This window comes from Castor canadensis, chromosome 8 (assembly GCF_047511655.1).
Source record: "Castor canadensis chromosome 8, mCasCan1.hap1v2, whole genome shotgun sequence".
NCBI classification, from domain to species: domain Eukaryota; kingdom Metazoa; phylum Chordata; class Mammalia; order Rodentia; family Castoridae; genus Castor; species Castor canadensis.
Genome location: NC_133393.1, coordinates 47,193,574 through 47,306,930, shown reverse-complemented (window position 1 = coordinate 47,306,930; position 113,357 = coordinate 47,193,574). Strand labels below are relative to the sequence as shown.

Here is a 113,357-nt window from a genome sequence, read left to right as displayed (position 1 = left end):
CAGCAGAAGAACAAAATGAGACACAGTCAAATCTTTAGGCTACCATTCCTGGCTTAAAGTATTTCTCATTCTCTTTTCTAAAATGCCTTTAGGCTGTAAGCACCTATTTTAACAAATGTAAGATGGATGTCTAGAACAATACAATTTCTGAAAAAAAATTTACTCAGAAATAAAGACTGTGTTTGGGTGTCTCATTCTAATGCTGAAATAGATTCTGAAATAAGTTAAAAAATGTTTTGAACACCAAGAACTGCACTGGAAAATATGTAGCATCTTCAAACATTCTAGAAAAGAACAACACAATGTGCAGGCTCTAACACAAAACCTCCCTGTGCCAGCCATTTTACTATGGTTTATCACTGAATCCACACTGCTGGTCATACAACATGCCTATCTTACAACTTTTCTTCTTCTTCTCATAGTTCTGAGGATGGAACCCAGGGCCTGTGCATCCCAGGCAAGTGCTCTACCACTGAGCTACATCCTAGCCCTGAACTTTTACTTGTTAGCCCAGAAAGAACACTGCGTAGCTTGCATTCAGTAGAATTATTACTTCACATGTGAGTCCAAAAAGTACCAGACACTCCACCTTCCCACCACCCTGAGATTAATGGGGTGACTGTTATTACAGAATGGTGCTATACAACAGTAAGAGGGACCACTCATGGCTGTGTGCCAGACATGTTTTAAACACTTGACACATACGAACTCCCAACAACCTCAGGCAGCAGGCAAACAGTGAACGTGAAACTTCCCAGCTACGACAGGAGCTGGGACTTGAACCCTGGCAACATGAGTATTTTCTTTCCCTTTTTTGTAAGTAAAAAACTACATCGAAACGAAGAACTATTTAATAACACTGTATTAATGAGGGGTTTATAGATTAACAGAACCAGACAATTTAAGAATAACATTTTAAGTATCTCTTAATTCATAAAAGAATCATGTCTCCACATCATTCTGGGGGTGAGCTGCCTCTGACCAGTGGCCAATGTGGACTATTAAGACCAATTCCCTGCTTGGCAGACCACTTTGTCCAACCTCACAGATGTGCCAATGACACCAGGTTACCAGAAGAAGTATTTATGAGTTGTATCAGTCACACAGAATGGCAAGTAAAACTTGGCCCACATTTTCTTTTTCTTTTCTTTTTGTGGTACTGGGGTTTGAACTCAGGGCTTGCTAGGCAGGAGCTCTACCATTTGAGCCATGCCTACTGCTTCTTGCTCTTCCTTTAAGCACTAATAGGTTTTTACATAAACTATGAGCTAGAAACTGAGGATAAACAAACGAGACACAGGGTTCACAGGAAGATAGACGTGTCACCAGGGTGAGTTTGCCATGGCACCTACATAAGTCTGCATGAGTGACAGCAGAACAAAACAAGACAGTCAAGTCTTTGTGACTTAAGACTTAAATAATAGCTATCCTGTGTTTTCCTGGTATACTCGATTTTATTCCTTTTGTGTGTGTGTGTGTGTGGTACTGGGGTTTGAACACAGGGCCTACACCTGAGCCACTCCACCAGCCCTTTTTTGTGATAGATTTGAGATAGGGTGTTGCAAACTATTTGCCTGGGCTGGCTTGAACTGTGATCCTCCTGATCTCTGCCTCCTGAGTAGCTAGGATTACAGGTGTGAGCCACTGGTGCCCAGCTGGGTTTTTTTTTTTTTTCCCAATGTCCCACTATTCCTAGTGGATATCCATATTTGAATAGTAAAGACTAGAAAAAAGTCTTAACCTGTAAGTTCAGATTAGTACCATCTGGTTGAAGAATCCAAGCAGATACTTCACTCTCATCTCTAACATGAAGATGGATATCTCAACCTTTTACAGTTTAAAATCCAATCAACTTTTGGAATCTATCTTGCAGATTATGTTTTTCCCTGACACAGGGTCTTGCTATGCAGCCCAAGTTGACCTTGAACTCACAATCTCCCTGCCTAAAACTCCCAAGTGCTGGGATTACAGTTATAAACCACCATGTACAACTTTCAAGTTTTTAATTTTTCCACATACAATATGAGACTAATACCTCCCTCAGTGAGCTGATGGGAAGGTTTATGAAACAGTAAACAGAAAAACCCAATGGAACACACTTCACAACTGATACTTAATAATATATAAGTTCCTCTCGTTTCCTTAAAAAAAGCAGCTACATGACACCCAAACCTAAACACTATGTTCCTAAATAACTCCAAAATCTTAAAACAAAACAAACAACAACAAAAGGAACAAGAAAAAAAAAAAACCACACCCCAGAACTTCAGATAATATTAATTACCATAAGGGTCTAAGTGTATATGTAAACGAAAAAGGACATGGGACAGTGACAAAGTTCTGTGGCAGGGTGCTTCTCTGGCAAGTGCAAAGCCCTGGGTTTGATTCCCAGCACTGAGAAGAAAAAGCATAAAACTATACAAATATTTAGTAGCAAAATTTATACAAATTCTGAACAAATCATTATTTAGAGTTTGCAAGTCAGCTCCTGAGTGTTGTTCTTTCTTCCTAAATATCCTATAATGGTGACATTCTCACAGACACACATCAGTTTAACTGTGATATCTAATATTCTACTTACCTAGTAACAAGGCTTTTGTTTATATTAAGTTGCTTTTCTCTAAGCTGGAGATAGTACTTCAAAGAAAGTACAATTTAAGAAAATTAGAGCAAATTTATTGACTTTAGTTCTATAGCTACAAAAGATGCCATCCAAACTGTGGAAATATTTCAAGTATATCTGAAAATGTTCTTAAATTTATGTTAACATCTAATTTTGGAACTAAAATTAATGACTTGAAAAATCAAGTATAGCCTATAAAAATCTTGTGAGAGGGGATATATGCTGCTGTGTAAGAAAAAATTTAAAAAAAAATCATTTCATACTAGGCATAATGGCATGTACCTGAAGTCCCAGCTTCTCAGAAGGTTAATGAGAGAGGACCACCAGAGCCTAGGAATCGAGGCCGGCCCAGGCAATACTGTGCGACCCCACCTCAAAAAAAAAAACCCCAAAATTAAAATAATCATCATTAAAATGCAGTAATCAAGCAAATTTTCCTTCATACCAACTGAGCCAAAACACACTTAAGGCAACAGCTCTTTAATATTTTCTCAAGATCTAAAATGTCTCCTCTGCTGATCAGTCACATTTTCTGAAGCTGCTTAAGATTAAAAGCCTCATTAACATGATATCAATGTTTCTTCCTTCTGATTTCTAGTCCACTCCTCTGAGGCTTCTCCTCTGGAGTAGAAGGGGAGCCCTCTCTACTTCTCAGACGTTTTAGAGGGCAAGATCAGTCCTAAAGGTCACTTAAGTAGGTTAAGACCATGTACAGAATGATGAAACTATACAACCAAAGCAAGATCCATGCTTTATAAACACATTATTCTCATACGTCTGGGTGACAGGTTTGATACACAGATCATTAAATTCATTTTACAGATACTGAAAGCCAAGTTGTTCAAAAGGAGAATTCTGAAACCATGGTTGATGTAGCAAATGAATATACTGAAACAAAGAAAAACTTCATCCAAATATTTACATTTAAAAGACATTTAAAAATAGACTACTTATTAAGTGTGCTTGAACAAACCATGTGTGGAATTGAATTCCATTAATTACGGAGTTAGTTTCTGCTAAATACTTACTGATGCTACAGTAGACTTCTGGCATTTGAGAATTCAAGAGTTTTCAACTGTTCCCAACCAATCCATACTAAAAAAAATAACACATTTTATATTTCTGAGGCACTAGTTTAACCTCAGAAATGGAAGAGCTGGTATTTAAGGCAAATGCATTAGGGGTGAGAAGTGCCGGGAGCTATAACTCAGTGTGGTTTTGCACCTGCCTACGTATTACCAGGTATCCAATAAAAACTCTCTACAGGCCACTTCAAGTTTGAAGTCACACCTTACTGCATTATGTTCCAGTAGTTTCACAAACTTAAGATACTCATAAAAAATGTTTTTGGAAAATGTTTCTTGAGAAGAGTTTCCTATATTACATTAAGCCACAAACCATGCAATTAGTTAGACCTCACAGAACTTCTTCAAAATAAACTGCTGATCATACAGCCCAATTAAAAACTCATTTTATATCACAGGTATAGAAAGTTTATAGTTCAGCAATGCCAACAGAGCTAATGTGACATCTTGCCCCTTACTTGCAAAGTAATTCAGAATTATACAATAACTTCTATTGTCATTGGTTTTTGGCTCAGATATTTAAATATTTAAACAGTATTTTGTATTTGGTCATTGTTACCCATTTTTTTCTAAGTGTGGGCATGAATATGTGTAGAGGGGATTATACAATGATAAGAATGAAGAAAGGTCAAGAATTAAAGAGCCACTAAAATTTCATTCACATATATATCTAGATCTATATGAACATGAGAGAATATGGCTTAAAGACAGGGGAGAGCCTCTTTTGTTCATTCATACTCAGCTTTACATTCTATCTAGTCTGATAATGCCAAACTTAATTTACACTAGGGGCAAGAGTAAATCTGTAAGAAGATTTCTTAAAGTCTAATTTAATTTTGGTCACAAGGTCATAAGTGCTTACATTTTTGGAATTTTTCCCATTAACCAAAAAAAGATATGTTAACAACCAAAATCCCCCAAAAGATTAGGTAAGAAACAATTGTGTTTTAAAATTTCCAATTCATGTTTCTGTAGGTGAGGATTAATTGGAAAATATCTCTGCCCCTGTAATTTGATTTGGTCTGTAGAGAAAGGCAACTTTTCTTAAGAAAGGATACTTTCATTAATGAGAACAAAATTCTCTCTTTAAAAAACAAAACAGCATAGATGTAACCATTCTAGAGCGCGACCTGGGTCAGAAATAGAATGATGACGGACAACACAACTCAGTTTGTACAAATGTACGATTTTCTGTTTAAAAAAAAAAAAAAAAAGTAGGGTTAAAATTTATGTACCAAAGTCACCAGAATTTTTGTATTTCACAATTTTGTTGCTAGAAATCTCAAAATTCCTTGAATCCATTTGGTAAGTTGAGAATTCTCAAGGTGTGCATTATAGTAAACTGCAGCAAAATACCAAAACAAACTCTATTGCTAAAAAAGCAGCTCCTCCTGCTTGTGCCTTTAGAATACCAGAGCAATAACAAAATGCTAATCTGTGCCATCAGTTTGGATCTGAACAATTCCAAGGAAGACAGGAAAGTATTCCCTTAAAACAATTCAAGGGAAGACATCTATCATCATAATGGGGGCAAATATTCCTCGAGTTTGGGGGTAAAAAAATCAGAAAATGTCAAAAGAGACAGTAGCATTATATTTAGTATTCTAAAGGCAAAATTTCAGGTAGTTCAACAATGATTCTGGTCAGACCAACTGCTCACATACACACGCACACACAGATTTTAATGGCTTAAAAAAAACCAAATTTGTTACTTTAGAAAAACGAGTGCAGTGCATTTTCAGCAATATTATTGCCACAGACTCTGATTGCTCAGTCCACACATAAGTAGTAGTTGCCTTCTATGGTGACAGGACTTCTCTGCGCTAATTCCCATCAGGCCGAAAAACATTAGGGCAGGGTAAGTACAGACTGAATTGTTGCACAAATGAACATTTACTCATCAGATCCCACTGATCTCTTCTGTGCCCGCTTCCTGGGCAGCCTTCTTGGTGAAGCTTTATCTGGAAGAGAAAAGAGTACTTTAAGCTTGCTTGCTTATTATATCGGATGCAAAACACACAAGTATTTTCCTTCTACTTTATCATCAAGATCAACACACACACATGTGCGAGCGCAAGAACAATATCTAAGGATAAATGCCTCTTACTAGCTATTTTAAAATTACCTTTAAAATATCCAACTAAAATGAGACTTTTTTGCAACTACTGTAAGAAAAGGATCTGATCTTGGTTACTGTACTGCTGCAGACACCGTGCAAAATCTTGAATTTTACAGTTTAACCTGTTATACATGCATAAGTAAACACTTTAAAAAACATGACATTTGCCACTTTAAAGCACTGTATGTTGGTCATTAATATAAGACAAGACTACATTTATAAATATAGTAATGGTTTGTATGATTTTTGGCACTTTCATAAATTTAATTGGAATAAGCAATCAGTTAAAGGAAATTAGTATTTCAATGCCATAAGCATTGTCCTTTTACATCTCTCCCTTATATCCTAGGTTACATTCTTAGTAGGGTTTATTTAACAGAAAGCAGATGTGTTGAGTTACCTCAGCATCCATTCAGTAAGAGTAACATATCATAAAGATTGAAGAGCTGGGCATTGCCTTCTCTCTGACCTTCCTCTTATTCTCTGGGAGCACCTTACATATCAGGAAGATTGGCTTTATGTATATGTATATATATGTGTATATAAACACACACACATGTATTTTTGTTTGTTGGTAGTAAGAGGTTTGAACTCAGGGCTCCATACTTTGTTTCAACGCATAAATTAAACACCATCAAAGGGGGTGATCTAACCAACGTACAATATAAACCCAAATGAATTGTCACTATGAATCCCCCAGCCTGTATAACGAATATATCCTAATAAAAAAAATGTGTATAATAAAAAATAACATAAAAAAATAAACTCTACCAGAAAGGTAGCCAATTTGGCTTATCTTCACAGTGAGTCTAAAACCCTAGATCACCTGTTTAGGAGCTAACATTCCAAAGTTAAGAAGCAGAATAAGACAGCATTTTGGAGTCACTCAGCTTTTGGGAAAATGGTTCCGTACTAGTACAGAAAAAAGCTTTTTATTTAAACATCATGTGTATCATGATGTTTTTCAGCCATTGAAAAAATAATCTATTTACCACTCCCCCATTCCTCAAAAATCCCTAACAAAGTAAAATGCTGGCGAGTTTGAACTCAGGGCCTCTAACACTTAAGCCACACCTTCAGCCCCCTTTTTAGCTTCAGTTATTTTCAGATAGGGTCTCGCCCAAGGCTGGTGTCAGTCCTAGCTCCTCCCAACTATGCCTCCCTCAGAGTTGGGATCACAGGAGTGTACCACCCAGGGACTATTCTTTGAGATAGTGTCTTACTTTTTGCCTGAGCTGGTCTCGAACAGTGATCTATTTCACCTCTAAAGTAGCTAGAATTATAGGTGTGAGTTGGCAAGAAAAAAAACTGTATGTTTTGTTTGTTTGTAATTTGCAGTACTGGGGTTTGAACTCAGGGCTTCCACATTTGTAAGGCAGGCACTCTACTGTTTGAGCCAAATCTTTAATACTTTGGTTGTTTTGGAAATAGGGTCTCACTTTTTGCTTACGACTGGCCTGGACCATATCCTACTTTAAGCTTCCTGTTGTCACTGGAATGGCAGGCCCATGCCACTACACCCAGCTTTCTTCCACTGAGATGGGGTGTTGAAAAGTTTTTTTTTTTGGCCTGGAACCGCAATCTGATCCTCCCAATCTCAGTCCCCCAAATTTGTTAGGATTACAGGCACAAGCCACCAGCATCCTGCAAACAAAAATGTTTTTAAATTCCAAATTATTTAATGTTTGCACTCAAGAGTGAACCTTAAACTATATGAAAAAAAAATCACGTGAGAAAACCCACCTTATTCTCCAATGACAATGGGCAAACGTGAAAATGCCTACACTGCCCATTTAAAAGACATTGTAAATAAAAACCTACCTAATTATAGTAAAACTGTAATGTATGACAACTTTTCTCATTTTTAGAAAAGGGCAAAATGTTAGCAGAAACTTAAACCAGACTCTCCTTTTCCAAACTCTAAACAATGAGCCCTAATACTAGGCTAAAGTTAGGTTTTAGTTTTTAGTATCATTCAGAGGTCTTTAGAAACATAGCTAGTTCAATGTCCGGAGTGGAAAAAGTACAAAGTTTGGATATCTTGGGAAGCCAACCGTAAGCAATCACTCAAAGATCATAAGGTTAAGATGAGAAGCAGTTCAAAAGGGATCCTAATGACCAAAACTGTCACAATTTAAGCCTAAGAATATGGTTGTCTGAAACACATTTATTCCACAAAAAAGCCAAGTTTATATACAATAATCAAAAACGGTAGAAGTAAATGAGAAATAATTCATTTTTCACCATTTGGCTGGTTTTAAAACTAACTCCTTAATTTGAATACTGGTAAGGAATTGGGCATTCCATCCTGCATTTCCTGCTATTATTCAGGTGACCCAAGAATTTCAGTTGAAGGGTTAGGGGCTTAGCTCAAGTAATAGAGTGACAGGCCTACCAAGCAAGAGGCCCATAGTTCAAAAGTGAGTAACACACACACACACACACACACACACAAAAGTATGTGACTCTCAGATGATGAAAGTGCTTCTTTACAAAGTAACTGTTAGTAAAAAGAGAAGAAATTACAACTGTGTATCCTCAATTCTACCTTCTGATATTCATGCAAGGATTCCTGGTTATAAGGAAAGATCAGGAGGCTACCACCCTCATCTAATGCTCACTTTAGCATTGCTAAGGACAGGGTCATCAGACAGCATGCTTCTTGTGAAACGCAGGAGGAAGTGCTTATCAGCCATGATGTATGCTATCAGCTCAAAGTCATCAGGTTAACTAATCACACCTACAGATTTAATTCCCGTTTTAACAAATTTTAGGTAATAGTCGCCAAGAGACAACAATGAGAACTCTGGAAGGCAGGGCTTTTTAGTCTTTTTACTCAGTGTAGGTTTGTCAGACACACTGGAGCTGAGACCCCACTCCAGAGCTACCAGATCCAAACATGTCTCTAAACCAGACTTCCCAGTGACCCCACACATTAAAGTCTGAGAAGCACTTTTCTATGGACAAGTGGCCCATTGCTTGAACTGTTGTTGTAAATTAAGAAATTAACAGATTTAACAATTGAATGCAATTCATCTTCCTGAATTGGAAAAAAACAATTATAAAAGATACTTTTGAAATAAATGAATCAATAAAGTTGTATTATATAATAAAATAGTAATTCCTTAAATGTGATGGTATTTCGATCAGACAGAAAAATGTTATTTCTTTGTATTTTGGAATGCAGGGTGTCACATGGTAATTTAAAGCATCTCATCATTAAAAAATAAGTTTAAAGATGACATTTCTATAGAAAAGTCTATAAAAGTGCAATTAATCATGTGTGTGTCAACTGCACACCCTCTTTTTCCTTAACCATTAGCCCAACTCTTCTGAAATGCTCTAACAGAATGAGGACTCCTTTGATTTCAAGGTTTGCTAACAGTAATGAGAGGGAGCATGTTTGCCTAAGTGTGCTGCACATTTTCCAGCCATCTTCAACATTCCCAAAACAATTAGCATGCCTCTAAATAAGAATGTAAAGGACAATGACTAATGTATCTGAAGTTTCTTGAATATTTTATTACCTTAAGTTGATAGATTAGCTCAACGCTGTTTTTTTTTTTTCTTCCTCAATGCTGTCTTAGCACTGCTCTGTGAAGTTTTATCAAAAGAAATCCAAAAAGTACCTCTTTTTTTTTTGTACTAGAGTTTGAACTCAAGGACTCATGCTTATTAGGCAGCTTAGGCCCTAATGATTTCTCCTGTACTTTTCTGAAATCATCTAAATGGCATCTCTGTGTCCAATAGCGCCTGCTTGCAAGTTGTCCTCCACAGGCTATTGTGTTTTCTTTTTCAAACATAAAATTGTTATTCCTCTGCTTGAAAGTATCTGATGGCTCTCTTCTACCAAAAGATAAGTCAAAAGTTCCTAACACAGCCCATAAAACCTTGAAGAGTCCTCCTCATCCAGCTGCTCAAGTCTCCAGCCAAAGGCCAACTGCTCCCATTAAAGACCTATTCTCGGGTTGGGGATTTAGCTCAGTGGAAGAGCGCTTGCCTGGCAAGTGTAAGGCCCTGAGTTCGGTCCCCAGCACCGAAAAAAAAAAAAATAAATAAATAAAAAGACCTATTCTCCAGGGGGAAAAGGCCTGCCTGCTCTCATGATTTTGTACCTGAAACATGGTACTTATGTTTCAAGTAGAGAGAACTAGCTCAAAGAAAGCAGTGAAAAAAAACAAAAAAACAAAAAACAAAACAAAAAAAAACAATTCAATTAAATATATATGCAAAGAAACTAAACCTCATTTTTTTGGGCAGAATTAGGATTTGAACTTAGTGCCTCATGCTTGCTAAGCAAATGCTCTTACCACTTGAACCACTCCACCAGCCCTAAACCTCATTCTTAAAAAAAAAGGTAAACAAAGAATATTAAAATACCATTTGGGGGCTGGAGGTATGGCACAAGTGGTGGAGTATCAGACTAGCGAGTACTAGCAAGTGCTAAGCCCTGAGTATAAACTCTATAGAGGGGAAAAAAAAAAAAAGAAGAGACATCATTTAGTATTCTAACCATAGATTAAAACATTTGATAATACTTCATCTATCTATCTATCTATATATACATACTTTTTTTTTTTTTTTGGCAGCACTGGAGTTTGAGCTCAGGGCCTCACACTTGCTAGGCAAGCACTCTACTGTCTGAACCACTCCACCAGCTCTCCTCAACACTTGAGAATGATTAGTGACAATGGAAGAGAACACACTGTTTAGAATGTTAGACCTAGCTATTCTACTTTTAAGAAGTTACCCTATAAAGTTAAATATGAGAATATTCATTTCAGCATTATTTCTTTTCTTTTTGGCAGTACTGGGATTTGAATTCAAAACCTCACAGTGCTCTACCACTTGAGCTGCACCTTCAGCCCTCATTCTTCATTACAGCATTATTTCTAAGAGTGAAAACCTGGAAATAACTTAAAATATCCTTCTTCAATCTACTATGACACATTTATATAAAGTTGTTTAAAAAGTTATATGTATATAAATGAACCAGCTTGGAGAGATGTGCCAGGCATGATGCCATCTGTGCTAAACACTCAAAGAAACATGTATAGAAAATACTTGGGATACATAAGCACCAACTGTTTATGGAAAATGGGATGAGGAAACCAGAGGGTGACTTTAGTTTTTCACTTCTGTACAATTTAACTTTTACAAGTTAGATTGCTTTTACAGTATTTTTTAAAGTTCTTCAACAGTTGGGGAAAAGTCTATACTCCTTCATAAAAGTTAACATTTTAAACAAACTGCCTATGTAAAAAAAAACAGAAATACATGTTAGGTAAACTATTAGGAAATATTCTAGATTTATGCCTTCAAAAAAAGTAGTAATTAGTAGCTTTCCAATAAAACACAGTACTAGAAAACTGTTCTATTACTCATTACAATTTGTTGGGAAGTATTAATGTGCTATACAATAGCCCCCCCAAACTCTAGCAAGCACTATTAACAACATTAATCACCTCACCTCTTCTACTCTGCACTGAAGCAACAGGAAAGAAAAGAGACAGGAAAAGGATTAGGAATATAGAGAACTCACACATTTGTAAATAAACTATACATTTGGAAGCATTTCTAAATTAAGGCCTAAGAAAATACTATAGGATAAATCTTTATTACTCATTATATCTATATTCTACACAGATAATGGAAAAGATGATTTTCTTTTCTTTTGCGGTATTGTCACCTTAAGCCATTCCACCAGCCATATCTTTGTGAAGGGTTTTTCAAGACAGGGCCTCACAAACTATTTGCCTGGCAGGTTTCGAACCATGATCCTCCAGAGTAGCTAGGATCACAGGCGTGAGCCACTGCCACCCAGCCGGAAAAGATGAATGTTAACTAGCACTGACCAAGCATTTTTTGCCAAATCTAAAATATTTTAATTCCTACTTAAGAGAAACACTGTCCACCAACTCTGTAAGATTACTTACTGATCTGATTCAATGTTTCCTGAGGAATCCAACTCATGTCAACATCATTTTGACTTGATGTACCCATTTCTACTTTCTGTATGGGCCTCTTGCGCTAAGAGAACAAAAAGATATTTTAAAAGAGTAGCACAGTATTATTTATTCTGATTTTAAAAACACTACTCAAGAAAAGTAAACTGAGTATCTTAGTAGACAAATTATGTCCTTTTCTAGTTTTAAAACACTCTTAACTCAAATATGTTCTTCACTAAAGTATAAAAATCATGCCTAGCAGTAACCATAAAAACTACATTATAAATCTTCATGACTATTTACTTTTAGGCTTTATATCCTTATACTTATTTTAAGCTATATATCCTTGCTATAAAGCTTGATTTGTTACTATACCATCAATGAACTAAATAAGGATGTCTATTTATACAATGATTTTCTTTTCTTTTGAGACTCACATCATAATCAAAGAATACATTTCCAGTCAATAAAATTCAAGACAATTACCGAAATGTTGCATGCAGGCAGTCAGGCACTGTAAGCTAAATATAATTAAACAACTGCCACAGATAAAAAAACAACAAAAACATACAATCTCATTTAAGCTAATATTGATTGAATTTGAGAACCTAAAACTTTCTCTCTAGGGTATTTGCAGCAAAAGCTACTAGAACATAAAAGTGATTAATTTCATTTTCTTTCTTTTTTTTTGTAGTACTGGGGCTTGAACTCAGAGCCTTCACCTTGAGCCACTCCAACGAGCCCAATTTTTTGCAATAGGGTTTTTCAAGATAGGGTCTCGCAAACTATTTGCCCTGGCTAGCTTCAAGCTACGATCCTCCTGATCTCTACCTCCTAAATAACTAGGATTACAGGTGTGAGCCACCAGTGCCCAACCAATTCCATTTTCTTTAGCCTTGCTGTGAAATCTAGAAAACAAAACCTAATTATCAATGTAAACAATATAATCTTTACAGTCCGTAAATTAGACTCTGAATAGAAAGAACAGAAAAATGGCTTTATTTAAATGAAAAAACAAACTGGAGATGCAATTATACCTAATATGTAAATTTATAGAAAAAAATCTCAACTTAGGAAAATAAGACAAAGATAAACACTCACCAAAAAGTCTAGCAACTGTTGAGGGCCTAAAGAATTACATTACTGTATCTGACATAAATTGTGTCATGCTTTCCTACTGAGAGGAGCAGTATGGGTATTTCTTTTTGTTGAGTGGGGTAAAACAAACAGGAGAATGAGGGAGGGAAAGAGAGAGAAGAGGAGGAAAAATATGGAAATGGTGAAGAAATCAGCTATCTGAAGAGTGAGGACCATGCCAGGCTTTGATGACCCTATCACAAAAGCAGAAGTCTGACCAACAGGACAAATCCAGCCAAATTGTTTTTAAAGTCAAAGGACTCATTCACTAGTTAAGAATTATCCCAATAGTTAAGAGTACCAAAGCAAATATAAAAGCAGGGCTGCTTACATATTAAAATAAAATATCCATGAAAAAGTATAATAAGTGGAACAAAGAAATCTTCCTAAGTCTGAAGAATAAAAATCTAGCAAAATTTTAGATATAAGAAGATGGTAAGGATCACTCTGGAAAGTACAGGAAAAGGACACTAACTAGATGTGTACATGAATTCAAATCACATCTCTTCCTTTGCGTGTTCTTTTAAAAAGTTACAAAAAAGCTGTAAATATACAAACCTATAGTGAGAGTAGTAAATAATAAAGAACTATGTTCTATTTAGTACTAAGTATGGATGTAAGAGTTGTTCATCCATAATTACCTTTCTAGATTCTAGAAGTTGATGAAGGCCAACAACAACCAGAAGTCCAAGACCAGCAAGGAACATATACATAAAGATTCTGGCATAAAAGGAGAAAATACAGCTAATTATAAAACTATAATTCTAACACATGATATAGCTGTTCAAATAAGCTATAGAGAAAAGGAATAAAATATTTTTAATTCAACTTAGATCTAGTCAATAAGTTTTATAAACTTCTATTATGTATTTAAGAGCAATTTGTCAATTAAAAAAGCAATCCTATCATCTAAAATGAATAGAACTTAAAAATTTATATGAACTCAATGCTCACCATTAGTTTAAAACTACTGCATTTTTCTCTGCCTCAAATTTTAATTATTTTGTGCTACTGATTTTAAAAACTGACTTTCTAAGAGAATTACATTAAGTTCACAGTAGGATGACTTACTATTCAAAAACAATGCATTTTTAAAGTATGTACCTATATGGTTAATGATTTAACCACATCTATATAGCTCATTTCACTTTGTCTACCTTAAAAAACATTTTGAAATTGGAACACACCTTCCAGTCCTACCTTATAGGATCAAGATCTATTGAATGCAACTTTCACTTACGTTTCTCCATCTAACCCATCCTCTCTTTCAATAACCGTAACTGTTTGATTGAAGACAGCATCCTGGAATACATTGCCCTGTTTAAAAAACAAATTTTGGAAATTACAAAATAAAACTGTTACTCTTAGAGACTTAATATAGCTTTCTACTTAGGTTACAGGCTTCAACAAATGCATATATAACTGCACTTAACTACTGAATGACTAAGATGCTCAACATCATGGTGTTAATTTCTCCTATAAAATAAAAAATGTCTCCAACCTTGCCAAAGTTGTCCTTCACTTACTTTGGGGAGCAGGGAGAAGGTGATCTGAGGAACCAGGAAAACAGATAAAAACAAGATAAAGCTTGCAGAAAAAAAAGCTTACAGAGAATTCCAATACTAGCAGTTACAGCTTGTTTGCAATTCTCCAAAACGAAGGAGACTGAAATGTACAATAACAGCTACAGTAGCAGATTATTTTAAGGAGGAGACCTGAACAGAAGTAAAATTCATATTCTAAACTGAAAATGGGCTGGAAACCAATTTCTTATGGTTTGATGATTTTCAGCACCAAAATATTGTGCTGTTAAGTCTTGAAACACTTTTGTCAGTTCAACAAAACTTCAGTTTCCAAAGACATCAGTATTACTGGAGCATACACAGATAGCTGTTCTCAATGTTTGGTCCTTTACACAAAGGCATTACTTTTTCAAAGCTGCCTGCCACTTATGTAAGTTGTACTTCAAAGTCCTTCAATATGCATTCCTCTGCTGATAATACCAGGAATCAGAATATACTGATGAAAATAACACTCAAAATGGAACTGAAACTACATATACACTAAACTGGATTAAAGTGAATTCTACTTCAAAACAAAACAGACAATTCTTTAGCTATTTAACTCTATTATTTTGAAGATAAGAAGAATGAAAAGCCTTTCCTCCTCTCTAGTAAGAAATTTTAAAAAAAAGAAGGGAAAACTTAATTGCAGCACAAGAAATTTAACGTGGCATAGGTAAACATGTTAACACTAGGGTGATAAAAAGCTTGAATAAGCTTCCAAGAGAAAAGTTCTGAAAAGAGGTTTTAAATGTGCCCTCACCTAAAGAATGAGAATCTACCAATCTTAGTGGACATCAAAGGTTCTATCAGGACATCTGGTTCTCATATATTAAAACTAAGATATAAACCTTGTTGCTAAAACTATCCTTAAAAAGCTGGATTTTACATGAGTATATATAAAATAATGGGAGAAGTTTCAGAAAGTCTCTAGAAGCAATAAAATGGGCAAAAGGCAAGCAACAAAAGGAGTTACACAGCAAATTGCTTGATAGCACCATATAAGAGGCTACTGCGCTGTTTAACATCCAACTCCAGTCACTTTCATACTCACGCAACAGTACCTAATTATACAGAGCTCTAGTATGTGTACCACTTATTAGTTTTATTGCCTGTTTTTAACCATCTTCCCCCTAGATTATAGACACAAAGACAGAGGTGTGCAATTTATCTTTGTTTCTCTGATGCCTATCACAGGCACTTAAATAGAAACTTTTATTAAACAATGTCACTTGTCCTCAGTCATCTCTAACATAAACAGAACAAAATAAAACTCAAAAAGCTTAGAAGGCCTTACGTTGAAATCTTTGTAGTTCAAATTGATGACCAGACCAAAGGGTCGTCCACCCATGGGCTCTGCAGGAATGAATGAATATTCAAAAGTTGCCTGTCTCTGGGGTGGCACTATAGTGTTCAGAGGAAGAGCTGTGAAATTCTGGATGTAAAACTGGTAGTCCTGAGGATAACGGAATGAAGCATCTAGGGATTCAACAATAAAATCTTCTGTACCCTTGTTTGTAAAGCCTACCAGGAACTTCACAATGTTATTTGCTGGAAAATCTGAGAAACAAAATAGAGACGAGAAAATCAGAACATATTTGTGGAGTAGAAAGTGAAATGTAGACTGCTAACAGATTTTGGCACTTTCCTGTTGCATGTGGACTTGGTTTCAGAATCATTTTAACAGAGCACTCTGGTCACAGACTAACTAGTAACTGGTTGGAGCTGGGGTATGAGCTCAAACTCTTTTGTCTGTACTCTAGCATTTCAACTAGGATGAACTGAGCCTCTCAATTTCAGACCACATTACTTCCAAGTTATGTGACCTAAGAAAGAGTTGTGTACTTTGGCAGCAAGATTATCAGGGAGGGATTTACAAAACTAAGAATGTTATCTATGCAGATAAATGGAGAGAAGATTGACAGGAAAAAAAAAAAATCTAAGAGGTCTGCCTGAAAACTGATTATACTGTAAAAAATGAATTAGGCAAGGGCTGGGGGTATAGTTCAGGGGTAAAGTGCTTGCCTAGCATGTGCAAGGCCCTGAATTGGTCTCCAGCACTACACTACACTACACTACACTACACTACACTACACTACACTACACTACACTACACACACACACACACACACACACACACACACACACACGGCAATCCTTATTCAATAAAACACTTAGTCAAAGTAAAAATTTTAAGACAGCTAAAAAAAAAATGGAAAAAAACACCTACTCAAATTTTTGAGTAATTATCTGATTTGCAGGCATAAAGGCAGAATACGTGGGGGTAAAACAAAAAAAACCTGAGAATACCAAGAAAATAATCTCCAATATTAAATCTTCAATAACTGTACTGTAGTCTACTTGAGCACAGTACAGCATATCCTGTGGGGCTGGACAAATCTGGGTTTGAATCCTATCTCCACAATCTATTTATGAACTGGGTAAGACTGGACAAGTTTCTTAAATTCTCTAACCCTCAATTCATCACTAACTACACTCCACAGGATTAAACAGCACATGCAAAGTATTGAGAACAGCACTTAGTACAGAATCCTCAATAAATATCAGTCTTAGATTTATAGGCTGAACATCCATAACACAAAAATTGCAAGTGCTCCAAAATTTGAAGCTTTCTGAGTGCTGACATGATACTGCAAGTGGAAAATTCCACATCTGGCCTCAAGTGATGGGCTGCAATCAAAACGTAGGCCCACTGAAAATTTTGCATAAAATTACCTTCAGGCTATGTGGATACAGTGTTATGTGAAACATAAATAATTTCATGTTTGGACTTGGGTACCATTTCTAGGATAGCTCATTAAGTATATGCAAATATTAGCTCAGCAACTAAGAGAGAGCATAGATAAATGGGACTTCATAAAACTAAAAAGCTTCTGTTCATCAAAAGAAATGGTCTCTAAACGGAAGAGACCATCCACAGAGTTGGAGAAAATATTTGCCACTACACATCAGACAGAGGATTGATAACCAGAATATATAGGGAACTCAAAAAACTAAATTCTCCCAAAACTAATGAACCAATAAAGAAATGGGCAAGTGAACTAAACAGAACTTTCTCAAAAGAAGAAATTCAAATGGCCAAAAAACACATGAAAAAATGCTCACCATCCCTAGCAATAAAGGAAATGCAAATTAAAACCACACTAAGATTCCACCTCACCCCTGTTAGGTAGCCATCATTAGCAACACCACTAACAACACGTGTTGGCGAGGTTGCGGGGTGGGGGGAACAAACCCTCTTACACTGCTGGTGGGAATGTAAACTAGCACAACCAGTCAGGAAAAAAATTTGGAGGCTTCTTAAAAATCTAAACATTGATCTACCATTTGATCCAGCAATACCACTCTTGGGGATATACCCAAAAGACTGTGACACAGGTTACTCCAGAGGCACCTGCACACCCATGTTTATTGCAGCACTATTCACAATAGCCAAGTTATGGAAACAGCCAAGATGCCCCACTACTGACAAATGGATTAAGAAAATGTGGTATTTATACACAATAGAATTTTATGCAGCCATGAAGAAGAATGAAATGTTATCATTCACAGGTACATGGATGGAATTGGAGAACATCATTCTGAGTAAGGTTAGCCTGGCCCAAAAGACCAAAAATTGTATGTTCTCCCTCATATGCGGACATCAGATCAAGGGCAAACACAACAATGGGACTGGACTTTGATCACATGATAAAGCGAGAACACACAAGGAAGGTATGAGGATAGGTAAGACATCCAAAAACCTAGATAGCATTTGTTGCCCTCAACACAGAGAAACTAAAGCAAATACTTTAAAGCAACTGAGGCCAACAGGAGAAGGGGACCAGGAACTAGAGAAAAGGTTAGTTCAAGAAGAATTAACTTAGAAGGTAACACACATGTACAGGAAATCAATGTATGTCAACTCCCTGTATAGCTATTCTAGCAAAAACCCTTGGTCCTTCCTATTATTGCTTATACTCTCTCTTCAACAAAATTAGAGATAAGGGCAAAAAAATTTCTGCCTGGTAGCGAGGGGTAGGGGAGGGGGCGGGGAGAAGGGGGGAGAAATGACCCAAATAATGTACACACATATGAATAAAATAAAAATTTAAAATAAAAAAAAGTATATGCAAATATTCCAAAATCCAAAAATATTCAAAATTCACAACACTTCTGGTCCTACCTTTCTTTTAAATAAGAAATCTGAATCTAAATTTTCTTCCAATGCCACCTAAACTGTAACCAACATCTAATTGGAAAGATTTAATATTTCACTAATATTTAAACACTCAAAAATATAACATAATTCAGCTCAGCACAGTGGCACATGCCTTAATCCCAATACTCAGAAGGCTGAGACAGGAGGATCATGAGTTCAGGGCCAGCTTAAGTTACATAGCAAATTTGAGGCCAGGCTGGGCTATGTAGCAAGACTCTATCTCAAAAACCAAATAGGACTGGTAGAGTGGCTCAAGTGGTAGAGCACCTGCCTTGCAAGTACAGGGCTGAGTTCACACCCAAGTACCACAAAAAAAAAAAAAAAAAAAAAAAAGGACAGGCACAGTCTGAGTGACACTATTTAGCCAGGCAAGGGTAGTAGCTCACTATCTTGAAAACACTCATCACAAAAAAGAGCTGGTGGAGTGGCTCAAGGTGTAGGCCATGAGGTCAAGCCCCAGTACCAGAAGAAAAAAAAAAAAAAAATCCCACAGAACAAAAAACAAAACCAAAAAATACAAAAAACAAGCAAACAAACAAAAATAACTTTCTCAACTCACACACACACACACACTCTCTCTCTCTCTCTCTCTCTCTCTCTCTCTCTCTCTCACTACATACATACATACACACACAATTTCTTTGCTGAGGCACTCTTGATAGAAGTGTAAAACCAGTATCTTTAAAAGGACATTTAATTTCTGATTAAACCAGTTAGCACTTATTTTTCTCTTTAGTCTAAATGCCAGCAATACTATAAATACAATATTCACATTATCAGATTATTTTCAAAATACTTGTTTGTATAATACTTGTTATGTAAAAAGAGGAGTATAAGGATCTGTAATTATTACCAATTCTTCCCTCCAAAAGCAAGCTTGATGTCTAAAAATTCCTATATTTGAATTAAAACTAGTAATTCTATATTACCTTCTCCTTTCACAAACAGGATAGTAGTATCTGCACTGGGTGAAGCTTCAGGTTCACCAGATACATCATCTTCTTCTTTATCTTCTGCCTAAAAAAAAAAAAAATTAAGAAGGTATTACTGGGGGAGAAAATCCCAAAACCATTTACATATAGACTTCACTAAATTTGGAACAAAATATTGCTTCTTCATTACTTGTATTAGGGGTATGAATTTCACTGTATCTCATCAGTTAAATAAAACTTCTAGAACAGTGCATCTGAATGTGCATACCAAAATCCATTGAGGATCTGGCAGATCTGGTTTGGGTCTAAGGTACAAAATTCTTTATTTCTAACAAGCATCCAGGAAATGCTGAGGTTCAGAGGTTGGTAAACTTACTTCCTATAAGAGTTAAACAGTAAATGTGTCTTTGCAAACCATAAGGTCCCTCTTGCAACTCCTTAACTCTGTGACTGTGCATGAAAGCAGCCACAGACAATAATAAACAGGTGTGGCTTGAATGGGTCTGCAGCCAGTCTGCCCACCCCTGTTCTTAAGCACTCTGTTATCAGTCTATAAAGATTTCCATTCTAATTAACAAGACAATTTCTCAGTGCATATCAAACATAATGTGGAATGGTGGAAACCAGAGAGCAAGAGAAGGAGAAAGGTAGTAAGAGTGAGTGAGAGTGATCAGGGGGAGAGAGAAGAAAGAGGAGGAGGATGAATATGACCAAATATGATTACTGGCCAAGGTAGGGAATGCCTATAGTCTCAGCTACTCAGGAGGCTGAGGCAGGAGGATCACTTGAGCCCAGGAGTTTGAGGCAAGCATAGGCAATTTAGTGAGTTTGTCTCTAAAAAAATAAAGACCCTGAAGTAGGAAGAGGGTTGGAAACATATGCTATAGGAATAAGTGGAAAGGGTATACTTGAGAGAAACTATACCTAAGAATAAAAAGAAATGAAAGACAAAAAAAAAAGGCAACAGCTCAAATTACTGGAGCCATTCCAAAAAGCAAATTATTTACGGAGGCAGGATGGATGGCAAGTACTGAATTCTATCATGGACATATAAAATGTGAGGTACTTTCAAAGCACTCAGATGGTGCTATCTTGTGAAGAGGCAGAAATATAGGTATAAACCTCAGTAAGGCAAATGGCTAGAAATAAGATAGAAGTCATCAATATAGGGTAGTAGTTTATCAACATTAAAGGGGAGAGCCAAGGAAGAGAAGGTAGTAGAGAAGGAATCCAAGCAGCAGCAGTTAGGCAGGAATACCGAGAGGGGTGTCTCAGAATTCTGTCAACATGAAGGGGTTTAAGATGTTATCAACAAGTGCTAAAAAAGGCACGACCATGATAGAGAACGAATGTGAAGTGAGTAGAGGAGAAAAACTACAGGTTACTCTTTAAAAAAGTAACATGCCAGTGAAGAAAGTAGGTAGGAGCTTCAGGTGGACAAACAGTATATAAGCATGTGCATATGCAATGAGAAGGAATGATGCCTAAATTTATAAAAGTAAAGAATAATCTAGTAAGACCCCACAGGTTGAGATGGGGACAAGAGTCAAGGTAAGAGCTAGTCTTAGAAGAGAATAAGGAAGATTCATTGTTAGAGAAAATACAGAAAGGGGGTTGGGGAAGGATGGCTTAGAATAGCTTACACACAAAAGAAAACACTGTCCCTGCTTCCTGTTTCTGATTTGAGAAAATAACAAACCAGAGGGTTCTAATACTTTTGAACTAATTGGCTGGGTTGAGATGTGAACAATCAGCTTCTCTTTTTCCTCTAATGGTCCTCAAGGTATGGAAAAGTCCTGGCCAACATCTTAAGAATACCGAAGATTTAAACTTCCCCTCTTTTCCCCTCTTCCTGACACAGTAAGTTCATTCCAGAGAGCCCAAGTGACTTCAGAAAAATGATTTTAACAGTATAATTCATTACGAATTTGTGTACATGCCCAAATTTCAAAGCTCTAAATATCATTTTTTTAAATTCATATGTGCATACAATGTTTGGGTCACTTCTCCCCCCTGCTCCGCACCCTCCCCTTACCCACTCTAACCCCTCGCTACCAGGCAGAAACTATTTTGTCCTTATCTCTAATTTTGTTGAAGAGAGAGTATAAGCCATAATGGGAAGGAACAAGGGTTTTTGCTGGTTGAGATAAGGATAGCTATACAGGGAGTTGACTCACATTGCTTTCCTGTACATATGTGTTACCTTCTAAGTTAATTCTTCTCGAACTAACCTTTTCTCTAGTTTCTAAATATCATTTTTAATCCTAAATTCTCTACTAATAGTTACTCTAAGCTATCTTACCACAAGTGGCACCTTTACTTTTAGAACATTTAAATATCTACCATTAACAAGGAAGTAGGAACGTAATGATCTAGTTGGAAGTTGTTCTAACTTTCTAACCCTGTACTTTTCAAATGACATGTTTCACATATTATTTATCATCTGTTCCTCTCCTCCACCACCAAAACACATACACACTGCCTCTGAGAACATGAACTACAAGACAGCAAATGTCTTATCTGTTCATCCCAGTACCTACAACAGTGACTGACTGGCACATAGTTGAGGCACAATGAATGAGATTCAATGACTGTTTATAAACGAAAGCAAGAGCCCAGAAGAGGAAGCTGAGACTAAGAAAGAAGCCAGAAAGCAAAGCATTATGAATCCCAAAATCTATCAACTCTGAGTCTACTACACTGTTATCCTCCTACACGAATATCCATATGATCTTGAACTGTTCTTTCAGTTTATTATGTCTCTTTCCCTACTCCAGAAAAATCATGCTCCATCCCCAATAACTAGCTGCCATTCTCCCAACTTCAATCTATTTTGATCACGATTAAAAAACCTCTTAAAGAAAGAATTTTAATATCAAACTGTCTACAAAGAGTAAATTCTTGCTGAGTTTGGTAGTGCACACCTGTAATCCTAGTACTTTGGAGGCTGAGACAGGAGGATCTCAAACTGAGACCACCCTGCCAGCATAGACTATAAAGCGACCTCTTCTGAAAAGACAAAAAAGAAATGAGTAAATTCTTAATGTATTACCTAAATTCTAGATGCACTGAACAATATATAACACTAACCAAATCTGTGGGTTCATCTTCTTCTACCTCTGCTTCATCATCTTCATCTTCAATTATTGAATCTTCCACTGTTTCTTCATCCTCTGTAAGATCTTGAGCCAGTGCTAATGACCCTAACAATAAAATACAAAAGAAGCAGTTAACTTCTACCTCAACCCCAATGTTTATACAGGTTATAGGCAATAAAATGCTCCCCCTGGATTAAGTCAATCTCCCAGATCACTTGAATGATGCCAAATTACAGCATCTAAGAATATTTGTATCATTTTACGACATGTTAATTTTAATGGAAAAGGCTGTTTAATTTTTAATAGCACCACACATTGGAAAATGAACTGCAAGCCAGGTGTGGTGGTTCATGTCTATAATCCAGCTCCCTGGGAGGCAAAGATCAGGAGAATCGTGGTTCGAGGCCAGCCCTGGTAAATAGTTCAAGAGACTGTATCTCAAAAAAACCCAACAGAAAAAAGGGCTGGCAGAGTAGCACCTGCCCAGCGCACAAGAAGCTCTTAGTTCAAATCCCAGTAAGGAAAGAAAATGAACTGTAGAAACTAAAAATGCCCTGAAGCCCAATTAAAGAACTTCAAGCAACTTTGTTATACAAATTAAGAAAAATAACTTGGAGTGATGTGTGGCATGCCTGAAATCTCACCTATAATCTCAGCACTCATTCGGCTGAGATAGAAGGAACAAGTTCAAGGACAGTCAGAGCTATATAGTGAAACTCCACTTCAAAAAGCAACAACAAAGAAGTTTGTTGCAAAAATGGGAAACTTCTAAGTTTAATACATCCATAACCATATAAAACAAAACAACAACACAATGCCCTTAATTTAAAAGAAAACAGTATTCTCAACATCCAAGCAAGAAAGATTGCTACTAGAGTTGAGTACAGGTGAAACTCAGAATTTGATAACATGTAATTCCATATGTATCATATGCATGGTAAAAAACTAGCCTGCAAGAAACATATTCTGTTTAGTAACATATACCGATAACATTAGGGTTTATAGCCAAGAACAAATCCAATTATATTTATACATGACTTCACACATATTTGAAGATATTTTTATTCTGAAATGAAAGTATAACCATAATGCCAAGTTATCAATCATTAGTTTTACAGGCAAACGTAGTGTAAATAAGTCATATTAAATCTATTTCAGGCAAGACCCTCAAAAGCATTTCAAACTTCTCACCAACCTTTCCAGCACTTCTCAGAAAAAAATGATGATGTGGCAATTCAGTAGAGGAAAATACGTGGGAAGAGACACATATGCAACGCCCAGGAAAAACGGTATAGATTAAGGACATTCAGTTTAAGTCTTTTTCACCTCCCTGAGTTCTTGATGGATAGCAAGGTACGTCCACAGCTTACAAGTTATTTTCGAAACCCAGCTAAAAAAAAATCTGACAGCGTAATTTAAAGTTATACTAGCCACTAAAGGAAGCCAGTCACTTCACTTTTCTTTGCCAAACAGCTCGCGGCCACCGATCATTATCATTCATTACGCCACACGGATTGCTTAATACACTTAGAGTGAAAGGAATTCTAGGGATCACTTAAGATTAATTTTCACTTTATGAATTATAAAATCGAGTTCATGATAATACTAGGGCAAGGAGCCAAGTCTTCACTTTTACAGTCATTTTTTTTGTCATGAATAAGCCTATATTAAAAAACGTAAAGCTTGAATATGGTGATTTTTTTTTTTTTTTGTGAAGTGGTTAACAAAAAAATAAAGGAGCAGATGCGGCAGAAGCGCGGCGTCTCCCGCGCTTCTGCGGCCGCCCGCTCGCCCGCCCGGGGCCGACACGCAGACTGGGCACCGGGCGGCTGGAAGCCGAGCTCGGCGCCGCAGAGCTGGGCGAATGAATGAAGGTGGACCCCGCGTGGAGGCTAGAGACACGTCAGCCCACAGCGCGGGCGAGGGGCGGAGCGGGCTGGAGGCGGCCGGAGAACCACAGCGGGCTGCAGCCGCCCTCGGCCCCAGCTGCCGCCAGCCCTGCAGACATGGGTTCCCGCACGGCCCCGCGCTCCGTGCGCAAGGCGGCTAACCACCACGAGCCGGGGCCGAGGAGAAGGCGGAGGCCGGCCAGGCGGACGCCGTGTCCAGGAGCCACCGCCACCTCCGACTTCAAACTTGCCATCTTAGGCCCCTTCTCGCCGGCCAACCCCAGGCGCCCACTCCCCTCGCCTCACCTGAGGGGCCGCCTCGAAGCAAGACGGTGGCGGGGAACACGAGCAAGAGAAGCACCAGCAGGCGGGGGAGGAGTCTCATGGTGCTGCCGCAGGTCCAGTGTTCAGTCCGCATCCGCGACTGCTCTCGGCAGCTCTGGCGGTAATGGCGTTACTCTTCATCCGGGCTCTGGAAGGGGCGGGGCACGTACTACGCACGGGCCTTCGCCACGCCCCCCTGACCGCCCAACGCCGCCAACGTGGCTGCTCAGCGCCGAGGGGCGGGGAGCCCCGGCCGCCCGCGGGATCACGTGGTCAGTTGCTCTGGGATTGCTGTTCCAGTAGGCTGTCGCCTTACATACTGCAGGCGACCTGCGGTTTGCCTGTTACTCGGCGGGATCCTCCCTTCACCGTTAATTAGCCACGTCTGTGGTTATTTTATTTGAATGACGATCCGCGTGGTGCTCGGCGCGATAGCCTGCATAATTTTAAGTGTCGGACATAAATTGCCTTTATGTGACGTTAAAAGCAAAAATTAAATTGGGAATACTGTTCAAAAAGAAAAAGAATCCTCTCCTGTAGATGACAGTTCTGAAATTCTCTATGTAACATTTGAGTTGTAAATCACCTAGAACAGTCCTTGGCATATAATCAAGCATTTGATAACTATGTAATGGGTGTAGCGATGGCTGTGTAATGTTTACTTTTCTTCTCATCTATTTTGGATTTTGTGTAGCTTTCAAAATCTGGTATTTTATGCAGTTAATCTGAATACAACTACTGTGAGATGTCAGATGAAACAAGTCAGCTAGCTTTTGGTGTTCTTTCCCTATCACTTTTTCTGAGAACTATGCTTTCATACATGAACTCATTTAATCTTCTAAACATTCTCCAGAGTTGAGATTACCTACTGAGGAGAAAACAGATACAAAGAGGTTAGTAATTTGCCCAACGCTTCAAAAAGCTAGCAAATAGATTCAAGATTTGAACACCCTGGATCCAAATTTGGAATTCCACTGACCTAGGGCACCTGCTGTTCTACTCCTGCATTTTCTTAAGTCCTCATTGTCCTTGGGTCCCTGTAAAAGTAGCTTGTGACTGCTGCTGCCACTGTCTACTTCTGTTTGCTAAATTCACAACCTGATAGTGCTGGGATGAATCAACTCTGTTTCATTGGGCCAAACTGAAACACTGGGCCAAACTGAAACACAAGGGGACAAAAGGCAAATAAACTCTGGGCCCTTAACTTGTTAACTGTTGGGTCTGGGGGATCAGAAGACAAAATGAGCCGGTGCCTCCATCCCCCATGAGAGCACTATGAGCCCTACATCCTGTAAAGAGACATGCAATTTCACAAGGCATGGCCCCCTGGGGATGCCTCAAAATGCCACAAGGCCAATAAACTGGAGGCTTTTGCAGGACTGTGTACATGCTCCTGCAGAGATACATTAAAAGACCACTCCACCCCTGACTCCTGACTCTCCTCCCCAACAGAGTGTGTACTCACAGAGATATGTCCACCCAACTCCCCTCCCCAACAAAAAGGACCAGATTTAAAAAAAAAAAAACTTGTAAATGAAGAGAGCTACAGATTTTTCTGGGTTCCCTGTCCATCTCTAGGGGCAGCTTTTCCTTTTTCTCTAATAAATCCTACTTTGTGTGCTGACCTTGTCATCCCATGAGTCAATTTACTACCTCACGAGCCAATTCTTCCGCCTGTGAAGGCAATAACTCTTGACACCAGCCCCCAACATTACCTGTTGAAAACATGTATTTTCTTCTGCTTTCTTCCTTACACTCTCTGAATATCTTTGTCATAAAACACCAGATTAGACCACAAGGCTAAAATGTTTACAGACTAGGAGCTCTGTACCACTAAAGGAAGCTGAAAAACAGGAAAGGTATGTGTTTAATGGATGCATAAACAAAGACAAGGTGGGAATTATTAACTGAGAAAAATTTCATCCCATGAGATGTCCTCAGTAAGCTACCAGAAACAACTGAGATGTCAGGCAGCCTGTCAGAGCAGAATCATGGTATGCTTTAAAATAACACTTCTAATGTGTGAATGATGGTAACAATGCCTAAGTTACTTCCTAGAAATTTGAAGGCAGTTTGCTAAAAACATTGACTCTTCACTAGAACCTACAGATGTCTAATGGACAACTAAAATTGGATTAAAAAAAAAAAACCTTGGCATCTCTGTTTTCCTATCATATCTGTACATTTTGCTGGCTCAAAACATGGGTCATTTGAAAAATGTTTTGTTCAGGAGCATAATATAGGGTTAACTTGGCTTATTGCCATTAGAATGGATGTGTGTTTCTTGTTTTCTGCCCTTGCACTTTCTTGGCAACTCAAGCACAGAAAAGTCCTTTAGCACTATGACAAGCCAGGACATTTATGCAAAATGCTGATGGTAGCTTAACTCTGCAGTTCCTAAGTGGAGTTGACCACATGGTAGCCCACCCAAGTGTAAGGTCAAGATGTTTGCACACAAGAACATCATCTTTTGAAACAGTGCCCATGACTAATGGACAATTACCAAACTTTGGTCTATTCCTCAACAAAGTCAATAAAGCCTGCTGCTCCTTTTGTTTGAGTGAGCAGTCTGGTTACCCCTGGTTAGTGTTATCTCCCTTTGCCTTGAGTCCACCCACATAAGCCAAAGTTCCAATAAAGCAGCCTTGCCTATCTTACTTGTAATATGTGCCTTGAACTCATTTCTTACTGTTTCCATGCCATAAGATCCCACCATCTGGTAGGACATTTCTTGCAACTCTGCCTGCCTGGTGGGAGAAGAACTCAGAGCAAAGACCTACAGGGCTCAGGGCCTCCATACATAATCCCTTAACCCTTAACATTTGCTGTGTGTCTGCTTGGATCATCTTTCTTTTGAGGCCTGTTAGACAGGCAAGTACCAAATAAAATCAAGTAGGAATTGTTTGATGAGATCAGTGTCCAAGACTAAGTCTAAACTGAATTACCTTTACGAGTTCAGGCTTTTTAAACATATCTTGAGAACGAGTGAGAGAGACCTAGAATCTCTGTGACATAGGGATGAGAAATCAGTCTTCTGAAGGGAGCAGAGTCAGTGAGACATGCTTGGTGTAGTGGTGCAACACAGAGGTGACTGAGTACAACATAATGGTTGCAACTTCACCTTCCATTAGAGTCCCCATCAGTTTTTCTCTGCTGCTAGCAGAGAGCACATGAAACAGAAAGAGATATTTGTCAAAACAACAAACCATTTTGGATATCAGAAGTGTAGAGCAGATCTGAATTGAAACTCATGAAACAGAAAGTGCCTCAAAGTGGGGGAAGGAGTTTTGGAACTTCAGGGAGAACTTAGCAAGGTTCTGAGCCACATCAAAGTGAGGTCAGCCATTTGTGGTGGCTCTGGTACAAAGTGGCAGCTTTGGTAGCTGTGCATGGATGCAGCAGCAAAGTGAGAGGAAACCCTCTCATGGAAGCCCTCCACTTCTGCGGGTTACCCTAGTAGCAGCAGAGGTGGATTTTATTTGGGATTTGACATTTAGATACCTGCTATGAAAGGTGCTGCAGGGAACAGTAAAATGTGCCCACTCTGGATGTTACAGATGTGGTGAACTCAAATAAAAGCATACAAACAGAAGACAAAAGAACCTGCATGACTGTATCATTATAAGAAGCAGAAGCCTATGTTTCAAGGATGTAATACTGAGAACGCAAAAGTTATTGTAATCCACATTCTCTCCATATTAGCAGCATCTCTCAGTGCCCACCCAGAAACTCTCCTAATTTGTTTTGATCCTTAACTTATGGAATTAAGAATTCCATCTACTGGTTTATTTTAGTCCTCCCAATGTTTACCCACGTCCTCTCTCTCTCATCTCTGCATCTAGCTCTTTGAAGGTGTCTGTTTTCCAGGAATGTTCCACATCCTGGAGACTCTCAGTCTTACTACTCAGGCAAATATGCAGTTGATTCTCCACTTTGATGATTTTATTCCTTTAGAATTTGTAAGAACAGAGGATCATTTCTCTTTGATTACTAAGATTGATTCAGCATCATTACCAACAGTGTTTACCAAGCACTGGGTTTGTCTCATGCTCAGATTCCCTTCTTTGCTCCTCTTTTTTCATAGCACTTGTTATATCCCACAAAGCGCATAGCTCATCGAGTCTCCTGGCTGTGAACACCTTGCAGCCAGAGGCTTTATGCCTCTGACTCAATGTTATAAAACGGTGCCTGACATCAGTGCGAAGTACTTGTGGGTTCTGTTCTTTGTTTTGAGACAGGTTCTCACTAGTAGCCCAAGATGGCCTGGAACTCGGGATCCTCTTGCCTCAGTCTCCCGAGTGCTGGAATTACAGGCATACCCCACCATGCCTGGCTAGTAAGTATTTGTTGAGTCAATGAAGGTATGGTATTCTTACAGTCACATCTTTTTTTTTAATGGTCTCTGGACAGAGAATGTGTCTAAGCACTTGTTTTTGTTTTTTGGCTTGCACGGGGGTTTGAACTCAGGGTCTCATGCTTGCTAGGCAGGCCCTCTACCACTTCAGCCACTTCACCAGCCCTACAGTCACATCTTTCCTTCATAAATTTGCAACCTAATTTTGACTGCAGACGTAATAGGAAATGAAAAAAAAAATCATGCAAAATTGTGTTTTTTAAGTATAAGCAAAGAAGTGTTATATCACCTAGCAAGGGCTAAAAAAGAATTAAGTTTTCTTGTACTATCTCTCTGAGGGGAAAATATTCTCTTATGATCCTTATGAAAAGGGTTAGGGTTTGCACTATGGGGAAAAAAAGAGAAAACAAGGAAGATGTTAAAAGGAGGGCTGGATCTCCAGGGCAACTCCTTGTTTAGAAGGACAGCCTCCATTCCTTCCCCAGCTCATACTTCATTGAAAAGAACAGGGCACATGCAACCACCTGATCAATCATCACAAAAGCTACCACTTACCTACCTCTGTATCCTCAGGCTCTGCCTTTCTGCCTGCTATAATAAAACAATGTTTATATGCTGTCAAAGGCCAGCCACCATTTGTGGTTTGGACCTCATCACCAGCTCAAAGACATGTGGTTTTGAAAACAGCCCTCTCTTTTCTACTTCATACAAATTTCTACCTCTTGGACTGGAGGAGTGGCTCAAGTGGTAAGCCCTGCTTTGCAAGTGTGAAGTCCTGAGTTCAAACCCCAGGCCCACCAAAAAGAAAAAAAGTAAAAAACAAAAAAACCCCTCTACTTCTCTAATTCATTGCTCCCATCAATATACAAATATACTCTAATTAATCACCTGTCATAAAAAATGACAACTCTCTCTTGGCCTCTCAATCTGATCTCATTTCTCAGCTGTCTGACACAGTGAAACTTCACTCTCATCTTGCAATTTTCTTCTCAGCCTATTCCAGCTGGGCTTTTAACATTCCACTAAAACTTGCTAAATCTAATGACCCTCCCTCTCCAACACCACATGTTTCTGTAGGCTCAGTGACAACCATACTCAGTTGGCTTTCCTTCTACCTCTGTGGCCTCTTCTCTGACTGGTTACTAAATACAGGCCCGCTAGAATTGACACATGATTTAAAGCTGGAAAACCTACCTGCTTCTGCTCTGTGTGAGGGCCTGCAGGATACTCCCTTCACCAAAGGGAATGATCACAATGGATCAGAATGGGCTTCAGGGTCAGAACTGAAGAAAGCTGTATGGTAATTGTTAATAAAGCACCTTCCTAGAGCCAAGACATGTCTCCAGGATGGGCACCCATAAGAGTAGTGCTTAAGCCAGGAGGTGATGGGAACTCATCTTAATAAAAGCTGGATGTGGTGGCTCATGCCTATAATCCTAGCTACTCAGGAGGCAGAGATCAGAAGAATCACAGTTTGAGGAAAACCTGGTGGGGGGGAAGCTAGCAAGACCCCATTTCAACCAAGAAGCCATGCATGCTGGCATGCTCCTGTCATCCCAGCTAGGCAGAGGCATAGGGAAGAGGATCATAGTCCAAGGTCAGCACTCCCAGACAAAAAATGAGACCCCACTGAAAAATAAGCTAAAAAGCAAAAAAAAGGCTTGGCGGCATGGCTCAGGTGGTAGAGTGCCTACCTAGCAAGTGCAAGACCTTGAGTACAAGGTCTTGGGGGGTGGGGGGAAATGTATATACTGTAATCTAAATGTCTCCTAAAATTCACATTAGAACTTAAATTCCAGTACAGTAGCATTAAGTGATTGGACCTTTAGGAGATAATTAAGTTGCAAAGGCAAAACCCTTGTGAATGTGATTTGGTGACCTTATAAGGGGCTAGAGGGAACTAGCTAGGCCATTTTCCCTTCTGTTCTTCCTTCCAAGTGAGGACACAGCATTCATCCTCTGCAGAGGACACAGCAATAAGCTGTGATTGGGCCTTCACCAGACACCAAACCTGCCAGTACCTACATCTTAGAATTCCAGCTCCAGAACTGTGAGAAGTAAATTTCTGTTCTTTGCAAATCAGCCCGTGTCAGGAAAAGACTAAGACAGATCCAGATCCCTTATTCAGCTGGACCTGCACCAGTTCTTAATCCCAGAACCCAGCAAATGACCCAGAAGCCAGGTTCCTATGATACAAAGCCCTAAACCACTACAACAACTGCTGTTTAGTAGTTACCACCCCATCCTTCCTCAAAGGGACCTGTGATCATTTATACATAGAGATCATGCTTTGAAGGAAGAAGAATCCCCAAACATCTTGAGAATTGTTGAATACAGATCTGATTCAACATTATATTGAGGACCTGAAGTACAAACATGGCCCTTTTGGAATGGGAGAATATAGGCAAGCCAGGTACTAAATGGAGTCCCAGCCCAGATCCAGCTAATATAATGAACCCTTCAGATCACCAGACTCACACATCTCAGAAAGAACTGGTGGGTTACATGCACTTACTTGGTAGTTGAAAAGAGCTGTCATATCAGTTCCCTGACATATGAGGTAAGTGGTAATAAGAGTGTGCTTCTGAAACTGTTGCTACCACTTCCTGGCCAGCCCAGAGAGTAAATTAAAAACACAACTGAGAGGCCAGGGGTGTAGTTCAGTGGTAGAGCACATGCTTAGCATATGCAAGGCTCTGGGTTCCATCCCTAGTACCAAAAAAGAAAGGGAAGGAGGGAGGGGAAAGGAGGGGAGGGAAGGGAAGGGAAGGCAAGGAGGGGGAGGGAAAGAAGGAGGGGGAGGGGGAGGGGAGGGAAGGAGGGGAGGGGAAAGGGGAAGGGAAGGGAAGGAAAGGAAAACACAATCATATCCTGGAGGTACAGCAGAGGTGTGTGCCACTTTGAAAGGGACAGTGGTCTCCATTAACTCCCAACTGAATTTGCCAGCAGGTCTTTATACAAATCAGGTAGGTCATGGCAGATGACAGTGGAATACTAAAACTTGACCAACTACTAACCACAACGCCTCAAGCTCTCTAGCAGAAGATCACAGGACTTGAACCTAAAACATGATTCCATGCTGAGTGCTCTTTGCTATTCCATCCTATCTTTCAGCACATAGAGGAGAAAATGCTAAGTGCCATTAGAAAGTCACAGATAAAACAGAGAAGAGATTGGGCTGGGGTAGAGCTCAGTGGTAGAGCACTTGTCAGGCATGCACTAGACTCTGGGTTTGACCTCCAGCATCACTGGGAAAAACAGGGACGTTCACTTTCAGATAATATTAAACTAAACCTTGAAGGAAACAAATTTTTTGTTTGTTTGTTTTGCAGTACTGGGGCTTGAACCCAGGGCCTATACCTTGAGCCACTTGACCAGCCTTTTTTTTTTTTTTCTAATGGGTTTTTTTGAGATAGGGTCTTATGAACTATTTGCCTGGACTGGATTGAACAGCAATTCTCCTGAGCTCTGCCTCCTGAGTAGGTAGGATTATAGGCGTGAGCCACAGGTACCCGGCAAAACATGTTTTAAATATGTGGAACTAGATGGCAGACATGGAGAAGGAAGAACATTTAGTAGGCAGGGAAGGGCATTCCAGCAAAAGGAACTAAAATGGGCAAAGGCACATTAAGTCATTTGTAGTCAGAACATGGTAGGCAATAAATGCTGTATTGTGGAGTAAGGTCTTGAAAACCTGTTGGTAAAACAGAATTCAGCATTTCATATTCTGTTAAATATTATATAGTCTTTAAAAAGGAGACTATGAAGACTGACATAATATGGAAAAATACTGATCAGAAGCACTCTGATTTTAATCAAAGAATATGTTAGGCTTGGGGTGTGGCTCAAATGGTAGAGTGCCTGCCTAGTAAACACAAGGCCCTAAGTTCAAATCCCAGCACCACAATCACCAGCAAAAAAGGACACTATGTCAAAGTACTTTGTAAGCTGGAAATGACAGTCTTTCAGAAGAATTAAAGCAGAGTAAAAAGAGAGGGACCAGCCGGGTGCCAATGGCTCATGCCTATAATTCTAGCTACTTAGGAGGCAGAGATCAGGAGGATCATGGTTCAAAGCCAGCTTGAGCAAATAGTTCGTGAGACCTTATCTCGAAAATACTCAACACAGAAAAGGGCCGGCGGAGTGGCCTAACTGCTAGAGCGCTTGCCTAGCAAGTGTGAGACTTTGAGTTCAAACCCCAGAACCACCAAAAAGAGAGCGAGACAGAGAGAGAGAGGAATAATTATAGTTCTCGAAGAGAAGAGGCTTGCAGTAGGGATTTATTAAAGGCTAGGGTAAGAATTCAATAAAGAGTTATAAAGTTAAAGTGTGTGAGGGTAAAAATGATAGCGCAAGTCCTGGAGGAGGTGCACTGGGTCAGAAATAAGGGGATTAGGCAGAAGGAGAGGGAAACCAATAAGTACGCAGGAATCTCTGGAAGAGAAACTATGTCCTGTTGTAATCTGCAGTAGAGCCAAAGCTTTCCTCTGTGAATGCAGGAACAGTGGCTTTCCTCTGAGCCTCTTACTACAAGAGAGAGAAGCTTTGAGCCATGGCTCCCCTGATTTACCCCATCACAGCTCACAAGTGCCTGGAAAGTACCTGTCCTGATTTCCAATCTTCCAGCCTCAGAGGAGGTTGTGTACCTATCCCTAGGCTGTACTGTAAAACTGAGTCCTTCTTTTCTCCTTTGAGACCTTGTTTCATCAATTATCCCTGCTCTCTCCTTTTTCTTCAGTCCCTTTCCAACCACTGCAGCCTTCTCTGTATATATAAGACTGCTTATTACTCTACATGGATGTTGTCCCAGTCACACCTCTCCCACAAAGCAACTGTCCCTATCATCTTTACCTCTGTTAAGGTGAAGACTATTCATCAAGGACTCTGCTAAGCTTCCTGGACCCTTCTCTGCACTAACCAAATACCATGTCCTTTTCATCTGACCTCTGAAGTCACGCAACCACATCTCTCTCACTTTTTTTCTTTTTTGCGGTATAGTTGTTTGAACTCAGGGCTTCATACTTGCTAGTCAGGTGCTCCACTGCTTGAGCCAAACCTTCAGTCCTTTTTGCTCTGGTTATTTTGGAGATAGGGTCTTGCTTTTTGCCCAGTCCAGCCTGGACTATCGATCCTCCTGTTTTATGCTTCCCACTGTCACTGGGATAACAGGTACACACCACCACACACAGCTTCTCCCTCTTTATGTCCACCCTACTGTTTTAGTTCCTGGCCTCTGTCTTCTTGCCTGGAGCTTCACTAGTACTCGTGATTGTACGGTTACCCTCCATCAGCCTACCCCACACACTAGTGGCTGATCTTTTAAAAATGCCCACTCAACCACCTCACTCCCCTGCTTATCCCTCAGAGCCGTTCATTGGGATCCAGTTTCAACTTCTCAGCTTGGCATCTAATGCTTCTTATCTATTGCCCTTTGAAGAACTTGGGTTGTAGATGCTACTTGTGGTCTGCAGAAAGTAATGGGGTATCTCAGGCCTCCATGAATTGAGTGTGCTCTGGTTTTCCTCTTCTATCTTGGAAATAAGTAGTCAATGCTGAAGATGTGGTTCAGGTGGTATTTCTGTGAAATCTTCCCTGAAGTTTTCTTACATGACCCAGCACCATTGCCCATCTGATTCTACAGCATCTAGGACAGTTACACTATATGTGGTTCTAGAAGAATTCACTTATCTATCATCTCAGTACAGCAGGCATTTCTTGTGCTTTTCACTTCATTTTTCATTGTATACTTGACATCTAAAACAGAACCTGTTGTATAGTTCATTAAATGTCATTAAATGTTTATTGAAAGAACTGGTTTAGACTCTGCTCCTTGAGCCATGTGCTAAGGGAGGCACATTCATTTTGAGATAACCTGTAGATAAAAGAACATAAATGTCTTATAATACACATGTTAAATCAGCATTTATGCACAGAGCCCTATTTGTAGACAACCTGTGTTAATGCTTCCTTTCCACCTGCTTCATCCCATTTGTGAGTGGATTCCAGCCTTAGCTATCTTTTCTTAACAGTTACTTTTCTCCTCAGTATTTTAGGTTTCCTAGAGGGCCCCATGAAACCAATAGTAACAAATGTTTCTTTTTATAATTTGAATCCCTTCAAAGCTTTCAATGTTTACTTTTCTGAAAGGAAACACTGCTATAGCTGCAACTCCCACTGAATTTCTCATGGTTTAACGTGTCATAAATTATGTTCCTGCTTTTTTATGGGTTTTTAAACTTTCAAATTTAATCATTTATGTTTTATCATTAAGACACACGTTTCTACTTTTGTCTTTAAAATGAGTTAGTTGAATTTCTGAGCATGCCAATCTCAGCTGACCCAGCACTGCCTGAGACTCCTCTCTGTCTTCCACCTCACCTGTTCAGAACCCTTCCAGGCCCTGTGGGCCCATTCCACCCACATGCTGGACCTTATGACTTATGGTAGCAACTGGGTGTGCGTGTGTGTGTGGGGGGGCATGATGTGAGGCCCTGGTGAACTGTTCTCCTGACCATGTGTTCCAAGTTTTTGAATTAGAGAAATTAAAAATTTTTCTGTTTCCAAATTCATAACATGTCTTATAGAATCCCTCAACATGAGCAACAACAGTAATAGCTTTTATTTATTTAGCACTTCCTTCAGAACCAGTTATATACTCTACATGTGTTTCTCTCCTGTACCTCATTAACATCAGTGAAATAAAATAATTTCTTCCTTTCCACTCAAGGTACATTTTGATCACTAGTTATACCTTCACTCTGCTTCTGGGATTTATTTATTTATTTAGACAGTACTGGGAGTTTGAACTCAAGGCCTCATGCTTGCTAGGCAGGCACTCTACCACTTGAGCCAATCCACCAGCCCTTTTTGCTTTACTTTTCAGGTAGGGTCTCACATTTTTGCTTGGGGCCAGCCTCAGATCACTGTCCTCCCAGATATAGCCTCCTGCACACCACCAGACTGGCTTATTGGTTGAGATAGGGTCTTGCTAACTTTTTGCTTAGTCTGGTCACAAACCTCCAATCTCCTGATCTCTGCCTCCCAAGTAACTTGGATTACAGGTGAGCCACCATGCCAAAATTTTTTATTGAATTTAAAATTTTAAAGGTAGACTATAGAATTTAAATATAGCAATATATTAATATTTTTTAAAAATAAAGTCTGGTTATGAGATTTATTAAAAAAAAAAGATAGTATGTCTGTTTATTTTCTTGGTACAGCTCACAAAATCAGCTGTCTCTGGCTCCTTTGTTTCAATTCCTCCAAACAATTTTAAAGTAGAAACTGGGTTAGGTCTTAAGGGACTAGTTCTCTTTTCACTTGGATTTTAAGTTCAAAGGATTTCAGAGTTATTGGTAGGAAGTATCTGTCTGTCTGGAGAGAAGATATCTTATAGAGGAAACAAAAAGTTGATGTGAAATTCATGACTATAATTCCAGAACTAAGTACTAAGGAAGTTGAGGCAGGAGGATTGTGAATTCCAGGCCAACATGGGCCGCATAAGACCCTGTCTTAAAACAAAAAAGAAAGGGAAAAAGAGAGGAAAAGAAAGCCCATAGATGAACTCTACAGACAATACAACACCCAGGGTGTATTTATATCTTTGTGTGTATATGTATACATATACATACATATATATATATATATATGTATATATATATGTATACATATATATATATTTTTTTTTTAAATGGCATTGGGGTTTGAACTCAGGACTTTATAATTTACAAAGCAGGTGCTCTACCATTGAGCCACACCTCCACTCCATTTTGCTCTGGTTATTTTGGAGAGGGGGATTTCCACAAATCATTTGCCCAGGATGGCCTAGAACCATGATCCTCCCAATCTCAGCCTCCAAAGTAGCTAAGATTATAGGTGTAAGCCACTGGCACTTGGCCTAGATTAACACTTTTGTCTTTGTCTCAGCCTTTCTCCCACTAACAAGGAGAAACAAGGTTGGCTGAGTTTCATTTTCCTTGGTTTGGTTGCCAATGGCAGAGAATGCAGAAAACGAATAGAAGCAAGAATATGAATAATTCATGAAGAAATTTACCAGCACAGTATTGTAGAATTAAGAAATGATAGTGTTCGAAATTCAACTATTAGAAAAGCTGGAGTTGGTTGCAGTGGCTAACGCCTGTAATCTTAGCTACTCAGGAAGTTAAGATCAGAATTGAAGTTCAAAGCCAACTGGGGCAAAAAAATGAGACCTCATCTCAACCAATAAAAAGCTGGTGTAGTGGTGCATTCTTGTCATCTCAACTACACAGGGAGTGTAAATAAGAGGACTGTGGTCTACACTGGCCCAGACATAAATATGAGACCCTGCTTGAGAAACACCTGAAGCAATAAGGGTTGTAGGCATGGCTCAAGTGGTAGAGTACCTGCCAAGCAAGTGCAAGGGTCTGAGTTCAAATCCAAGTATCACCAAAAGAACGAAAAAGGAAGGAAGGAAGGAAGGAAAAGGAAACCTGGGTCTCAATAGAAGACATGTCAATCATTCCCCTCTTTCACAAAGCTGTGTCATAAATAGACTATGGTGTTCATGAAACATACCTTTCGCTTAGGACAGGGCAGGGACAGTGGTAGCAGTATCTTTTATTCAGAATACAAGTGTAGCTTTGGTCCTGTACCCCAAATCTAACTAATGCTCACTCCTATGTAGTGCCTATCATGGCATAAGTGCTTGGGGATACCAAAATGAGTATGAATGAATCCTGCATTGAAGAGTTCTAGTCAAATCAAGGGACATGTAAGCAGGGAACTATAATGCCATGTTATAGGAACTATTATGTCAATGGGTAGAATGTGGTCACATGGGAGGAAGCCTGTCAGTTCCATCTGGAAGACAGGGCAGGAAAGACTTCACAGAGGAGATGGACTTGGGCTGGCAGGGGGTTGTGAGGGTGTGAGGTGAAAACTTGTAAGCAAGAGAAAAGGAGTTGTGGAATAATGCACCAGGTACAGGAAGCTGCATGGGCAATAAAAGAAGGCATAGAAATAGCATAGCATGTTTAGAAAAGGGCAGGTGGTCAGATAAGGCTGGTATGTATGGTGAGAATGATAAGATTGAATAGGAAGGTGAGAGGTAGTTCATAGAGGACCTTAGATGTGTACTGGATACAACTGAAGGGCTTTATTTAGGGGAGGGACATGATCATATTTTGCTTTTGAAAAATCACCCTGATAACACTGTGGAGGAAGGAATGGAGGAGAGCAAAACAGGAAGCAGAAACACCATCTAAGATGTAACTGTAATGGATTAGATGAGAATGACTTGAAAAGAAGTAGTGCCAGTAGGAATGAAGTTAATGGGATGCAAACAAGAAAAGTTTCAGAGGGAGGGGCTCCAATTCAGGATGAAGTTATGACAGGTGGCAGAGGATGACCACATCTGAGGATGGGGAGGAAGGCTAACCTGATCATTACTGAAATGTAACTTCAGGGATGCCTATTTAATCTTGTATTATTGCCAGTTCACATAGAAATAGAACATTTTTTAAAATCACCATCAAGAGGACCTACCAAAGTCATGGACTTTGACTGATTTTCTAATCTTGATCTGCAGGAAAAGAGAAAGAAAACAACATAAAAATGGGGAGAAGGATATTAACACAGTGAACACGATGAAGCCCTGAGGAAGGCGAGGCAAGAAGATTGTTGAAAATATGCCATTATTCAGCAATTTCCCTCCTCACTTTCAAGAAGAAAGTGTCCCTTAGAATTATGAGATGCTAAAGAAAAAAGTTTTCAACATGTATTGTGTGGCTTATCCTCATTGAGCCTCACTGAGTCAGCCAGGCACCGGTGGCTCAGGCCTGGGATCCTAGCTACTTGGGAGGCTGAGATCAGGTGGATTTTCCTAGGTCAATCCAAGTAAAGAGTACATGAGATTCCATCTCCAAAATAACCAGAGCAAAATGGGCTGGAGGTGTGGCTCAAGTGGCAGAGTACCTGCTTTGCAAGCTCAACATCCTGAGTTCAAACCCCACTCCTATCAAAAAACAAAAGAAATAAACATTGAGCCATAGTCTCATCCCATTTAACAGTGATTTTTACTTAGGATAAGTTTGTGACTGTGAATTGAAAATCTATCGAATTTGAACTACAGGCAAAAATTAGACATCTGAGACTATTAAAATCCTCTTTTATAGTCCAACTCTTCACCATTTCCACTACCAAAGGCAATTAACCAAAGCAACACGGTAATTTTGAGATGATGCAGAGGAAATCTAAAGCTTGTTTGTCTGCTGAGTGTACTGAAGTCAGTGGGTCAATGTGAGGCTTCAGAGATGGTGGTAGCTGAAGGCTGCAGTGGGCCTAGTTTCCTAACAAATGGATTTATCACCTATACTGCTCTATGGCAAAAAAAGCCATAGAGCATTGTGAGTGTAACTGCCACTCTAAAACCAGCTTAATTAGAAGGTTGTCCATCCTGTACAATGTTCCACTCTAGGAAATAAGTCTGTGTTTCATAGGATTTCTCTCCATCTACCACTGTTTTCAATTTAAAGCCACAAAAAAAAAAAAAAGAAAGAAAAGAAAAGAGGCCTTATCAGCTGGAAAGGGCCCTAAGAGCTTTTCTTCCCCACACCACACCACCTCCCTTCAAGGCAGTCTAAATCTATACAAACCAATATGAAAATAGGCTAGGTAAAAGTAAACAAATATCTCAACTGGTAGAACATGTAAATTTATATGCAAATGTTATTATTTTTAAACAATACTAGAAAAAATTTCATAGTTTCTCTCCACAACTTAGAGGATCCATATTATGCTGGAAATCAAAAGTGAGCATCAGTCTAGCAAGGAAGTGACATGAGGAAATGGTTACAGAAAATATCATTGATTTTTTCCCTTTATGTTCATCAATATCAAATGTTAGTCTGCATATCTGCCTTGTCAGTCAGCACTTAGAAAAAGGGTGAAGCTCAATGTGCATCAGTAAACAAAAATCTAGCCAGAATCTTTTGCATTCTGTGATATTGTTCTTTGTAAATGAATGTCTTAGTTCTGTTACCATTTCACAACTCTACACGGTTGCCTCATGCTCTGTTCATGCTTTTAAAATATGTCTATTGGGAAACAAAATGTATAGAAGGTTTGTAAGTGAATAACTTTATTTCTTTTTGTATTAAAATTCTGCTTTTTATTTATTTCCTCAAAAAAAAAAACCTAGAAGAAATTTAAACTAGTGCTTGCAAAGTGATAGGTTAGCTATGATTTTGTTTCTTTCATGGTGCTGGAGATCAAACCAAGTCATAAGCATACTAGGCAAGTGATCTACCACTGAACTATGCACTCTGCTCTGTTAAATATGCTTTTTTTCCTAATATGATATGCTCTTATGGCTACCATATCACAAATTCTCACCAAATGATAGATAATTTAAACCAAAGGACCACACAACCTCAACCAAATATGGAATATAAAAAAGTGGCTCTCGTAGAAGTTTGGAGTAGAATGGTGGTTACCTGAGGCTGGGGAGGGATGGGGAAAGGTTGATCAATGGGTACTAGGTTATAGTTGGACAGGACTAAGAAGTTCTGGTGTGCTATTGTTGTACAGTGGGGCAACTATAGATAATGATAATGTACTACATATTTCAAAAAGTTACAAGAAAGGACTTTGAATGTTTTCATAATTAAGAAATGATTATTTTACCCTGTTTTAAACATTATACAGTGTACACATCTATCAAAACAGCTTATGGGTCAGAGGCGTAGCTCAAGCAATAGAGTGCCTACCAAGCAAGTGTGAAGTCCTGAGTTCTAACCCCAGTAGTGCCAAAAAAAAAAAACACAACAATTTAAAGGGCTGAGAATATTGCTTATAGAGCACATGCCCAGCATGTGTGAGGCTAGGTTCAATTCCTAGCAACACACACACACACACACACACAAATACATTTGAATTTAATGCAATTTTTCAAAAGAAGGACTTCTCTTGCTATGTGAGCTCAGGCCTCTAGCTGGTGGCCACCCCTGCCTGCCTTAGAAGGTCAGTTTCCATTCTCCCTGAACTTACTTTCTTCTCCACTTGTAAGAGGCAAAAGGACAGTTTTTACTTAGCTGGGTGGCTTCAAAAGTCTGTCTCAGTGTGACAAAGGACTAAAGCAAATTCTCTCTCTTTTGGAGCTCTCCATTGCGGGGGACCACCGACCCTGGCTGATGCATTTCTCTTCCAGTCATCACTTGACACTCATCATCAGCCCCAAAGAACCTAGCATTCTCTTTCAGCTTCCTGCTCCTCTGTCATACCCTCCCATTTTTGAGACATGATGTCACTCAATTGCCCAGGCTAACTTCAAACTCAAGATCCCCGCTTCAACCTTCTAAGAGGCTGAGATTGCAGGTGTGCACCACCATGCAACACTTACAAAAAGCTTTCATAAAGCAACTATTTTATGCTAGGCAAGCACTTCTACATAATTTACCTTGTTTATCTTAAATTGTGATAAGGAAAAAAGGTTTTTTTAAATGTACTACAATAATCTGCCTTATTCGTGGACTTATTATATGCTATTTTGACTAAGTGCAGTCAAAAATATAATTTAAAAATTCAAAAGAAGCCAAGTGTCAGTGGCTCACACCTATAATCTTAGCTGCTCAGGAGGCAGAGAGCAGGAGGATCACAGTTCAAAGCCAGCTCAGGCAAATAGTTTGCAAGACCCTATCTTGAAAATATCCAACACAATAAAGAGTTGGCAGAGTAGCTCAAGTAGTAGAGCACCTGCCTAGCAAGCGTGAGGTCCTGCATTCAAATTCCAGTACTACAAAAAAATCAAAAGAAAGTTCAAAAAACTTGAATTCCCACATACAAATTACATAACTCAGTTGATGCAGAGAAGCACTCAGACAGTCCCCCATCGTCAGTTGTGTTTAAGTAGTTGTGTGATCTGCTGAGTGTTCCCCTGCCCTTAGTTTTATGAAAATAAACCTTCCAAAAAGCAAATGGTGCCCCAAAAGTAAGGTAAAAGTTAATGTGCCTAATATTAAAGTGAAAAAGGGAAAATGTGAGATCCACTGAAAGGGGGCATGTCTTTAGTGGAAGCTGGGCAGGATAGTGGGAAAAATAAACCAAGCAACTGCCATGCAGTACTGAGCTTTATGTATTGGGAGCATTATAGTTTTTCCTCTATGCAGTTTTCCTTCGAATCCCATATTCATGGGTACCAAGGACCCTACTATATTTAGGGGCTCGGCATAATGGCATACATCTGTAATCCTAGCTACTTGGAAGGCAGAGATGGGTTCGAGGCCAGCCCGGGAAAAAGTGAGACTCAATCTCAAAAACAAGGTAGACATTGTGGCACGTGTATGTGGTCCCAGCTAATTGGGAGGTAGAGGTAGGAGGATCTGTCTGTTGACAGCTGGGGCAAAAGTGGGAGATCCTATCTGAAAAACAAATTAAAAGCAAAAGAACTGGGGTGGGCGGAGGTGGGGGATAGCTCAAAAAGTAATAGAATGCTTGCCCAGCAAGTGCAAGAGGACCTGAGTTCAAACCCCAGTTCTACCAAAAAAGAAAAAGTACTATTTACTGTACGTATTTTAAAGATATTACTGTTTTTAAAAAGAAAGGAAGGTTTACCTTGGTTTCCTGGCTTTCTCTCTGGGTGTTCTAATTAAATCTTCCAAATGTTTATTTCTTTCTTCTAAACTAGAAGGAGAAACAATTGAATTTTATGACTGGAATAGGCTTTTCTAAATGAGTAGTTTATAGATTCACTGGAGGATTAGAGTAGATAAATCAAAAGTCTAATTAATCTATACTATATGTATGTGTATATACATATATATATGTATATACACAATTATATATATATACAATTGGTTCCAGGGGTAAAGACAAGTAGATAGTACCAAAATATAGAGTGACATTTAGATATTCCTTTATTTTTTGCACAGTGAGAACGGATCCCTCTGTTTGAGTAAGCCTGGATGTTAAAACAAAATCCATCTGTGAACTACTTTCCCATGGGAAAATCCTGTGATAGTGTCACAGGATGGTCACAGCATTTGGTCAGCTTGCTTTACTTTTTATGGCTTTTAGCAAGAGAGATACCAGAGATACCATTCATCTGCATTCTATCACTACAAGTTAGATTACATTATCTAGCATTTTATGTAATGGGATCTTACATCCAACCTCATTATTTTGAGATTCATCTGTATTGTTGCACATACCAAAGGGTTCATTTATTTTTAATTGCTACCACTATACCACAATTTATCCATGTGACAAAAAACTGGGTGCTTCCAACTTTGAACTATTATATAATAAATAATAATAAATCTTTGTGTAAACATGTTTTCTTTTCACTTGAGTCAATATGCAGTGGTGGAATGGCTGAATCAAATAGTTGTATATGTTTAACTTAAGAAGCTGCCAAAATGTTTTCCAAAGCAGTTGGTCCGTATTATATAATTTTTCATTGAATCCTTCCTGACAGTTGGTATGGTAAGCCTTCATAATTGCAGGCATACTAATAGGTGTTTAGTGAATATTAATTGTGCTTTTAATTTGCATTGAGATGTTGAGCGTCTTTTCAAGTGCTTATTTGCCACTCAAATCTTCCTTCCTTCTTTCTGTTTTTACAGTCTTGCTCAGACTGTAAAAGCTCACTATTTGTGAGCTTCAAACTCACAATCCTCCTACCTCAGCTTCCTGAGTGTTGGGATACAGGTACATACTATCACACTCAGCTTGTCACCCATATTTCTTCTCGGTGAATTATCTGTTCAAGTTTTTGTGCATTTGTATTGGTTGTCTGCTTTCATGCTATTGAACCATGAGAGTTCTTCATATCGGAATAAAAGTAGTTTATCAAATGTATATGATTTGCAAATATGTTCTATCCATTCTTTTAATGTCACAACAGGATTTTTTGAAGAGAAGTTTTTAATTCTGATAAAGTCAGATTTATCAAAATTCCTTGTATGGATCAGGCTTTTCTTCTTCTTTGTGGTATTGGAGATTTAATTCAGGGCCTCAAGATTGCTTGCAAGCACTGGACCACTTCAGCCACACCCCCTCAGTCCTAGATCATGCTTTTAGGGACTTGTCTAGGAAGTTGTTGCCTACTTAAGGTCATTGAAATGTTGTCATATCTATTCTTCTAGAAGTGTTGCAGTATTAGTGTTTATACTTAGGTCTGTTACACATTTTGAGTTAATTTATGTGTGGTACATGGTGTGAATGAGTTAACTTTTTTTGAAAATGAAAAGCTAGTTATTTCAAGCATCATTTGTTAGAAAGACTACCCTTTTTCCACTTCACTGCTTTTATACCTTTACAAAAATCATTTGTAGACTGGAGGTGTGGCTCAAGTGGTAGAGCACCTGCTAGCAAGCTCAAAGCCCAGAGTGTAAACTCCAGTCCCACCAAAAAAAAGAAATTAACTTTTTTTTTTTTTTTTTTGCAGCACTGTCATTTGAATCAGGGTCTTATGCTTTCTAGGCAGGCACTCAGAAATTAAATTTTGCTGGGCACCACAGGCAAAATGGACTAGAGGTGTGGCTCAAGTGGTAGAGTGTCTGCTTTGCAAGTGCAAAGCCCTGAGTTCAAACTCCAGTCCCATCAAAAAATAAAATAAAATCATTTGTATATGTGTGGGTTTATAACTGGACTCTACATTCTGCTTCATTGATCTTGTTTTTTTTTCTTATATAAATGCCACAAAGTTTTTATTATTATTGCTTCATAAAAAGTCTTACAATCAGTTTTGCCCTCCCACTGTGTCTTTCTTTCTCAGAGTTCTTTTGGTGTATTCTTTCAATTTCCATATGAATCATCTCATCAATTAAAAAAAAAAACTGCTCAGCCGGTGGCTCCTACCTGTAATCCCAGCTACAAGGGGAAGCACAAATATGAGTATCATAGTCCAGGACAGTTCAGGCATAAAGTGATACCCTATCTCAAAATTAACCAAAGCAAAAGGGGCTGGCAGATTGGTTCAAAGTGGGAGACTGCCTGTCTAGCAAGTGCAAAGTCTTCAGTCCAAACCTCAGTACCACAAAAAACAAAACAAAACCATCTGGAGCACTGAGTGTAGTGGCTCTTACCTGTGATCCCAGCTACTTGATTGGCAGAGATTGGGAGGACTGAGCTTCAAGGCCAGCCCAAGCAAAAAGTCAGCAAGACTGCCATGTCAACAAACAAGCCAGGTGTGACAGTGCACACTTGTGATTCATCACACCTGTGATGCAAGAGACCTAAGTAAGAAGATCTCAGTGAGTGGCCTGCCCCAGGTAAAAGGTGAGACCCTATCTGGAACAATAATTGAAGCAAAAAAATACTGTGGGTGTGGCTCAAGTGCTAGAAGAACACTTGCCTAACAAGTGCAAGAGGCCTGAATTCAAACCCCACAACTGCCAAAAAAATAAAAATAGAACAGTTGGAGTAAAGCAATATGGCCTTGATATTGATCAATATTTTGATATTTCATGAACTGATGATTATGGAGCATTGGCAGAGGAGGAATCTAGTGTTAATTCTCTTGAGTATACAACATTCTCACTCTCCTTATACATTTAAAACTTGCCCACATTAATCTGAAAAAAATGAAAAATCATTATTCATTCTGAAAAACAAAAACAAACTTTCAAAGCTACCCATGCCCACATTTTCTTCTTCTTTTTTTGGTTGTACCAGGATTTGAACTCAGGGCCCACACTTGCTAGGCGGTGCTCTACCCCCAGCCCAATACCACATTCACCTTGTGGCGAAGCAGTCCTACAGAGAACTTTCAAGGTTGGAGAGCTGTAATTTCCATGTGTAGACTCCAGGGACGGGAAATTGTGGAGGGAGAGGAGGAAGCATGTTAGAAGGGAGGATAATGAATCGGAGGAAAAGCACAGTATCTAGAAACATGAGTTTTGGCGTGTTTGAGGCTGCACCTCATTATGATGAGAAGGCTCATCCAGCACTTGAGCTGAATATGAACATGCATCACTTGATGTGCACTTAAGGGCTTTTGGAGGGATGTGGTACTAGAGTTTGAACTCAGGGCTTCTTGCTAGGTAATTCCTCCACCACTTGAGCACCACCAGGACTGGAGGTGTGGCTGAAGTGGTAGAGTACCTGCCTTGCAAGCTTGAGTCCTGAGTTCAAAACCCCAGTCCCACTAAAAAAAAAATTGAGCACCGCCAACCACCAACCCTCATTTAATAACGTTTTATGGATAAGTTCTTTTTTTTTAGACAGGGCCTAGCTATGCAGCCCAGGCTGGCCTCAAACTCATGATCCTCTTGCCTCAATCTCCTAACTCTGGGATTACAGGTGTGAACCACCATGCCTGACTTACAAATAAATGGTAAGCAATGCAAAATTATTTTACTTAAATACTATTATCATCTCTAAAATTTGTTAATGCTTCATACTAATTCCTTCATCATTTCTTAAAATTAAAAAGAGCTCAGAGAGTGGAAAATGAAAATCTGGCTGTCTGAGTCTGTTCAAGTAGTCCAGACATGGAGCATACCAGCAACATCAATGAAGAATGGTGAGAGTTTATGAAACTACACATTTCTCCTTTTTTTTCTCTCTAGGAGTCAGAGAAAAAGAACTTAAAAGCCAGAGAATGATATAAAATATTAGCAAATAGTCACAAAATAAAAAGTTAAGTTTTATCAACTTACTATGCAATCTGAGAATGAGATATTTCAAGCCTTTGGTCAGCACATTTGATAATTTCTTCGTATGATGTTACCTTGAGTAAAACAAGCCAAATTAGTATTTAATAAATTCTAGTATTTTTATTTAATTGAAGTTCTTTTTTTTTTTTTTTTTTTTTTTTTTTTTCATTTTTCTTTTATTATTCATGTGTGCATACAAGGCTTGGTTCATTTCTCCCCCCTGCCCCCACCCCCTCCCTTACCACCCACTCCGCTCCCTCCCGCTCCCCCCCTCAATACCCAGCAGAAACTATTTTGCCCTTATCTCTAATTTTGTTGTAGAGAGAGTATAAGCAATAATAGGAAGGAACAAGGGGTTTTGCTGGTTGAGATAAGGATAGCTATACAGGGCATTGACTCACATTGATTTCCTGTGTGTGGGTGTTACCTTCTAGGTTAATTCTTTTTGATCTAACCTTTTCTCTAGTTCCTGGTCCCCTTTTCCTATTGGCCTCAGTTGCTTTAAGGTATCTGCTTTAGTTTCTCTGCGTTAAGGGCAACAAATGCTAGCTAGTTTTTTAGGTGTCTTACCTATCCTCACCCCTCCCTTGTGTGCTCTCGCTTTTATCATGTGCTCATAGTCCAATCCCCTTGTTGTGTTTGCCCTTGATCTAATGTCCACATATGAGGGAGAACATACGATTTTTGGTCTTTTGAGCCAGGCTAACCTCACTCAGAATGATGTTCTCCAATTCCATCCATTTACCAGCGAATGATAACATTTCGTTCTTCTTCATGGCTGCATAAAATTCCATTGTGTATAGATACCACATTTTCTTAATCCATTCGTCAGTGGTGGGACATCTTGGCTGTTTCCATAACTTGGCTATTGTGAATAGTGCCGCAATAAACATGGATGTGCAGGTGCCTCTGGAGTAACAGTCTTTTGGGTATATCCCCAAGAGTGGTATTGCTGGATCAAATGGTAGATCGATGTCCATCTTTTTAAGTAGCCTCCAAATTTTTTTCCAGAGTGGTTGTACTAGTCTACATTCCCACCAACAGTGTAAAAGGGTTCCTTTTTCCCCGCATCCTCGCCAACACCTGTTGTTGGTGGTGTTGCTGATGATGGCTATTCTAACAGGGGTGAGGTGGAATCTTAGTGTGGTTTTAATTTGCATTTCCTTTATTGCTAGAGATGGTGAGCATTTTTTCATGTGTTTTCTGGCCATTTGAATTTCTTCTTTTGAGAAAGTTCTGTTTAGTTCACATGCCCATTTCTTTATTGGTTCATTAGTTTTGGGAGAATTTAGTTTTTTAAGTTCCCTGTATATTCTGGTTATCAGTCCTTTGTCTGATGTATAATTGGCAAATATTTTCTCCCACTCTGTGGGTGTTCTCTTCAGTTTAGAGACCATTTCTTTTGATGAACAGAAGCTTTTTAGTTTTATGAGGTCCCATTTATCTATGCTATCTCTTAGTTGCTGTGCTGCTGGGGTTTCATTGAGAAAGTTTTTACCTATACCTACTAACTCCAGAGTATTTCCTACTCTTTCTTAATTGAAGTTCTATTATTTAACTACAATCAACAAAAATTTTACAACAAATAAAACACTCTCCTTATATTTTAAGGTTATGACTATGCATAACAATAGAATTATAACATGCCTATTCATCACACAGAAAAAGTAAAGTGCCAAAAAATGGACAACTCTAGTGAGTCGCTAAAACCCAGTTGTCTTCCACACAGTGGTACATGTATCAACTAAGGATTGTAGTCTATGTGGCTAAAGTTAATGCAGTTTTAAAAGAGAAAACTACAACACTAATTTGGCAGGATTACCCTGAAAGTGAAGGAATAAAACTAAGACTTTACATTGCCTACAGCAGAATGAGTAGTCACACACAATGCTCTTTGTTAGCTTCCAGGCAAAAGAACTGATTGGGGCATTTTAAATGCCATTATGAAGTAAAAAGTTTACCTCTGATTCTTTTCAGCTCCAGAATTATGTTATTTTAATATTGGCATAGTTTTCAAAAGGCATTTTTTTTCTGTAAGAAAATCTGTACCTTATTTATTAAGCTGCCTACATGTCTTTGATACTTGTCATTCTCTTCAATGAGTCTCTGGCAGTGGTCTTCTTTTGACTCTAGAAGACTTCCCAATTTTGTAATCTGTGGAGAAACAAAGGAACCTAGAAACTACCATGCATGCTGTGGGGCATAAAGAACAAACGAGGCCAGAAGCTGTACTTCAGTCCAATAGTCTCTCAAACTGAGTTGTCCCACAGGTGAATCATGAGTTGCTTATGAGCCTGAATAGAACAGATGACCATGAATTATAATGGAGCTTTATCCTTCCTCATATTTTGTACTATGAAATAGCATTGTAAATAACTAAACACCTGTTAGTGCATATAACTATTTATCAGCCCCCAGTTTTCTCTACTTTCTTCCTGTACAATCAGTGCACAGACATATCTGACTCTCTCTGAAGTAAAGCATGATGTTGTGCTTGATGGTGCATGTGCAAGTCTGAGAGGCATTCACCCCAGAATAAATGACAATAAATGACTTCCAGTTTTTCGGTTTTTTAGTAAGATTTGGCTTAATGTGGTTCATGTTCTGGTCTATGGTTCTTTTTCTGTTTTGTTTTTAAGCAAGAAAACAATGAAAATTAAAAATTGTGCCTAGTGCTGATGGCTCACAGATGTAATCCTAGCTACTTGGGAGGCTGAGACCAGGAGAACTGTGGTTCAAGGCCAATCTGGGCAAAAAAGTTTCCAAGACCCCCATCTCAATCTGTAATAGCTGGGCACAGTGGTGCATACCTGCATTCCAAGCTACTTGGGAGGCTGAGATTGGGAGGATCGCAGTTTCAGGTCATCCAAGGGAAAAAAGTTTCCAAGACCCCATCTCAATGGTTAAAAACATCGGGGGCACATGCCTATCATCTCAGCGATGGGGGATTGCAATCCAGGCTGGCCTGGGCCAAAAAACTAAGACCCTATCTCCAAATAATCAGAGCAAAAAGGACTGGGGCTATGGCTGAAGTGTTAGAGCACCTACCTAGAGAGCATGAAGCTCTGAGTTCAAATGACAGTACCTCAAAAAATTAACTAAAAAAGTTGTTTCTAGCTCAGGGGTACAGCACTTTCCTAGTATGTGCAAGGTCCTGGATTCAATCCCCATACCATGCAAAAAAATAAAACTGTGTTTCTAAAAGTGGCACCTAGGATTATCAGGAAAGTTTATTCTCAAGTTCCCATAGAAGTTTCTTTAATTTTCAAAGCAGTAATAAAAGAAAAACTACAGAAGTTTTCCCATTCATTTAATGACTTTCAATGTTGCAATATTTTAAATATACATGTGTCTGTAACGAAGTACTCTACAAGATGCAGTGGTAAAGCAAAATTGCTGCAGAAATTACAGCTTGCTTGCTTCCTTCCTCTTTTTTTTCTTTCCTTTTCTTTTTTCCTTCCTCTCTCTTCTTTCCTTCCTTCCTCCTTCTTTAATTATACATATTTATGCATTACAGTGTGACAATTTGATACATACACAATCTGTAATGACAAAAATCAAGGTAGTTAGGATTTTTCATCTTCTCAGACCTTTTCTTTTTAAATTTATTAGTATATAATAGTTGTACAGGGGAATTCACTATGACACATATTTGTTTACAATATATCTTTGTGTTGTTGTTTTTGTTTTTCTCAGAACTGGGGTTTGAACCCAGGTCCTCTACCACTTGAGCCACTCCACCAGCCCTTTTTTGTGTTGGGCATTTTCTTTTTTTTTTTTTTTTTTGGTGGTGGTACTGGGGTTTGAACTCAGGGCCTCACACTTGCTAGGCAGGTGCTCTACCACTTGAGCCATTCCACCAGCCCTGTGTTGTGTATTTTCGTGCTCAGGCTGGCTTAGAACCTCAATCTATTTGACCTCTGCCTCCTGAGTAGCTAGGATTACAGGCATGGGTCTCTGGCATCCAGTTAAATGTATTTTTCTTATATTCTCTGCTTTTATCTTCTCATGCCACTTGAGGTAGACTATGAGAGTTATTTCCCAATCATGGGTATTGTACACAACTATTATGGCAGCATATGCAATAATATAAATATACTTTATCCATGATGAAAAACAGCATGTATTTTTGGTTTCTGCATTTTGGAGAGGGTGATACTGGGGTTTGAACCCAGGGCCTCATGCTTGCCACTTTAGTCAGGCCCCCAGCCCTTTTTTGCTTTAGTTAATTTTTTGGATAGGATCTCATGCTTTTTGCCAAGGACTGGCCTTGCACTACAATCTTTCTACCTATGCTTCCCACACACCTGGGATTACAGATAGTATACACCAGTATGCATACTAGCTTGGTTATTGAGATGGGGTCTTGCTAACCTTTTCCCTGGGCTGGCCTCAAACCACAATCCTAGTGATACCTGCTTCCCAAGCAACTGGGATTACAGGCATGGACCACGACACTTGGTAAGCAAATTTCTTGAAGGTTGATAATTTCTTAAACTTGCTAATAAAATACTGTGGGTATGAAGATGGTAACAAAGCAACAAAAGGTCTTTCTTACCAAGAAATCAAGCTCCTCATTTAGATTGTGGTACTTATCCAGTTTGGCTGCCAGTAAGACAGGTACATCTCTGACATTCTTGGCTTCATTTGAATCAAAATCTGTGACCTAAGATTAGATACATTTGTGCTCATTTTCAATACTGATAGCTCCCTTATAACATTTGACAGTAGATACTTTATTGATTCAAAGATCAAAGAAATGATTTGAGTGATGTGTGACCCAAATCACAGTAGTACAAAGGACTAAAGAGTACTTAGAACTAAAAGGACTTCAATAAATTTACCAAGAGCATAAACATCTGAAATTGTATTTTTGTATGTTAAAGACAATACATAACAAACGTTAGACTCACCTCAAACATGTGATCTTGAAATGCTTTTTCATTAGCAATTAATTCTCTAAGCATTGTAATTCTGTCTTTATGCTTCAGTAGCTAAGGAAAATAAAAGCATGTTGTATTTAAGAGAAGAGGAAATAAAATTACATTCTATAAAATTTAAGATAAAATTATCAAGCCAAACAGTCCAATCTCTGGTCTCCAAAAGGCACAGTTTTTTTATAGCTCTCCTGAGGAAAAGAACTCCCACAGCAGGCCTGGGTGCTATGCTTAGCAAGGCCTGCTAGCAAGTCTTCTTGGACCTGGGATTGTAGGAGGGCTCCCATCATCCCCTGCTATGCATGGCTCACTGTGCCCAACCTATTTGTTCAATGCATGTGGTTTAAACTGAGCACTTGCTTTCTCAGGCCAGAACTGTGGTATGTGCTACATAGAGGACTCCTAGGTGAACAGCCCTGGATCTCAATGAGTTTCTCTGGTAGACAATGCTTCCTACCTGTGGTCACAACTCTCTGTAGAGGGGATGAAGTCCTTAACAAATCATCAAACCTGGAGTGGTCTTGCGGGGCTCATGCTAATATTCAGCTGTTATTATACTCATGTTATTTTATTTATTTATTTATTTTGCTGTGCTAGGAATCAACCCTATGTCTACCACTCAGCTACATACCTAGCCTAAAATTCTTTTTTTCTTTTCTTTCTTTTGGCAGTATTGAGATTTGAACTCAGGGCCTTGTGCTTGCTAGAAAGATGCTCTACCTCTTGAGCCACTCCTTCAGCCCTTTTTTGTGTTGGATATTTTCAAGATAGGGTCTGGCGAACTATTTGCCCAGGCTGCCCTTGAATCGTGATCCTCCTGATCTCTGCCTCCTGCGTAGCTATGATTATAGGTGTGAGCCACTGGTACCCACCTCTAAAATTCTTCTTTAAGGAAAATAAAAAGCCAGGTTGAGGTGTAGCCCAACACCCCTCCCAAAATAAGCCAATTTTGTTGAGATGTAATTCATAATTACATCTTATTTGTTCCTTTTGCATAACAGATTTTAATGTTTGATATTCAAACTCTCCAAATACCAGTGAGATAGTGTGCTACACAAAATATTTCTGAGTTTTTATTATGAAATATTTCCAATATTTAAAAAAATAGAGGCTGGCGGAATGGTTCAAGTGGTAGAACACCTGCCTAGCAAGTGAAAGGCCCTAAGATCAAACCCCGGTACCACCAAAAATAAAAAATATAGACAAGAAAACTTTAGTAAGCCCCCATTTAAGTAACAGTCAGCTCTAGCAATTAACAGATAATGGTTCTCTCTTCCAGCCTTAGAAGATACCAAAAGGAAAGAAGGCCAAGAGGAAGAAGGTGCCCCAGTGTATGCTGTTGTGAAGAAGCAGGACACAAAGAAAGTAGTATCTGCCACTTGAGAGAAGGTCTAAAAATTTTGGTACTGGACAGGACATCTGGTCTGAAAGGAATCTCACCCACTTTGTCAAATGGCTCCACTACATCTGGTTGCAGAGGCAAAGGACTAATGCTCTATAAGTGCCTGAAGTTGCCTCATGAGATTCATCAGTTCACTTAGCCTTGCATCATCAAACAATTACCCAGCTGCTCAAGCTGGCCCTCAAGTACAGACACCTCAGGAGAAGCAGAGGCCATTGGCCAGGCTGAGAAGAAGGCTGCTGACAAAGGGATATACCCGCTAAAAGACTACCCATTGTTTGAGCGGTGGTTAATACTGTCACCACCTTGGTGACTACACATGACATGTAATCCATTGAGCTGGTTGTCTTCCTGCTTGTCCTGTGTGACAGGATGGTGGTCCCCTACTGCATCCAGTGGACTCTCAGACTGGACATCTAGCCCATAGAAATGCATGTATCACTGTTGCCTTCACACAGATTAGCTGGGAAGACAGAGCTATTCTGGCTAAACTAGTGGAAGCCATCAGGACCAACTACAAAGACAGATATGATCAGATCTGTCTTCAATGGTGAGGCAATATCCTGTATCCAAAAATCTGTGGCTGTCATTGTGGAGCTAGAAAAGATAAGGGCTAAAGAGCTCATCACTAACCTGGGTTAAATGTACACTGTTGAGTTTTCTATACTAAAAATAATAAAAACTGTCCACACACACACACACACGCACACACACAAAACAACTAATGGTCAACCTTGTATCATTTAAATCCCCAATCACTGTCTTCTCATTTCCTCCCCTTCCTTCCCCCTTCACTGAACCAAACTGCAGATACCATGTCATGCCATTTGTCAGTATTTCAGAAATTACACAGAAATTAACCAAAGGAAATTCTATTTTTGTAACATCCTCATTCAGGTTTATGTTTGAAGGGGTGGGTTATAGAAGAGGCCAGAGTTCTTGTGGATGGCTATGCTTATTCCTTGATGCTTTTATCTACAGGCTAACTAGAAAACAAGAGATTCCCCAGAATACCTGCAACATCTTTTCTATCCACATCAGTTCAGAGAAGCAGTCCAAAATTAATCTTGTTAGTATCCAAGATTCTAGACTTCAGTATTTTATTCCCTTGGCCAGATAAAGTTGTCATATCTGTATTTCTCTCAGATGAAAAATGGCACAATTTAACATCCTGTTATCACCTTTCCTATTTAATTTGATCTCTTAATTTTATCCTCATCTCTACATCACATCAAAAAGAGTAATTAAATAAGCTTTAGGGTGGTAGAGTGGTTCAAGTGGTAGGGTGCCTGTCTAGCAAGCCTGAGGCCCTGAGTTCAGTTTCCTGTACTGCCAGAAAGAGAGACAGAGAGAGAGAAGGAAGAGGGAAGAAGGGAGGGAGGGAAAGAAGGAGAGGGAGGGGGAGAGAGAAGAAAAGTTCACTATGAAGATTAATCTTAATTGTCAACTTGATTAGATTGAGAAATGCCTAGGAGAGCAGTAAAGCACATCTCTACAGGTGTATGTGAGGGCATTTCCAGAGATGATTAGCTCACGAGGGCTCTAATCTAATGAATGGATTAATCCATTGATGGATTTATCATATGAAGGCATTATTAAGAGATTATAAAAGAAAGATCAGAGGTGGAGCCTATTTGGAGGATGTCACTCCCTAGTGACCTTCTTCTATGTCCTGGAGAGGCTATATCTTGCCCTAGTCCTTCCTGTATTCTCCTCCCTTTCTTTCTGGCTGCCATGAGGTAAGCAGCCTCTTCATCCACATGCTCCCATTGCCATAATATTCTACCTCACCATGGGCCCAGAAACACAAGTGACAATGGACTGAACCCTCTGAAACTGTGAGCCAAAATAAATAGTTCCTCCCTTTAAGTTGTTTATGACAGATATTTGGCCACACTGTTACAGGAATTTATGCTCTTACTGTTCTTCTGAGAAATAAAATTATTTGTCCTCAATGCTTCTATTATTCCAAGATTATGTGCCATGCAAAAGTGAAAAAATAGTCATACCATTTCTTTAGAATGTATATGAGAATTTCCAACATAAATGTAAATTATAAAATGACCCAAATATTGGAAATATACCTACTTAGCAAGGGGCATAGTAAAGCAAATCTGGTTCCCCAAAACAATTCTTAAATGAATCCAAGTTGTAGGAGTGACTTCTCTGTCACACTTTATATATTTAAACTAAATTGATACAATTTTTAGAATAAAGAATATAGTACCTCTTTATCTAAATCTTTCTTCCTAAGCTGAAAACTCTTCAATTTTTGCAGCATTATGTCACTAGCTTTTTCACTTTCTTTGAAATGTTCAGCATCGCAATTGGTGATGTCCTAAGAGCAACAGTTTGAGAAGTTAGATTAAAAGATTTTCCATAAAGCTAAAATGCAAATGAAACAATCTCCCCTCTGAAATAAGTGGCCAAACCGAAGGAGAAAAAGTCGTATTGAACTCCATTCTTTAAATACCCTCGACATCTCCTAAAGATGTCAAGAAAAGATCTCATATGGATTCACATGTTAAAGAAAGATCTCATATAGATTCACGCTTGTACATAAGTTGTTATTGGGACAGATTAGTTTAACTGTCAAGATGATAATACCCACATATAATAACTATGCATGCGTATGAATTCACATGTAGCCTAGTCATTTACAAATCCAAATTTTGGAAAAACTGCTATATATGACACCAGAATAATTAGACATCCTCAAGACTACTAAAACTCTAGCTATTTCAAATGTACCAGAATGAAGTAAATTATACCAATATAACCTGGCGGTCAAAACTGCAAGGGCTTACATTTGAGTTGTCACTTAACCATATATGAGACTTTGGACAAGAAGCCTAACTATTCTAAGGTTTGCTTTTCTTTCTTGAGTTAAATAAAAAAGCTTAATAAGATAAAGAATGGGTTAAGGACTGAATGAGCTAATTCATAAATATCAGGGACAATAGATGTAAATGCCTCCAAGGATAGGTCAGGAATTAAGAAAATGCTTGCTGAGACCATCATGATCTTAACTCTTTATTAGCAACTAGACATACAACATACTAAGTCTCTGATATTGAAAGTCATATTTATAGTGGGAGATACCGAATAGGCAAACAGATAACATTTGTTTGGGAGGTGGCTCATACCTGTAATCCCAGCTACTCAGGAGGCAGAGACTGGGCGGACAGAGGTTTGAGAATAGCTGGGACAAAAAGTTAGTAAGATCCCATCTCAACCAATAAGTTGGGTATGGTGGCATACGCCTGTCATCTCAGCTGTGCAAGAGGTATAAATAGGAGGATGGTGGTCCAGATGAGCCCTGAGCAAAAATGTGAAACTCTATTCAAAAAATATCTAAAAGAAAAAGGAGTAGGGATGTGGCTTAAGTAGGTCAGTGCCTGTCTAGCAAACATGAGGCCCTGAGTTTAAATCCTATTACTGTCTGCTCCCTTCCAAAAAAAAAGTCTGGTAAAGAAGCATTAGTGAGTAAATAAGACTTTGAAGAGCAGTTATCATGAGACAGGAGAAACCCAAGCAAACAAGCAAATGCTGGAAGAGGGGGAGGGTGTGAAAAAGTGTGCAACGAAGAAGACTCTGTGCCATATTTAATTTCAAATATTTAAAAATGAAGCTACGAGTTTGTGATCTCTGAAATGCTTAGCCTGGTTTTTAGTACCCAGCACATAACAGTGTTGAATAACTTTTTTAGCTAAACAAAATAGAAATAGAATTTGTCTTGAATCAGGAACACGGCAAAACTATGCCCCCAAATTTCAGCTCGGACTTACTGTACTTAAGATGTATGAAATATTCATTAATAGAAGGGAAAGAGTGAGTTAATTTGAAAATCCATTAGGTACATACCCTTTCATATGTTTTCTCATTAAATGTAGTACAGCAAGCAGCAAATATCATTTCCTTATTTAAGACAAGGAAACTAAGGCTGAGAAAAATAAAGTTATTTGGCCAAGTCATACAGTCAGAAAGTGATGAAGTCAGAATTTGAACTCGTCTCATCTGACACTTTATTTTTCTCTCACTTTTTCTTTTTCTTTTTTTTCCGTTTTCTGAAGAAACGGAACTCATGATCCTCCTGCCTCAACTTCTGAAATTCATGCAGGGTTTAATTTTTCATTCTAGTAATGTATACTGCTCCCACTGTCCCAAAACTATTTTTTTAGATTAAGTAAATAACTCATTAATATGATCCAGTCATTAATAATCCAGTCAGACACAGCAGCACATGCCTGGAAGTCTAGTTACTCAGGAGACAGAGGCAAGAGGATCTCCAGTTTAAGATCAGTCAGGGCAAAGTTATCAAGATCCTGTCTCAAAAAACAAAAACAAAATACAAAACAAAAGAGTAGCTGAAGTGGCAGAGCACTTGCCTAGAATGTGCAGGTCTTGGGTTCAGTCCCTACTATTGTAAAAAAAAAAAAAAAATGTGTGTGTGTCTGTGTGTGTGAATAATCACTAATCACCAGGAGCAGACTGACCCAGAATATAAGACATTTGCTCTGAAATACAAAAGTACTACATGAAGGAGCTCACTTGATGTTGATCTCTTCACTTTTATACCTTGCCATACTATTCACTTATTGTATTTTATCTTACTGTAGACTTGTGGGAATTGGATGTTGAAGAAAGATGAACAGTAAGCAGCAGCAGAAAGGAAGAACTGACTGGCTGGTTTAGAGGCCTGTATTTTGTCTTCTACTTTTTTACTTCTGTAACTTAATTCTGTCATATTTTATTGTCTCTCTCAGTTTAGTCCAACCCCAATATTTATTCCCACCTCTACTAAAGTATCAGATTTTTAAAAATTACCTGACATGTAAGAAGTCCTACCACCAGAGCCAGAAGACTCTGAATTCTGGAGGTCAGCTGAGTTTTCTTCACAGCAGGAGGACTCAAGCTGTTTTCTTCACAAGGTGAGCAATTCAGGAGCAAATTAGAATGCATCCTCTTTGTACCCTACATGTATACAATTCAGACTTGTCACAACAAAAGCATTTTAAGTACAGCGCTAAATAAAATACCACTCTGAAACTTTGAGCAGTGATTCTCAAACTTTTTCCCTCTTAAAAATTATTGAGGACCCTAAAAACTTTTTGTTCATGGAGATTACAGCTATCAGTGTTTACTGTATTAAGAATTATAACTGAGAATATTTGTTTACTAATTCAAATAGCTAAAAACAAATCCATTATGTGTCAACATAAATAAAATTTTAATTAAAATTAACTTTTCCAGAATAAATAAATGAAAATAATAGCATTGTTTATATTTTTGCATTTTGTTTTTATAGTGGTTGGGATGGAACCCAATGCCTTGTGTATGATAAGCAAGCACTCTATCACTGACCTAAGCCCATTTTTATAAGTATTTTTAATGCTGCATTTATGAAAACAGCTAGATTCTCATTATTTGCCTCACAAATTTCATCAGTCATGAGGGCAATTAAATTACATCACCACATGTCACATAGCTACATAGCTTCTGGAAAACTCAACTGTACTGTTATTTTTTGGGGGTTTGCTTTTTGTTTTTTGTGGTACTAGGGTTTGAACTCAGGGAGTACACCTTGAGCCACTCTACCAGCCCTTTTTTGTGATGGCTTTTTTCGAGGTAGGGTCTTGCCAACTATTTGCCTGGGGCTGGCTTCAAACCACGATCCTCCTGATTTCTACCTACTGAGTAGCTAGGATTACAGGTGTGAGCCACTAGCACCCAGCTTAACTCTACTCTTCCAAAAAATTGAGTATGGAAAAGGCAAAATGCCTTTCTTTTTTTTAGTACTGGGAATCAAACTCAGGACCTCACACATGGTGGGCAAGTGCTCTACACTGAACCCCAGTGTATAAATTTTATAAATTTTATTTTGGGATAGGGTCTCATTAAGTTGTCTAGGTTGGCCTCAAACTTACAATTCTCCTGCCTCAGCCTCACAAACAGCTGGGATGGCAGGAGTGTGCCACCACACTCAGTGGCAATAATCTTGTATTATTATGGAAATACTTTTAGCTTCAGATATTTTCAAATCATAGTTTGAGAAAATGGACCTAGAGTAAGTGAAAAGCACAACTAAAAGATGAGTATTAATTTGGGGATATTAAATTCTTTAGTCAAGATAAACCAAGGAACTTCACTTTTTCAAAAGAATGCTGAAGAAAAAATATGTTCTATTCACAATAGTCAAGTTATGGAAACAGCCAAGATGCCCCACCACTGACGAATGGATTAAGAAAATGTGGTATCTATACACAATGGAATTCTATGCAGCCATGAAGAAGAACGAAATGTTATCATTCGCTGGTAAATGGATGGAATTGGAGAACATCATTCTGAGTGAGGTTAGCCTGGCCCAAAAGACCAAAAATCATATGTTCTCCCTCATATGTGGACATTAGATCAAGGGCAAACACAACAATGGGATTGGTCTTTGAGCACATGATAAAAGCGAGAGCACACAGGGAGGGGTGAGGATAGGTAAGACACCTAAAAAATTAGCTAGCATTTGTTGCCCTTAATGCAGAGAAACTAAAGCAGATACCTTAAAAGCAACTGAGGCCAATAGGAGAAGGGGACCAGGAACTAGAGAAAAGGTTAGATAAAAAAGAATTAACCTAGAAGGTAACACACACGCACAGGAAATTAATGTGAGTCAACTCCCTGTATAGCTATCCTTATCTCAACCAGCAAAAACCCTTGTTCCTTCCTATTATTGCTTATACTCTCTCTACAACAAAATTAGAAATAAGGGCAAAATAGTTTCTGCTGGGTATTGAGGGGGTGTGGGGGAGAGGGAGGGGGCAGAGTGGGTGGTAAGGGAGGGGGTGGGGGCAGGGGGGAGAAATGACGCAAGCCTTGTATGCACATATGAATAATAAAATAAAATAAAAAAAAGAAATGTACACAGAAAAAAAAAAGAAAAATATGTGCCATGTTAAACCTCTATAAACTAATTTATTCAGAGCTTACCAATTCAAAAGTTATCATGATTTGGTTAGGAGCTAAACTTAAGGACATCTCTACTAAAATCAGTGATTCTCAAAGGGTGGCCCCTGAACTAGCAGCATCAACAAGACCTAGGATCTTGCTAAAAGTGCATGTTTTCAAGTCCCATCTCAAACCTACTGAATGGAAACTCTGTGGTAGAGTCCAGTATTCTGTACCCAGTTAATAAGCCCTCCAGGTCATGCTGATGTACTCTAAGTTTGAGAATCACTGCATTAGATAATACTTAGCGAGATCTTAGATTTTTGGTTTTTTTTTTTTTTTGGAGACAGTGTCTCATGTAGCTGAGGCGGACCTTGAAATCGCAATCCTCCTGTCTCAACCTCCTGAGTGCTGGGGATCACAGTGTGTACCAGCAAACCTGACAGATCTTAGAATTTTTAAAACATGGAATAATGTTCCATTCTTTCCAAAGAATCATTAAAATATAATTATTTACTTGCAAACAATTCTTACTCTGATTATAGAATCATGAGACTCCACTAAGGACATTTCAAGGCAACCTGTCAGTTCAGTTCTAGTTATTGTAACAAATGTATGAAAACAAACTTGTACATTTTTCTCATTCAGATTACCTTTCTAAGTTGTCAGAATTAATAAGATTTTACTATACTTAGTTATATTCATATACTATCAGGAATGTCTACAAAATAGGTAAGTGCTGGCTTATGAAAATTATCCCTTTCTGAAGGCACTTTCAGGTTCTTGGTTGCAAAACAATTTTTCTGAACTACAGATATTAAAAAGCTGCAACCTCTTCAAACACACTGAGATGAGGTCCTGATGCTTTATAATTTACAAAACTAACATATGCTACAACAGAGTTTTGCTTTACCTTGCAAATCAAATATGCAATTATCATTTAGTTTATTACTAAATAAGGTTGAGAGGTACATTTAGAAAATCCTTTCTCATAGGTAACTCTGCGAGATGCTTCAGAGGATTGGGCATGGGTAATCCACAGAATTCTCAGGTTAATTGTCAACTCAACCAAAAGAATCACAAGCAGTCAAGAATTACTGATCTACTATTATATGAAGGACTTCCCATGTTTACCTATAGGCATAATTAATAGTGTGAAACTGGTCATATTACTAAAAGCAATCTATCGATTCTATGCCATCCTCACCAAAATTTCAATGACATTCTCTATAGAACTAGAAAAACCAATCCTAAAATTCATGTCAATGTAAAAAAAAAAAGAAAAAAGAATTATTAATCTATAGAGTGCCCATGAACAAAAGAAACTTCTCCAAATCTGTGGTACATTTTCCTTTCTGTTTCTGTTTTGGTTGACAATTCTTTCTACAAACAAGTATATGTGAGTGCCATGTCAGACTACTGGAAACTTTGGAATTTTATTAAAGATTAAGAATCTTAAACAAGGCACTGGTGGTTCACACCTGTAATCCTAGTTACTTAGGAGGTTTGAGATTACAGGCAAGCCAGGGCAAATGGTTCACAAGGTCTCATCTCCAGAATAACTAGAGGAAAATGGACTAGTGGCCAGTACCAAAAAAAATTTTTTTTTTCCAAGGCCCAACAATTAGCTGGCAGAGTGGCTCAACTGGTACAGCACCTGCCTAGCAAGCGTGAGGCCCTGAGTTCAAAACCCAGTACCGCAAAAAAAAGAATTTTTTTTTCCAAAGAAAATAGACTGGTGGTAGAGTACCTGCTTTGCAAGCATCAAGCCCTGAGTTCAAACCGCAGTCCCACTTCCTAAAAAAATCAAATTTACATCAATACCTTGGTAACATATGGCTCCATTACTTCCTCTAATTGCTCCTTAAACTGAGATATCTCAAACTTAGGGACACAATTTTGCTCCTCATTCCTTACAACCTGATGCTGATGCTGAAGTTCTGCATTTTCATTTTTCACTTCGTCTATCTGCTGCTGAAGTTTTGTATTCTTAGCCCTTTCATTTTCACATGTGAGTAACAAATTTTTAACTTGAGCGATCAATTTCTCAACTTTTGATTTCAATTTCCGTCTTTCTTTCAAGTTTTCCTTTTCATGTTTCTGAAATTCCTCCTGTAAAGACAAGAACTCTTGTTCTCGGGCCTCTTTTTCTCTTTTCAACAAGTCCAAAGCAGAGGTGGTGGCCGTCTCCAATTCTTCTTTGAGTTGCTGCAGCCTTTCTATCTCTTCTTCTTTCTTGCACAAAGTTTTGTCCATCTCTATACACTGATTTACAGATATGGTTTTTTGTTGCATTTCAGTAATGTACCTTTCCTGTAAACGAATGCAATTGACCTTGAGCTTTTTAAGTTGGATCTGTAAGGTTTCCTTTTCTTTCCTGGATTCCTGATGGTGTTTATGGGCATTAGCTAAAATCTCTTGCAAATTCTGCAATTTCTTGTTAATACCATTCTTTTCTAGGATTATGTTATATTTGTCTTCAATTAATTCTTCAATATTCTCCTTTAGTTTATTTATGATGTCAACAAACACGTGCTTTTTGGTGATCTTCACCTGTAGTTCTTTAATCTTCTTCTCCAAATGCACATTCCTACACTGGAGGTCTTGGATCTGCATTTGCTGCTTTCTGTTAGTATGCTTTAATTTCTGTAAGACTTCGTTTAAAGCCATGTCCTCTTCCAGAGGTAAACTTTCAAGGCTTTGCCCCATGTCAGGCAGCATGCAATTCTGAGATGTTCCTCTACTCCTGGAGACGGCTGCTGGAGACCAAGTTGAGGCAATCTCTAGGCTTTCCACACCCTCTTCTATGACTTCCTCCTGGTGATTGACTGACATCTGAGGAATTTCTCTGGAATTCTGTATTTCTTTTGAAGACACTTCAATCTATAAATTATGGTAAGTAAAATAAATATGAAAGAGCAGAGAGATCAGAAGCTTTGGAGACAGATAGAGCTGGCCTTTAATTTTATATCTAGTTTCTTCAGTTACAAAATAACAATAATACTACCTACTTTCAATAATACCTACTTAACAAAGTTAATAATTATTAGTTGCTGAATATATGTATAGCTCCTAATAATATAGCAGAACACAAGTAGTAAGTAGATGATAGACATACGTATTTACTTTGACAAAAGAAAAATATTTGAAACTCTCACCATTTTTATGATATAAACTTTTTTGAACACATACGCTTTCTTGACTATGAATCCATTAAAACAAATAAATATAGCCATTATCCTACAGATTGCAATGTCTCTTTTGAATAAAGACTTCTAAGAATTCCTCACTTAGACTAGTACCTCACTATATGCTATGACTCACATGAACATCAGAATGGCAGACAGACATATCTCATGAATTATTTTATGACCATAATACAGGGTTTCTTGGGGGGGTGGTTATCAAAGAACATTAATTGTGGTATGAAATACTGAAATGGATATGACATTTAAAAACCAGGAAGAGGTAGGGGGGTATTAGACCAATTCAGATATATTGGACCTTTGCATTTTTAGTGGCTTTTCATTGCTCTGGGATAAAGACAACTTTCTTATTAAGGCCTCCAATAAGGCCTCATTGCCTTGCTATCTGACCCCATGCCACCTCTCCACCCTCAACTACATCCCTTCTGTTCCCTGCAACCCTGAGTTTCCTAGACACTGGGCTTCCTTATAGTCCTAGCAGGTACCATGCTCACTGTAGGCACAGGGGATCCATAGATGCTATTCCTTGTGCATGAAAAGCTTTCCCTTCCATAGTTGCCTAATGAACAACTCATCCTTTAGAGCTCTGCTCAATAACCACTTCTTCAGGGAAACCTCCCCAGACTCTTGACCAGGGGAGTATCCTGGGCATAGATGACCATCCTTCAGCTCTTATCATCCATGCATGTGTACAATTATTTGTGGGATTATTTGGTTAATGCTTATCTACTCTACTAGAATGGTATTTTCGTGAGGACAAGAAACATAACTTTTTTTGTGCTTTTAACCATTATGTAATCAACATAAAGTAAGGAGCCTGTTACATAACAGATGCCCAAAAATATCTAGTGACTGACTGAAAAAAAATGAGTAAACGCAACAAAAAGAGGAAGGAGCAATCTTGAGAAATTTTAATTGAGCAGATTTCTTAAAAGTTGTTTTCATGGGTAATCAACATGGATAAATGAAATTCTCTTTCAAATGCTTCCATCTACTTCTATAAATGAACCAAAAACCCTGCTCATACTTAGAAATGAAATATAATAATCATACCTTTTCTTATCAAACTCACATTGAAAAGGTGATTATTTATATTATACTTACATTATATCTACTTGCCCACAACAATTTTTAGAGCTTTTTATTTTTTTGCTTTTTTTCTTTCTTTTCTTTTGGTAGGACTAGAGTTTGAACTCAGGGCTTTGAGCTTGCAAAGCAGGTACTCTACCACGTAAGCCACTACTCCAGGTCATTTTGTTCTGGTTATTTTGGAGATGGGGTCTCGAGAACTATGTGCGTGGGATGGCCTCAAACTGCAATTTTCCTGATCTCTGCCTTCCAAGTAGCCAGGATTACAGACGTGAGCCACCAGTGGCTGGCTAGAGCTTTTTATTTTTGTTTAGAGCCTGTAGAACTCATACAGTTAGTATCTTCAGTGCTTTTAGGATTTTACATGTGTGCCCAGAATCAATAAATCCAAAGGCAGATGAATGTTTTTCACTTTGGTAGAAAAGTTAGTATCTTTTTCTTGTCCACAGAAGTCTAACAAAATAGAAAAATCTTAAGATTGTCTTGTCAAATAGTTCAATCAACATCTCTGCACAACTTCATCTTTTCAACTGTTCCCTTACCGTAAACCTGAGTTCCAGCTATTTTGGCTCAACAAATACAAAACCAGATTATATTCAAGGCCCCATATAGATGCTATGTTGCATAAGAAGATGAGTAAGACACAGTAATGCTCCTCATAGAAATGATCATTTGGTAAAGCTAATTCCCAAATGTGGGCTTGAATTAGAAAAATTGAGATTATGGCCTAGTGCAGGAGCTCACACCTACAATTGGGAAGTTGAGATCAGGAAGACAGGTGTTTGAGGCCAGCCTAGGCAAACTGTATTCCAGACCCCATCTCCAAAATAACCAGAGCAAAATAGACTATAGTTGTGGCTCATGGGTACAGCACTGCTTTGCAAGCTTGAAGCCCTGAGTTCAAACCTCATAGCACAAAAAAAAAAAAAAAATTAAGATTTAAGATGAGATCCCAGACTGGGCTCTGGTGGCTCATGCCTGTAATCCTAGCTACTCAGGAGGCAGCAATCAGGAGGATCGCAGTTCAAAGCCAGCCCAGGCAAATAGTTCTGCAAGACCCTACCTTGAAAAACCCTTCACACACACAGACACACACAGACACACACACACACACACACACACACACACAAAATAGGGCTGGTGGAGTGACTCAAGATAAAGGTCCTAAGTTCATGCCCCAGTACCACAAAAAAAAAGATGAGATCCCAGACTGCATTTTCCCCAAGGAAACAAAGTCCTTTGTACTTGTTCAATGATTTAATTCTGCTTGGGAAAAGTCTCAGATTATACATATAGAATATATATATATGTTTTTAACAGCTCCCCACAAAGACCCCCACATCCTTATCCTTTAATATTCCAAAGGCTTTACTGACTATCAAAAATCTTACCGCTTCTGTTTTATAATTAACTCTCAGATCAAGCAGGGCAAAGCTATTCTCACTATAAGATGCATTTTCAACATTTCTGGGAATACTTTCTTTATCTAAAATGCTTTGAGGTTGAGTAGGCTTGAGGGCAGATTCCAAGAGAGGATTTTTATCCAGTGAGTTTTCTGTGAATTGCAGTGTCTCTCCATTGCAGTAGGTTAGAGATGGACTTCTAGGAGATTGTCTGACACACTCATGAGCAAGTTGGTCTTTGTTTGTAGAAGTAATAGTTTCTATTGCATTTTCTTCCTTAAATGAATCTTGCATAATATTGGTCTCTTTTGCATAATTACACCCATGGTTTTGCAATTCTGACTTCTCTGGGCAAGAAACATCTTCCACAAGGTTTTGAAACGTTGTCATTTCATCACCAAATGCTTCTATCCAGTGAAATTTGCAAATGGGTTCAAATTGTCTCAAAGAAGAAATGCTGGTATTTATTGGCTGAATCTGCACATTCTGTGAGTAATCTCCAATGTTGGTATCTCATTAGAAAGAGAAGAAAAGAAATAAGACTGAGTTAGCCATATGTTTATGTGCTAACTGGCATATTTATATTTAAGAAATAACTGTTGAAAGCTTTTAGGAATTACATACTATTTCAACCTTATTCATTGTGTGGATTTCAAACAAAAAAAGAAACTTTTTACATGGGGGAAAGAAGTCCCAAACGACTGCCACAGGGCTGGAGGTGTGGCTCAAGTGTAGAGCTTTGTCTAACAATCTCAGAGCCCTGAGTTCAGTCCCCCAGTACTGTTAAAAAAAAAAAATAGCATGTTATAGCTGGACCAGTGGTGCATGCTGGTAATCCCAATTACTCAAGAGGCAGAGGTAGGAGGATTGTGAGTTTGAGACCAGCCTAGGCAAAGTTAGCAAGACTCTTTTTCAAAAATAAATAAATACAAACAAAAGCATGACTCAAGTGGTATGCTTGCCATACTGGATTCAATCCCCAGTACAGCAAAACAAAAACAAAAGTACACATACACATATGGGTCAAATTGTATTTTATTTTAATCTTTTTCACGTACATTCTTTTTATGTATATAAAAGCCTTATAGGTTTCCTCTTCTGAGATTTGCCTGTTATATACTGTTATGGGCTGAATTGTGTCCCTCAGAAATGCATATACTGAAGCTGTAACCCCTAATACTTCAGAACATGACTGTATTTGGAGATGGTATGTTTAAAGAATTAGGTTTAAACGCGGTCAGAGGGGTAGGTCCTAACCAGAATGACTGGCATCATCATAAGAGGAAGAAACACTGGGGAGGCATCCACATAGACAAAAAGGCCATGTTGGGACCCACCAAGAAGGTGGCCATCTGCAAGCTAAGCAGAGAAGCTTCAGGAGAAAGTGACCTTGCTGGCATGCTAATACTGGGCTCATAGTCTCTAGATCTTTGAGAAAGTTAATTTCTGTTGTTTAAGCCACTCAGTCTGTGGTTTTGTTATGACAGCACTGGAGAAAACAAACAATTTACCTGATTTTCTACTGAGTTATGTGTCTTTTTGTTATTGATGTGGAGTTCTTTATTTTTTATATCAATTTGGAAACATTGCACATATCTTCTATCAGACTGTGGTTTGTTTCTTTTTACTGTCTTGATTATACTCCATCGCATAGGAATTTTTTATTGTAACGTCAAATGCATAAATTATGGTTTGCATTTAAGAAATAGTTCCCTTTCTTATTGTCATAAAGGCATTTTCTAAATCCTTAGCCTACATGGAATCTATTTTAATTTGGTGTGGGGTAAGTTTCTAATCAGTTTCTACATTTAGAAAGCCAATTGTTTCAGCACAGTTGAATAAATAATGTGCTCTTCCCCCACTAGTTTATGACATCTCTATCAAACACCACAGGTCCATTTTTATAAGTGGGTCTATTTCTGGACTTTTTATTCTATTCATTCCTCTGATGTGTTACCCTTCTGCTCTTAGCACATGGTTAAACTTACCATAACTCTGTAATAAATCTTGTTATCTGACAAGTCTTTTTTTGAAATTATATTCTTAAAAAATTTTTTCACTTCTAAATGGGAATGTCAGGGTCTACTTAGGATAAATGAAATTGCATTAATTCATTGAATTGAGGAAACTGATATGAACATGAAACATTTAATTTTTTTTTTAATGTCCTCCAGGGAAGTTTTATACTTTTTTTCCTTTTCTATGGTAGTAGTGGGGTTTGAACTCAGAGCCTCACACTTGCTAGGCAAGCACTCTGCCACTTGAGCCACTCTGCCAGCCCTTTTTTGTGTTGAGTATCTTTGAGATAGGGTCTCATGAACAATCTCTCCCCTACCCCCTTGAACCACGATCTTCCTGAACTCTGCCTCCAAAGTAGCAAGGATTACAGGTGTGAGCCACAGGAGCCTGGCAGTTTTGTAACTTTTTCTGTAGAAATCTTATACTTTGCACACCTTTTATTAGACTTATTCTTAGGTACATAATCTGTGAGCTATTGATAATTTTTAAGTTTTTAAAAATTAAATTTTTAAATAAGTTGCTGTGGCACAATGTAATACTATTAGTTTTTTATATTGATCTGTCAATTCTTCTAAACTTTTATTTTGTTTCTAATAGTGCGTAGATTCTTATGACTTTCTGTGTAGAAAATCACATATTTACAAATAATCATTTCTTTTCTTCCTTTCTAATTTTACATTACTTATTTTTCTTATACCCACACACATACTGAATTCTGTAATTTCAATAAGGCTTGTCAAGTCTTTTAATTTTAGTATTGGTTAAAATTATTAAAAATGAAGAGACGGGGGAGAAATGACCCACGCATTGTATGCACATATGAATAATAAAAAAATAAAAATTAAAAAAAAATGAAGAGACATTTGTATACAGCATTTAGGTTTGTTTTAATAAACATGATCGATATGTCTCATTATATGACAAACTCCTACATAGCATTTAAGCCAATTTAATAGCATTAAATTGCCATAATGCCAATTTAAGACTAGAATAAGAAACTCTGGTTATATCAATACCCATTTTTTAAGATACTTGTATGGCATAAAATTCTTGTGTCTAAGAAGCTGTGATCTGAGTCACAGCTGCTACATGACCTTGTGCAAGTTATTGAATCTGACTCTCCTCATTTGTAAAATGCAGATAAAAACCATCCTTATTTCAATTTTTAAACATCCCCATTTCACAAGATAATTTGTGGATTAAATGTAGTAACATATATAAAGTGCTTAACTCAGTACCTGGCTATTGTTATTATCACAGGATAAGCACACATACAAAAATGTTTCTGTTTTGCATATGGCCAACGATGGGATACTTACCACCCAACACATTGTCCTGAATGCTATAAATATCTTCAGAAAGTGAGGGTGTAGATCCATTTTCCCTTTTTAGATTCTTTGTTTCATTCTGTATTAATAATTTAAAAGCATTAATATTAATGCTTTGAGCAAATATCATAAGCTTCTAAAGGCGCACATGCTATCTACTTTTTTATTAGAATTTTTGTTGTACAGGTAGAACATGCTTTCTAGTATCTTTCCCACTGTGTATTTAGCTTTTAGTAAAACCATTCTAGGACAGTCATATTAAATAACAAATAGTCTGCTATTTTAATATTTTGGTATTTTTATAAGTCAGATGATGTGTCTATAAACATAGGGATTTATGAGAATGTATACATATCTTACTAGTAATTCTTTGATGTTTGTTAAATCTTGTCTAAATGGCAGTAAGATAGTGGTTAGTGTTCTCTGTTTCACTGAACATAAATAAAATATAGTTCCAGTAATGAGATGACATCTGATTCTACCTAACAATAATTTATAAAATTTACATAGGGCTTGTTCTCAGTTACCTTAATGGTATCTATCAGAAAGGGGTCATTAAATTAAATAATTTTGAAGAAATTTTGAAGAAAACATTGGTTTAATCATAAATATCATATCAAGCATGTGAATCTACATCATGCTCTGAGAAAAAAAAAAATCTCAACTCTTTTAAAGCCAGCTGACTACAAACCTCTATTCAATAATACCTTTTTAGAATTGTTCCATGTATTGAATGCACTTGAAGTACAATAAAACCTGTTTCAGATTATAGGCACACATCTATCATACCAGCATTCAGGAGGCTGAGGCAGGAGGTTGCAAGTTTCAGACCAGCCTGGGCTATAGAGAGAGTTCTAGGCAACCTAAGCTACATAGTGAGACCCTGTCTCAAAAATCCAAAACCAATCCCAAACCAAGGCAAACCAAAACAAAACAAAGTTACAGCTTATAACAATCTGTTTTTAGACATAATTAATTCAGATTGTCTTCCAAATTAGACTTAAAAAGTACTTTAAAAACCTGTACTTGAAAAATAAAATAGCACTATCTCCATCTGCCTTTATATTTCCCACAATCTTCTTAGAATTCTACCATTCATAGCTTTTCAAACATAACTTCTAACTCTAGTTTTCTCTGGTATCATTTTAAACTAAAATACATCTTTTGTTACTTTGGTCTACCAATTTATTATAAAAAGTGAAGTGCTCAATGAACTCCACAGAGGACTTCCTAAATACTTCACAACATCATTTCTTAAAATGTAGTACTATTGTGTTTTGGACACTGATTAACAGTATAATACTATGACCCAATATTTTTTCAAAATGAGGTATTTATAATTATAAAAAAGAATCCTAAACATTGTGTATGTGCATGGGGGGTGGGGGACAGACAGAGAGAGAAAACGCTCAAAACCCTTCTACTCAGTAAAAACCAATGGGACCATTTTTCTGTAAACAAATATGTTCAATAGCAAATTTAAGTTACATGTCCACTGCAGATCTACAAAAATAATTTAATTGTCCTCCCACTCATGAAAACTTAGGTTGCCTCTAATGTGTAATTATTATAAGCAAATTCTTTAAAAATCTTTATTTCCTAGAGGTAGAATTTTCAAATGCAGTTGCCTTCCTACTAAGCAGCCCTTTAGGAAGGTTGTGCCAATTTATATGATGAGTCACATGAAATTTTCTGTATTTATCCACCACTGAACTACAAAAAAGGCAATTTCACAAGGCACAATTAATACATTTCCATTGTTTCTCTATACTCTTGCTAGCATCTATGAAACATTTAGAACAACACTCCTAAAAATCTTAGGACATTACAATCTCTTATTTCTGAGAGAAAGGGCACTAGGAATTTTCATGAAGGTACAGGATAGGAGTAATTTACACTCAGTGCTGTCAATGCAATTATGCATGACAATGGAATCATTTGCATACTAGCACAATGGAAGATGCATTAGATCAGGAGTCAGGTCTCTTGAGCTCTCATCTTGGCTGTGACTGAGTTGTGGCTATGTTCCCTGGCTGCACTCTTGGGAACTTCAGGGGCAGACTAGAAAAGACCAGTGGAGTGGCTCATGGGGTAGAGTGCCTACCTAGCAGGTGTGGAGCCCTGAGTTCAAACCCCAATACTGTCAGAAAAAAGAAAAAAAAAAGTTTAGCACTCTACCTATGAAATTCTACCTTTCTTTGTACACTAACAGGATTAGGAAAACCAGGCCCTGTATTCTCCTCCCTATGTGCCCACAGGAGGTTCTTTTATTATTCTTCATATTTTTGAAGAAATGTTCATAAGGGAGACAACAAATTGCAAATGCTTCTGAACCACCCAGGACTTGTTAGCAATGCATACCTGAGGCAAGTCTGAGGTGATATGGCTGACTTCAATACATAAGGAAGAATCTAAGTGATAAAAGTCTTGAGAAAGACCACTGACATTCATGGCATCTGATTCTGACATGCTTTCTAATTTTTCATAAGAAGTATCCATTTCAAAACGTACAGGATGTGAAGATGATGACCAAAATTTTTTTCTTTTTTTGCGCTGGCAGGGATGATGACCAAAAGTTTTGAGAGTCTTTAGTCCTAACAGCTGAATTATGGAAGGTCTCTTAAAAAAAAAAAAAAAAAAAGGATAATTTTAGTGTCAATTAATACGTGCAAATGAAAGGTTTTTTCCCCCACACCCTTCACACGCAGAAAGTGTAACAGATGCTTAAAAGCTGCTTTTGCTGAGGCGCACTGACTCCTTACTTGGGCTCTGGAAGAATTAACTAACAAAGACAAGAAGTAGTTAGAGGAGTATGACCCCTTTTTTCCCATAGCAATGGAAGGAACAAATTGACAGTAGGGAAAATGTAACTGGGACTACAAAAGGGAAAACCTTTTGGTTGTAGTCAGCTTGTGTGCTGGCCAGTTTACTATGCTTGTTAATCAAATTGACATCTTCTCCCTTTTGTCTACATGCTGGAGAGTTCATAGTTAACACCCTTTACTCTTCAATTAATCCAGGCAGTCTTCTACCCCTTCTCTCTCTCTGATGATTGAGAAGGAGTAAACCTGTTAGCCAGATGTCAGTCATCTCTGGAGATATGGCACCAAACACCTGGGTAACTAAGGCCAGCACCTATTGTGGGACATGAGTTTTTGTCTCATACTCAAACTGAGCCCTTGAACTCCCCTTTAAAAAGCAGACATTTTCTCTCAGAAGTGGGATGTCAGACTTTGAGAGGCTGACTCTCCCTGTCCTTTGTCTGATGAATAACAAAATCTCACTTCTTTTCCTCAAAAACCCAGCTCTAGTTATTTCTGAATTGGCATTGAGGCCAGGGGACCAGCTTTCTAGTAACAAAAACAACAAATTTACAGCCCTAAATTTTATTTTTTCACAGCTCTAAATTTTAACTTTCATTCATTAACTTGGTGTGGTTGTAAACATCGATTTGGACAAAACCAAGTCAGTATGTGTGGTTACTATCCAGCAATTCCCTACAAAACTTGGGTCCTACAAAGTGAAGGAAGAGATCTCTCAGTTACCTAAGCAAGGGAGATTTTCAAACTTACTAGTTTGTGCTGTTTACCTGATTGATCCCTTCTATTTGAACACCTCATTATCAAGTCAAATACAATCCTGTAAATCAGTCTTCCCTCCTCGCTCTTCTATGCCACACCTATTTTCTTGGACAACTGGGGTTTTCTTTCTTCTCTTTACAATACCTGGGTTTGAGCTCAGGGTTTCACACTCGCTGGGTAGGTGCTCTACTCTTGAGCCACTCCTACAGCTCTCTTTCACTTCTGTTCTTGGCAGATTTATGTTAGATTTTTAAAATATTTATTCCGACCTCGGGGTAGCTATTCCGTTGACATTCTAAAGCTGTTATCTTAAGACAGGCGTTAAAAAGAGAGATCACGGGAGTTGCAGACAAAAACTGAAATTTTGTACTTGAATTTTTTTCAGTCGTATGACAAACTTTTCACTTTTCAAAACCACAGATCTCATTTTCACCTCCAAACAACGCAGCAAACTTGGTAAGAAGCCTAAGTGTGCTTACTTCCATAATCCATTGACAGTTTCTTTGACCCACGCTAAAGACTTCGCGCCTCCTCCCTCCGCACTGGTTCTGCGGAGGAAAAAGACCCTTGGACCCGTCCCACTCCGGACGTCTACGAACTGGCAGCGGAGCCCCTGTGTGACGTCAGCCCGCGCCAGCCAATCGCCGCCGGAAGAGGAGCCGCCGCACTCAGCGCCCGGCCCACCCCAATGGCTCCCAGAGTAACAAAGTTAAGAGGACGGGACACCCCCTGCCGGAAACAGCCTGTAGGCTAACTGGAGCGTCCATCAGCGGGTGACAACACAAAGTGGGGCGGGCGCAAGACACGAAAACCTCTTGGCGGAATGGACGGCATCCACATAGTTGAGCGGACCACTAAGCACATCCGCCAGACCCCTTTCACGCATCGTCTTCAGCAAGCTCCCGAGGATCGTCACGGCAAGGGGAGGGACTTCCGATGACATATTTCCGGCAGGGGGCTTCCGGTCGTTGGGTGGTCCTATTTCTACGAGCTGTTGGTTCTGGTTTCCAGCTGCATGAGGCTGGCGTAGCAGGTGTGGAGGGCTCCTGAGGGATTTGCGCAGCGGAGTTACGCGAAAAGGCGGTTGGATTCGCCGCAGGTAAAACCGTTTCTGTCCCAGAGCTGAGTGGGAGGCCTCAGGTGGCGGTGAGGGCTCGGCGTCTTCGGAATGGACTACCGGCGGCTGCTGATGAGCCAGGTGGTCCCGGGGCAGTTCGACGACGCGGATTCCTCCGACAGGTAGGAGCTCGTGCAGTGCTCAGACTCTGCTCACATTCTGCTCTCTCCTCCGTCTTGGGGAGCTGACATTTGTTTCTGGGTTAGAGGTTGTCTTTGCTTCCTTATCGCAGCTGGGTCTGTCCTAATTTAGCGTAGAGTTCATGAAAGCTCCTTGTCAAGGGAGTCTGCGGGTTCCCAGGCCGGTTAGTTTTGTTACGTGCCGGTGTCGAGGGTCCTTGCCTTCACAGGCCAGGGAACTGGCTTGTGAGGCAGCTGAATGAGGAGCCAAAGCCGGTATATATAAAGTAGGATTTGTTAGAGAGAAAGGAAAGGCTGCAGTTAGGGAGTTGCAACGGAGCCCGGAAGCCGGTGACTCGCTGCACAGGTGAAGGCTGGGGTTTTTAATGGACGTTTTAACTTTGGACTGGCGGATTTTCTCATTGGCCTTGCATTTCAAGGGCTTTCTCAGGTGAACTGGTTTGGTTAGCACCTTTATTGGGGGAAGGGAACAATCTTGAGAGCATTTTGCTCATCAGCCCTGTGGCAGATCTGTATGTCTCCTTTAGCATGCAGGAATGCAGGCCTCCATCTCCTCAGGATGTAGAAATGATACTGCCCTTCATGGGGGATGGGATACTCAGTCATCTGCCTTAGGTCTCTAGACCCTAAGTCTAGAGAGGCAGGTGGGGGATGGTAACTGGGGGACCTCGGTGTCTGCGTTGTAACTACGTTCAGCGGTCCACAAACACTAATACACCCTTACCGTGCCAGGTTTTGTCTTTGGCTGGAGATAATGATGAACGAGACAAACCAAGCCCCTACTGTCATGGTACTTTACCTTCTGTTTGGGAGGGAGAGCAGACTACCAAAAAAAAAAAAAAAAAAAAAAAAGCAGATAATGGAAGCTACTCTGCAAATAGTTAAAATAGGTTGGTATACTAAGTAATGAACAGGGAAGAATCAGTTAAATCCAGATTTAAATAACAAGCAGGAACAGCATTTCAGGCAGACAGGACAAGTAGGGAAGCCCCACAATGGGATCCATCTTGCCTGTGAAGGGAAACCAAGAGGCTGGTGCTTAGACCACAGTGGAGGTGGCAGAGAGAGAGAGAGAGAAGGAGCCAGATCATGTAGAGCCTGACAAGTGACACTGAGGCACTAAAGTATTGCTCAAGTTCTTATGGCAAACCAGAGGAGGAATTTTAGCAGGGGAATAACATGAGTTAAGTAAGATTCAAAGGAATCATTCTGCTATGTAGAAGATAGTCATGGAAAGCAAGAGTGGAACAGGAAGACCAGTTCCAGTTCAAAAGTAATCAAGTAATAAGATTCAGAGATGATGGGTGCTAGAGCTAGGGTCCTAAGAGATGATTTGGAGGTAGAAGTGGCAGGATTTGGTGACAATTAATGTGGGGGCTGGTGAAAGAGCAGTGAAGGATACCTGCTTAAAAGGAAAATGGAACAGTTATTTTTAAATTCCAAGAAAAGGGTTTGTACTTTTTGATGAGGGTTCATCACATACAGATTTTATTAATCATCTGGGAATGTTTTTGATAAAATTTACATTGACCACTTTATATTTGCCAAATTTTAGTATTAGGTGTAGGGATACATTGGTAAATGCCATCTATGGGAAACTGCTATTAAATAGACAAAAAAGGATTTTTGCTGGAATTGAGTGAATAGTACAAAAGAAATGGGTGAATAATAGGGAAGACTTCCCTAAGCAGGTGATAGTAAGCTGATACAGGAGGGATGAGTAGAGTTTAATCAAGAGTAAGGAGAACTTTCGTCTTACAGATCAGTGCACAAAAGTCCTTGTGAAAGAACTTAAGTGGGGAAAAGAAACACATCATAGATAATGATAATGAGTGTGCACTAGTTCACTCCCACACAGGATATCGTGAGGGTAAACTGGTGGTTCTCCACCAGGTTTCATTTTGCCACCTACCAAGGGGACTTTTGGCAATGTCCAGAGACATTTTAAAATATCATAGCTGGAGTTGAGGTGGTGCACTAGTGGCATTTGGTAGAGACTAGTGATGATGCTAAACATCATGGAGGTGTATCCTCCAGCAAAGAATTACCTAACTGAAGTTGAGAAGCCGTAGAACAAAGTTGTCACTTTAACATGCCATTGTTATTGGTAATTGGATGACTAGCTTATGGACTTGATTTATGAAGTCCTAGTAAAATGCAGGTGTTTAGTGATTATCTGTTTTCTTCCTGCCCATGTCCAGGGGAATTTGGAGCCCTCTGAAACATGGCTAATTAATAAATTGGGATTGATACCTGAACTTACTAAACTCATGTCTGTTTGTAAGTAGTGCATATTACTTGTTTTATACAACTTCTGTCCTTGTTTACATGAAAGTCAAGACTGGCACTACCTCTGTTGAATTTTGCTTGTAAATTTGTTTGGTATGCACAATGTTTTATAAAAATTGAATGTGTCAGGCTGGAGGCTTGACTCAAGTAGAAGAGCACCTACCTAGCAAGCTCAAGGCTGTGAGGTCAAACCTCAGTACTGCCCACTCCCCGTCCCCTGCCCCAAAAATAAAAATAGAATGTGTCATGTATGTGGAACATTTTACACAAACACCCAAATTTCTGGCTTCGCTCAAAAAACTAGGAAGATTCAGTAACACAAGGTCTGAATTCTCACCCTGGACCTTGTCTCAATTTTGACAGCCCACTTTTTGTCTTATACTCAACTTTCTTCACTCGTGTGTAGTGTTTAGCCTCTGTATTCACCATTATTTTCCTTTGTAAATGGGATGATTTGGAATCACACCATTCTTGATACAGTTCATTGTGTTACAAAGTGATTCAGAGATCAAGGTAAAACTGCTGTAGACTTGTTCCCAAATTTTGTAAGAAAGATTGTTTTTCTCTTAAAGGTACTAACCTAGAGTTGAGTCTGGTACACTGATTAGAATCAATTCAGTCAGCAAAGAAGATTATTTAAATTCTAACTTCATTTAGGGCAGAAGCAGATTCATTCAACAAATGAAGTACATCATACTTCATGTACTTCCCTAGTAGAACTTGGGCATGGAGAATAAGCAAACAACTACAACAGAACAGAAGCAGGAGAACTTGGTATTAAGCAGGTGGAGCTTACTGAGAGATTTATCATAAGGGAGCCTTGAGAATTTATCAGCATATATTTATGCATATAAACGTAAGTGTGTGGGTATATGTAAGTCCACTTAGAGGATTTGTAAACATGCTAAAATTGTTACTTCTAGTGAAAACATTGATTTGAAGACAACCAAAGTTGAAGATTACATTCTCTTTGAAGAGCTTCAAAATAATGTGACAGAGAAGAAAGGTGAAGGTGAGATAGAAGATGAGGAGGATGAAGAGGAGGATTATGATGATGACAATGATTGGGACTGGAATGATGGAGTTGGAAAACTCACCAAGGGTTATGCCTGGAATGGAGGAAGTAACCCACAGGTACTTAAATGATTTTGTCTATTTTTATGCTGTCTTTTTTTTTTTTCCCTTCTTGTTTTGCAGGATTTTGTGTAACTCTGGAATTGAATGAAGTATATGAAGGATTTTTTTTTCAGATTGTGTTGTTCTGTAGCCCTAGCCTTCATTGATTTTTCATTCTTCATCCTTTTCATATTTGTCATAATTTCCTGGGTTTGGATTCTTTTCGTAGTAAGTAAATAAATGTTAAGAGTTATTTAAGTGTCATAAGATTATAAGCTTAAAAATGTGCATAGGAAAGGACGTGAATAGGCAGTTAACTATAGGTCATTAAGAAACAGAAAAGGCTCAACCTCAGTAGTAATTAAAGAAATGCATGGGCCAGGCATGGTGGGTCATGTGTATAATACTAGCTATGTAGAAGGACCTAGGCAAGAGGATTGTGGTGCAGTCTAACCTGGGCAAAAAACACAAGACCCTACCTGAAAAATAACTAAAGCCAAAAGAGTTAAGAGTGTGGCTCAAGTGGAAGAGCACCTCATTGGCAAGTGCAAGGGCCTGACTTCAAACCCCAGTATTGTTTAAAAAAAAAAAAAAAATCATTGAATGCTGTTGATTTATGCCTATATTCTTAGCTGCTTGGGAAGCTGAGATCAGAAGGATCCAGGTTCAAGGCCAGCCTGCATAAATAGTTCAGGAGACCCCCATCTCCAAAAATAACCATAGCAAAATAGGCTGGAAGTGTGGCTCAAGTGGTAGAGTACCTGCTTTGCAAGTCTGAAGCCCTGAGTTCAAACCTGAGTCCCACCAAAAAAAAAAAAAAAAATGCAGATTATGTGAAAATACCATTTTTTTCATTTATGAAGCTGACAAAGACAAAATATACAAGCAGTAGTCATATAGATGAAATTATTTGGAAAATAAACTGGTATATGATAAAAACTTGAAATTTTTTGACCAGCATTTCTTCTAGGAGTGTACCAAGATTTAATTACAATAGTGATTCTCCAAGATTATTTATAGTAGAGGAACATTAGAAATGACCTTGATTAAATTTACTATGGGACTGATTCACACAATAGAATATTGTGTGAGCCAGAAAATATGTTGCAGTATAAGACTATTAACGAGGTTAAAATATGTATATTATATGTATATGTATGTAACATATATTCATGATAGGTGTTCATGATTTGCCATGTGCAAAAAACAATTACCAATCATGGAGAGACTGCTTCTCAAATTGAAAGTACTGAACATGCCAGGAGTTTCCAGAGCCATAAAATTAATGCGTAAAGGTTACTAAAAGATGTGGAGGGAAAAAACCAATACCCCTTGGACTGTTAAAGCAGCTATGTTATATACTAGAATATGTACATTTAAAAAAATAACCAGGGCTGGTACAGTGACTCAAGTGGTGGAGGGCCTGCCTGGCAAGTATGAGGCCCTGAGTTCAAACCCCAGTACTGCCAAGAGCAAAAGAAAAAATAATAAAAAATAGCCAAAGAAATTTCATACTTACTAGAATCTTTTTTTTTTTTTTTTTTTTTTAGTGGGACTGGGGTTTGAACTCAGGGCTTCACACTTGCTAGATAGGCACTATACCATTTGAGCTGCTTTGCCGGGCCTTTTTATTATTGGTATTTTCAAGATAGGGTCTTGAGAACTGTTGGCTGGAGCTGACTTTGAACGGCGATCCTCCTGCTCTCTGCCTCTTGAGTAGCTAGGATTACAGGCCTGAGCCGCTGGCGCTCAGCTTTTACTATAAACTTACTTTGGTAACTTCTCCATTCATTGGTGAGACTGAGCAATTTCAACATGGACTGTGATTACTTTTAAGAAAACTAAAAAAAAAAATTGGAAGTATATGTGTTTAAACATTGACTATTATCTTTGCATGCTGCAATTACACTGATTAAATTTTTACCTGTGTTATAGCACTTGCCTAACATGCATGAGTCCCTGTGGTCAATCCCGCCACTAAATAAATAAGCCAATGAAATAAGTAAGTAGAAATAAAACATAGTAGAAAACAGGTAAAAAAGATTTTTTTTTCAGGGCTTTGTACTTGCTAGGCAAGTGCTCTAGTATTAAGCTATGCCCTTAATCAAAAATTATTTTAAAAATTAAGTTTAATAGAAAAACATTTTGGATCCTTTAAAACCCAGCCTCACAGTTCCATTCTGAGATAGGATTGAATCAGTGATTGTAAGAGATCCCTTTGTATCTATACTATACTCTATTTATGAGTTTTAAATGTTGTCTTCACTTCTCTTCTTGCCATTATTTAAGTTTGAACACAGCACCAATCAAATGCTAAGTCTCATACTTAATCTTTCCCTTTCTTGACATACTGGGTCCAAAATGAAATTGCTAGAATCAGTTTAGTTAGTCTCAGCTCTTTATTAAACATGGAGGTAATTGAACATTCTGAAGTACTGAATTATAAACCAAATTATAAAAATAATTTTGATTTGTTTATAATAATGAATACATTAAAGAGAAGTAAATGACAAAAAAAATTACGTGGATTTTTTTGTTTTAGCCAATAACTTTAACCTTCTGTTTCAAATATCTTTAAAAAAGGTTTTGAGCAAATTTGATTCTTTCCTTTCCTTTCCTTAGTATACTCCTGTAAGTGTTGATTCTTTAATAACTAAGGAAAAAGGCATGTGATGACGAACCTTAGGTTTATATTTACAATTTGTACCTCAGACTCTAAACTCATTTCTTGTAGGCCAGTCGACAGACTTCTAGCTACAATTCAGCCAAAATGTCTACTCCAGCTGACAAGGTCTTACGGAAATTTGAAAATAAAATTAATCTAGGTGAGTTTATATAATACATTACCTCACTGGGCTATGAGCATAATCTTTAAAATCCATGAAGTGTTAAACATTTTTGTTGGATCAAGAAATAAATATATTGTGTTACATAATTATATTGCTTAAAGAAAGTTAAAATTTGTAGTGAGAGTAGTAAGGGTGGGGATTGGTACTGGGGTTTGAACTCATGGCCCTGTGCTTGCTAAGTAAGCTCTCTACTACTTAAGCCACCTCCAGCCCCAACTTACACTTTTTTAATTGTGTTTTCTCATTTGTTGTGAAGTTACAGGTGTCTATTCAAGTTCTCGTCTGTTCTGTAGTAGATTTTGTGATAGGACCATTTCATAGTAGTGTATTGAAACTGCTGTTTTGTTTCACTGGAGACTTTTAATGTAGGTGTTAATCACTTAGTCAGCTATTAAATGTAAGGCCATCATTCTCTTCTTGCAGAACCTTGACTCTTTATAAACCTAGTGCAGTGTTTCATACATTTATCAAGTGCTAAATTAATGAATATAGATTAATGAATTTTAGGGTCTCCATTGTCACTGGATTTACCACTTAAGATGCAATAGAAGTTTTTAAAATTATACTTGGAATTTATATTATCTATCTTGTGTGCAAGATTAAGTGCCTAGAAATTTTTTTGAGGGTGGTACTAGGATTTGAACTCAGAGCCTCATGCTTGCTAAGCAGGAGCTCTACCACTTCAGCCACTCTACCAGCCCTGGTGTGGGGGTGTGTGTGTTTGGTTTTTTTCAAGATAGGGTCTCCAGAACTATTTGCCTGGGCTGGCTTCGAGCCATGATCTTCCTGATTTCTCCCTCCTGAGTAGCCAGGATTACAGTGTGAGCCACCCGGTGCCCTGCTAGTGCCTAGAATTTAATATGCAGATATTTTCAGTATTTTCTGTTTTGGGAGAAAACGGACTTGAACTCATGTCTTCCTGCTTGAGCCATGCTCCCAACCCTTTTTTATTCTAGTTATTTTTTAGGTAGGGGATGGCATTTTTGGCCTGCATCTGGCCTCAGACTGGGATCCTATCTGTAGTCTCCCATGGGGTTGATCCTGGGTGTGCACTACCATACCCAGCTTATTGATTGAGATAGGGATTTCACTAATTTTTTGCTTGGGCTGGCCTCTAACTGCTCTCCTCCTGATGTGCACCTCCCAAGAGTATTTTCTGTATCTAGAATTCTATAGAATTCTGGCTCAAAAATTAAATGTAGAGTGATAAAAGTGATAGCACTCTTTTACAAAGGAAGCATAATTTGTTATTTACTATTAAAGACATTAATTTTTTTCATTACTAAAATATACTGTAACTATATATATATATATTTTTTTTTTTTTTTTGATGGTGGGACTGGGGTTTGAACTCAGGGCTTCATGCTTGCAAACCAGGAGCTCTACTGGTTGAACCACAGCTCCAGTCCATTTTACTCTGCTTATTTTTGGAGATGGAGTCTCTCAAACTACTTGCCCAGGCTGGCCTCCAACCCAGATCTTCCCGATTTCAGCCTCCCAAGTAGTTAGGATTACAGGTATGAGCCACCCATGAGCGCCCAGCTAATAATATTTTAAAAATGTAGAAGAGGAGAAGATAGAGAAAAAGTGTCCTGTTCAGAGAGACTTCTAGTGTCTTTTTGTCTTACATATTGTTTATATTGTGGGTTTTTTTGTATTTTGTAGATAAGCTAAATGTTACTGACTCTGTCATAAATAAAGTCACCGAGAAGTCTAGACAAAAAGAAGCAGATATGTAAGTAACATTTTAATTATAAAATGTAGGTGATAGAGACTAGTTTCTAGACTAAGTAGCTTACTTATTTTGTAGAGGATGTTTGTTTTTATTCTTTTAAAATCTGAGTGTAGCTTATTCCTTTGTAAATTGAAAATACTAAATGAGTTTTTACGAAATACATGGTAAAACTATAATTTGCGAAATCCACAAATGTGCTTTTGTGAGGCTAGCAACAGTAGTTGTGAATTTCATTTTAGACTAAATGTGTAAAATTTTTCCCTCTTTAGATTTTATTAAAAATTGGTCCCTTCTGCAACATATTTTAAAAATTCAAGGGAAAACTAGATAGTGATGTAACAGAACTGTTTCCGTTTACGCTTTGTTCTCAGTGCCAGTTGTTTACAATGTGGGTAACTTCTCCTGTGCTAATAGCTCTAATATTACTAGCAGTGTTAGAACCAGTTGTTCTAACCAGTGTTAGAACCAGTTGGTTTGAACTCAGGGCCCAGTACTTGTTAGTCAGTTGCTCTGCCATTTGAGCCACGCCTCCAGGCCTTTTTGCTTTAGGTTATTTTTCAGATAGGCCAGACTCAGACTGCAGTCATCCTACCTATGCTCCCTGTGTAGCTGGGATTATAGGTGCATGCCACCATGCTCAGTCTTTGTTGAGATGGGGCCTTCCTAATGTTTTCCCCTGGGCTGGCCTGAAACCAGGATCTTCCTGATCTCTGCCTCTAAAGTTAGCTGGGATTACAAGTGTAAGCCACTGTACCCAGCATAGAATTGAACTTTAAAACCAGTTTTCCTGTGATTCATTGCTGAAACACCAGTCACCTGTTATTTAATTGACGTGTATGACTCTTTGTATTTGAATCTTTTTCTAATCTTTTTTTTTTCTTATTGGTGGTATTGGGGTTTGAACTTGGCCTTACTTTTGCTAAACAGGAGCTCCACCACTTGAGGCACTGCCAGCCCAATGTCTTTGAATCTTTATTAGTTTAGGTTAGTGTACTGATTGAATTACCTGTGTATGAGCTGAAGAAAATCAGAACCTGCACTTTGAAAACTGTCTTGAAATGATAATAAACTTGGGTCTTCCTAGAATGTGATTCTAAAGAGAAAGCCTTATAAATATCTTTAAGTTTATACTAATAGAATGATTAAAGATTTGAAGAACTGTGTAAACAGGCTCTAAATTTTCTTTGTCATTTTATGCCTGCTGATTTTATTTAGTTCTTCTGAAATAAAAAGGAGACTTTTCCTTACTGTGTATATGTGCCCACTGTATGTATGTATATGTGTATATATATATTCCTTTCACCCCAGAGAATTAAATTGCATGCTCAGGAGAAATGAAGAAAGTTTTACTGAGTAAAGAATCTATAGTCGACTCATGAAAATCTGTTATGAAATAAATGACCTAGAAATTTTCACAGAATGTACATTTAGAAGCTTTATTTTGGCTTCTCACTGAATTTAAATATGTCAATTACACTTTTTTTTTTTTTTGCTTAGGTACCGAATTAAAGATAAGGCAGACAGAGCAACTGTAGAGCAGGTATAGTTTAAATGTGTTGCAAGTTCTTATGTTAAATTAGCATTTCTTTTCTCTTTGAATTGTTCTTTGCTTTTATCCTCCTTGCCTAGTGCTGTTACCTAAAATTACTTCTATATAAAGTTATTCCTTATTGTTTCAGTTTAGAGGTGAACATTTTGCTTTATAATAGGACCATTAGAGACAGGCACTGGTGGCTCACTCCTGTAATCCTACCTACTTGGGAGGCTGAGATTGGGAGGATTGAGGTTCTAGGCCTGCCTAGGCAAATAGTTCTCAAGATCCCCCTCTCCAAAATAACCAGAACACAATGGACTGTTAGTGTGGCTCAAGTGGTAGAGCACCGGCTTTGAAAGTGTGAAGCCAAGAGTTCAAACCCCAGGCCCCCCCCCCAAAAAAAAAAAAGGGGCCATTGGTAGATAAATTCATGGTCCTTCAATAGACCAGTGAAGCCATCATCCAATTCTTTCCCTTCTGGAGGAACAGAAATTATCAAACCCACAGTCTTTCTTAAGCAAGGTCTGTAGAGATTTTTGTTATCTTTCCCAGAAAACAGGTTGATTGTCTGCAATGAAATGAAGCAGGGAGTGTGGGTGTGGGTAAGAGGAGAAAGAAAGAGGTAATACCTTCAAATTTCTAATTAGAACTCCTTTTCTTTGCTTAGAAATTATGTGAGTTTTATTCTTTCTGTTGAAGGGAGAAATTAGCCCCTCATTTTCCCACATGCGGAGGGATATGATTGGATGTTAGCACAGGCTCAGATTTTGGATGTAAAGAAAGTGATAAGCTGAGCACTAGTGGCTCAAGCTCGTAATCCTAGCTACTCAGAAGGCAGAGATCAGAAGGATTGCTGTTCAAAGCCAGCCCAGGAAAGTAGTTTATGAGACTCTATTTTGAAAAACCCTTCACAAAAATAGAGCTAGTGGAGTGACTCAAGGTGAAGGCCCTAAGTTCAAGCCCCAGTACCGGGGGAAAAAAAAAAAAAGTGATAACAAGGGTCAGAATATTGTTGTTTGTAGCACTCATAGGCACAAACACACATTTTGAAATAGGCCTGTTTCTCTGCAGCTCCTTGGTTTTAAGATTTAAGCACTCCTGTCATGGACCTCAACCCCCAGGAGAGTAGAAACTAGCCTGTGATCTAGAGCCGTTTGTGCAATTAAGATTGCCACCTTTAGTAAAGCAGGAGCAGGGTCTGGGGCTGTATTGTCATTGTCCTACAATGAATATTGTCTGATTTGTTTCTGTGATTCTGAGATGAGACAGTCTTAAGTTTTCAAATACCTTAAAACAACTTAGGAAATACTTTCTCTCTAGTTTTGAATGTTGGAGTATATACCTTGAGTCTTAGGCTGTCTTTTTAAAATATTAGTTTGTCATTTTTCTTTTTTCTGTCTTCTTCTTTTTGTTTGTTTTTTTGAGATAGGTTCTTGCTCTATAGCCCAGACTGGCCTAGAACTCAATCCTCCTGCCTCAGCCTCCTGAGTGCTGAAACTGCAGGTATGCACCATGTGCCTGGTTTTCCTGTCTTGTTCTTAGGCCATTTAGTATGTTGCTCCTTCATCTGCCCCTTACTTATCTAACTACCAGTTTTACAGAAGCACAGTCTCAACCTAGGCTCCTGGGTTCAGCCAGTTTACTTCCCATCTGTCCTACCTGTGCAGTAGAGGAGTGGAAATTAACACCTGCTCACTCAGTTCCCTTTTATCCTTCTGTAGTTGAAATGGTTGTGTTTTGGTGTTTGGTCCTACAGTCTTCCAAAGTTGTACTAACCTTAGGTTTAGGCATCACCTAAGTATAGACCTAAAGTATAGTTAGGTTTAGCCGGTTTATAGTTTCTCATTTCATGAATCTGGGAGTCCCATCTGAGCACAAAGATGTACTGCTGGTGTCCCTTGAAATTGCAGTTTCAGAGATGGACAAGAAGAGACTTTAAAATCCTTGCCTTCTATTTGTTTAAGGTCCTAGGACTTGAATTCTTTTTATACAAGATTGACTAGTGTGACTTTGAAGAAGACCCTTGCTTTGATTTACTCATCTATAATAGCAAAGATCTTCAGATTTTCTTTAAGGAGCTGACTAATAAATACTTACGGCATTGCATGTTATGTGTGGTTTCTATTGAATAATAATTTTTTTGAGCAGCCTTTAAAAGTGCATAGCCATGTTTAGCTTACAGTCTATAGAATAACAAGCTGCAGCTGGGCCATAGAGTGCACACCCCTGGATTAAAGCTGCCTTTCCAGTTCAGTACCCATGAACACTTGAAACATGGTTAGTATGCATTTAGATGTGCTATGAATGTAAAATACAGGCTGGCTCTTGAATATTGAGTATAAAAAAGGGAATGCTAAATATCTTGTTAATAACTTTATTTTGATTATGTATTGATGATCTTTTAGATGTATTGGGTTAAACAGTGTAAGATTACTTACATGGTTTATTAAGTTTTCATTAGCTAATGTTGGTCTAGAGTCCATTTCTGCTTCCTTAAGACTTTGGTAGCCTTTGATTTCTATGACTGGATGAATGTCTTAGTTTATTGTCTCTTGCTCCTTTGACCTTCACCTCACTTTTTGCTTATTAAACATAAGAGTAAGTCAAACACAATAGTGACCCTCGTTTAGTCAACCAAGATAGCTCTTCAAGATAGACAACCAAGTAAAGTTAAGCTCTTCAGTTTGATAATTCTCACATGTTTCAACAAGAAAGATTTGAAACTGTCTATCTGAAATTTTTGTCTTGCATTTATTTCTTTTTAGGTTTTGGATCCCAGAACAAGAATGATTTTATTCAAGATTTTGACCAGAGGAATCATATCAGAGATAAATGGCTGTATCAGCACAGGAAAAGAAGTGAGCTTTTCTTTGGATGACTGAATGTTTTCATGTTAGTTTTCTTATTTCAAATACCAAATGTAACTTAGGCACTTAGTAAATAAATTGTGCCTTTGAAAAGTAACACGAGTCAAGGTAGTTTAATGTTTCAGAAACTATCTTGATTTATAGTTATTGAATTCATAGTTAAATAGGAAGTTTTATATGTAATTGTGCATTTTCACTAGTCAATGCATCGTCTCATTGAGACTAACAAGTTGTGCCCTCTAGTGAGGCATAGATAGTCAGATCATTGTGGGTCTGAGCCCTAATTTTAAGATTACCAAAAGAGGTGAGGGTTATTGTCTCATTTTTCTTTATGTAGATAACAGTTGTTTTTAATTAGCAGCTCATTCTGTGGGAATTATTAAATGTGAGTATCTTTAAATATTTTCCATATGTTTGAAACCAATTCTCATAAACACTTAAGTTGGATTTTATAATATATGTACAGTTAGGATGTATAGCTTAACTGTGGAATATATTCAGAGCAATGTGTCATTAGGTGATTTTGTTGTGCAAACATCATAAGATGGCTATGACATCACTAAGTAATATAATCTCACGAGACCACTGTGGTATATGTGGCCCATTGTTAACTAAAATATGGTCGGTCCCATGACTCGTGACTGTGTATTAGAGACATGTTTACTGTGCTTTTTGGTAAGATGTTTCATATTTTAATTCACATCTTCAAAAGATAGCCATATTACTTATGCATGTTACTTCAATTCACTTGTCTTTTGAGGTTAGAATCAAACATACTTGAAAAGTAAAACATTGTAGTTATTTAACACAAACTTCATTTTGTTTTTGACAAAATAGGCTAATGTATATCATGCTAGCACAGCAAATGGAGAGAGCAGAGCAATCAAAATTTACAAAACTTCTATTTTGGTGTTTAAAGATCGGGACAAGTATGTAAGTGGGGAATTCAGGTGAGCTCAGATTTTTTTCTCCCAGTTTCTTTTAATTTCTATTTCCTTAAATATTAAAGCAACAATGAAATGCCTGAAATAACAATTTTTTTGTTGTTGTTTAAGATTTCGTCATGGCTATTGTAAAGGAAACCCTAGAAAAATGGTGAAAACGTGGGCAGAGAAGGAAATGAGGAACTTAATCAGGTGACTGTCTGGGATGTGTGTGTCTTCTGAGCACCAGCTTCAGCCCTTCTTGCCAGCAGCTACATCATGGTTCTGCCCTAATAGAGGGGCTCGTTAGGCTATTTAGCTTTGGTGAGCTAAGCAGAAAAAAATTAATTTCTGGACAAGTAGCATGACCTGTTCTCTAGTCTAAGACTTTATTGCAGAAGAATTCATCATGGCTCATATTTGTTTAACAAAGCTAATTATTGAAAAGCCTTGTAAGCTATTTGAAAATATGTGGAATTTTTGCTCAGAAAAATAAAACCATTATAGGATTATTTATTTATTTATTTATATTTATTTATTTAGGGGGCACTACTGGGGTTTAAATCAGGGCCTTGCCCTTAGTGGGCAAGCACTCTGCCCTTTGAGCCATGCCCCCAGTCCAGTGTTAACAGGATTTGAAACAGGAGGTGACACACTGTCATCAGTGATGATAATCGTGTCACTTTTTAACAGTTATTGGAGTTTTAGACAAATCATGTCAGATCCTAAACACTTCACCTATTTACTTAGTTGCGTTTTGGATCATGTTTGCATATTATATGCACTTACCATGTAAAGAAAGTCTTCTTAACCTCGTTGAGGCCAATTTTCCTCAAAAGTTTGGGTATTTTTTTCCTCTTCTCCATGTTTTCTAACTTTTATGTTATGTTAGTTAACTTACTATTAAGCAAGTACTATTTGTTTTGAAAATCAGTTTTGAAATCTTGTGCTCAACTTGCTGTTACGTATGAGTTCAATTTTTATTAAGCATATTTTAGGCTGTTCAATTCAAAAGAGAATTATAGACATACCTAAGATGCACGGTTTAACACCCATGGGATTGGATCTGAGGCTAGAAGTCATGGAATGTATTAGTTTAATTGTCAGAGATTTCTTCTTTGTTGTGTATTTGTTTGTTTTTTCTTTATTTGAGACAGGGTCTTGCTGTGTAGCCTCATGATCACACTCATGATCCTATTGATTCAGCCTCCCAAGTGCTAGGATTACAGGCATGTGCCAACATACCCAGCTGTTTCATCATTCTTGTTGGTACATAATGGTGCCACTTTAAAATGATGTCTTACGGTTTATGAGATACAACAATACAATATTGAGAGATCTTGGTGCTGTTTCCTAACATATAGCTGTTGTACTTTGTTTACATCCCTTTTTCACTTTTCAATTGTCCTTTTATCTATTATACTACAGGCTAAACACAGCAGAGATACCCTGTCCAGAACCAATAATGTTAAAAAGTCATGTTCTTGTTATGGGATTCATTGGTAAAGATGACATGTAAGTATAAGAAAGTCCTAAGAATTTCCTGCTTGGAACTACTTTTAAGTGCTTTGAACTAATCTGTAATATGAATATTTCCCCTTAGAATAGTTCCTTTTGTGATTTTTTTACCACTGTGTTAGTGTTTAAGTGTTACAGTTTAACTTTTAAAGTTTCAAAATGCTTCTGAATAACAGCCCTTTTTTTTTTTTTTTTTTTCATTTTTCTTTTATTATTCATATGTGCATACAAGGCTTGGTTCATTTCTCCCCCCTGCCCCCACCCCCTCCCTCTCCCCCCCCCCAATACCAAGCAGAAACTATTTTGCCCTTATTTCTAATTTTGTTGTAGAGAGAGTATAAGCAATAATAGGAAGGAACAAGGGTTTTTGCTGGTTGAGATAAGGATAGCTATACAGGGCATTGACTCACATTGATTTCCTGTGCGTGGGTGTTACCTTCTAGGTTAATTCTTTTTGATCTAACCTTTTCTCTGGTACCTGTTCCCCTTTTCCTATTGAACAGCCCTGTTTTTGAGGGATGTTTATTGAGTGTGCTGGGAAGACACCTCTTTATTGGCATCTTCTTGGAGTAGCAAGAATTATCACATGATGAGTTGAAGAAGAAAAGTGCATGTAACAATGTAGTATGAAGCAAGAAAACTTCTTCTTGGTCATTTTATCTTGGTTCATTTTGTTTTTATTCAAGGCCCGCACCACTGTTAAAAAATGTCCAGTTGTCAGAATCCAAGGCGCGAGAGTTGTATCTGCAGGTCATTCAATACATGAGAAGAATGTATCAGGATGCAAGACTTGTCCATGCAGATCTCAGTGAATTTAATATGCTGTGAGTGTGTTTCTTCTTTTAGGAACTCCTATAAGGCATTTCATGTCCCTTAAAACAATATAAAATCCTAATCCATAAAGTCATATTAAATTCTAAAGTTGTAAAGTTGGCTTCCACATGGTAACAGTTAAGATGTAGTTTCTCTCTTTAATGACCTTAGTCACAGAATTGCCATTTTGAGGGGCTGGGGGTATAGCTTAGTAATAGAACACTTGCCTACCATGCATGAGGCCTTGGGTTCTAGCCCCAGCATCAGGGAAAACAAAAAAACAATATACACAAGCAACAGCAACAAAAGAATTAACCACTTTGCTCATTAACAGTTAATGGGCTTTGGGAATTTGCTCAGTTTTCATCTCTTATTAGTCACAATGGCCCTTTCTTATGTACCTTGGTCATTTTGTGAATTATTTCTCTTGCTCTTAAGAATAGAATTTTTTTAGCCAGACATGGTATCTCACATCTGTAATTCCAGCACTCAGGAGGTTAAGGTAGGCAGATTTTGAGTTTGGAGCCAGTCTGGGCTATGTAGCAAGAACCTGCTTCACAAAAACCAGGTAAGTTGTAGCACCCTATAGCTTCTGTATCTCTGTCCACAAGGTACCATGGTGGAAATGTGTATATCATTGATGTTTCTCAGTCTGTAGAACATGACCACCCACATGCCTTGGAGTTCTTGAGAAAAGACTGTACCAATGTCAATGGTGAGTAGAAAGTGAGATTTCCTTAGAGCTTGTTTGTTTATTTTAGTTCTGTACTCAGTTAAACTGTTGGTATAAAATTTTGTCACTGGGGCTGAGAGTATAGCTTGGTAGAGTGTTTACCTAGCATAATGAGGCCCTGAATTTGATCTCCCAACACCACAAAATAAAACAAAGATCTTTTTTTTTTTGGTGATGGTGGTACTGGGGTTTGAACTCAGGTCCTCACATTTACAAGGCATGTACTTTATCACTTGAGCTGTTCTACCGGGCCCAAAACAAAAATGTTGTCACTAAATTGTTCACTGATACACTTAAATCGTTTGCTGTAGCTTGGGATGTAGCTCATTGTCAGAGCACTTGCCTACCATGTGCAGAGCCATGTGATCAATCCCTAGCACTCCTAAAAAAATTTTTTAATTGCCTGGAAATGGTATATGTTTCTGTTTCTTTGTTTCTCTATACGTAGTTGGAATAATAACTTTTTCCCTTATAAGGTTATCATTAACATTTTTCCTTCTGACAGATTTCTTTTTGAAACATGCTGTTGCTGTTATGACTGTACGAGAGCTCTTTGAGTTTGTCACAGATCCTTCCATCACAGACAAGAACATGGATGCTTATCTCTCAAAGGTAAGATGGGGTGAGGACAGAGTAGAAAACAGCAGTGTAATAGTAATTTGCATTTGTGTGATACTTCTGAGGGACTCAGAGTAGAGTAATTTACTCATTTTGACTTCCTAAGACTTCTGATTTCACAGATGGGGAATTTAAAATATAGAGTAGTAGTCAATGATAAAGCCAGGAGTCTTGACTTTAGTCATCTGCAAAGATTACAGAGATTGTTAGTCTTCATAAACATTTAATAACAGATTGTTTTGTGTCATTAATTCTCCCATATTTTTCAGGGACTTTTTTTTTGGCACTGGGATTTGAACTCGGGGCCTCATGCTTGGTAGGCAGGTGTTCTGCCTGAGATACAACCCCAGCTCTTGGTACTTCTTATATATAGACTCTTGCAATGTTTGTCTTTTTGTGCCTGGCTTATTTTTCTTAGCATAATGTGCTCAAGGTTCATCCAAGTGGCAGCATGTGACAGGATTTCTTTCCTTTTTAAGGCTTTGTATGTGTAGCGCATTTTTTATATATATGCGTGTATACATATATATTCTTCTGTCAGTATACATATATATTCTTCTGTCAGTGGACACTTGGAGTCACCTCCACCTTTTGACTATTATGAGTAATGCTGCTGTGAATTGAGTGCATAAATATCTCTTCAAGACCCTACTTTTGATTCTTTTGACTATATTCCCAAAAGCTGAATTGCTAAATCTTGTGGTAATTGTATTTTTTAAGTTTTCGGGAAGCCACCATAGTATTTACCATATCAACTATACCATTTTACATTCCATCAGCAGTGCCCAAGGGCTCCAGTTTCTCTACATTCTCACCAACACTTACTATTTTCTGCCTTTTTAGGTGGTAGCCATCCTAAATGGGTGTGAGGAGGTGTATGATTTTGGTTTGCATTTCCTAAATGATTAGTGATGTTGAACATCTTTTAATGTGTCTTGCCCATATGCATATCATCTTTGGAGAAATGTCTCTTTAAGTCCCAACCCCACTTCTTTTTTGGCAGTACTGGAGTTTGAGAGCAGTGCCTCATGCTTGCTAGGCAGGTACTCTAACACTTGAGGCATCCCCCAGCCCTTTTTACTTTAGTTGTTTTTCAGGTAGGGTCTCATGCTTTTTGCCCAGCATTGGCCTTGGAATGCAGTTCTCCTACCTACACCTTCTAAGTAGCTAGTGTTACAGTCAGGAACCACTGCACTTGGCTTCCATTGCCCATTTTGAAGCCAGTTGTTTGTTTTGTTGTTTAGTGGTAAGACTTCTTCATATATTCTGGGTATTAACTGTGTGTGTGTGTATGTGTGTGCGTGTGTGTGCATGTTCGCATGTGGTACTGGGGTTTAAACTCAGGGCCTCATGCTTGCTAGGCAGGCACTATCACTTGAGCCATGCTCTCAGCCCCAGGTACTAGCTTTTTATTACATACATGATGTGCAGATATTTTCTCCCATTCCATAGGTTGCTTTTGTGCTGTGTTGATTGCACACTGATGCACAGAAGTTTTAAATTTTGAGACAGTTCAGTTTCTGTTTTCACTCTTTGTCACTCCTGCTCCCAGGATTTTAAACATATATGTGTCCCTATAAAGGCTTTGAGGTTTGATCTTACTTTCTCACATTCTTCCCTTTCCCTGGAGTGCCTTTCCGTTTTTGCCTTTGCTCATCTTGCTCTGCCTGGTGATCTTTAAAGCTTAGTTCAAAAACTTTGTCAAGGGGAAATTCAGCAGAAATCATTGTTTCCCTAGTATTTTTCCATATTGTATCGCTATATTAGAAGTAGTCACGCTGTGTCACTTCTTATTCCATTCAGTTTGTTTTGTTTTGAGCAGGTCTTGAACTTGTGATCCTCCTGCCTCAACCTCCAAATGCTGGGATCACAGATGTTCAGCACCACACCCAACTAGATTATGAACTCTTACAGGACAGTAGTTTTGTGTATTGCTAGTGCCTGATCAGTGTATAGTCTGTAACTACTTATGCTAATTGAATAAATATCACATTGTTTTAGTCCTAAGCTATTAGTAGTGATTTTACTTAAAAATAAAACAGAAAACACCACTACCACTATTCTTTCCTTCTATATATTTTAACTAGAGAACAAGATCTTCAGTTTTACAAGCCAGAAAAACCCTGTAGAGAATCTTTGTCATCTTCTTAGTTTCAGTCACTGTTTGCTTAAAGGACTTACTTTGGTGATTTAAACTATAATAGCATTAGACCACTTACTCAGCCTCCTTGTGATTTCCTTCACTAACTTTTTAAGAATTAAGGAATGGTTGTGGGTCTCAGTTACTCTTTAGTAAATATCTTTGCTAATCATTTAAAAATTATTAAAGCTGACATTGCTTTTTTTTTTTTTTAATGTGTTGCTGAGGATGGAACCAGGGCCTTGTGCATGTGTGCATGCTAGGCAAGCAATTCTGCTGAGCTAGAGATTTCCCCAAGGCTAGTTTATTCTGTTTCTTTGGAGGGATGGCAGCCTTCTTGGTGAAGGCTATGGTAGAGAACAAACCTGTCCCATTAGAGTTCACTGAGTGCCTTTAGAAATGTGAAGAGTTGACACCTGTAAGGATTAGAACAAGTACATTTTTAAAAGTAGAAAATAGATGTATCTACTACTCTAGCCTGAATGTAAAGGAAAGTAATTTTTGTTTTCTTTCAAAGGCCATGGAAGTAGCATCTCAAAGGACCAACGAAGAAAGATCTAGCCAAGATCATGTGGATGAAGAGGTAGGATTTTGTTTTGTTTTGTTTTGCAACAGGATCTCGCTGTGTTGCTCAGGCTGGACTTGAGCTCAAGATCTCCTTGCCTCAGCCTCCCAAATGCTGAAATTATAGGTTTGTGCCACTGCACCCAGCTAACAGTTGAGTTTTGAGGTCTTTTTAAAACATTGGTGGAGCATAAACTTGATTTTAATAGATACATGGCATATAATTTAAATGAGCTAAGTTGTATAATTTAATTCCGTCGTATTCTTCCAGTCAGCAACCTATTAGTCCATATTCTAGAAAGTTTTTAAAGAGCCTGTGGGATATGTAAGTTAAGAAGGAAAAGCCACCAGGTGTGGTGGTGCTAGGCAGGTGCTAGGTAGAGTCCAAGGCCAGCCTTTGATACGTAGTGAGTTCCAGGCCAGCCTACTTTGCAGAGTGTGCCTCTGAATCAGAAAACCAAAAACAAGGCTGGATGTGGTAGCTCAAGCCTGTCTGTAATCCTGCCTACTTGGGAGGTGGAGATCTGGCGGACTGTGGCTCAAGGCCAGCCCAGGAAAAATGTGCAAGAGACTTCACTTACAGTTGCTGGGTGCAATGGTGCATTGAGGAATGCACAGATAAGGATATCATGGTCCACACCTTACTGGGCAAAAAAACCATGAGATCCTATCTCAAAAATAGCTAATTCAAAAAGGGCTGAGGGTGTGGCTCAAGTGGTGGAATGCCTGCCTGCCTAATGAGCTAGGCTCTGAGTTCAAACCCCAGTACCACCAAAATAAAAGGGAAAGCATGTTTTTAATTTGCAAGTATGAATTTTTAAATGACTATAGATTCTAGAAATATTTTAGATTTTAAATATTGATGCTTTGCTTAAAAAGTAATATAAAATTATTTCAGTCTAGGAACTCAGAGCATTTTTTGTAAAGGATCTATAGTAGGCTTTTTTGTTTTTTAAATTTCCTCAATTTCACTGTAATAGATGAATTGAGGTACTTGTTGTTCAGCGGTTCTTGACCTTTTTTTTTTTTTTTATTGTGGCAGCTGAGTAGGTGACATTCCCATGTAACAACATGTTCCTTTGTAAGCATAGCCTGGTGATCCTGCTAATTATAACTCTACCCTTTTCCCTTCTATGTGGAAGAGATTATTGAATAGGAGGAGTATTCTAAGGATAATCTTGAGTCAACTCTAATGAGTGTCTTTTCTTCTTTAAAATAAATCACACACAAAATAACAGCGTTTTATATTAGTGACAAATTGTGTTTGGCACACCATGTAGCAGATGCAACGACAGTGTGTGCACAGCTTGGCTGAGAATCTGTTGGAGGTGATGGTGAAGATAACCTACTCCATGACTTGATGGAAGTGAGGATGCTGAGTGAATGTGAGAAGAAATGAATAATAGTGTCAATTTTGCTTTTCCCTGTATCTGTTAGGTGTTCAAGAGAGCATATATTCCTAGGACCTTGAATGAGGTAAAAAATTATGAGAGGGATATTGATATAATGATGAAATTGAAGGAAGAGGACATGGCCATGAATGCTCAACAAGACAATGTGAGTAGCTTTTTTCTTGGTAGTACCTGAGTTTGAACTCAGGGTTTCACACTTGCTACCCAGGTACTCTACTGCTTGAGCCACACCTCCAGTCCTAGTTTCTCTAATCTTGAAAGTTGGCTTTGAGCTAGCAAGATTGCTAGCTTCTTTATATGAGCATGTTATTTGTATACATTGGATGTAAAGGGAATTCATTGGTATTTATGAGAGAGGTGACACATTTGAGTGTGTACAGCAGACTATAATTAGAAAAAACGGGGAGATCCCCCGTTTTATAGCATTCTGGGCTATAAATAGTTATACTATATCAATTAATATGTATTTCATTATGGACATATGTGAGGTAATTTTTCTCCTGTTTAAGGACTACATGGTAAGTATTTTAGGCTTTGCCAGCCAAGAAGCAAAATAAAGAATTTATGTAGGTCTTTATATAAAAAAAGAAAAAAATGTTCCACAACTTTTTGTAACCAGCTCTATTAATGAGAAAAGAATGGAATTGTTTGGAGAGGTGGGTAACATTTCATTTAACGGGGTTCAGAGTTAGTATTTATTATCGTCAGATTGATTGCAAACATTCCTCTGGAAAAACTACCAGGTGGCTGGTTGGATTTGGCCTATGTGCTTGATATACATGGTAAATGAATAACATCGTTTTATACACGTTCTGTGTTACTATGAGATAAATTTTAAGTACCTCTTATAATCACAGATGATACCATTTAGTCCAGTGTTTAATAGTGCAATGTGTGCCTATCATCTACTTTTATGTTGATTCTTAATTTTTCCTTTTGGTTACAAGATTCTGTATCAGACTGTCACAGGATTAAAGAAAGATTTGTCAGGAGTTCAAAAGGTATGAAGAACATGTTATTGTCTGTTCATGTTAAAATTCTTTTGCAGAATGTACAACTTAATGTAAAATAGTATCAGAATTAAATTTTGAGACTTATTTTTCATCTCTCCTTGAATTACTCTGTTTTTATAGGTGATACTTTTATCATTTTTTTGTATCCTAGTCTTCTTTCATTTGTGAAATTACTAATAATAGCCACATGACTCTCAGTTTTTGAAATCAGTTTTTAAAAAACAATGTGGAATGTGGTGTCATGCCAGTGTATACCTTACTGAAGAACAGTCTCTTGAGTTCAGCAGTCTTACTGACTGGACTCCTGTTGTGCTCCCTTTGTTTCAGATTTTAGAAGGGTAAGGATTAAATAATTCTAATTTAGGCAGTAATAAAGAAGTTTTTGTTTTTAATCTTCTTAATAAAAGTCTTCAGTGCAGGATCACAGTTTGCTTTTTGAAAATTGGCTGTTTTGTGTGAAGAACTGAATTGGAGAAATTCCAGTATTTTGTATTTTTCAGTTAGATATAGCATGTATTATGAGAAAGTTGTGATTTAAATTTCAGAGCATGAAGATTTTGTTATAACTAGGTAGAAAATATTTTTGTCTTGTTTCCTTTATAAAAAGGAACCTTCTTATGTAATTTTGTTTTGTTTTTTTTTTTTTTGGTGGGACTGATGTTTGAACCCAGGGCTTCACACTTACAAAGCACTCACTCTACCACTTGAGCCATACCTCTAGTCCTAAAAAGGAACCTTTTTATTAAAAGTAAACCCCCTCTTTTAAAAACTGCTTCCTGCTACTTAAAAAGCGGGACAGGGTAACACATAGCTTACAGTCCCAGTTCCTGGGGAGTCTGAGACAGGAGGGTCACTTGAGCCCAGGAGTTGAGGTCCCAGATGCCAGACCCTGTCTTTTAAAAGTAACTGCTAAATTTCAAGAAAAGTGAAGATATCTCTTGGTTGAATATTACCATTTCTCTGAATTAGATTAGCTTTTTTGTTTGTGATTCATAGGAAAGAGCTGTAAAGTTACCCAGATAAATCCTTATTTTTGACCTCTGTGTATATTTTACATCCTTCCAAATCCTACCCAACCTCCGGACTTGCTGAAAGAGGCAGCACAGTTATGTTGTTGATCCAGGTCACCCATAAAGCCGTAGTTCCTTTATTTGAGTGTTCTTGAGCCCTGCTAGAATGGTTTCTTGTGATCCTTCTTCCTGATGTCAACTTGATGTTTTAGTGCAAGATGTTATTATTATTTATAATTTCTCTGTAAGGCTGAAGTCTAAATTCTGGTATTAAAATGTTTAATAACAATAGCTCACTAATTGTTTTCAAATATTTCTGTAATGATTTCAAGGTTCCTGCACTTCTAGAAAATAAAGTTAAGGGACAGATTTGTTCTGATTCAGAAGATCCTGGACACTCTGAGTGCTCTGACACAGACACTGAGGAACAGGGAGACCATGCCCACTGCAGAAAACATACTACTGACCCTAACATCGATAAAAAGGTTGGCCAAGACTTCAGTATGATAGCAGCTACTCTCGTTTCTCTTTGCTTAAGGGATCGAGCAGTAGCTGTTAGTGCCTCTATATAGTTTTCAATAGCTAAGTATATTCTTTGTTTTGGGGGTAGCATTAGAAACTGATGTAAGTTATTCCTTAGACATTGTATGGAGAGAGGACATACTCTATTCTTGTCTCTATCTCTGTCTACTAGAAAGAATATTTTCTCTTTCCAGCCTTTATTTCTGTTAAGATATGTAACTTGTAAACATTTAGTAACACCTACAAATTTCTATTAAGAAAGTTTAAGGGCTGGTATAGTACTTACCTAGCTTTTGTGAGGCCCTGGATTCAGTTTCCAATACTGCAAAAAAAGAAAGAGAAAGCTAAAAGACACTTTTTTTTGGGGAGGGGGGGCAGTGGTGACTGGGGTTTGAACTCAGAGCTTCATGTTTGCAAAGCAGGCACTCTGCACTTGAGCCATGCCTTCAGTCCATTTTGCTCTGGTTATTTTGGCAGTATTGGGATTTGAACTCAGGGCCTCCCACTTGCTAGGCAGGTGCTCTCCCACTTGAGCTACACCTCCAGCCCCTGCTGTGGTTATTTTGGAGACAGGGTCTCATGAACTGTTTGCCCATGCTGGCCTCAAACCACGATCCTCCCAATCTGAGCCTCCCATATAGCTAGGATTACAGGCTTGAGCATCCAGTGCCCAGTGTGAAAGACAAATTTTACCCCCAAGTTCTACCGCCAACCTATAATTCATATTTTTATGTTAGTTTTATCCTTTTACATACCAACTTTTATTTAGTTGTGATAATAATATACTCTGAATGAAATTTTGTGGGGATTTTTTGTTTGATTTTTACAGGAAAGAAAAAAGATGGTCAAGGAAGCCCAGAGAGAGAAAAGAAAAAACAAAATTCCTAAACATGTGAAAAAAAGAAAGGAAAAGACAGCCAAGGCAAAAAAAGGCAAATAGAATGAGAACTGTTATGTTTTTTTTTACCTGAACTTGCAGCTGGAAGATGGCTTCTTAATTTTAACCAAACTGTTTTTATGGCACTGTCTGTGAAGACTGATTCAAGTGTGTTCCACATAATTATGTAAAAACCCCAAAAGCCTGAAGCTCTAGTGTCCAGATTCAGTCACTGACTGGTATTGACAAAAGATTTATTTAAGGTACTATTTTAATGAATAACTTACACATTTTTATTTTTATATTCTTCTCCTACAAATATGTTTTCAGAAGTATCATAAATACTTAAATGTGGTGAACTTCCATAATCTTTTTGTGAGTGTAAAGACACTGTGGAAAAACTTGGGAAAATCATTTTTGCTTTCTTTGTACATGCCAAAAACACCTCTGAAATCATTTGATTGTAACGCCGTGGTGTATATGTAAGGGAGTTTCACTCGTAAGAATTAATTTGGCCATTAATATAATTAGTTACTACAATTCTGTCCTTGTGTGCATCAGTGGTTGGGTGTCACGCACTCCCATTTCATCTTTAGCTGTGACTTCTTAGTTCACATCATGTATTTCACATTCAGCTGTTTAACATTTTCATTTATTCATCAAATATTTCAGTATATTAGGTGCTGGTAGTATAGCAGTGAACAAAACAAATTACTGCCTTTCTGTAGAGTGCATTTGAATAAAAGATAAGGCCCTAAACAAAATAAGTAAAATTGTCTCAGGAGATGAGAAAAATCTATGAAGAAAACTAATACTGAGAAAAGAGAATACCTGGGGTGGTAGGGGGTTGAAATTTTAGAAGATAGTTTTAGAAAGGTCACACTGAGAGGTGATATTTAGCAACTGCTTGAAGAAGCTTAAGTCATGGTGGGCTTTGTGACATGTGCCTATAATCCCAGCATTCAGGATGCAGAGGCAGGAAGGTTATGAGTTCAGGACCATTCTGGGCTACTTAGGAAGTTGGAGGCCAGCCTGAGCTACCTGGTGAGACTGTCTCAAAAAAATCAAACAAAGAAGCTGAGTTATGTACATATCAGGAAAGAAGAACATTCCAGGCACAACCAACAAATAGGGAAAAGGCTTTGAGGCAGAAGAGTACCTTCCATGTTGCAGGAATAGGATCACAGCATCAGAATGAACAGAGAAAGTAGTAGATGAGGTCAGATAGTGTAATGCTTTTGGAGTGTTTTGGGCAGAGGAATGATGTGATCCAACTTCTGTTTCAAAAGGATCCTTCTGGCCTCTGGAGAATTGACCGGCAAGCATGGGTACAAGATGAACGTGTATGTTTGTTATAACTCAAGTGAGAGATGCTGATGGTTTGATCTATGATGGTAGCAATGGAGATGGACAGAAGAGATTGGACATGGTAAAAGAATGACTGAGAGGAGAGGAGGGTGAAAGTGAAGGTCCACTTTAGGATTGATGACCTGCAAAGTCATTAAGACCATTGGAGTTGTCACTTACTGTGAGGGGAAGAAATGTGGGTAGAACAGGCCTGGGGTAAGAGTGAGATAAAAATCTTACATTGCAGCCCAGCACAAATATTAAAAGAAATTACCCGGCTTTTACTCTTTTTTTTGTTTTATTTTTCTTTTGGCAGTACTAGGGTTAGAACTCAGGGCTTTGCTCTTGCCGAGCAGGTGCTCTACTTCTTGAGCCACACCTCCAGCCCTTTTTTCTATGGTTATTTTGGAGATAGGGTCCTGCTTTTTCTATCCAGGCTGGCCTGGAATGTGATCCTATTTCATACTTCCCATAGTAGCTGGGCTGACAGACATGGACCACCACATCCAGCTTTTTCTGTTGAGGCCCTTCCACGTAGCTAGGGTTAGAGCTTGAGCCACCATGCCTAGCTGCTGCTGCTTTTTTTTTTTTTTTTTTTTTTAACATTTATCTTTATTTTAGAAATGGCTGTTTTAACCATTTCATTCAGAAACTTTCTGTTTCCACATAAACTGAAACTTGCACCCACTTTAATGGTAGGTTATTGGGAGAGAATCTAGCTCTGAAAATTATCAGTTCAATTTCATTATGTTGATAATATCCTCCCTCAAAGTTTAAAATATAAAATACAATTTCATTGAAACACAGAAGTAGTCCTACAAAAATAGTCTGCAATTAACACAGCAAAAGAAAAAAAAAAAAAAACCAAGAATAAACATAGCAACTCTGTGTACACTTGGGGAGTTTATCTTCCAGATCTTCAGATTATTGTACTTGTGTTGGTCTTACTCTCCAACGAGGTGTGTGGCCAGCTCCACAGAGCCATTTTTTGCTGCCTCTAATGCAGTTTCTCAGTTTTCTCGAGACCAGTTGGCTAAAGGTAGTGTTGGGAGCAGTGGGGGACAGTTCTTTTTCCTTTACGTTACTGGGAGGTGGCTTGTAAAAACGTCAAGGTTTGGAACAGTATGGGGATTCTAAGCTGAGAAACTTTTTTCTGATACCTCTCTCACTGATGTGGGTATTTCTGCTTTGGATACTGAGCCAGGCACCTGTGACTGAGAGTATTAACCATTGGCAGTATTCGGATTGCCAAACTTATCCGAAATTAGATTGCCCCGTGTTTATCTTATCAAAAGGTTTCAAAGAGGGAGCCATTGAATTGTAGGCAACCTACTTACATGACTACTTGCTGACTTTGATTATAATTGAATTTTGATTACTTGATGATTAGGTTTTAGTGTTAATGGATTATTTGTAGTATGGCAGGTATGATTTTGTCAACAGTAGATGTATCTGATTTTTCTATAATATTTTGTTGATTTTCTCATCTCTCCAAATAATGCAAATGTTTCTAAAAGTTTCCCGTGAGAATGCTGGATAATTTTCTTTGAAGCATAAAATCATGACATTTCCTTCCATGAAGTCATTTTGGGTCAGAAGTTTGCTCAGCCTGGAGTTTCCATCATTTGAGCGTGATCTTTGCATAAGGAGATGGAAACTGGCAGCTTTTTGCCAAGGTCTAGTCAAGTGCGTCCCTGCTTGTTGGCTAACATCTAGTTGTCTTCAGCTTTATCTATAGCTTGATGAAGATGCTTTCAAGATATTGAAAAGCTTTACAGATTGGCACTAAGAGTTGTTTGAGAAACCTCTCCTTTCTTATGAGTACTATAAATTCTGTAATAGTTACTAGGTATTTCTTGGCTATGGCTCTCTACTGTATTCTATGGCTGGTATTTTATTAACGTTTGGTTCAGAAAATGAAATAAAGGTTCTTTTAGATGCTGATAAATAAAATTTAAGAACAGCTCATAAATCAGATCCTGGTTGTAATTTTCTTAAGTCCTTTTCATTTTCACATGCTTAACAAGAGCCAGATACACATCTATAATCCCAGCACTCTGGGAAACTGAAGAAAGAGGATCTCAAGGTCGACACCAGCCTGGGCTGCATAGTGAGTTCCAGGCCAGTCTGGGCTTCAAAGTGAGACCCTGTCTCAAAAAAAACAAAACCAAAACAAACAAAGGACTTGTTTTAGTCCTAAAACAAGATTTCTAAGTTTTAGTTATCTGTACTCAGTGAAGAGGTTTGCTCTGGTTTCCGAGGTTTACTTACTAATGATGGAAGAGTTACAAGGGTCAGCAGCACAGGCGGGTTCTTCTCAGGTGTATCTTCCTGAGATTTTTTTTCTGACCATTTAGCTCATAGGCAAGTGCCCTTCGCATCTTATACCTTGAATTGGGATCAGGTTGTCCTGTCTCCTACATTTTTGTTGGAGGTTTTAAATTCCATATCCTTTGGGTTTGTGGTGCCTTGGATATAAAGACTTCTTCTGTAAGTGTTTCAGAGGAAATCACACTATTGACTGTCAGGTCACTTAAGCTAGTTTCATAAGGAAGGACTTGCTATCTAATATATCTGCTTCCAGAGATGTTAGTCCCCGTTGATGGTATTGTGGAATCTTCTGGACTTGAATTGGGAGAATTGACTGTATTCGGGTTTTGGTTTGTTTTTATTTTGTTTTCTTTCATCTTCTGCTTTGGTTTCTGGTGGGTTGTGATAATGAGGAGGTAATCCAGGACAGGTAGAGTAGCTATACCACCACAAAATCCTCTTTCAGTTGTTTTTAGAGTGGTCTTCTGACGTGTGAGCAGAGCTGACTCCAGCTGAGGTAGGTTTTTTTCCCACCCCAGGTAGGTTTCTTGTCTTGTATAGGTGTGTTGCTACTTGTTTTGTTGAACCATCTTTGGGTGAACTTTAGCCTTTGCATGTTGTGTATATAGCTAGCAGGGTGTCAGGTAATTTGGTAGTGATAAGTTGTGGGAGGTATTTTGGGCCAAAACATTATTGGAGTCAGATTGGCAGAATGCTAAGTGGAGAAACATAGTGGGGTGTCTTGTTTTTTTTTTTTTTGGTGGTACTGAGGTTTGAACTCAGGGCCTCATACTTGCTAGGCAGGCTGTCTACCACTTGAGCCATTTCACCAAGAGTGGGGTGTTTAAAGCTGCCCTATGGACTGTTGTCCTTGCTGGGATGACAAGGGACAGCCATTGGAGTGATTGGCTGCAGTGGAGTGGTAAGTAAAAGCATTGAAGGTAGAAGGACCAGCTACCCAGGCTGGGGTCATGATGGGTTCTTCCTGTGTGTTAGGACAGGCATGCTTTTGAGAGTGTTGGTGAGACACAAGCTTAAAATCTTCCGGGGAGTCAGACGAAGTGGGCAAGGAAGAGGGTAGCACTGATGCCTGCAGTATTGAGGGGTGACAGATGAGACCCAGAGTTCAGGTGAAGTAAGGAAAAAAGCCACTCTCAGAGAAGTTAAGGATAAAAGGCCATTTGCAGATATGTAGCCATGAATTCCGAAGGGTGCTGTTAAGGATGTTTCAGGGGTTAGAAAGGGAGGTCTTTTTATTGACTTCAGGTGCAAGTCCCATGGTGCGATTGAATGTTTGGATCATCAGCTTCTCAAATCCTCGTGTCATTCAGGATGCCATGGCTACCGTGGAGACTGGGCTACTTCCTTCCGCCATTGTGTGAAAGATGAGGGAAGCATTACAATGGGTGGATCAGGCTGAGGATAACTTGTAGAGTGCCACTTAGCACTGCTGCTGAGATGTAAAAGGAAATACGCAGAACTCCATTGAGCCTGACTCTCTTCATAGGACACAGGAACAGGATGAATGATACTACAAGCATGCAGTCAACCACATCTGGGATGAGAGAGAGTCCATAGAAAGAAAACATAAAAAAGAGGGGGAACTGTTACAAAAAGCTCTGGAGGTCTAAGACACATGTATCCCAACACTGTGGACTTCATTTAGATTCTGATTAGATCAAACCAGGTGTAAAAAATTGAGGTGGTTTTCTTTTCATGTAAAAATGAAGTTAAATGATAAGGAATTTTTCACTTTATATGTGATAGTGATATTTTGGTGATACTTTTTAAAAATGTCTTTATGAATACCTGAGATTGCTTTAGAATATTTTATCTCTTTGTAAAGGAAAGTGATGATAGGTGAAACAAGATTTGCAGATTGTTAATAATTGCTAAAACTGGGTAATGGGTGAATGGGGATCCATTTTACTATTCTCATCATTTTTTGTTTTATTTGGGGATTTTTGGGTGGTACAGGGGTTTGAACTCAGGGCTTCACGATGTGAGGCAGGCGCTATACCACTTCAGCCACGCCTCCAGCCCAGTTCTCATCATTTTTGTGCATAAAAATTTCTGTGAAGAAAAGATTTTTAAAAATTAAGTAAAGCAGTAGCTGGTCATGAAGACCCACCCCTTTAATCCCAGCAGTCAGGAGGCTGGGGCAGAAGGATCACAAATTCAAAGCCAGCTTGTGCTACATAACATGACCCTGTCTCCAAAAAAAGGTAAAGAATATTGGCCACTTAAAACACTGCTTTTCGTATACTACTAGTGTCATATTTTTTTTTTTTTCTTTCTTGCTTTTTGGCAGTACTGGGGTTTGAACTTAAGGCCTCATGAATGGTAGGCAGGTGCTCTACCACTTGAGCCACAACCCCTAACCCTTAATTTTGCCTTTTTAACTTTTGCATAAGCATCAAGGTTTAACCATGTGGGCTAAAACATCAGGTCAAGGCAGAATTATAATTCCTGCTGGTACTAGCCCACCTTGATACCATTCAAGATGCCCTCTTATGGTTTGGATCTTAAATGTCCACCAAAGGTCATGTGATATAAGGCTTGGTTCCCTGAAATTGGCACTGTTGGAAGGTGGTGGAACCTTTAGGAAGTAGGGCCTGGTATGATGAAATTAGCTCTTTGGGGGTATGTACTTGAAGGGAATATTGGGACCCCCACTCCCTGACTCCTTCCCTTCTGGCTACCATAAGGCCTGCGCATGTCATGTGCTCCCTACTATGATGTTCTGCCTTGCCATGGTACCCAAAACAATGGAGCCAATTGACTATGGACTGAAACTCCCCAAACCATACCTAAAGTGAACACACACACATACACCCCGCCCCCCTTTTATTGGGGATTGAATTCAGGGCCTTCTACTTGCTCTATCACTTGAGCTACCCCACCCTCCCCATCACCCCATCCTTTTGCTTTTAGTTTGGTTTTCAGATACGGGTCCTGTGCTAACTTTGTGTAGGCTGGCCTCCAACCACCATCCTACAGGTCGCCAGAGTAGCTGGGATTAAGGTGTACACCACCATGCCTGGCCATTTTCTATTTTAAATTACATAACACCCTTTGAATTGTGAAATTCAGATTACAGTAGTGGGTGAAACCAGAGAATTTGTATATTTAACAGACATTGGTAAAATTTTTAGTTTTGCCAAATCTAATCCTTGTAAAATATAGCGTCACCTCAATGAGACTATTGCTACCCATTGTATTTGAAATTGCAGTCTGCCTCCTTCCCAAGGCCCCCACATGCCTCATTACCCTTACTCTTATTTCCTTCTAGCTCTTTTAACAAACAAAATGCATATTGCATTTATTTCTGTCAGTTTCCAACCTCTGACCAAATGTAAGCTCCATGAGGGCAGGGTTTTTTTTCCTTGTTGTGTTTTATGCCCCAGCGCCTAAGATGGTGTCTGAAATGTAGTAAATGCTCAGTAAATACTTAAATGAATAGCACATTGTGTTTCCTAAACAGTGAAGAGGTTGTCACATCAATTGGAGACACCCCTTTTGTTCATAAAAATGAGAATGGGGGAGTTGGTGGGCATTGATTTGCACAATTTCAGACCAGTCTTAAGTCAGGGCTGGGCCACCAAGCCTTGCTGTGGATAAATGGTGCATTTTAGACTAGACTAAGCTAAGTCAGTAGTATTTCGATTCTGGTCTTGCATATCAAAGTGCTCATGCAGAAAAATGGATTAACTAATAAGTAACTCAATCCCAAATCATCACAATATATTGGACAATTTTTGCACATTTTGCCATCTCCCCAAATGTTACAGATTGAAAAAATTTAAAGCTACTGATTTTAAGAGATTGTCTTGAGTTTAAATGAGACCTCTGCTTGAGAAGCTAACAAATTCCCATAGTGACACCATCATGATGCTTTCCTTCAGAAGAGCATAAAATAGTATCCCAACCCCAGGGGATTGCCTAACCAAGTTTTTCCTTTTTGGATACCGATGTTGGCAGTTGTGTTGCCAGACTAGCTCCTGCACTTTATGTAAACACCACTAAGGCTTACTAGGTGGGGGTGGGGCAACATTAGCCCAAGACACTTTCCTTTTTTGTTTATTTTGGTTTTGGCTTTTTTTTTTTTTTTGTGGTACTGGCTTTTGAACTCAGGACCTACACCTGGAGCCACTCCACCAACCCTTTCTTGTGATGGGTTTTTTGAGATAGGTCTTATGAACTATCAGTCTGGGCTGGCTTCAAATCATGATCATCCTGATCTCTGCCTCCTGAATAGCTAGTATTACAGGCGTGAACCACTGGTGCTTGGTGCCACTTTCCTTTGGGGGGAAGTTCCTCATCTATAAATTGAGAGAAATGGAACAGATGGTCATAAAAGATAAGTGATTTAGGAAAAGATCTTTTAGGCCAGGCTCCAGTGGCTCACACCTGTAATACTGGCTACTTGGGAGGCCAAGATTGGAAGGATCACAGTTCTAGGCCAGCCCCAACCTTAAAAAAAAAGGTTACCAAGAACCCCTATCTCACCAGGAACAAAGCTGGGGATGGTGGCATGTATCTATCATCCCAGCTATGGTGGGAAAGCATGAAAAAAAGGTCACAGTTCAAGACCAGTTGGGAGAGGGTTTGTGGAGTGGCTCAAGTGGTTTAAAGCACCTGCCTAGCAAGTATGAGGTCCTGAGTTCAAACTCCATTGCTGCCAAAAACAAACAAAATAGTTGGGCAAAAAAGTTTGCAAGATCCCATTTTAAGGGGAAAAAAAACTGGACCTGGTGATGTGTGCCTGTCATCCCAGGAGGCATAAATAGGGTTGTGGTCCAAGCCAAAAAAACGAGACCCTATTTCCAAATTAACCAGAGCAAAAAGAGCTTGAGGGATGGCTCAGGTGGTAGAGTGCCTGCCTAGCAAGCCCTGTGTTCACATGCCAGTACTGCCAAAAAAAACAGAGAAAAAGATCTTTTAAACACCAAGGGACCATGTTAAAATTGTGTGTGTGTGTGTGTGTGTGTGTGTGTGTGTGTGTGGTGCTGGAGATTGAACCCAGGGCCTTGCACATGCTCAGTAAGTACTCTACCACTAAACTGCATCTCCAGCCCAGAATCACATCTTTTTTAGGAGAGTTTATTAAAAACAAAAAGTATATCTTATTAAAGTATTTAGTGTGCCATATCAAAAATAGACTGGTATCAGTACCAGCTATATAAGCCAACTTTGCTTTTTATGTGAATCATAGTCTCGTAAGGTAATCTTTACTGTGTGCTGTTTCAATTTTGGTTCTGGGTTTGAACTCAGGGCCTCATGCTTGGTAGGCAGGCCCTCTCCCACTTGAACAAAGCCTCCATCCAGCCCTTGCTTCGGTTTGTGATAGACATACTGTTCATTGTCCTTGCAAGGATTTTTGTTCCTCTAGAGGGAGCTGTGCTCTTTAGTTCTGATTATTAGCATGCACTTCAGCAGCTTGAATGGTTTTGAGAGCTTTAGCAGAGAAATAGCCAAGTTGATCTTTATAATCTCCTTAAAGACTAAGTTAGCTGGTCCTGGTGACAGTGGATGTGTGTTTGGTGGTTGGGTTTTTTCTCTTCTTTTTTGTAGTACTGGGTTTGAACTGAAAGCTTTGCACTTGCTAGACAGGGTTTCTACTACTTGAGCCACCCCTTCAGCCCTTTTTTGCTCTGGTTATTTTGGAGATGGTGTTTTGCTTTTTTGCCTAGGCACACCTGAAGTTCGATCCTCCTATTTTACACTTCCCTCAGTTGCTGGGATGACAGGCATGTGTTACCACACCCACCTTTTTTCTGTTGAAACTTTTCTGCCTGGGCTGGCCTGGAACCACAGTCCTGATCTCAGACTGCTGGATAGCTTGAGATGACAAGCGTGTACCACTGCGCCTTGCTGTTGGTTAAGATGGGATCTTGCTAGTTTTTGCCTGGGCTGGCCTTAAAACCTGATCCTCCTGATTTCAGTCTCCCAAGTAGGTAGGATTATAGATGTGAGCCACCAGTGCCCAGCTGGTGGTTAGTTTTTAAATTAATCCTCGCTAAAGAATTGATAAACTAACTCCTTGTAGAAGTTGTAGCTTAATCTAATCAAGAAAGATTTGTTAAACTGGGCATGATGGCATACACCTGTAATCCCAGGTTGAGGCAGGAGGATTGCAGGTTCCAGACCATCCTAGACTACACGGTGTCATCCTGTCTCAAAAACAAAACCCCCACACATTTGAGGGCCTTAGAGCAAGAGTATGGCATGCTGTTAACTTGCTGAGACTCACTTCATTTTTCTGGGCCTCCATTTCCCGATCTATAAAGCACGGCTTTGAACTGATAAAGTCGCTGGTTTAAGGGCTGTACCGTTCAGCACAACAGCCACACGAGGTTTCTGAATACTTGCAGTGAGGCTAGTGTAAAGTACCCATTGGATTTGAAGACTCTGGAAGAAAAACCAAGTCACACTATTTTTTTTTTTAGTTTTGTGGTGGTACTGAAGATTGAACCCAGGGCCTACACATGCTAGAAGAACAATATTTCACATGTTGGGTCAGTTAAATATATTATTAATTTCACCCCTTTTTACTGTTTTGTGGGGTAGAAAGTGAAATTCCATATGTGGATATGTTTGTATATATGTGGTTTGTGCAAAGGAAAGAATGGGTAAGCTAAAATCTGTCCAAACCAATCTTCTGTATGTATTTTTCAAAATTTCCTATTCAGGAGCCTTATTACTGAAGAATAAAGGTAAAATTGCCATTCCAGTTGCTATAAATACAGACCATCTATACAGTATGTAAGGGAAAACAGGACTTTTTAAGAATAAATGAATTAATTAAATAAATAAGGCAGGTTTAGTGTCCCTTATTGCAAAATGCTTGAGACCAGAAATGTTTCAGATTTCAGAGCTTTTTTGGATCTTGAATATTTGCACGGGCATTACTGTTTGAGGATCCCTAATTAAAAATCCAGAATTTTTTTTGCTTCAAAATTAAAAAAAAATTGATCATTTCAGTGCTCAGAAAGTCAGATTTTGGAGCATTTCGGATTTTGGATTGTTGAACTAGGGATACTCAGCTTACACCTGTTTTTTTCCCAATAGTATTTTGTTAGCTTGTTTAGTTTGCTTCTCAAACTTTTCTGCCCAAAAGTTAGGGCAGAGAACACATACCCAAGTTGCCCTTCTACTCCATCTCCAGACATGATGTTTCTTTTAAATCTTTTGTTTTAGCTTGCAAAAAGAAGTCCATGTCAGTTTTCATTTCACTTCACAATAAATTCATGTGAAGTTTTTCTCTGAAGTCTTAAATTACCATCACATAAGATTGATACTCCAGGAGAGCACAGCCCACGTTTAACCTGTGGCTTCCTCATGGCACTCAGGACTGTTATATTTAAAAGGTGGGTGCTTGTGAGGATAGTGGGCAGGGTTTTGTCAGTTTGAAGATGATGGTCTCTGTGATATGGCAGTTAGGATTAAATGAGATATAACACAGGTAAGTCATTATGTTTAGCACACGATAAGTGCTTATAAAAATAAGTACTGGTTATTCTCATTTGGTTCCTAATAGTGCCACTCCATATAAATTGAAGGATGTGACTAAAGGATCTTTTCTTAGACTTGGAAAATGAATGTATTAGGGTAGCATAGTTACAGCACTGCATCAAGGATGTTACAGTATGTACAAGATATCCATTTTATTTACAGTCTTATAATTTATGCAAGTGTTAGTAGGTTATATGCTATAATCAAAAAAACCCAGACTTAAAATTTTTTTAGTTTTTGGCAAAATTGGGAATTAAACCCAGGGTCTCGTATACTTGCTAGGCAAGTGCTGTACCACTTGAGCCACACACCCAGCCCTTTTGTTATTTTGTATTTTGTTTTTGAAATAGGGTCTCTCTAACTTTGCCTGGGCTAGCCTCCAACTCAAGATCCTCCTGCTTCTGCCCCCTGAGTAACTGGGATTACAGGTATGCATCTGTATCCACCTAGCAGATTTTTTTTTTTTTAAGAGATAGTGATGCTGGGCTCAGGTGGCTCACGCCTGTAATCCTAACAACACAGGAGGTGGCAATCAGGAGGATCACTGTTTGAAGCCAACCTGGGCAAATAGTTCATGAGACCCTATCTCGAAAAAAACCCAATGCAAAAACAGGCTGGTGGAGTGGCTCCAGGTGTAGGCCCTGTGTTCAAGCCCCAGTACTACAAAATAATGAGTGAGGCAGACTAGATGTTAGGCAAAAGTTTAGGACTTTTAAAAACCATACGGCCTTATTTAGAGCACCTTGCTCAGCCCTCCTTTGCCCATTTCCTCCTGCCTGGACTTGGGGTACCTGAAAATTAGCAGAGGTATATGCATGGGTCTGCCCAGATCCTCCCCTCGACTGAAGGCCATTGGAGGCAGGGAGTGACACGAGTCTTCTCCCTATCTCCAAATTAAGGATGTTATAAAATGACCTAAAATGAAATTCTGCCCTTTATCTGCATATGGCACCTACATTCCACCTGGCGGACACCCCATCTATAATCCCCTTTCCCCTTTCTTATAATAAAACTCTGTTATTTCCCCCACTATACCCATGTGTTCTGCTTGGATTCTTCCTCACCAGAGCACAAGGACCAGAATCATCTGATTAGATCATCAGCAACTTCAACAACGGGGTCTTGCTATATATATATATTGCTTGGGCTGGCCCCAAACCCCTAGACTGGTGCTCTTGCTGTCTCAGCCTCCCCAGTAGATGGAACTACAGGTACACACCATGGCCATACCCATACTCACCCAAAAAGCCCTAGATTTGATTCAAGAAAAGCTGAGGTATAGCCCAGGCTCTGCTTTGCCATTTTCCTTTTTTTTTTTTTTTTAAATGGTGTATACTCTACCTATTTAGGATTGTGAAGCAGTTTTCATTAAATGGCATTCGTTGCTATAAATAAAAAGATCAAAACCATTTAGAAGAAGGGAGGTATTGCTGTACCAGAAACCTAATAGGTTGATACAGTTGTTGCCTGTGTTAGTTTCCTGAACTCACAAGCAAGGATCAGTGAGCTAGGGAAAGCCACTGACCTTTCCTACTTAGTCTTTGTCTGCTTGTCTCCATAATGAGGAGGTTGAACTAGGTAGGTGCTAAGGCCTCTTCCAGTATTGACAAGCTGGATGAATGTGGACAAGTCCAGCCTTCTGAATTCATCTGAAATGAAGACAGTGTGAATGTCAAATGTGATACCAAGGTAAGTTTGAGCTTGACACTTAGAAAGCATTCTATAAGTGGTGGCTTCCACAAAGAATGCCAGGAGTGGGACATAAGTTCACTTGCAGTGTCATGCTAGTGTCCTGTTACCATCGTCCAAAATGAGTTGTTTGTTTTTGTTTTTTACCAAGAGCATCATTTGATTTTGGGGTTTTTTGTTTTGCAGTACTAGGATTTGCACTCAAGGGCCTCAACTAGGCAGGTGCTCTACCACTTGAGACACAACCCCAGCCCATCATTTGGAACTCAAAAAGAGCACTTCTGAGCAAATTCCCAACACTGCTGATGGGAATATGTTCTGAAAGCAGGCAAGGGCTTTTATTTCAATTGGAGATAATTGAAAGAATTGAGCAAGTCTTCAAATGGTGAGGGCAGTGGAATGCTGGAAGGGTGTGATGGGAAGCGAAAAGCACAGAAGGAAGAGGGTGAAGGCCAAAAGCCAGACCTACTGACTTCACAGTTCTCTTTGGGACCAGCCCAACCCTGGCCTAATATAAGCAGCAGGAACTGTTTGGCCGTCTGTTCCTCTCATCTCATTAGGAAACCACGCCCTGTTTTGGGCATGGGATCTATTGCCACTGTGGGCACTGGTGGAACTGGCACAGGGAACTTGTGGCCCACATCTAGCAACCCAGTTGGCCTTCCCACTTATGTGACAGGCATATGCTTATCCAGAGGGTGGGACTGTGGGGCAGACCCTGTGACATCAGCTAAGCATTTGACTCTGGATCACAAGACCCCAAAGTCCTTCTAGCATTGTAGTCCAAGTGGTAATTAGGATTCTGAAGGAGAGCTAGGGTTTCTGTTGTTTTGGGGTGTTTGCTTCTGTCTGGTTTAGGTTCGTAGCAACCTTATGGAGCATCCAGTTACGCATTTTAAAATAAAGTAGAAGGTGCGGCTTGATGTACATGCTTGTAATCCAAGCTACTTGGGAGGTAGAGACAGGAGAATCATGGTCCTAGGCCAGCCTAGGCAAAAGTTACGGAGAACCTATCTCAAAAACAAATGAAAAGCAAAAGTACAGGGCATGTCTCAAGTGGTAGAGCGTTTGCTAGCCCCTAATTCAATCCCTAGTAGATGGGGGTAAAAAAAATGAAGCAGAAAACCAGAAGCTCTTCTTTCTGTTGAAAGGCAACTACAATCATCCCTCAGTACCTATCCATGGGAGGTTGGCTTCAGGACCTCCCCCTAAAACCCCAGGGTACCAAAATCCATGGATGCTAAAATCTTCTATAAACTACATAGGATTTACATAGAACCTGCACACATCCTCCTGTATACTTTAAATCATCTCTAGATTACTTATAACACCTAATACCACAACAATAGTTGTTATGCCATATTGTTTAGGGAATTATGGCAAGAAAGTGTACATATTCAGTATAAATGCCATCATCATAGGCCTAACTATAATGCAGAAACAAGATACAACAAAGCTGAAAGAAGGAGGATGCAGCAGGCCGTGATGGTGCATACCTGTAATTCTACCACACAGGAGGCTGAGGTGGGAAGATCGTGAATTCTGGGCCAGCCTGATATATATGCCTGCTATATAGCGAGACATTTTCTCAAAAATTTTAAAAAGGGCTGGCGATGTGGCTCTGTGGTAGCGTACTTACCTAGCAGGCATGAAGCTCTGGGTTCCATCCCCAGCACTGAGAGATAGGGGGGAGGAGAGGAGAGAGAAAGCACAAAGGCCAGAGAGAGACAGGGCACCTGTGAAGTGGCAAAGACTGCAGCAGGTTGTGCTACACAAAACTGCATTTGTGTGGATTTTGCTTAGTGCTCAGAGTGTAACAAATTTAAGTTTTTGGCACTTTCTAGAATTTTTTTCTGAGTATTTTCAATGTGAC

The 113,357-nt window shown here is 38.7% G+C and overlaps 3 protein-coding genes and 1 pseudogene across 14 annotated transcripts; 2 read left to right on the top strand and 2 right to left on the bottom strand.

Annotated features, from left to right (window-relative positions):
• Positions 1-1,132: 1,132 nt before the first annotated feature.
• On the bottom strand, positions 1,133-25,103 carry Ssr1 (signal sequence receptor subunit 1). Its single transcript, XM_020172699.2, has 8 exons — positions 24,922-25,103; positions 22,719-22,831; positions 19,626-19,713; positions 15,772-16,034; positions 14,153-14,229; positions 13,554-13,632; positions 11,764-11,857; positions 1,133-5,669 (listed from the first exon to the last, which is right to left on the bottom strand). Exons 1-8 carry the CDS (start codon positions 25,031-25,033, stop codon positions 5,602-5,604), a joined length of 894 nt encoding a protein of 297 aa, XP_020028288.2. The 5' UTR covers positions 25,034-25,103; the 3' UTR covers positions 1,133-5,601.
• An 8,026-nt stretch (positions 25,104-33,129) lies between these two features.
• On the bottom strand, positions 33,130-73,528 carry Cage1 (cancer antigen 1). Of its 10 annotated transcripts, XM_074082934.1 has the most exons (14): positions 73,313-73,528; positions 71,614-71,871; positions 69,244-69,331; positions 65,894-66,417; positions 62,032-63,090; positions 58,096-58,242; positions 55,496-55,606; positions 51,843-51,923; positions 51,488-51,595; positions 48,979-49,083; positions 46,933-47,003; positions 42,884-42,952; positions 38,819-38,855; positions 35,084-35,165 (listed from the first exon to the last, which is right to left on the bottom strand). In XM_074082934.1, the coding sequence occupies exons 1-14, from the start codon at positions 73,316-73,318 to the stop codon at positions 35,151-35,153; spliced, it is 2,679 nt and encodes an 892-aa protein (XP_073939035.1). In that variant the 5' UTR covers positions 73,319-73,528; the 3' UTR covers positions 35,084-35,150. The 10 variants fall into 10 exon arrangements, with proteins under 10 accessions (XP_073939040.1, XP_073939039.1, XP_073939036.1 ...); XM_074082938.1 differs by lacking the exon at positions 38,819-38,855 and having other exon boundaries at positions 33,131-35,165; positions 71,764-71,871; XM_074082933.1 differs by lacking the exon at positions 38,819-38,855 and having other exon boundaries at positions 33,134-35,165.
• On the top strand, positions 52,874-53,910 carry LOC141425601 (large ribosomal subunit protein eL8 pseudogene; annotated as a pseudogene).
• A 404-nt stretch (positions 73,529-73,932) lies between the features above and the next one.
• On the top strand, positions 73,933-102,993 carry Riok1 (RIO kinase 1). 3 transcript variants are annotated; one of them, XM_020172700.2, is made up of 17 exons: positions 73,933-74,072; positions 77,303-77,513; positions 80,230-80,320; positions 82,010-82,079; positions 83,577-83,619; positions 86,379-86,471; positions 87,318-87,430; positions 87,536-87,616; positions 88,832-88,918; positions 89,608-89,745; positions 90,346-90,449; positions 90,973-91,079; positions 93,743-93,808; positions 95,227-95,346; positions 96,149-96,202; positions 97,557-97,709; positions 98,576-102,993. In XM_020172700.2, the coding sequence occupies exons 1-17, from the start codon at positions 74,002-74,004 to the stop codon at positions 98,684-98,686; spliced, it is 1,713 nt and encodes a 570-aa protein (XP_020028289.2). In that variant the 5' UTR covers positions 73,933-74,001; the 3' UTR covers positions 98,687-102,993. The 3 variants fall into 3 exon arrangements, with proteins under 3 accessions (XP_020028289.2, XP_073939043.1, XP_073939044.1); XM_074082942.1 differs by lacking the exons at positions 80,230-80,320; positions 82,010-82,079; positions 83,577-83,619; XM_074082943.1 differs by lacking the exons at positions 73,933-74,072; positions 80,230-80,320; positions 82,010-82,079 and having other exon boundaries at positions 77,378-77,513.
• The last annotated feature ends 10,364 nt before the right edge of the window (positions 102,994-113,357 follow it).

Coding starts and splice junctions, on each gene's coding strand:
- Ssr1 (XM_020172699.2), bottom strand. CDS start 25,033: ATGCGGACTGAACACTGGACCTGCGGCAGCACCATGAGACTCCTCCCC. Junction 19,714..22,718: donor AAGATGAACCCACAGATTTG/GTTAGTGTTATA, acceptor TTTTTTTTTTAG/GCAGAAGATAAAGAAGAAGA. Junction 13,633..14,152: donor GATGGGTTAGATGGAGAAAC/GTAAGTGAAAGT, acceptor CTTTTATGCCAG/AATCTTTATGTATATGTTCC.
- Cage1 (XM_020172695.2), bottom strand. Junction 51,924..55,495: donor AGAAAGATTTAGATAAAGAG/GTACTATATTCT, acceptor TATTTTCCTTAG/CTACTGAAGCATAAAGACAG. Junction 38,856..42,883: donor GAGAAAGCCAGGAAACCAAG/GTAAACCTTCCT, acceptor CTTTTCCTGCAG/ATCAAGATTAGAAAATCAGT.
- Riok1 (XM_020172700.2), top strand. CDS start 74,002: ATGGACTACCGGCGGCTGCTGATGAGCCAGGTGGTCCCGGGGCAGTTC. Junction 77,514..80,229: donor ATGGAGGAAGTAACCCACAG/GTACTTAAATGA, acceptor CATTTCTTGTAG/GCCAGTCGACAGACTTCTAG. Junction 87,617..88,831: donor GAAATGAGGAACTTAATCAG/GTGACTGTCTGG, acceptor ATTATACTACAG/GCTAAACACAGCAGAGATAC.